The sequence below is a fragment of the Magnolia sinica genome, chromosome 17, assembly GCF_029962835.1.
Source record: "Magnolia sinica isolate HGM2019 chromosome 17, MsV1, whole genome shotgun sequence".
Taxonomy (NCBI): Eukaryota; Viridiplantae; Streptophyta; class Magnoliopsida; order Magnoliales; family Magnoliaceae; genus Magnolia; species Magnolia sinica.
The window spans coordinates 6729098-6840443 of NC_080589.1; the positions used below are offsets into that span (position 1 = coordinate 6729098).

At 40.2% G+C, this 111346-nt stretch overlaps 5 protein-coding genes across 7 annotated transcripts; 1 reads left to right on the forward strand and 4 right to left on the reverse strand.

Annotated features, from left to right (window-relative positions):
• Positions 1 to 7786: 7786 nt before the first annotated feature.
• LOC131231811 (UPF0481 protein At3g47200-like) lies at positions 7787 to 8638 on the reverse strand. The gene has a single exon (XM_058228118.1). The coding sequence runs from the start codon at positions 8636 to 8638 to the stop codon at positions 7787 to 7789; it is 852 nt and encodes a 283-aa protein (XP_058084101.1).
• Positions 8639 to 19154: 10516 nt separating this feature from the next.
• On the reverse strand, positions 19155 to 29757 carry LOC131230221 (uncharacterized). Of its 2 annotated transcripts, none has more exons than XM_058226042.1 (8): positions 29674 to 29757; positions 27399 to 27461; positions 24188 to 24235; positions 24066 to 24112; positions 20463 to 20529; positions 20334 to 20377; positions 19828 to 19885; positions 19155 to 19403 (listed from the first exon to the last, which is right to left on the reverse strand). In XM_058226042.1, exons 2-8 carry the CDS (start codon positions 27453 to 27455, stop codon positions 19353 to 19355), a joined length of 372 nt encoding a protein of 123 aa, XP_058082025.1. In that variant the 5' UTR covers positions 27456 to 27461; positions 29674 to 29757; the 3' UTR covers positions 19155 to 19352. The 2 variants fall into 2 exon arrangements, with proteins under 2 accessions (XP_058082025.1, XP_058082026.1); XM_058226043.1 differs by lacking the exon at positions 29674 to 29757 and adding an exon at positions 27560 to 28006.
• A 2597-nt stretch (positions 29758 to 32354) lies between these two features.
• LOC131231618 (calreticulin-like) lies at positions 32355 to 40344 on the forward strand. 2 transcript variants are annotated; one of them, XM_058227877.1, is made up of 14 exons: positions 32370 to 32577; positions 35913 to 36020; positions 36196 to 36388; positions 36493 to 36751; positions 36839 to 36895; positions 38009 to 38056; positions 38194 to 38280; positions 38367 to 38424; positions 38523 to 38590; positions 38665 to 38760; positions 38844 to 38891; positions 39143 to 39172; positions 39265 to 39423; positions 39856 to 40344. In XM_058227877.1, exons 1-14 carry the CDS (start codon positions 32478 to 32480, stop codon positions 39865 to 39867), a joined length of 1323 nt encoding a protein of 440 aa, XP_058083860.1. In that variant the 5' UTR covers positions 32370 to 32477; the 3' UTR covers positions 39868 to 40344. The 2 variants fall into 2 exon arrangements, with proteins under 2 accessions (XP_058083861.1, XP_058083860.1); XM_058227878.1 differs by lacking the exon at positions 39856 to 40344 and having other exon boundaries at positions 32355 to 32577; positions 38844 to 38896; positions 39265 to 39411.
• A 1937-nt stretch (positions 40345 to 42281) lies between these two features.
• On the reverse strand, positions 42282 to 92330 carry LOC131231812 (histidine kinase CKI1). Its single transcript, XM_058228119.1, has 7 exons — positions 92016 to 92330; positions 49876 to 50121; positions 49077 to 49790; positions 47861 to 48236; positions 46876 to 47465; positions 44379 to 45614; positions 42282 to 42772 (listed from the first exon to the last, which is right to left on the reverse strand). The coding sequence occupies exons 1-7, from the start codon at positions 92328 to 92330 to the stop codon at positions 42563 to 42565; spliced, it is 3687 nt and encodes a 1228-aa protein (XP_058084102.1). The 3' UTR covers positions 42282 to 42562.
• Positions 92331 to 93479: 1149 nt separating this feature from the next.
• On the reverse strand, positions 93480 to 96271 carry LOC131230994 (pentatricopeptide repeat-containing protein At3g62470, mitochondrial-like). The gene has a single exon (XM_058227040.1). The coding sequence runs from the start codon at positions 95823 to 95825 to the stop codon at positions 93813 to 93815; it is 2013 nt and encodes a 670-aa protein (XP_058083023.1). The 5' UTR covers positions 95826 to 96271; the 3' UTR covers positions 93480 to 93812.
• Positions 96272 to 111346: the final 15075 nt, after the last annotated feature.

Sequence of the window (111346 nt, forward strand, 5' to 3'; positions counted from 1 at the left end):
CAGCTCCGCTAGTGTGAGAGAAGTAGTTTGATTTTCGTGCACTGCACGTCAAGGTTCAATAAAAAGTAAAAAACGCCGTATACGTTTAGATTGGAAGTTTTTTCATACCCATGTGGGCCCCACCTTGATGTGTATGTTTTATCTAAGCCGTTCATAAATTTTTACATATTATTTTAACCATTGAGTACAAAAAGTAATTATATTAAAGATTAAAGTAGACCACATCACATGAAACAATTTAAATAAATTTATACATCTGAATTCTACTCAACCTGATCCGATTTGGTTTTTCTAACCGAGTCGGACACTGTTCGAGTCACAAAAATCATGCAACGAATCTGTCCGAATTATGTGACCCAGATCCGGGCACAGATCAGATCGGATTCGGGTCAAGCCTGTAGAATTTCGGATCAGGTCGAGTTGAACCTAATCCGATCCGATCAGGACCGATGCCCACCTCTAGATGTTGGAATCTGTTGGGTGGACACTGGACAGTAGCTTACAGTATTAGTGGCTGGACTTGAGACCCTCCAACTTAAATGTTCCTAATGCATCTGTTAATCAGGTGGGTCACACATGCACAGAAACACACATTTGGAAGAACGAAACAAACAATCTACCCTCAAGATGGAATGGCATATAGATTGACCTGATTTTTGGGCCTATAACTAAATGCCATCAACACAAAACATGAGGTGCATTTTCAACCGTTCATAGCAGGTAACTTCCAACCTATAATGTGCGTGGAACATTTGCAAGTTATTCACTGGGCAGACTTATCATCCAAGCATTTCTCATACACGTTAGCAACGTCCCCAAAACTCTTACATGACACTTGGGATGACCCATCATCAGATTTAAACCATCCATTCATTCATACAAAAGGCCTAAGCATCTGATCAATAGCATGGAAAATTGATGGTCAAGATTAAGCAGAGATGTAAAATAGGTCCAAACATCATCTTGAAACATCTATTTGATAGTTCTCACTTTGTATTACTTATGATTCCAAAGTGCTTGGTTTAATGATTCTAACCATGCGATTTATAATCTTGATTTATGGCTAATAAAAAATGGACAGTTGTAACAAACTGGCCACATTCAAAGGGTTAGGATCATATGATCAGTGTGATTCTTGCACCATGGCTTGATCCTGATGGTACTATTGAACAAACCAGTCCCGACGGATGCTTAGGCATCCCACGTGTCATTCACATTAGAGTTTTATTAACAGGATGGGCCATTGGATTCGTGGGTCTGCTCCCTCTTTCCTGGCCCTGAATTCCCAAAATGGCCCCACTAATGATAAAATAAATAAATAAAATTTCTCTTCTATCCCTTACAACATTAGATGAATTTGACCTCATGTAGCAGTAGGTGATTTTCGGCCATTTTTAGTGTTTGAAAACTCTACATTGAAGACATTGATTGCATTTCAATGAAAATTTTACAGTCGGGCCAACTACAAAATCAGTTCCTAAAATTATCAAAATGACCATGATGTAGATCTTACCAAAGGTGATTCTCGATGACAACAGAAACAATGCCTTGGAAAGGACAACCTGGACCAGAGTGAAAGCTGCCAAGGCATGGAAAGGGCTACCTAGACAACTAGAGTGCAACCACTAGTTAGAAAGGGCTACCTGTTAACCAAAGTTCAGCCACCATGCCTTTTGAAAAGAGGCCAGAGTGAGTGCTGCCATAAAGTGGGCTGCTGCAGGCATCAACTGCAGAGCGTGGTGGAATGTAACATTCGCAAAGGTTTAAAGAGCCTAGCGTAACATGTTCCATCAGGGATATTGGTTAGGTTCTTAACCATGTACCATTCAATACTAGACAACCATCCCTTTGTTTACCTCTAAGAAACTACAACAGAAACCAGTTCTAGTTAAAAATCCATCATCACAATGCAAAAACCAATTCTGAGTTAAAAACCCCTCATCATAATGCAACACCCGTAGGGTAAGGTCGTCTCATTTGGGCTTTGTATCAAGCGCCACCCACTTGAATGGATACTCGGCCAAAATCTCCGCACTCTCAACTATCAGGAATCCAATGTACAAAAAAGTAATTTATGTCCCTATAAAACTTGCAAGGCTTTTGAGACTGTCCATTGTTTTTGTACATTTGGCCCACCTGATGGTTGACTAGCCACCTCAATCTTCATCAATAACCTCATCTTCTGGCCACCTCCTACCACATCTCTTCTTCACAGCTTCTCTCCTTCCTTCTCCTGTAATCTTCCATCTTTTGAGACTGCTACATCAGATGCGGCGTAAAAAAAAAGTTACATTGTGTAGCACTTGTCATCTGCAATCTTTTGCTGCACCGAAACATTCACAGCCAGACTTGAAGCTCTTGTACCTGGCGGATCACCCAATTGATTTTTATTTTTTTAAAACATGTAATTTTTCTTTTTTGAATTTTGGAAAACATAGTTTTGATTTATTTTTTTTTGGAGGTAAATGATTGGCTTTTTTTTTTCTTTTCTTTTTTCCCTTTTGAGGTTTCTTTGGGCAGATTTCCTGAGATTAATGGTTTGTAATTTACGTAGGAGGTATGATACAGTGTTTAACCTGTACAGTTGAGGCCCACCTTTCAGTGTTCCAGATATGTTTTTCTGGTGGGCCTCATGCTAGATATCTGGTGCATGTGGAATGTAGCCTTTTTTTTTTTTTTTTTGAAGATTACTTCAATCATCATTTTGTAGGCCATCAAAAGGATGGTCATGTGGAGGATCGTGAAGGGCCCACCAGATGAACAGTCTGGATTGGTAAGAGGTTTGCTGCTTACAAGTTCTTGCACCACACACGATCTTGTATTTATCATGGTCCCTCCATAACTGTACAGCTACAACTTGGTTTGGTGATCTGGACTGGTCATCTCATTGGCAATTATTGTTGATCGGCCACTATCAAAAATAAAAATAAAAAACACAGAATCAGACCGATCCTGGTTGTTCATGGCATATCAGTTGAAGTGACCACCATGATGAACGGTTAGATCTATATTAAGGACAGCATGTCCCAGAGGAACCTTGCTCAGAGACTTTAGATGTGGAAAACAGCTTGAACCTGATATATGCGTTTTCCATCAGAATAATGGATCAGATGGGACCCACAGTGTAGATCTATGGCCAAGAAATCAGAACCGCCGGAACCTTATTTTCATACAGCCTATTCCCTCGGTTTTTACGGTGTCCAGGCCTGATATTTGCATGTGATCCTACTTATTTTCCCAGTCGATATCTGTGGGGTCCCACTAGTTTCATAATAAATCGGAAACGTATATACTGGAGGAGGCTCCTTGACTAACACTAATCAGATGATCCTGACCCTTCAATTGTGAGCCTACAAGATTGCAATTGGTGCATGGGCCATCCACGTTTGAGGACCATCATATCAATCGTTTTGGATCTCTAACGACCCAAAAACTGAAAACTAAGCAATTGTAGCAACTTTGGGATGTGAATAAATTGTACAAGGTCCATTATTTCAATGGTTTTAATATGTGGACCACAGGCCTCACATGTACATAGGAATCGTGTTACGTTTTCCCCATCTTGAATGTATGTGGTTTAACATCAGTTTTTCCATCTAATTTAAGGGGTTGAGTCCAAAATTAAAGCATATCCAAAGATCACGTGGATCATACCACAAGAAACAGTGGGGATAATGATTTCCACCGTTGAAACCTTTTTAGGCCCCACAGCGATATTTATTTGTCATCCAACTTATTCATAAGATCACATAGACATGGATGAATGGAAACACAAATATAAGCTTGATCCAAAACATCCGTGGCACTCAAGTTTTTTTCAATGGTAGACATTCAATTCAACTGTTTCCCATGGTGTGGTCCATTTGAACATTTCGTATGCTTCATTTTTTAGCTCAAGCTTTAAAATTATTTGGCAAAATGGATGGACCAGGATAAAATACATCAATTATGGTGGACCTCACAGAGTTTACTCACTACGCAATCCGCTTCCTTGCAAGTAGAAGGGGCTCCCTGGGGCCCACCATGATGTATGTGTTTAATACATGCAGTATGTCCATTTTTTATTTTATTTTTTAGGTATCATTTTGGGATATGAATTAAAAAACGACGAAGATTCAAGCTCAAGTGCACCACACAATGGGGATTGAACGCCCACCTTTAACCGCATTAATGTTTATTTGTCATCCATATTCATAAGATCACACGATCAACGTTGACGAAGGGAAAACACAAATATCAGTTTGATACATTTTGTTTTTTGGCCCCAATAATATTTCTACTATAGATGTTCAATTTATACTGTTTCCCATGGTGTGCTCTACTTAAGTTTAGGATATGGTTAATTTTTGGGATCAAGAACTAAAATTATCTTTTTAAATGGATGGACAGTGTGGATAAAATACATAAATTATGGCGGGCCGCACAGAGATTACTCATAAAATAAGCCGCTTTGTACTATGATGGTCCCCCACACCGGGTTAGAACAACGCACGCTTGCCAAAAAAAAAAATCCCGAACAGACAAAAGTACTCCAACTAGCAGAAACCATACTATCTTCCCGGTAACGAACAACTTGATCATGACATCCTTGCCATGAAAATGGTAAGTCCCACCATGAGGATAATTTTCCTTTTTAAAAAATAAAATCAGGCTGATCAGTTCCCTGAGTGGGTCAGATGTGTATGCATAGACAGTGTTGACCATCCATGGATTACAGTGTGGCCTACCTGATTCATGGAAATACCTGAGTTTTGTCTCAGGTGACCTTCATGGTGGTCCCTATTATTAACATGATACTGATGTCTTACACAAGTGGCATGTCCGTAAAAGGAGGATACTGTACCACAAGCAGTGGTACAGATCCAAGGGTCAAGTCAACCAAATAGCACGGATGCGCAATAATTGCAAGCTGGTGGACCAGAAGAAAGGAACTATAGCTGTTTTAACGACGCCTCTTAGTCTGTTTCAGTGGTCGGTCCTGGAGCTAAAAGGCTAGTGATTGAATGGGCCTTTAATGTAAAGGATCTTAGGCCTTCTGACTTTTTTTTTTTTTTAAGGATTTCTTTTAGTTGCTTTCCCCTCTTTTCTTTATTTGTTGCTTTCCTTTTGTTTCCTTCGACTTTGTTGGTTCTCCTTCTTTTCTTTTGACGAATTTCCTAGTTGCTTTTTAAAAATAAATTTTTTTTTTAAAGAAACGTCGACCAAATAGCACCGATTGAACGCCCACCCTTAAATTTTTTCTAGGACTGCCAGAAGTCGGATAAGCTAATCATATTTGTGTGTTTTTTCCTTATCTACGTCATGTGACTTTCATGAATAGTTGGATTGGCAAATAAACATCATGGTGGGCCCAAGAAAGCCCCAATGTTGGGCATCTTTATCACTGCTGCTTTAGGCGGGGTTGCATTAGCCCTTGCTTGGACCAAGTTCAAACAGGAGGGAGAAAATCGGTTGCGGATTGCATCTTTGGAGGGGTAGGAATTGGTCTTGGTAGGGGCTCAGCAAGTAGGGTTGTACATCGAGCTCAGTCGAGTCGAGGTGGGCCAAGCTGGACTTGACTTTGCCATGCTCTACTCGAGCTTACCATTGGAACTTGGCTTCTTTGTCAAACCTTTCGAGTCAAGCTCAAGGCGAGCTAGTGGATCAAGACGAGGTGAGCTTACCTCCAGTCGAGTCAAGCTTGCTTCCAACCCGACGTAAGCTGTACTCGACCCAACCCACACTCGATTCAACCTAGCCATCCAACCCAACTGTTTTGCATTATGTGAAAATTTGAACATGCCCTTTACGTCTTGGAGAAAATGTCACATAGGCTCGAACTCGGCTCAAACTGTTGACCGAACCAAGCCAAGCTAGCCAGTCAGACTTGAGGACCCAGCAGAGCCGAGTTTGAGCTGGGGTTAGCTACTGGTCAAGCCAAGTCGAGTTGGGCCAAGCTCGACTCGGTTTGACTCGTGTACAGCTATACGATTGACCATTGGCAATAAGCTTGTATATGGGCAAGGCTTTCGATGGATCCTGGATCCACTAAGGCCAGTAAATCCCTGATTGGGGGGCTCACCGTAACGTACCTGTCTTATATCATGTCATCCATCCTGTTTGGAGAAGAAATCCATTCTCGACCACACACACAACAATATCATAATTAAAAGAGAGTGAAAAAAGATAAACTACAATACAACGATTTACATGGCTATCTTTCAGTATATCCACATATTCACACCAATTCCCTACACTCAAAGGCAAAAAATGAAGAAACAGCTCTCAATATAATGACGACTATTTGTCTCACTACAAAATATATATATCTTAACTCAAATGAACTAGGGTTCATATAAAATTCCACGTGAAATTACGAAATTTCCCTTGGGATGAGCTGAGCTCGATTTGCAAAAGTGATGGATGGATGAACAATACACCTCTGATGGCCAAGTTCCACAGATCCTAACAACGTCCTACTTGTAGACTAATCATAGGCAATCTCCTAATGAGAATGTTGAATTTATAAAAGCCCATGCCAATATATAGAACTCAATGTGAATTTCCTTCTGGTCTTTAAACCTGAAGACCAATAGAAATTAAGCATGACTTTAGTTTCTCTTTGGTAATCACATTGGTCAAAATATCCATTTTTCAAGGTCATTTTAAGACATGATACAAAAGATGAAGTAAATCAAAATCTTAGGTGGACCACACCACAAGAAATTGGGACGGTTGAAAACCCACCTTAAAAAAACTTATTAGGGGTCATCGGAATGTTTATTTGCCATCCGCCCATTGATAACATATCAAAGACCTAGATGAGAGGACCACACAAACATCAGCTTGATCCAAAACTTATGTAGCACACGAAAGTTTTTAATGGTCAATCACCACAGTTTTGGTGTAGTGTGCTCCGCCTAAAGTTTGGATCTACTTCATTTTGGGATCGTGCGGTATATAAAATGATCTGTCAAGACAAATGAACATCATGGATGTAAGGCACATACATTTGTTTCTAATGCAGGTTGTGATAGTATATATATCGGCTATAATCGGGATTAGGGTATTCTAAGTAAATGTTAATATGTTTCTAAGGTGTTCCAGAACAAAGCTAATTAAGGTTTTGGAAAATAATTTTGGAGTTATTTAGATCAGTGAGTCCATCCCATCTCTTATAATATCATTTTCATAGTAAATTGTTTAACACTTTGTGTCATGGTTTCTTTCCGTGAGGATTTTTTTAATGTAAAATTTGTGTGTTCTCTATGTGATTTATTTGTGTTTGATTTCGCTTTATTTGATTCAATTTATATTTGCTTCCCAACATCCCAACATTAGTTTCCTATTCCTTTGGCCGGACTTTATTTTCCTAGCCTTCAATGGGAGAATATAACATCAAGATATATTTGCTGCTCCTGAAACTTGAACTAAGACCTTTGTCTCTAATACTAAATCAAACAACCACTTAATGTAAAAGTCGATCGGTAACTATGTCAAATTACCACTTTCTCTAGAAGCTTAAGGCTTCAGGAGATAGCGTATCAATGTATATGAAGGGGCTTTAACAATTGGTAGTCATGGTAGGCGACTCATCTGAGTCATATGCAACTGATCTGAGTCAATTTGAACCTGATAGGGATCAGTAACAGTTGACTGAACCTGAACGACTGGGGATGAGTTACCATAATTAAAAGAAAATGAAGATAGATTTATATTATACAGTAATGTTTTTCACACACAAGTAGAGAAACACAAATGAGAAAAATCAAAATAATCTAAACCATTAAAACATGATGACCAAGAACTAGGACTGCGGTCGGAGATAAGGAAAGACGGTGAAGAACGTTTGGGTGATGGTGAGCAGGAGGAGGATGGAAGCCGCGATCAAAGAAATGAAAGACCATGGATTGGTGAAATAATCGCGCTTCAACTTCGCCCACCACATGTTCCATTTGTTCTCGCAATGTTTTTGCACATCGTCTTTTAGAGCCGAAAGATAGCTTCCCTCAAAAGAATAGGCTGACCCACTGCAGAGCCGGTTGAATAGATTGGCCGCTTCATCATCGCTTTCCAACAAATGAAATATGATCCCATTGCGATGGAGCAGCGCCACATCCTTGGACGTATTGACAAGGAAATTCATGAAAACAAAGAAAGTCGTGAAAAAGTGGAAATTTACATGTCGGCGGCATTGTTCGAATGCTACGAGGTTCCGAAAGAGAGTTTCGCTGTCGCCATGTATCAGGAAGGGCGTCATTTCCAACACCCCGTGGCTAAATTTCACGTTCAAGATGTTTTTCGATTTCTCATTCTTCTTGAACTTGACCCCCGCAAGTTGGAGGTCAGTCGCGCAAGGGAACTTCATTATCCTTAATGAAGATGGATTGTAATTGATAATGGGCAACTGGGGCTTATTTGAAGATGGGAAGAACCTGAGTATATTCTTGAACTTTTTGAGGACGGATTCGACGGTATGATTGCACGAAAGGTTGGGCTTCTTGTTGGGGACGGATTCGATGGTAGAACTGCTCTCCTCGCTATGAGTCGGGGTCGGTATCAAATGCGAGTGGAACAAATGGAGCAGATGAAAGTAGCGACACTCGATCTGAGTTTCCTTATTCGTATGCATGAGTTTATCGAAGATATCAAGGGCCATCTCGGCAAGTTTATCCGGTAAGTTCACTGGACAAGCCATCATAAAAATACTCTGCAGAACGAAGAAAGGAATTTGATTTTCGAGGAGGAGCATATCATACACTATAATGGACGGTACCAATGCAGTCGTAAAGACTGTCGGGTCTTCTAAGTCTTCTTCTAACTGAAAAAATAAATATATTTCTTTCCTGAGCAACTCCTCTTCCCGGTCTTTGAATCCTAACCGTATTTTTTTTTCCCGTTCGAGCTCCTCTTATGGCCTGAGCTCCGCTTTTTGCTCCAACTGTTTTTTTTCCTCGTCCCACTCCCCCATTTTGTTCCGATAACTGAACCTGAGAAAGAACTCGACAATGAAGCAAGCATCAAGCACCATCATTTTCACAAACTCGTTGCTCACCTGCAGGTGCAGGTCGATATTGTGGTAGTAGCAACTTCTCGTTTATCCCCCAATTCCTCGATGGCCTTGACGTAGTCCTTCAACTGATGGTTGGGATTGCGGGAGAGGAAAGATTGTAGGTACCGCCATTTGTTCTCTTCCATTCCTTGTAGCCTCTTCTTGCCGTGATGATATGGGCCGATCGACAGGATCTGGGGCTCATATGCACTCTCGTTTACTTGCCGGATTCTTCGTGGGACTTTGTAAATGGTAGCCGGATCTCCACGTCTGGGTTTGGAAACGACATCTTTGAGCGAGCGAGTGCTTGCCTACCTGGGGGTAGGATTCTCCGTCTTGGGGAGGCGTTGGTTGACGTGTTCGCTTCCACTTCTATTTCATACGTATCGTCCATGAATGATGCGCCCATTGTATCTCGTATCGGTAGTGAATGATACGATTCCTGATGCACTGTTTTTTTTTTTTCCTTGCTGCCGGTGGACATCTCTCATGGCTTCACATCTGATTTTAAGGGTCTCGGGGTTCCTTCGACGCGGATTCCGTACTGCACCTGCCGATCCCAGCAGTGCGGCCCACCGTGATGTATGGGTTTTATCCATTCTTTAAAATAGCATTAAAATTTGAATTTTCAAATTTTCGGTAATTTTCCTCCAATTTTGAAAAGTTGTAGTACTTTTGAGTTGTGAGTTTTATCCCACATCGGATTTGACATAGTAAATTATCTTGTATATAAGATAGTCTTTTTGCTTGAGCTTGAACCCCTTTCAGAGGGCATGTGAATTTGGTCCTGTGGGAGGGCTATGCCAATAGCTCTAATCTATGTCATTGACCACACGCGCTCGCGCCGAGCAGAGTCCGAGTCCGTGTGCACGTGCACGTGTGCGACGCGACGGGACGGGACGGACTGGGCTAGAAGTGGGCGTGGTGTGAGTATACTCGCTTGGGTGATGTATATGAATACTCGCGAGACTTTATTTGCGAACCGGAGAGATGTGATCGTTCGATTGGTTGCCCCTGTTGGGTTTAAACCCAACGGACCTAACCTTTTATAAAGGGTGCTTATGCACCACTTCGGAGTCTATATAAAGACAACCGATTCCAGTTTCAAATATACGAAAAATTCTTCTCTTATAAAACGCTCTCTGATATTCGGTTTTAAGCATTTTTCTACTGAGTTCATCGCTGAGTCAACTCAGCACTTTCGGATTAAACTGCAAGTGGTTCGAGCCCGTGTACAGTGAGTGCACCACTGGGACCGGGTCATAGTCGTTGTATCCTGGAGGTCGATTGCTTTGAAAACTGTTGCACTTGGGACGTTGTCCAAGGGGAGCAAATTCGATTTCAAGCCGAGTGACTCAGTCACGCCTCGACTCATTCAATAAGTTCTTCTTTCTCAAAATTTATTTTCCTTTTTTGGTTCTCGATTTTTAATAGTCTATTTAATTCAACTAAATATTCTAACAATCTTGAAATCGAATTTGTTGAATTACATAGACTATGGCTACAGTAACAGTAAATGCTTCTACTGAGTTAGCCAAAATCGAACCGTTCGCTGGACAATCATTTAAACGGTGGAAACAGAAACTGATGTTCGCTCTGACCACCCTGAAAGTTTCATACATTTTATCTGAATCATTTACTATAGATCCAGCAAATCAAACTGAAGTAACAGATGAAAATAATTGTAAAAATTATATTCTAAACTCTTTATCCAACGAACTATATGACGTGTATGCTTCTTACGTGTCTGCTAAAGACATATGGACTGCTTTGGAAAAGAAATACATATTAGAAGATGCAGGCGCTAAGAAACATGCAATTGCTAATTTCCTTCATTATGAAATGACAGACGATAAACCTGTCACAAATCGGATTCACGATTTTCAAAGTTTAGTTCACGAACTATCGATAGAAGGGATTAAGTTGAATGGAGTGTTTCTGCTAGGAGCGCTAATAGAAAAGCTGCCGCCCTCCTGGAAAGAATATAAGAATATAATGAAACATAAAAAGAACGGTGTTTCTTTGGAAACCACTATCGTACATATACGAATAGAGGAGGCCAATAGAATCAGAGACCAAAAAGAAAATAACAATGATATAGATTCATATGCGAATCTTGTGGAATCAAGTCGCAAATAATAAGAAAAAGGGCAATTGTCATAACTGGCAAACCTGGACATTATGCAAATGAATACAGCTCAAAAAGAAGAATGCAAACAATCAATTCAAGACAAAAGGGAAACTGCTACAACGGTGGAAAGCCTGGGCACATGTCAAAACTTGCAAGCTTAAGAAAAACAAATATAAGCCGCAGCTAATCTTACAAAAACAGTAATGAGTCCGACATGATAGTAGGTGGTATCGAAGTCTTCCTTCTAAACAACTTGGAGTGGGTGCTAGAACTGGTGCAACTAGGCACGTGTGTAAGGATCGTAGCATGTTTACCTCCTACCAAGTATCAGGAGAAATGAACAAGTGTTCATGGGTAATACTAGAACATCTTAATTGTAGGGAAAGGGAAAGTACTTCTAAACTACTGGAAAGACTCTAATGTTGAATGATGTCTTACATGTGCCGACATTAGAAGAAACTTGGTCTCCGGTTCACTCCTCAATAAGGTGGTGTTAAGTTAGTATTTGATTCGGATAAACTTGGAATGACTAAGAATGGAACCTTTGTTGGTAAGGAGTAAGAGATGGTTTATTCATTATAAATGTATCCAATGATAATAATAATAAGACATTCTTGTTTATATCGTTGAACCTTTTTATCCATGGCATAGTAGATTAGGTCATGTGAATATAACATCTTTGAAGAAAATAAAAAGATTAGATTTATTACCTAATATATCTAATGAAGAATTTGACAAATATGAAACATGTGTCGAATCAAAATTCATTAGAAAACCCTTTAAACAAATAGAAAGATCATCCGTTCTATTAGAGTTAATACACAATGACTTAGGTGATTTTAGAAATCACATGTCTAGAGGTGAAAAAGATATTATATAACTTTTGTAAATGATTACTCTATGTTCACTAGAGTCTATCTGTTAAGGAACAAAGATGAAGCTTTAGATGCCTTTTCTAAATACAAAATTGAAGTTGAAAATCAGTTAAATATAAAAATTAAAAGACTTAGAACAGATAGAGGAGGTGAATATGAATCTTCTCAATTTAGAGAATTATGTGAAAAGAATGGAATAGTTCACGAAACTACAGCTCCTTATACACCAGAACAGAATGGAATAGCAGAACGTAAGAATAGAACTCTAGAAGAAATGATGAATGCTATGTTAAATAGTTTAGGCTTACCCTCAAATATGTGGGGAGAAGCAATTCTATCTGCTTGTTATATTCTAAATAGGATTCCTTCTAAATCTTCTGAACAAACACCATATGAACTTTGGAAGAATCATGTTCCTAGTTACAAATATATTAAAGTGTGGGGGTGTCTTGCTAAAGTAGGATTACCTGAAACTAAGAAAAGAAAGTTAGGTCCTAAAACGACCGACTGTGTATTTATAGGTTACGCACAAAATAGTGCGGCCTATAGGTTTCTAGTTTTAAAAACTAAGGATAATATTCTATATCTTAATACAATTATAGAAGCTAGGGATGCAGAGTTCTTTGAAAACGTATTCCCTATGAAATCTAAATCTTTAGGAAGAGAGGAAGTTAATGAATCAAATATCGTATCTATAAGTAAAAATGCTTATGAGCAAATAGTAGAAGAGATACAACTAAGAAAAAGTACTAGAGTTAGAAAAGAAACTAACCTAAGAAATAGTTTTTTCACCTTCTTAGTAGAAGATGATCAAACAACCTATACAAAAGCAATTAACTCTCCAGATGCAACCTTTTGGAAGGAAGCAATAAATGATGAGTTGGAATCTATAATATCTAATAACACTTGAGAACTTGTAAATCTACCACCTGAAAACAAACCAATAAGTTGTAAATGGGTGTTTAGAAAGAAACTAAAACCAAATGAAATTATTGATAAGTTTAAGGCTAGGTTGGCAGCGAAAGGATTCAAATAAAAGGAAGGAATAGATTTGTTTGATACATATTCCCCTATAACTAGAATTACAACTATCAGGGTCTTAATAGCGATAGCCTCCATATATAAACTGGTAGTACACCAGATGGACGTTAAGACGGCTTTTCTAAATAGAGACTTAGAAGAAGAAATATATATGGAACAACCTAAGGGTTATAAGATTTCAGGTAAAGAAAATAAAGTATGTAGACTAATTAAATCATTATATGGTTTAAAACAAACTCTTAAACAATGGCATGAAAAATTTGATGGTGTTTTAAAATCAAATGGTTATCATATAAATGATGTAGATAGATGTGTATATAGTAAAATTTCTGGAAATGATTATGTTATTATATGCCTTTATGTTGATGACATGCTTATTTTTGGAACTAATATTAAATTAGTTAATACAACTAAGAAATTCTTGTCATCTAAGTTTGACATGAAAGACTTAGGAGAGGCTAGTGTAATCTTGGGTATTGAAGTAACCAGGAAAAATGATGTTATTATATTATCTCAATCTCATTACATTGAGAAGATATTGAGAAAGTTTAACCATTTTGACTGTTTACCTGTCAGTACTCCTTATGATTATAGTGTGACTCTCATGAAGAATACAGAAAATAGTGTGTCTCAATTGGAGTATTCCAGAATAATTGGTAGCCTTATGTATCTAACAAACTGCATTATATCAGACATTGCTTTTGCAGTAGGTAGGCTAAGTAGATATACACATAACCCTGGAAAAGAGCATTGGAATGCCTTGTCTAGGATTTTAAGATACCTAAAAGGCAGTATGACCTATAGTTTACATTATAATGATTTTTCTTCTGTATTAAAAGGATACAGTGATGCTAACTGGATTAGTGATTAAGATGAGACAAAATCCACTAGTGGATATGTCTTCACTTTCGGTGAAGGAGCAGTCTCTTGAAAGTCTATCAAGAAGACATGTATCACTCAGTCGACTATGAAATCCGAGTTTATTGCCTTAGAAAAGGCTGGATCAGAAGCCGAGTGGCTTAGAAATCTCTTAGCTGATATACCACTGTAGTCAAAGCCTGTATCAGTCGTGTCTATTCATTGTGACTGTCAAGCAGCTATAGCAAAAGAAAAGAGTAACATGTATAATGGAAAGAGTAGGCATATTAGACTCAAACACAACATAGTGAAACACATGTTGCATGATGGAATCATATCTATTGACTTTGTGAGGTCAGAAAAGAATTTAGCAAATCCTTTGACTAAAGGACTATCTAAAAGGTTAGTCAATGATACATTGAAGGGAATGAGGCTGAGCCTAATATATAAGCTGCCAGTGTCGGCAACCCAGTTTATACAAGTGAAGATCCCATGAGATAGGTTCAATAGGTAAACAACAAGACATGAGGTAGACGATTGCATTGAGTTGTATGAGCCCCTTCTATGATGTACAGTACGAGCAGCAATGTAGATTCTTAATGGATCCATACTCATATATTTAGTGGTGTATACAGTTGTTGCATACACTTGATGGAATTCACCTATATGGGTGTGGAGGTGGAGGCCGCTTCCTATGAGAATCTAGGCGAATTCTCTAGAGCACTCATGAAATTCAGGTAATGGTGTATGGCCGAAACGCACCGAACCGCAGAATCACTTGCAGAGGAAGAGTTCTGTGAGTGGCATGTACTTGCGATCTACATTAAAAGGATTCAGGTTCAAGACTATGGTGTCACCTAATTTCTGTAGATCTGTCTTGCTTACTCTAATGTCGGTTCAAGTCTATGGTGACACCGGCACCATTACACAACTATTACGCTTTAATCCGAAAGGATTTTATTTTAAAACATGTGGGGGATTGTTATATTTTGTTTTAAAATAGTATTAAAATTTGAATTTTTAAATTTTTGGTAATTCCCTCCATTTTTGAAAAGTTGTAGTACTTTTGAGTTGTGGGTTTTATCCCACATCGAATTTGACATAGTAAACTATCTTGTATATAAGATAGTCTTTTTGCCTAGGGCTTGAGCTCCTTTCAGGGGGCATGTGAATTTGGTCCTGTGGGGAGGCTATGCCAATAGCTCTAATCTATGCCATTGACCACACGCGAGCCGAGCCGAGCCGAGCCGAGTCCGCGTGCGCGACGCGACGCGACACGACGGCTGGGCTGGGCGTGGGTGCGTGTGCGGGTGCGGTGTGTGTATACTCACGTGGGTGTGTGTATGAGTACTCGCAAGACGTATGTGCGGGAGTGTACTCGCATTTGCGCTTTTCGTTTTAAACCGAGAGATGCGTCCCTTCCGGTTGGTTGCACTGTTGGGTTTAAACCCAACGACCTAACTTTTTATAAAGGGTGCTTATGCAACACACTTCTGAGTCTATATAAAGACAACCGATTCTAGTTTCAAATATACGGAAAATTCTTCTCTTATAAAACACTCTCGGATATTCGGTTTTAAGCATTTTTCTCGAGTTCATCGAGTCAACTCGAGCACTTTCTGATTAAACTGCAAGTGGTTCGAGCCCATGTACAGTGAGTGCACCGGTGACCCAGTCATAGTCGTTGTATCCTGAGGTCGATTGCTCTGAAACCTGTTGCACTTGGGACGCCGTCCAATGGGAGCAAATTCGATTTCAAGCCGAGTGACTCGGTCACGCCTCGACACATTCAATAAGTTCTTCTTTCTCAAAATTTATTTTCCCTTTTTGGTTCTCGATTTTTAATAGTCTATTTAATTCAACTAAATATTCCAACATTTATGTGGTGTTGTCCATTTAAACATTTAGCCTGTCTCATTCATGAGTTCATCACTTACAACCAATTTTCAAAATGGATGGACAGCCTTCGTAAAACATATACATCACGGTGGGCCTCAAGCATTTAAAAACTTCTTGGGAGCCGCATTAGTTTTGATGAAGCTGATATTGGAATTTTCCTACTTCCAGGTCCATGTGACCTTATCAACAGGCTACTGGATGTCATATAAACATCACGTTGAATCCCAAGAGCGTTTAAACGCTGGCACCATTATCACCGCTTAGCAAATAAACATCACCGAGGGTCCCAAGAACATTTAAACGGTGGCATCATTATCATCACTACTTCTGGTAGTGTGGTCCACTTGAGCATTGAATCTGCCACCTTTTTTGGCTTGTGCCATAAAATGATCTGTCAAATTGAATGAATGGCACGGATAAAATACATACATCACGATGGGCCTCACAAAGCCCCTACCAAGTCCTGCCCCTCACAAGATGCAATCCGCATCCGATTTTCTCCCTCTGGATGGACTCCGTCCAGGCAATGGCTCTATGCTAATGCAACCCCACCAAAACCAGCAGTGATAAAGATGCCCAACATCGGGGCTTTACCGGGCCCACCGTCCTGTTTATTCGCCATCCAACTGTTCAGGTCACATGGACGTGGATAAAGGGAAACCATACAATGTATTATCACCTTATCCAAACTCCTGCCAATCCCATGTATGATCACCTTATCCAAACTTCAGGCTGATCAGGGATTTGATCAGCCTGATTTTTTAAAAGAAAAAATTGTCCTCACGGTGGGCCCTATCATTTTCATGGAAAGGATATCATAATCAAGTGGTTTGTTACCAGGAAAGATAGTATGGTTATCACAAGTTGGGGTACTTTTGCCTCCGTGGGATTTTTTTGACAAGAGTCGTGGAGCTGTACACGAACCGAGTTAGCTTGGCTAACTCACACGACTCGACTCGAAAAAGCTTTTTCAACTTGATTCAAAACTGAGTTCGAGCCGAGTTAAGTTGATTTTTGGAACAACTCATGGTTCTTTATCCTCATCAATGGAGAACCCACCGCCTTCTTCAAGTCCGCCTAGGGCCTCTGCCAAGGCGATCCTCTCTCTCCGAACCTTTTCATCATAGCTGCAGAAGTATTAGGCAAGGGAAACCATACAGTGTATGATCACCTTATCCAAACTTCTACCAATCCTAGGAAAATTTTAAGGTGGGCGTTCAATCCGTGCTATTTGGTCGACTTGACCCTGGGATCTGTACCATTGCTTGTGGTCAGGGCTGCACACGAACCGAGTTAGCTCAATTAGCTTACTCAACTCAACTCAACTCGAAAAAGCTCGATTTGACTCAGTTTGAAACTGAGTTCGAGCTGAGTCGAGCAGGTTTTTTGAGCTCGAAAAAATTTCGAACCGAGTTTGAGCTTGCCCGAGCTCAACTTGACTCGGATCGAACCCAGCTCAAATCGAACTAGTTCGGTGACTTGGTTACTTTGATATTGATGTTGCTCACCAAGTGTTTGATGAAATGACTCAATGAAGTATGGTTGGTGGCAAGGAAGGTATGTATATGAAACAAATACCCTTTTTTTCTTGATTTTTATGTCTTAAAAGGTGTTTGATGAAATACCTATAAAACCACAGTTGTTGTTTTGCATTCAGTGAAATTTTAAAGGTGCGCAGTCCATGTGTTTGTGAAAATGCTAGACGAACTTGGCTCAATCTTGACTCGAACTTGGCTCGAACCGGCCCGAGCTACTGACCGAGCCGAGCCGAGCCGGCCAGAGAGGCTCGAAGACCTAGCCAAGTCAAGTTCGAGCTGGGGTCAACATGTGGCTGAGCCGAGTCTAAGCTGTGCCCAACTCGACTCGTGCCTAACTCGACTCGGTTCAACTATTGTACACCTCTACTTGTGGTACAGTATCATCTTTTTCCGGACATGCCACTTGTGTAAGACACCACTTGAATCCCAGTTCATCCTGATTTTTTGGTCATGGACATAAATTAAAATTATCTAAATAATGGTTGGATTGGATCTTAAATACACGTCATGATGCAGGGCACAAAAATAAAGGGTGAGTGTCCCCATGAGAGCGGTTTCACATCACGGTTGCCATCTCGAGGAGGGAGGAGATTCGGTGAGACCCTGGCCTCACCCAGGACAGTGTGGCCCATACCGTGGTGCCCTCCTTGATGTGCATATTCTGTATTCGCACCCTTTATTGATTCTTTCAAATGTATTATCCGAAAAATGAATGAATACAATTATCAGGTGGACCAAACCATTGGAAACAACTGTGATTGAATATTAATTGGCCACAAAAGTTTTGGATCAAGCGGATATTTGTTGCTTCCCTTCATCTAGGGTTACATGACCTTATTATCAGATTGGATTGAAAATAAACACTACAGAAACATTAAAGTGCATCCTAAAAAGTTTGCAATGGTGGGGTGTTCAATTACCACTGTTTCCTAGAGCATGGGCCTCAATCCAAATGGTTAAGATCATTAGTTGTGGGAGATTATTTTGGACCATAGCTCAACTGTGAGGAGTAGCCCATGCAAAAATCAGCACTATCTACTCATCAGGTGGGCCACACCATAGAAAACAATGTTTAGCCATTTATAAATACCAAAATATAAAGAGTTTTCAACTCAATGGGTGGATATGGCTGATTTTTGCACAAGGTGTTCGATGTTGGAATCTGTTGGGTGGACACTGGACAGTAGCTTACAGTATTAGTGGTTGGACTTGAGACCCTCCAACTAAAATTAATGTTCCTAATGCATCTGTTAATCAGGTGGGTCACACATGCACAGAAACACACGTTTGGAAGAACGAAACAAACAATCTACCCTCAAGATGGAATGGCATATAGATTGGCCTGATTTTTGGGCCCATAACTAAATGTCATCAACACAAAACATGAGGTGCATTTTCAACCGTTCATAGCAGGTAACTTCCAACCTATAATGTGCGTGGGACATTTGGAAGTTATTCACTGGCAGACTTATCATCCAAGCATTTCTCATACACGTTAGCAAGGTCCCCAAAACTCTTAAATGACACATGGGATGACCTATCATCAGATTTAAACAATCCATTCATTCATACAAAGGGCCTAAGCATCTGATCAATAGCGTGGAAAATTGATGGTCAAGATTAAGTAGTGCTCCTGATGGTACTACTGAACAAACCGTGTCCTAACGGATGCTTAGGCATCCCACATGTCATTCACATTAGAGTTTTATTACCAGGATGGGCCGTTGGATTCGTGGGTCCGCTCCCTCTTTCCTGGCCCTGAATTCCCAAAATGGCCCCACTAATGATAAAATAAATAAATAAATTTCTCTTCTATCCATTACAACATTAGATGAATTTGACCTCATGTAGCAGTAGGTGATTTTCGGCCATTTTTAGTGTTTGAAAACTCTACATTGAAGCCACTGATTGCATTTTGATGAAAATTTTACAGTCGGGCCAACTATCCTAAAATTATCGAAATGACCATGATGTAGATCTTACCAAAGGCGATTCTCGATGACAACAGAAACAATGTCTTTCAGCGTCTCCTGCAAAGAGACATGATCATGCTCCTGAGCATCTTTAGGCATCATAACCATTCTTAAGAAGATGAGCATGTACTTCAAATGAGGATTGCTAGTAGCATTTGCACCGCATCATGACATGTGGTGTGTGCATCTACAACATCCGAATAATTCATCTAGCCTAGCAGGCCCCATCATGGATGGACCATAATCCTAAATCCATTCCGGTTAGATGATCCTAACCATTTGATCATAGTGGTTTAGAGAGAAGGATCAGTTGAAAATAGACAAATGGTTCCCATTCATTCTACTACTTAGGATCATCTGATCAGTGTGACTTTTTAGTTATGGCCCACCATGAGCTTCAGGATGTCATATGTGTATGTTTGTGCTAAACGTCCTCGTGGAGCACAAGTGATGCTAGTGTTTCTCACTATAGAGATCTTACCAGAGAGTGGTCCTTGAGACCGAGAGAGAGCACCAACGGCCTAGATGAACCACAGCTACTGCAACACCAAAACAAAGCATGTAAATTAGCAGAACGCAGCTAGTTTGAGGTATCTAAATGAGCAAACACGCCATCTTTGGAAATAAAGGCAGATTCTCTAGGCTCATCTTTTTCTAGGAAGGATCGTGTGGGTGGTATGGTAACTTTTGCTGTCTACCGAAATTTCAATCCTCCAATTCAGCCTTCTCCACCATGGATCAATACTCAACCAAGTCGGATGTGACTTGTCCAAGTCAACTCGACTCGGTTGAGTCAGCTCCAGTTCAGCACCAGGAGTCGAACTGAAAATAGAGGTGACTCGGCCCAACTCTTCTGAATCACCCCTTGACACAGATGAATCACAACTTCACTCGGAACTGAATGAGTCAGTCTGAGTCCTGGAGTCTTAAAACCTTGCTCTCCACCATATGGAATTTATGTAAATAAAATCAAGTGCAAAAGTGTACCTTATGTGCTCGATCAGTTGGCGTGCGCATGCTACCAGCATCGGCTGCAAGCACCATGATTTTACAAGTATCAAGATTTTTTGTCCCCAGAAACAAGAAAACACAACAGCAGATATGTGGTCGCAGTACCTCATCTCGTTTACCAAATATAACTGACACATTGAAAGTTGGATTGACTGACATGCCTTCTTCCTTCCTAGCACATGAAAATGGTAAGTTCACATTCAAATGAGTTTAATGGAATTGTTTGAAGAGGTGACAAGGACTCTAGAGGACGAGGAATTATAGATTCTGATGAGACATGATTCTGAACATCAAGGGCTGTGATTTTTATCATTACGAACTCCTTGATCTGATAGGACCTGCAATGGATGAAGGATGACTAGGAATTCTTCCGGATTGTGAGTTCCCAACCCTTCAATCACAGGCTTGCTCATAGACGGTTAAGGCGAAGACGAAACAACAGCCCAAACTCAATGACAAAAAAGAAAAAAGAAAAAAAAAAGAACCATAGCAGTTATGGAGTCGGATACTTGTAACATGGTCATACTTGTAAGTAGTTACCAATCTTTGTTGTGATTGTCTCCTGAGAATTTGCATTTTAAGGATCTGCCGAACCGGATCCTTGTTATACTTGACACCCATATGCATACTCGGCTAACATAGGAAAATGGTCCAACAATCAAAGGCTTAATAATTTTCCAGCCTGAGATATTTTTACGAATCATCTATCCGCCGCAGGGCCTATCAGATCAAAGGTTTGAATCACTGCACCATGGTCCCAAACGTACAAAATCATTTATTCATAGGCCCGGTTTGGAATGGAATTGAATTCTGTAGAAAATGTTAGCCGTTCTGTAAAAATGTTGGGAACCAAAAAAAAAGAAAAAAAGAGGAAGGGTAAAATGTTCAATGTCAAAAGAAAATAAGAGGTACTACAAAAAAATCATAACCCAATGGACATTAGTCAAAAAGAATTCTGAGGTGTGGGAACTCCCAGTTTCTCGAGATATTGGAAGGAGATGGTGGAAAGTGAAGAATGAAAGAGCATCGCAGCCATCAAGTGGAAGATGAACTGAGCCAGAGTATCTCAGCCATCAAGTGGAAGATGCACCCAGTCAGATATCAGTGAGATTTACCACTTTGTATTACTAACGATTCCGAAGTGCTGGGTTTAATGATTCTAACCATGTGATTTATGGCTCGTAAAAAATGGACAGTTGTAACAAACTGGCCCCATTCGAAGTGTTAGGATCATATGATCAGTGTGATTCTTGCCCCATGGCTTGCTCCCAATGGTACTATTGAACAAACCATCCCGTCTGATGCTTAGGCATGTCACACACACATACAAAATCCATATTTTATAATCTATGCACATTAGGGTTTTATTACCAGAATGGGCTAGTGGATTTGTGGGTCACCTCCCTCTTACCTGGCTGTCAATTCCCAAATGGCCCCACCAATGATCAAATAAATAAATTTCTCTTCTATCTATTACAACATTAGATGAATTTGACCTCATGTAGTAGCCAGTGATTCCCAGCCATTTAGTGTTTGAAATCCAGGCCCACCTGGTAATGGAGACGTATTGAGCTATGAATAAGGGGGAGATGAACTTGATCCTCTTTGGTCAAGTGGGATCGGGTAACTAAAATGATGTGGAAGCTCGGGCTCCTATTGAAGATTGGAGGATCTTTGCCGACTTTTTTTTTATATACTTTGGTAAAAGGACTCCTACAATATATTCAGGTTCAATTGATTCTGAACCATGGAGATCATCTTCGTGAAAAACAAGATTGGCAACTTCCTGTCAAGAATAGATGCTTTGCATTGCTATGTATTACAAAAAGGCTAGTGACATAGCGGACTCCCTTGCAGAAGAGGGGAGAGTCAAAATGGTCGCTTTATATGGCAAATCTTTTTGTTGCCCATGATGCATGTATTTTCCTTTTTATAAGGAAAAAAAACATCATTCATAAAAACTAGGGGTATGCGATGTGCAATTTACATGGAGGGATAGTAGGGAAGAAAAGGTAAAGGAGAGAGGCAGAGGGAAAGGCTGCAGCTACATGCTACAGACGGGGGAAGGGAGGTTTTCAACAGTGGGTGACCCAACCCCACCTTTTCCAGAGCAATGCCCGCTCAAGTTTTAGATCTACCTCACTTTCAGGACAACATCCTAAAATGAGGTAGCACAATAGATGGATGGGGTGGATTTCATATAGCCACCATGGTGGGCACAATACAACCTTTGTTGCACAGCTCCCTAATAGTACCGTCAAGGTGAGTGACACGTAAAGAAGAAGAGAGTAGGCTACTCGCATGGAAGGATATGTTGTAGGTAAAATCTAGGCCATTTAAAGGCATAGAGAGGGTGAAATCTAAAATATACGATGGACATCAAACATATTTTTCAGTTCCCAAAATAGTTCCAACTTTGTTTAAAATGTCTTCCTATAGCCTTTCAATATTCAAAGTTCTCTACCTTAGTAAAACTATTTGCGATGGTCCAAAAGCTAGCTGAATTATATATAGTGTAGATAACTAACCCGCTCCTAATCTCCAATTAAATTGTTCAAGGTAAACTCAAAATCTCTCCAGCATTAAGCACACACGTCATTCCATAGGCACCTCCAATACATTGTAAAGCATTCCAACCGGGCACATATAATGGGCATCAGGTGGGCCCAACCTCATAGACGGGCTCACTGAAAACAGCTGGGTCCATTCATCAAACTAGATATATGAAAACAATTAAATGTCTGAACACTGAATAAAGTTGCAACCACTCCACATTCAACATAGATGTGTGGCCATCCTAATGAGTGCACTGAGCTGACTATCATTAGGGGTGTACACGAACCGAGCTCGACTCGACTCAAAAAAGCTCGATTCGACTCGGTTCGAAGCTGAGTTTGAGCCAAATCGAGTTGATTTTTTGAGCTCGAAAATGAGTTCGAGCAGGCCCTAGCTTGACTCGACTCGGATCGAATCCAGCTCAAACCCAGCTCAAATCGAACTCGGATCGAACCAGTTCGGTGACTCGGTTACCTTGCCATTGAAGTTGCTCACCAACTGTTTGATAAAATGACTCAACGAAATGTGGCTGGTGGCAAGGAAGGTATGTACATGAAACAAATACCCTTTTTCTCTTTGTTTTTCTTGGTTTTTATGTTGCTTAGAAGGTGTTTGATAAAATACCTGTAAAACCATTGCTTCTGTTTGTAAAACAGTGGGATTTTGAAGTTGCAGTTCAGGTGTTTGTGGAAATGCCTCAATGGCAAACTTGGCTCGATCTTGGCTAGAACTTGGCCCGAGCTGGCCTGAGCTGCTGATCAAACCGAGCCGAGCCAAGTTCAAGCTGAGGTCAGCCAGTGGCCAAGCTCAGGCCAGCTCGACTCGGTTCGACTCGATGTACACCCCTAACTATCATACTAGGTCATCAACACAATGCAACCCATCTGACACACAGCTCCGATGTCCACCACATTTGCCAGGTTGATATGTGCTGACACATCTAGCAGCACATGTGAGATTAGAGGGGGAAAAAAAAAGAAGAAAAGAAGCTGAACTGATGAAAGAAAAAAAAATAGAAGCCAACTTTGTACTTCTTTGACTGTTGAATATATAAGTTGAACTGAAAAAACTGGAGTTGCAAGTAGACATAAAAAATGTTGACGTGCACATTTCAGAAGGGGGGGGGGGGGCGGGCGCAGAGAGAGAGATGACCTTGCATTTAGTATTGTTCCCATACTTCCTATCTGGGTCGCCATAACCTGGACAGTCATTGAAATATAAGGAACATCTCTATCTATGCTTCCAACCTTAACAAATAGCAATGCAAAACTTACTAGAAAGTGATCATCGTAGCTGCAGAGCACTACGTCTGTTTTATTTCCCTGCAAAGTGACAGGCAAAGATCACAAATGGAACAAAGTAACATGAAAGACAAACCACATCTCCAAAATCCATGTCAATTTCAAGTTCTTCTTGCTGATTGAAACAAAGGCGTTTCCTAGTCTTCTTGATTTCATGATAAGTATTATAAAACACATGGGATTTTTCTTCAGGTCTGTACTCATGTAGTTGACAAAATAAAAACCCAATCCATCAATCACATTTCCATCTACCACGTGCATCTCCTGTTTCTTAGAGAGGATTTATATCATGCTTTAAAAAAAAGAAATAATGTTATTGTTGTTTTTTTTTTTTTTTGGTCTAACCCACAAGGGGTATAGGACAGGCCTAACTTTTGCAGCAATATGAGCATGGGCTGTGCCCAATCCCCCATATGATACTCCTAGCCATTAGATTGATGGCTTTCTAATGGAAATATACAGGCGATAGCCCACATTTAATGGAGAAACTGTTGGATTATTAGGATCATATTAAGGGAAGATCTTTGGGGTATCTCCCATACACAATGTGGCCCATTATATGAAGGGTTTGGATCACTAAACAGATTTGATATTTCCGCTCTGCGAAGATGGGTTTCTCCTAGATTTGCTAACAAACACATACACCTAAGCATCTGCACAAATTAGATTTGTAGTTGAAGAAATCTAAACCCAACACATCAATCAATCTCCATCAACCGCATAGAGGAATACAGTATTTAAACCTACTGTCTTTGAGTTGCATGCACCCATTTTCCTCTTTTGGAATTGAAATAGCAAATAAGCTGAACTATTTCAATCCCAAAAATGGAAAAATGAGTGCGTGCAAATCAGAAGGGATGGGTGTAGATGTCAGTTCCTTTTCTAAAAATGGTTCTCACAAATCCATATGAGAATTTGTACAAAAAAAAAAAAATCCATGGATACACATCAAATAGGCCTACAGTGCTGTTCATCTTTAGGAATCCATATGAGAACATGCAGATATGACCCATGGACACATCAAATATATTCATCTTTAGAAATTGATGTAAGTAGAGTAGCAGATAACCCAAGGAAATCATGAGATGCTTCAAAGTTGTTTCGGGCCTTAAAGTGAATATCCATAAAAGTAAAGTTTTTGCCATCAGGTTGGCTCCTGAGGAAATTGAAAGACTAGCTGGGGTGTTTTGGTGCAAGGCTGGAAGTCTTCCATTTTTGTATTTGGGGTCTTTCTTTGTGTATAGAGAAGCCAACTAAGCATTTAAGGGAAAAGGTGGTGGAGAAAATTGAGAGGAAACTCTCAAGATGGAAGGGTAGGTATTTGTCACTTGGAGGAAGGATAACGCTCATCAAAGCAGCCATGTCGAATATGCCATTGTATTTCATGTCTATCTTCCAATGTCTGACCCTTGTACTTAGCAGATTAAACAAGATTCGGAAAATAACCACGAATTTCATCTTATGAAATGGGGCATATGTGCATGCATCCCAATAAGGTGGCACCGGCATTAGGGACTTGAAAGCAATGAATCTTGCATTACTAGAGAAATGGTTGTGGAGATCTGGGGTGAGGAAGAATCTTTGGAAACATTGCTTGCAAATATGGGTGGAAGTAAGAGGCTAGATTAGTAAATCTTCCTCTATGTACAAAGAGCATTGGAGGATTGGATTGCATTTTTTGAATCATCGATCACTTCAAGAAGGAAATAGTGTTTATGGTGCGTAATGGATCTTGTGTTCAATAATGGGAGGATCCTCAGTGTGGTGACTCTCCTCTTTGTTTGGCTTTCCCAGGTTGGCTAGTGTTGTTGCCAAGAGGGAGATGGATATCTCCCAATTTTTCAAGATCATGGGAGATCGGGTGGTTTGGTCTCATCCTTGTCATGGAATCTTAATTGAGGATGAGATGGAGGACGAGATGAGACTTATTGAGAGGTTGCAAAGCAAGGGTTCATTTGCGGCAGATACAGACACTGACATGGAGGTTAGAGAGGTTGGGATTTTTCCTATCAAGTGTTTCTACACTTTGCTGTGCTCTTCATCTGGCAAGGCTTCTGGTGATCTGACTAAGTTCATTCCTAAAGTCACAACATTTGTGTGGTTAGTGGGCAAAATAAAGTGCTTACAGATGATAATTATGAAAGGGATACAAGGTCATTCCTAATGCATTTATCATGTGATAATTCTGTCCCTCCTCAGATTGCTTCTTTTGGATGGTTGGTTGGTAAGAAGAAGATTCCCATGGTTGATAATCTGAGAAAAAGGGGGTTGATTATAGTTAATGTCTGTCTTTGTTGCATGTTGGATGAAGAATTGGTTGGCCATCTTCTCGTTCACTGTCCTTTTATCAACCGTGTTTGATCACAATTCTTAACTCGGTTCAGAATCAACTGGTGCCACCCTGGTTCGGCGGGTCAACAACTAAAAGTGTGGATGGGATCAGTTTAGGCAAGTAGAGTACTCGGTTATGGAGAATGGCTCTTCTCGCAGTTTGGTGGTCCATTTGGGAAGAAAGAAATGGGAGATGCTTTTAGGATGTCTCAAATTCTGCTGAGTCTGTAGCTAGTAAGGCTAAACGTCTAATGATAGAATGGGCTGCTCATGTAGACTGCCTTAAGGGCTGCGATTTCCTTTTTCTTGGAGTTTAGTTGGGTCTGCTTTCTCAGCAGCCTTTCTATCCTTTTTCTATATTTTTTTTTTCCTTTAATACAATTATTGTGATCTTTCAAAAAAAAATAAAAAAATGCATGTATCATGTGCCTCTGGGATGCCGACTTAGTGTCACTTATTTATGCATTGTCAGCAGTGTGGGAAAGCTCCTGGAATTAATTCAGCAGCACTGTTGCAGTTTTTAGAAAGGTCAAAGGAGATGTGGTCTCTTGAGCTTGGTCTTAAGCAGTTTACCGGCTGCCCTATAGTCTTTTTCTTAGTTTTGTGTTATATCTTTGTAATTTTTGGGGCGTTAATCCCTCATCTTTGCCTTTTTCTCTTCTTTAAATTAAATTCATGAAATCTCAAAAAAAAAAAAAAAAAAAAAAAGGAGTTTGGGTGTTAATAAAGAAGGCAGTAAGTACTGGCTCTCCTCGTATTTCTCTACCTTTATTTTTAAAATTTTGCATGATTATGTGAAATTTTGAGATAAATACAATAAAATTGAAAAGGAAAATATAAAAGAACAAAATACCTTAATATCCACGGAGAGATTTTTGTGACGGACTGGAAAATCAGTTGGTTGATCCATTTCAACCTGCGTATTTTAAAGAAGATCAGAAAATAATAAAAACCAATAAAAGAGAAGGAAAGGAAAGGCTTAGAATTTCCGATAAGGCGACGATGCGGAAGAACCAGATTACTGTATATCCATCTCTCCACATCACATTTTTAGGTTTTGCACACATGGCAGGACCTGCATAGAATTGATATCTTTTAGAATTTAAATATATGAGTTGCATGGTTAGGCATCGGAGCAGCCCTTCTATAGGCCATCTTTATCATTGGAGCGTCTTTGGGTTAGTCAGGGCACCATAATGATATCTTATCCCCTGTCCTCCTGAAAGGGCAATTACATTTCCCTCTTCTAGAGAATCTTCAACTTTCATGGCATCATCAACGGTCGCATCCCCATCATACTAGATTATAATCAGAAGAAAGTTGCATTCATCAATGACAGGAAGCACATTGCATTTTTGTGCTTCATGTCCACCAGACCCTCGTAACACTCTCCATTCTAACCCCCGGCGGCATCATCCATGATGATGGATCCCACACCACCAATGTCAAGTGCTCTAGCATTTACACCAAGGCTGTTGACATCTCAAATTTGTTCTTGAACTAGACAATGATCCTAACCACCCTGCTATATGAGCGAGATCAGTGTTTTAAATAGCTACGCTATGTAGTGTGTAGCTTACACTATGGAGCGTAGCATAGCCTTAACACTATGTAGCTCATGAAAATTGATAATTTGCATATGCTACACACTACATAGACTATGTTACACGCTACGTAGCTCACATGATGTTTCCAATGATTTGTTACATTTTTCTATTTCCAATAAAAATTAGTTGGCCTTTTAATGGTTTTAGTAAAATAATATAAATAATAATATTAAATTAGTTTCAATGCTCTTTCTTTACATTTATATTTAGTCATTGCCCTTTCCTATTACGTTAGATTGCATTTTTTTGTACCAAATATCATGAAATTTTGTTAAATTTCATTATTAATCAGTCTAATTTGGTACAAAATATCATAACATTGGTGCAACCAAGCACCTTGATTAAAAATCTAGAAATAGAGTGTAGCTTTACGCTATGTAGCTTACGCCTCATGCTTCAAAGGGGTGAACGCTACGCCACATGCTATTCACTATTTAAAATACTGGGCTAGATTACTTCTACAACTATAAGTTCAGTAATGTGAATCAATTGCTGTTTAATCAAAGGACCAGGCGATCGAACAATGTTTCAATCGGGCATCTAGATGTTGGGATTGGTCAAGATCAGGTACATTTTTTGTTTCGGTTTTAAGAGTAGGCAGCGAGGGGTTTCCCAGGGATTGGTACTGTGGCCATGCTTGTGACCGCAATTTGGGGTGTTCATTTGGCGGGCTAGTTGAATCATTCACATGAAGATCCTCCAGAATTGGTAATTTCTGAGAACTCGGGAATGGTCATATGATCCGATGCTTAAGGAATAATCCTAACCATAGAAATTTATATCTATGCCGTTGGATATAGAACATGAATGCATATGGTTGACCATATGATCACTGTTCGAAGCATTTCCTCATCTTTTATTTGTTTCATTATTTCTTTTCCTCTGTAAGATACGTGGGTTAAAATGAATCACCCGCTCCTTTTCCCATCCGCCCTCACAAAAATCTCACCTTGGACATTGAGGGGTTTTTTTTTTTCCTTTTATATTTATTTCCATTTTATTTATTTTTTTCTCCAAATTTCACATACTATACTCATCCAAACTTCAACAGGTGGGTCAGAAAATAGACAGTAAAGAACAAATACAGCAACAGTTCACATTCAATTGAAAAAAGGCTGCAAAATCTATAGCTCTAAGATACCCCAACATGGGGATTTTTCAGTGCATTGGACATCTGAGGCCCATCAATTCAACGGTTTGGGGTTTGGATCGTCGAAACGTGATCTCACTTGCACCAATTAAAAACCCAGACAGTTAGACATTGAAACCATCATCCCTGATCATTGTAAACAGTATCATATCTCAAACGTTAGAGAGAGAGAGAGAGAGTGGGAGTCTTTTGGGAAAGGAGTGGAATGGGGTGTTGGGTTTTGAAGAGAAGGGGTTTTTGCAGATATGGGTTTGTGAGAAACAGCTGCTACTGCAGCAACGACGACATGGAAGAGCTCTGGACTCGATCTCAAGCTCCTATTCTTGGCGAGAGAGAGAGAAGGGAGAAGAAGAAAAGAAAACCCTACGTACCTCTTTTACGTGCAGACGCCGTAGAGAGAAAATCTCAGGCTACATTTCATCGGGTCAAGTAGTTTTCCAACGGGCCGTGTTAGGGCCGGGCCAAGTTCTGTCAAAGGCTCAAAGTCCGCCTGCCTTGCTCAACAGAAGCCCGACTTCAACCCGGTTATGAACTATCAAAATCGTCCGGCCCGAGCCCGAGCCCAAGAGTTCCTTAGACCGGAAAGGGGCGGATCTAATCAAGGCTCGCTGCTATAACGGCCACAACCCCATGTCAGTTGGTCTGATTATTCCGTATTAATAAGGCCAGAATGGTATCAGATTCAAGGCAGATCCTAGCAAAATTAGACAATTTAAGTAGAGGCTATGATTGGAGGAAATACTTGTAAAGTCCACCTTTTTTCTAAAAAATATTAAAAAGATTTACACATTTCACCACCTATGGATACACAAACCCTTGACCAGGTGTTAAAACTCCTGAGAATCTACCACACGGAGTAAGAGTAAGTAAACCTTAACCACATGATGGGTCACTCCATTTTAGGCCCAGATTCCAAATATAGGCCCTATTCATGATTTATGTGGACTAATCTTTTGGAAATAGTTTATAGTATTACTCACCCTCCAAACTATTTCCCTTAGTACAGCTCACTTGAATCATGCATATAATTACATTTTTAAGGCACAGTATCTAATTGTTAGAGTGGATTCATGTAATCATCACAATGGGCTCTTTAAAAATCAAGGGTGGTCGTGTGTCCCAATTATTTCATTGGGTAGGTATAATCATATGTCAACTTGATCTTTGCATGTCGGCCTAATGTTGGATTAGACATCTAATAATGGGAGCAAATTTCACATAAACATCACATTGAACTTGTAAAAGAATAGAGGAAATCCCTATGTTTTGAAACATGTGGAAGGGCTACCTTTAATTTTTTTTTTTTTTAGGGGTTCACCCTCGTGTATATTTAAATGATGTGTAATCTTAAGCCAAAGTCCGAAAAATTAGGTGAACTTGTGCGGACTATGCTGAAGGAGTCCATGGTGAGAGACACCCAACTTCAGTTTTTATAGGAACAACTATAATTATTATAATAAATCCGCTCTAACCATTAGATGAAACACCAACATTTAGGCATCAGACCAAAAAATAAGACCCGTATGAAATTTATGTCAGCCATATTGAGAAGAATAATTTAGAAGATAAGTATTACCTTGTACACTATTTCTAATTGTGTGGTCCACTTGAATTATAGATCAATCTAATTTTTGAGCCCTTCTATGATACTGGGTGACATGCTTGATAGTTGGTGTAGTATTCACGTAAACATTAAAATGGCTCAGCTAGAGCCACCTATTGCTTTATCCTCCTTGAGAAACTCATGCGAGACTTATTTTAAAAAGGGGACTATAAATTATAAGTACAAATACGTGTTAAAGAATCATCATTATGATTTTATCATAATTGTTTAAATATATAAATTGGTAGTCAAATGCAATGTAATAAGAGTTAAGTAAAAGAATTTATAATTAAGTATTCAAAATTTATATAATATTGCAGTGAAAATTTCTTATACATATACCTAAAGCTCCAAAAATGGAGCCCGACCCCTCACTTTGCTCTTCGAATGTGATTAGAAAATTTTGGGTGATTTTTATTTATTTATGTTATGGTTGGAAATATTTTTCTCGACTATGATATCTACGAGTGTCCGCTCTAAAAATAAAGCCCATATTATGGACTCCACTTGTAAGATGTGACTAAAATTTTTTGGGTGAATTTTATTTATTTATTTATTTATATACGGATAGCAAACAGTTGAAAATTGTAAATGTAACATGTGTTAAGTCAAGATAGACAATTTAAATTGTGGAAACCTCAACGTCATGGTATCAAAATCAGATTGGTTGAAGAATTCTAACCATTAATTAGTGGACACATTTTTTATTTTTTTTAAAGAACCATAGGATATTTCTCATTTAAACCTCCAGTAAGTACACATCAATCCCATGGTGAGATAGCATAATCTTTCATATAAAATGGGACCCATGTTTAATTTAAACTTCTTCTATTCCCGTATGCAATTATCTAAGTAATCTCCCAGAGACTGTGTATCATCCATCGCCCTCTGCCGAGTATAAAAGTTTTTCGCAACGGTTCCTCTGCGAGTCCCGGTAGATAAGTTTATTTCACAAGTAATTCGGCAGCGTTAATATATTAGTCGTAGAATTCATTCACTTGCTTATACAAGATTGCCAGTGTGGGGCCCACCTAATGAATTTAAGGGACATTTGAAAAGATATGACCCATTGTTCAAACTCAAATGGAATGCACGCACGTGTGACCTGCAAGATGAATGGGAGAGCGGATTGAGTAAACTGCCGGGCCATCATATATGTATATGTCTTATCCACGCCGTAAATCTGTTTTACCGGATCATTTTAGTGCATGTATAAAAAATTGTATCGTATCCAAAGATCAGGTAGACCACACCACAAGGAACGGTAGGAAGAAAGATGTTTCTTGTGGTGTGGTCCACCTGAGCTTTGGATATGCTTCGAATTTGGGCTCAGACCCTAGAATGATGAGATAAAAAAGATGGACAGAGTAGATTGGACACATAAATTCCCAGTGGGCCCCACAGAGACACAACCCGCTGTCACGTTGGGTCCCAACTGATGAGTAGATGTAGCACACGTGTGCACTCACACGAGTGTAACTCTGATTTCTCTCCTCTCTGCATGCATTTTCATGAATCAACGAACTCCAAAGACAACATCTTTCTCTCGAATTCTCGGTTTTCATCGTAGCAATGGCGATTCTGAGAAAAACCCATCTTCTTCTCGGCCTCATCGCACTCCTATTCCTCTCCATCGCATCTGCAGACGTTTTCTTCGAAGAACGATTCGATGGTACGCAGGACCACCGGAATTCCTGATCCTACCCTTCTATTCGCATTTTTTCTATCAATTTCTAAGTGCATTTTCGTCCTTTTTAAGGTTGCAGGATTTTTTCAACATCCGATCTGTTGTTTGTTTCCTTTAAACAGTAGAAGAGGGCTGGTTAAGTAGTTCTCGGGAGCACCCAAAACGATATTCCTCAGAATATTTACAGTTCACATGGCGTGTCTCGTGATCAGAGCCGATCAAGAGGCCAATCCCATCATGGATGTTCCATGGACCAAAAATAAATCCAATCCAATGGTTAAGATTGCTTGGCGGAAAATTAAAAAGCGGCTGACGGTTCACATTCTAAGGGGAAATTTTGATTTGATCAAACGGTTTTTCTTCATCTCAAAACGTTGGATTTTAGCCCCTCGCCATCTATTATCCGGTCTGCTTCTGGAAAGGTTAAGATCGCCTGTACACTGGAACGTGTACGGTGGAGATCTTATTCATTCAAAGAATGTACGGTGGAGATTCCGAGGACTACAATTTCGAGTTGTCTAGATGATCACCTCCCTTTCTCACCTTTCCTCTGAAATAGACCTTAGTATTTCTTCATCAAATAAATTATTTTTGAATTTTTCTGTTTTTTTTTTGGGTAATTTTTCTGTTTGTAGTTTGTTGATTTTACTGTAAATTTCTGAGAGAACGGTTCCTTTGCAACTATTGAATAAGCTTATTCTACAATATTGTGTGTGGGGCCACTTTGATGTAGGGACACATCCATGCTGTTGATAAGGCGCGTCCATTCAATTCCACATTGTATACCAAAATTCAGGCCGATCCAAACACACAGGTGGGTCACACCAAAGGGTACAGTTGGAATGGGGACACCCACCATTAAAACCTTCTAGATTGTGTATGGGGCCTACTGTGTTTTTTAATATGTCATCCAATCCATTCATAGATTCACGCCACTAAGATGAATGGACACCCCAAAAATTCAGCCCATTTCAAAACTTTGGTGGACCACACCTTGTGGCTTGAGAGGTTTCAGGCATGGAAACATGGTGTGGCCCACCTGATTTTTTGGGCTATGAGAAGATGAGCTGGCACACATGATGGACGGAGTGGATGCCATGCATCCATCATGGTGGGGCCCACACTCATCGTTATAGAATAAGCTTATTCTTTGTTGAGGAAATGGTTTCAAATTTTTTAGTATTTCTTGAATTTGAATGGATATTATACTCTTATGTTTTCTTGAATTTTTAAGGAATGCTGATAAGCATTCTGCATAGAAGTTCAATGTAGTTCTCTCTTCATGCTACTCATGGCAAACGTTTCTAGCGTTTGGGAATGTTGATCAGATAGCCAGCTGTTGGATCAGCTACTGGCTTGAGATTGCAGTGATTGGACGACACTGACCATCCAATTGATGTGGGTTTTTCTGGTTGAATATGGACTGTTCCTTCCACGGCCACCGATTGCGTGGGCTACCATTCTCATTCCCTTGCCTTATAGCACAGGGCCTATCTACACTGTGGCCCACCAAAAACAACAGTCCTGATTGCAAGACATGCTTCCACATGTTCCATGAACAGGGCATTGCATAGAACTTCTATCCAGTGACCTGTATATTAGCTTTTATAGTTGATTTCTTCGGGTTCAGTTCAACATCCAATACAAATCTCAGCATAGCTGAGTGTTTTTACGGTATGTTCCAGCTTTCCATCTTGTATAAGTGGGGCCCATGGTTATGTGATCTACGCTGAAACTGTTGATACAATGGGCATTGTGTAATTGGAAGATCCTATTGCAGGTAGACAATATTTGGCCTTTTTTTAAAAAAAAAAATGGTTGAACAATCTGCATTTGCTGTATTTTCTGTCTTCAGAGCCATATGGTGGCATGTGTACACTGCCTCAGTATTATGTTGCTCTTGGGGAAATGATGCATCTGGTAACATACATGATCAATCGATCATGCATCTGGGAGACACAAGCTAATTGATGAAAGTGTACCATTGATGGTATGTTGGGCCCAGATCAGAATCATCCAATGGTCCCGATCAAAGATATGTTAGATCCAACCGTCCAGACTTCAACTATCCAGTCTTGCGAGATGCAGATATCTTGAGTATTTAATGAATTATGGATGATGGCAATGAAGGTGAAGAGGACGAATTTTGGATAATGTCAATGACCGCGAAGAGAACATAGAAGCCTATTCTCTCTCTCTCTCTCTCTCTCTCTCTCTCTCTCTCTCTCTCTCTCTCTCTCTCTCTCTCTCTCTCTTGTAATTTCCCTCCCGCTTTGATACTACTTTGACATAGGACAAATAACCACTTGCTCTAAAAGCTCAAACTGATAGAGCATGGCAAATCAATCCCTTCATCTCATAGTCCAGGCCCCACATCCCATGGGTTAGGTCCTCGATCGAACCCCCCTCGTGGGTCCCACATCACATGGGTTCTGCAGCACACGATCCACCTACCTCACACAGGCCACCCGCCTCGAGTGTGCCCCTGCATCCCACAGGCCATCCCACTTGAGCCCAGTGTGAAAATGTCCCTGCATTAGTATGTTTAGAAAAAAAAAACAATTTTGAAGTAAATGCCACAGCTTTCCATTTTTTTGCTTTTGTTGACGCGTTTTATTGGTAGTTGGACATAGTGGGAAGGCATTGTCTTGAAACTTCTAGCATAGAGTAACCTGGTAAGAAGTGGGCATTTGCTAGTGTTTTTTTTTTTTCTTCTCAATATTGTAAAATTATATACTTTTTTATATAATTTTTTTCATCATCCAACCATTTTTTTATATCATTTTTATAAACTGTGTCCACATTCATTCCTTAAACCCTATTGCCTAGGACTTGTATGTGATAACATCCGTCTTTGGAAGTCAAAATAAATAGCATACTGGTTTAACATTCACCTTTGTTTTATGCGACTAGGATTTGATTGGATAATGGTCATATCAAAACCTTTCTTGTCCAGAACTCAAGCATTCACGTCTGCATTGATAAACTTATCTCATTATGGGCCCATTTGGATTAGTGGAATCCAAAAAGTAGATTTGGAAAGGAAAATGTCACATTTGAGGAAAAACGTGGGCAAGGAAATCCATGGAAAAGAATCCTAAAAAGGTTGGTTGTTTTAGTTTCTGTGATTACTAGAGAAATGTGGAATGACTAATGTATAAAAAAAGGTGAAATCTGTCTCTGAAAAATAGTGGAAATGAGGATTTTCATTTTTTTAAATTTTCAGCAAATATGGATTTTTCCCTATCATATTCTTTATGAATGTGTCATTGTGTTCCTGAGTGATATTAATTAATATTTGTTCATGGGTGGAATTGAAGATGGATGGGAAATGCGGTGGGTGAAATCTGATTGGAAGAGACTCGCGAACAAAGCTGGGGATTGGAATCACACTGCTGGTAAATGGAATGGGGACCCTAACGACAAAGGTACCCCACCTGTGAGGATTCTTCTACAGAGTTCAACACATATCAAAGATTCTTGCACACTAGTTTTCTTGTTCTTCAGAAGATCGAAGGCCTAATTTTATCGTTTATCATGATGGACCTTTGAAATGGGTAATTTGATGCATGGTGCTGACATCTATCATTTCATTCAATATAGGTATCCAAACCACTCAGCACTACAGGTACTATGCGATTTCAGCGGAGTTCCCTGAGTTCAGTAACAAGGGTAAGACCTTGGTTTTTCAGTTCTCAGTTAAACATGAGCAAGAGCTTGATTGTGGCGGTGGCTACATGAAATTGCTGAGTGGTGAAGTTAATCAGAAGAAGTTTGGTGGTGAGACCCCCTATAGGTAATTAGTACTTGCTCCAACTACTACCTGATTTTTTGGCCCTTCATTTTTCTTTTCCTCTGAGGTGACCTGACTGAGTCTACATGCATAAATGGGAATCGCAGTATCATGTTTGGGCCAGATATCTGTGCACCCACAACCAGAAAAGTCCATGCCATTTTTTCACGCGATGGAAAGAACCACTTGATAAAGAAGGATGTTCCTTGTGAAATAGATCAACTGACTCATGTTTACACTTTCATCATCCGGCCAGATGCAACATACAGCATCCTTATTGATAATAATGAGAAAATATCTGGGAGTCTGTTCACGGATTGGGACATCCTCCCGCCAAAGAAAATCGAGGATCCTGAAGCCAAGAAGGTAATCTTCTTTGTGAAGGTTCTCCGCCTCATATTCACATTCTTCATTGTGCTTGATTTTAATGGTGGATTATATGCTAATCTACAGCCAGAAGATTGGGATGATAATGAGTACATTCCTGATCCTGAACAAAAGAAACCGCCGGTATTCTTCCACACCTAAAGAAAACTTCCCATTGTTTTTGTCATTTCCGAATTGTGGTTACCGCATTTCCTGCTTCACCATCAATCTGAAATCACTTAAAGGTAAATGGTGGATGTTCACGTCTAAATGACTCATCCTCTTCACATGTGTCAGTGATGTACAGCTATCTAGACCATCCAAAGTGCAGGTCCCATTGTAGGATAGAGCATATCTCTAAAACTACAGTGATCGAGCAATCCTATCCAATTAATGGCTATCAAATGGATGCTTACAAGAAAGATACCGAGTGGTCCAAATTTGAGGGTACAATCAGATGGTTAATATCACATTCTCATTGCAATTTATTGGTTATGCTCCATCAATCAGATGGTTAATATCACATTCTCATTGCAATTTATTGGTTATGCTCCATCTATAGTTGGGCACTTTGAACAGTCTGGATGGCCTTACAACTATGCCATGTGGTGAGTTTGAAGAGTCAGCACCATTTTTTAAAATAGTGCAAAACTAACATAGAAGTCTGGCCAAACAAATGTATTTACTCAAATCTCTTGGGTTGAAAGGAAATTGTTGCTCACCATACCTATCAAGGGGAACTCTTCCTCTTTATTGTATTCTGAACATTTACATTTAAATGGCATGGTTTTGGGTGTGTTTGGTTGCACCAAATATCATGAAATTTCATGATATTTGGTGCAGCCAAGCACGTCCTTAAATAAGGGAATGAAATACTTTTATAGGCTCTTAAAATTCTCAGAAGGTGTGAAAGTACCTGATAATTCAGACAAGTGATACTTTTGTTGATTGCGTGTCTTAACAAAGAATTGCTTGATGTAGCTGTTGTGAATCCGAACATTACCAGGTCCCAATATCTACCTGATCAAAATTTTCTTTCCTTCATCTCAATCAGACATCTAGTATTTTCTGGCTTGCTTAGCTAATCTCCAGTTTCAACTGATCTGACTGTCATGGCTATTCTTCTTTCAAACATGATTCTAAGTAAAATTGCATATAAGACTGTTTTGTGTATGCATGAATTTAGCTCCTCCTCTTTCAAACTTCTGTAAAACATGCCTTTACAACCAGACTGACCAGTTATTTTCATTTGGAAAGGGGTATGATGAGATGCTTAAGGAGATAATTGATGTTGGTGCCGAAAAGGTAGCTGATTTGAAATTTTTATGACCCAGAAACTTTCTTTTCACAGAACAAAGTACCGTTGAAGAAAATTAGTTTCTGCGCAACATGCACAATTGCTTCACAAACTTGTATCTGTTACTTGAATATATTTCATGCAGCCGGAAGATTGGGACGATGAAGAAGATGGTAAATGGCAAGCACCGAACATCCCAAATCCTCAATACAGAGGACCATGGAAACCAAAGGTTTGGGAATTCACAATCCAAAATCAGACATTATTGTTGAGTTTCAGGAGTTACAGTTTTGGTAATTGATTTCCATCTATTTGCAGAATATTAAGAACCCCAATTATATGGGAAAATGGCCGGCACCCATGATCGATAATCCAGGTTCTAGCTTATTTTGTTTCCACCGTATAGCCTCTCTTTTTTTTTCATTTCTTTTTTCTTTTCTTTTTTTAAGTATCTAACTTCATTGTACTACGCAGATTACAAGTACGATCCAGATATATATGTTTACCACAATTTGAAATATGTAGGCATCGAACTGTGGCAGGTAAATCTGTTAACATGCACTTATAGGATCGTTCTATGTTTTTAAGTACTAATCAAGCAATACATTCATGCCAGGTAATATCAGGAACCCTGTTTGACAACGTTTTAATTTGTGATGACCCGGAATATGCAAAGAAGCTAGCAGAAGAAACATGGGGGAAAAACAAGGATGTATGTGACTTTCCACCGTTTCAAGTTCCGATACTTCCAAAATTTTAACAACTAATTTTTATCTCAAATCATGGGTTTCACAGGCTGAGAAGGCAGCTTTTGATGAAGCAGAAAAGAAGAGAGAAGAGGAGGTATGGTGCCACCCGATACTTCATTAGCAATTATTTTATTTGGTTGAAGATAAGGCAGAGAGAGAGCTTACTATGTTGTGTGTGTGTGTGTGTGTGTGTGTGTGTGTGTAGAGAGAGAGAGAGAGAGAGATGAACCACATGTGTGTTTTGACGGTACTTGTATTTGTCATCAGGAAATGTCCATATGGTGTTTTTATTCTTCTTCCTAAAATTGTGTGATCTTTTCTTAACTTGCTTTCATTCTTTGGCAGGAAGCTAAGGATGGTGCCCTCTACTCGGATGTAAGCTCCTTTAGTACAAATCTCAGAGTTTAGGAGATTTGACATAGTGATCTAAATGAACTTGGTTCTCATAGCTGTTATGTGTCTAGCAGGATGAGGAATATGATGGTACTTCTGTAGAAGAAGATGTTTTTGTTAAAGAAGATGTTTTTGTAAAAGATGTGGATGCAAAAGCAGATGCAGATGTGGAGGCAAAAGCAGATGTAGACGTGCTGGCGGAGACAGATGATGATGATGATGATGATATAAATGTATGTTTCCTTTTCTTTTACTCGTTCCTTCTAGTTATGAGGATTAATCAAGTCCTGATGTGTCATGATCTGCCCGCTCCATACAAGTGGCCCCTTGGTTCAGTGGTCCAGATTGTTGATTTTGTGGGACTCACTTTTGCTAGGGAATGCTAAAAAAAATCTTCCAAATTGAAAGATCCTAACATTCCAATCAGTGGCTGGCAGACTGATGGTGAAGAAAAGACCAAAGAATGGATAGATAGGAGCTTCTAATCTGGAAGACATGTAGTGAGGCCCCACCAAAATAATAGTCTGCAGTACTGAACCATTGTTCAAAACTTCTAAGGAATGGAAGGATAGTGAAGCTATGTCCTTTTGCATCAGGACCATGCATTATGGACGGACTTTCGTGGGTGGTTTTTGCTCACTCATTTACAGTTTTTTCATGTGCAGGATGAACTATAGAGAGAGCCCCATGTGAATCACCAGCTGCAATTTAATTTAGAGGTAGGTTCTGATGTTTAGGCAATTCCATTCTTTCTTTTTTTAAAGGGATGTTTCTGACATAAAAAAGTTAGCGATGTGCAATTCATCATCTCATTTGAGCCTTAAACTGAAAGGAAATGCTGATGACATTAGTTCAGGCAAGTAACTAGAAATAACTAATTTTACAAACATGGCAAGGTTTTCTTGACATTTTGAGAAATTACCACTCACTGCCTTTCAGTATCTTCAACATGGTTGATTCGATGGGTATGGGATGATCTGGATCATGTTTTTGTCTACATTTGGATCTGTAAGTGTTATAAGATCACCATGAAAGATAAAACCAGGACTACATGAAGGATTCCCAATTCCCAAAAGCCCACTAATTTGACTATGCATGACAGAGGGGAAGCAACAGATGCTAAACCCACAAAAATTCCAAATCTCTCTCCTTTTTTTTTTTGGTTGCAAATAAGCATAATGGGCTATTACAATGAAAGAGACTTTTTTATAGACCTTCAGCAGTTAAATAAAAGGGTTTTTGCAAGTAACTACCTATATAGTAAGGCATTTGCAAATACCAACTTAAAAATAATATGTTTGCCAATAACCACATTACTAATTCGTGGTTATCACAAACACCCAACTCTGGTTAGTTTTTTCTAACTGCGTTAACATTTTTGGCATATTATGAGAAACAATGATGAAACTACTTTCTAAAAAAATAATTGATGAAAGTACCCCTACTCTAAAACCTCTCTCTGCAACTTTAAAAAAAAAAAAGGAAGAAAAAAAGAAAGAAAAAAAAAAAAAAAAAACGCAATTAACATTATTTTGTGTTGTGCTCCATATGGAGGAGAAATAAAGGGTTTATGTCCTTCTCATGGATGCAAATTTTGTCGTATGTTCCTTATGGGCATTTTCATCATTTTCTAACAGTTGCTAATGGAAGTTATGAAAAACTAGTGAAATGTGGGTATTAGCGATAACAGCAAATTAACAATGTGGTTACTTGCAAACCATATGTTTTTATGTGGGTATTTGCAAATGCCCTATTATCAACATGGAAATCTGCCATAACCCCTAAAAAACGTAAATATCATAAGAAATGACCAAAATGCCCTTGATCTCGTCACAACCAAGGTATTTAAAAACAGTTATACAACGGTAACAGTGGGAACTGCTACGCTTTATGAAAAAGGGTCTGTAATAGCCATTATGGGGCCGATACAGCTAAAAATATGGCCATAACGGCAATTAAGGTCCTCATGGTAATGGAAAATATGGCAGTTGTTATGGCCATTGTCACCGTTATATAATACCTTGGTCACAACCACGAAGGATTGCTATAAATTGGCCATAACTCAAACGGTGTCGCAATTGCTTGATCTTTGAGCTCATTTGAAAGCTAATGTTTGGAAGCTAACTCAATAGGCTATCAAACCATGTCTAACTTTGTGTCATTTTGACAAGGATTTTTTTTTTTTTTTAAATGCCAAAAAGTGGCCCATTAAAAAAAAGTGACAAGAAATTCTAAACACCCAACGTTACACACCTGGATTTAGGGGGGAAAAGTATGTTCACCTGTTCAATATATGCTTTTGCCGCATACTCTTCAAGAAAAGGGTTTCCAGGTATAATCCAAACAGAAAATGTAAATGTCCATGGGCCCCTTGTGATGCAGGACCCATGAATCAAATAACATGTGAGATAAGTAGTAGAATTAATATAATTAACAAAAAAACACAACCATTGCCATAATCATCACGATCACGGGTACTCGCCTAGGGAAATCGGTGCGGCCCTCCTCCTCCTCTGATACGTATGCAAGAGTGTACATGACGTGATGTTCTCATCACCTTGTCCATACATCCAAACACAAAATCTGAAACATATTGTTGTCTGTCCAGGACAACCCTATCCATGGAAATAGACTTACCCTTGTAAACCCCTGAATGAGAAATACTGAGCTGCCTACTCTCCCCATTTAGCATACGTGCAAGATCTGCACCATTTGACAGATGGGCCTTATTGTGTATGTGCCATGGTCCAAATGGTCAGGTCTATCAGGTCATCCGTGGGCCATGTGTGGAGAAAAAAATGGAGGTGTAAAGAATGACCCACCATGCACACTCAACGCACATGTTTGCATATTAAATAACCAAACAGGCCTGATTTTTAGAGTACAGTAAATGCATGTTGGGCTTACCTGATGATTGACCGCACGATCTTGAACACAGATGCCATCTGTGGGGGAAGTAGCCATGGGAGATTCAAGTTCATCCATGACAGTAGGTAGCACAGTTTAGGCATATATAACTGAAAATAAACCACAACTGGCTATCCAAGTTTCAATCCAAACTGGCAACTCATGCAGACTGAAACATAGCCTCTTAGACTTACCAACCTGATGATTGGAATGGCTTGAACTTTGGGCCATGGAACACGCACGGCGGGACGAGTTGCCATATGAACACGCCATATTTCACACATACACATAGGAGAATAATAGTCCATAATCTACTCTATAGAGTATTCATCACACTTAGTGAGTTTGTTCATATCAGTCTGTCTCCAACAACTACAACATTCATGTGTTGCACATACAACAAACAACATCACTCTCTGGTGTGTTTGTTATCCTACAGCATTGCAATAGTTTGCAATGCCACATTCAGTTACGATTGATGCTGCGGATTGCTTCCAACAACCTATCAGGCTTGAGCGGTTTCACTAAGTGAAAGTCCATTCCAGCTTGGACGGCCTTGTTCACTTCCTCAGCCACTACATGAGCTGTTAGTGCAATGATAGGAATATGAAGATCATAGTATCGCTCCTCCGCCCGTATCTGTCTTGTTGCTTCATATCCATCCATTATTGGCATCTGCAAAGCAATGAATTCATGTACATTAGAAAACCAAAGAATGTGACAGCATTTGAATAATAACTTAAGTTAGGAGGAAACTTACAGAGTATGCCTCAACATTTCTTGTTTCTGAAAGAATTTCTTGAATTAAAGAGAAAATATATTTTTTATGGGCCATTACATGAAGTCAAGATGAAAACATAATGGGTAAGCACTAGCATAAGTAATTGATTTTCTCAAGAATGAAACATCATGAACCAAATTTCTATGTTTGAAGAATTATGTGATCTTTGACATGAGATATCCAAGGTGTTAGTGGGTTTTTAGTTTGTACAAGTTCAACTGAAAAAATTCCAAGGTTGGTGACTAGCACATCAAAATGTGGTAGATTTTTTGTGCATGGTCTATTCATGGTGGGTCCCAACGGACCAATGGTACGGACCGCTGAATCATGACGGAAAACTTGAGTATATCGTATTCCTGTCTATATAGTCTATATATCTATTGATTAACTAGAAGAGTTGAGGCTGTGTTTGGATGTGCTATGGAATTAAATTGTAATAGTTCAGCTCAGTAAGAGGAAATAACCAAGTTGCAATTAATTTTCTTAAGCTGGTAGATTTTCTGTGCATGGTCTATTCATGGTGGGTCCCAACAGACCAATGGTATGGACTGCTGTCGTTTTCCTATCTCTATAGTTTATATATCTATTGATTAACTAGAAGAGTTGAGGCCGTGTTTGGATGCGCTATGGAATTGAATTGTAGTAGTTCAGTTCAGTAAGAGGAAATAACCAAGTTGTGATTAGTTTTCTTAACCATTCATTGAGAGAATCCAAACTACGACATGGAAGGAAATAAACTGCAATTTGAATGCACTTTCACATCGTGAATACTAGGAAACGTCATTATAATTTGGTCATTTCCTTTTCATCTGATCTTCTTTTTTTGATTCAGTTCATTTTAACATCCAAATGCCATCATGGAGTGCACAGTCCAAAACATGAAGATTCCCTAAGATCAAAACCGCTTTGAAGTTCTCGCATACAGCATTGAGGAACAACAAGAAATTTTGCAAGAGGTGTACAAAGTTAAAGAAAATCTATTGGGTGTGTTTGGTTGCACCAAATATCATGATATTTCATGATTCATTAATCTAAGGTGCAAAATATCATGAAATTTCACAATATTTAGTGCAACCAAACACACCCTTAGCAACCTCATGGAGAACCTTGTCACAGGACTTTTAGTGGGTGTAGATGGAATTTGTGTGTGCAAGACATGCTTGAGAGGACCCAAAATGAGAATAGAAGAAATTGGAAAGTTTTAATGAAAATCATTATTCTTCTAATTAGTTCAAGAAAGAAAAGAAAGGATCTGACTTGCTGCACAACAGTCAATAATCAGACATGGCCTACAATTGTACAGTAGAAAAGATATAGGTGATGCTTAGCACTGATCAAGAAAAGGTCCACTATTCGAATGGGTAGGATGGACCCACATGATTATTTTTCTTGATTATGGACTCTTATGAAATGTGTCCAATTTAAGTGCTCAGGTTAGATTTGAACATTTAGATTTACTAATCATCCTAGCAAATAAGTACCAAAACAAAGTAATCTTACCTCACAATCCATGAGTATGATATCATATGCGAATGTTTTTGAAAGTCCATCCCTAATTCCATGTAGAGCCTTGATAACCAGATGTAGAGCCTCTTCACCATTCTCACAGCATTCAACAGTTGCACCTTGACGACGGAGAATAGCCACACCAACCCTCGTTAATGTCACATTATCTTCTGCAAGCAAGATATTCATGCCACTCAAGGGCTTATCACCAGTTAGACTACCTTCCGCTCCTATTCCTTGGCGCGTCGGATGTGTAGATTGCAAAGTTATTGAATTAGATGGAATTTGATCGGGCTTCATTGATGGGCTACCTCTTTGATCGGACCGCATCGATGGGCTACCTCTAGTAAAGCGTGGTGACTCTTGCAATGATTTTTCTGTCCGAATCTCAGATGGGTGATCCTCACTACTTCCTCCAGACTCTTGCAGAAGTCTTAAAAGTTCATGTATACGGGCCCTATGGAAAGGTTTCTGCAATATGAGATCGCATGGAGCTTGTCTGTTTTTCAGGCGGCTTAAGTCTTTCCTAGGAGTGTTTGGATTGGACACCCAAACAACCTTATATCGAGAACCATGGGTGTTCTTAAAAAACTTGGCCAAGATCGAACATGCCTCAAAGAAAGGCCCGGAACTCATGTCGATCACAATCAATATGCAGTTTGGCGCACTTCTAAGGCTCGTCTTTCTGTAAGGATCCCTACTGCCCATATTGGGAGATGAAACACAATCAACCCCAGCGCTTGCAGGCCCCTCCCTTTCTCCTGAAGAGTTGTAGGATGCTGAATTGCTCGAGTGGCTTCTGATGGAGGCCGAGGCGAATTTGTACTCTAACTTTTCAAGGGCAAGATATAATTCATCCAATCGACTAACAGGCCACACTTTGATCCCATGATGCTCCATCCACTTCTGTGAAATTCCTCTAGCTTCATCTCCTTTAATCATAAGTACTGCATGGATGCTATCCTGACTGAGACTTTTCCCTAATGTTGCGGCTCGAACACTCATTGGGCTCTGAATATTAATCGCGCTGGGCTGGGCACTTATACTGAGTTCATGTGGTTGGTGTGACTCACTCCGTATTTGATCCCTGAGCAACTTGATTTCTTCTCCTTCTGCATTAGTATAACGTGTGATCTCGCATGCCTGAACAAAAATGTTGAACTTGAAGCAAGTGCCCCTTTCACCACGCTCTTTATCCACAATGCCGATCTCTCCACCCATTAGACGTACCTGGAACATAATTTCAAATGAATATAGTCCGACCAAAATAAGCAAGAACATGCTATACAATAACTTAAAACAAAACAGAATTCAAACACTTTTAAGGGGTCATTTCAATGCCTGTAATTTTTTAGTTGCAAGTCACTTTTAGGTGAAAGTCACTTACATGGTTCCTGTTTGGATGTAAGCTATAAGTCACTTGAGAGAGGGGGGTAGCGCAACTCTCTCTATATAGAGCTGGTGCTTCTCATCCCTACAGTTGGGATTTTAAAAAAATATAACCATTGCATCTGAAGTCACTTGCAAGTGAAAGCACATGTCGTTGCCATGGTTTCAAATGTAACTTTCCACCTATAAGTGACTTATAGATTGTAAGTTGTTTACAAGTGAAATTCCCCCCCAAACACTACCTGTAAGTGACTTACAACTAATCCAACTTGCAGGCATCCAAACGACCCCTTGGTGTGTTTGGATGCACTATCTACTCGAACTGCAATTACTAGTTTAGTGAAGTGGATGCACTATCTACTCAAACTGCAATTACTAGTTTAGTGAAGTGGGAAATCAAACAAATAGTATTTTCGATTAGCTTTCCGATCAAGGACATAGGCTCCAAATCTCAATTTTGTTCCTTTCAGTTCGACTTGGCTACAATTTGGGGCTTGTTGTCTCAATAAGAATACTAGGAAATCGCAATTCAATTCAGTTATGTGATCCATGCCTTTAAGTTGATCCTTCATCGTCTTCATCTTCTTTAAATGAAATTTCTATCACTCTTCCAGAAAAAAAGAAAAAGAAAAGCGCATGATTGTTCTGTTAAGAACAAGCTATCAACTAGCAGAGCATATGACAATGAAGATGTACTATACAATGCTAGATCAAAGTAAGATCCATTTTCTGTTCAACCCAACAATTGAACATGTGGGGTTTCCACCTTTGGGTAGCATCATCTGGTGGGTCCCATCATTTGATGAGCTATGCCCCAAAATCTTGCCTCTTAAATGATCTCATCCATCTGATTGAAATGGACAATTACAACCAGTGGTCCATATTTAATAAGGCATGTTCTGTTAGAATCATCTGATGTGGGTGATTTATTGGATATCTCAAATCCAAAATTTGGCTACCATATCATTGATTTGGATAACCAAAAGGCTGGCCCCACATTTACTAAGAAACTGCTTGATTGAACATTGTATATGCCGGCTAAAACATACACCCAACTTCTAAATATGCCTTTTACAATGGAGTTTTGCCTGGTATTACTTACCAAGGATTGAACAATGCCAAGTCCCAATCCAGTTCCTTCATGAACACCAGAAGCCGGTTCTTTAACTTGAACAAAGTTCTCAAACACAGAGTTCCACTTCTCCTTTGGGATTCCCTTACCTGTATCATCCACCTCAAACACAAACTCGATAGAATTCGGATTTTTTTGAACTTGATGAAGCGATCCCAAGTCATTATAAGCATTGCTGTTCTTGTAAATCAAGTGAGATACACGTTGCCATAAGTTGAGAAAACGGCCACCTTGATCATAAGTAAGAATGGAGTTTTCCAAATTTGGTTTCTTGGCCCAAGCGCGGACCACGACGTGTCCTTCTGTTGTGAATTTCACTGCATTACTGAGTAAGTTACACAAGACCTGTTTAAATCTTCCGCAATCACCTTTAACAAGAGAAGCTTTCAGCACAGAGGCATCACAAGGATCCAGCATCACATCTACACCTTTCTTTGAAGCAATAACATAAAAGATATCTACCACTTCCTCAAGAACCTGTGCCATATCAAATTCTCCTTCTTCTAGTTGCATCTTTCCTGCTTCTATCTTACTTGTATCAAGAACAGAATTCAATATGCCTGAAACATGCCCAAAGCATGAAATGGTAGAATAAAATTCAAAGAGAAACATAAATTCAAGAAAACTTATGGATTTCTTCTAAGGAGACTTGCAAGATACATGCCAATGTCATACAAGCCATTCATCTGGTCTGCTCCACCATGTGTGTTGATGGCTCTGGAATCAAGCCAGTTCAATGATCATGTGGGGAACATTTGTATACTGAATGTGAAATATCAATCAATTATTTCATAAATATGACCAAATTATCAGACAGGCCTCATTTCCAGGTTATGGAAATACATGGTGGCCCTCCTGATGAGTGACATCGATTTCATACACACATGCTACGGATGCATCAACAGATGCACTAAAAAAGAAATTGCAGATTACTATATATTTCAATCCGACTTACCCAAGAGGTTAAGTGCGCAAGTGTTCATCTGAATCAAGTTTGTCTCCATTTCTGATCGTGGTGAAACTTCCATACGACAAAGTTCTACAAGGCCAATGATGGCAGCCAAAGAAGTTCGAACGTCATGACTAGCTCTAGCGAAAGCGATGCTTTTATTCATACTCTTTCTCTCTGCTTGTTGAGTTGCTTCCATTTGCTTGATAAGTGTGGAAGATAGGAATACCTCCCTTTTCGCCGCTCTAAAAATCATGATAATGAAGAAGAAACTTACAAGAAGCACAATGATAAGCATCAATACCAACAATACCAATGCTATTTTGCTCTGCCTATGAACAGCATCCGCAAATTCCTTGTGTGGGAATGCCAATATAGATATCTGTAAATACATAAAACCCAGTCAAGATAAAAATAGAAATTCAAGTTACAACTAATTCACTCAGGATCATACGCAGCACACGGGTTAAGGCTGTGTTTGGATGCACAAGTGAATTGAATTGCAAACAGTCAACTGAAAAGAAGAGTAAATGAACAAACAGTAATGGCCTTTCCTAGTATCAGTGACGATGAATAGCCCTCAAAATGCAATTACATTCCTTACAAGCTAATTTGAAAAGAATGTAATTTCAATCTAGTTCTCAGTCCCTGGATGTTAATGTTACTGTTATTGCAAGTAGGTTTCTTGTACTTCATTATAGTAAAAAATTGGAATTCCATCTAGTGCATCCCATCGCACCTAACTGACAATTTCCATTCCTAGTTTTCTTTACCTATTTGGATTGAGAGAAAACCAAGGAAAACTAAGTAAAACAAATCATTTTTCTTTAATGTGACATTTTCTTTATCAAAGAAACAAAACAAGAGAGGGAAATCGATTTCTTTTTCTCAGAATGGGAGAAAAGCCTTCTTTTTTTTCAAAAAGTCAATTGGTGCTGAAAGATGTTTCCCTCTTACATGGCATTTTAAATGATAAAATTGGAGGGGAAAAAAATGATTTTCTTTTGAAAATTGCAACCAAACACTAGAAAATGAAAAGAAAAAAAGCATTTTTCTTCCCATTTTCTCTAGCAAAACAAACAGGTGAGTGGTATTTCCTTTCCTCCATGCTTATATAAATCTTACACTCGCATCATCAGCTATGTTTAATTTTCCTCTTTCCTGTTTCACTGAATTGAAACCCACCATTAATAAAAATGGGAAAAGAAACGAAGTGACATACCGATTGAACTCCAGCTATCTCCAGGGGAGTGCAATAAAATTCATATCTTGTACCCAAAAAGTTCACCTTGGAAGCAATTAACGAACTATCATGGCCTCCCGAAGATGCATCAAGCGAACATGAAAGGTTAAAATGTGATTTTACCGCAATGCCATTATCTGATTTTTTCGCCTGCATCAAGACTGTACCATTGTCAAAAGCAATGCTAGGCGTTGTTGGCCCAGTCTGCACAAGCAACTGCCCATCTTTAGTAGCTAGATACACATTTCCACCATGAAGGTCTATTCCCGATATGAAGTTCGTGAGAACTTTCACAGGAACTCCAAGCGAAATAACTCCTCGTTGGCCTCTAAAATCTTTCACAGGAGCCATGCAAAGGAACAAAGGCTCTTGAGCTTTTCCCCATCCCAATCCCCACATGGAATACCCATTTTCATTGTTCAAAGCATTGAAAAACCAACTTGATTTTGTAAGAATGACTGGAGTGGAATCAATTGCTTCCCCAAATAGCAATCCTGTATCTTCGTTTGTCGGTTGACGGTACCAACGGTATGCAATGGAGTCATTTGTAGTAGCATAGGATGAATTGGCAAACAATGCAAACGTCTGATTCCCTTCAATGTAGTATGAAAAGAACATACCATCCTCTCCGATATATGAAACCTGTGATAGGTTTGGTACTGTCGAAAATACTAGAAATAGATAAAGGGCCACCTGCAACATAAACAATCAAGACGGTTCTTTCACTTGTCATTTCGATATGCAACAAGACCCAAATGAAGCTTAGATTGCTACAGACCTTATTCTCAACAGTGGGAAATGATGACAGGTTCGCATTGAGAGATGAATTCAGAACTCTCGCTAAGTTAAGCGTGGTAGCATTGATTGGTAATAGTGATCTTGCACTGTCTCTGATGTTTGAGAGCAACTGAGTATAAGCATCTTTGGAAAGCACAGATACGACATGAATGGCACGTTCGACTTGTCCTGCTGTAAAACACCACGCCAAGATCACCAAAGGGGGAAGTACCACCACAACTAGTCCCTACATTCATTTCCAATTCAAATACACAAGATGGTGTCAAATATCTTTCCATACAACCAAAAAAAATGCAATTTTTATTTTTTTTATTTAAATGTTTGGATGCACTATTTAATTAAATAAAATGAATTAGTCCATTTAATGGAAACGACTATACCATAGTTCATAACGAAATTTTAGCTACATTCATCTCAAGTCCAACTTGAAATTAGCAAGATTACAATGTAGAGCCTGCTCCCTCAATATGAATATCTAAGGATGGTAATTACAATTTGGTCATTTCTACTCTATCAGATTGATTATTTCAATCAACCTCAAATTATACAATTGTTTGGGTTTTGTTAATTCGATGCAAGATTCAATTTCAAACAAATATCATATAAGAGATGAAAGTGAATTTGAATAACCTTGCATCTTTGTCATCTAATGAGAACAAGAAAGTCTGATAATTTTAAATTAAAAATGGACAGTTTAACATAAACGGCTTCCAACGATAATATAAACATGGCCTAAAAGATGGCATTGCTATGTATGAACATGTCTGAATAGAGTTCCAATTGTCTTGGTGATGCTATTTTATGCCCCTTTCATTTCAATATTCTGAAGAAGAAAAAAGAAAACTGAGTTAAAGAGCATCACCAGAGCAAAGGAGATCGAAACGAGTAGACTACTCTTCGACGACATTGGATTCTTGGAGTTCTTTGATTATGATCGACGAGCCGCTCCAATCTATGCTCGAAATTCTGCATGTTTGAATGAAAGTGAGAGTGAGAGAGAGAGATGATGGAATGAGTTAACAATTTTAGAAAGAGAAATTGAGTATCTAAATAATGTCTATTGCTAATGAGATTCACATGATTATAGATGTGGACCGTTGAATAGATGGGCCCCTCTTGATGGACTGCATGGATTTCTTCATAACTTTAATCATGGAGTTTTGTAACTGTGAACAGCATGATTTCAATACTCACCCAAAAGAAACATCTTCTACCAAAATTCATATTATAACTAAGTGCAAAAACCACATATCTCATTCTATCCTAACCGTTGGATTAGTTAATCCCAGACCCAGATTGCCTACACACCGAAACATGGTATATGTATACCATCCTCATCATCCAATCAATTCACACATCCATCAATCCAGACCGTTCAGTATATCATCCATATCTTGGATAGGCTAAAGCTCAAAAATCACACCCATCGAATGATCATACCCGTCCTGAACGGTCATGATTGGTGCACATTTTGCTTCAATGGGAGAACAGAGATGGCTCATACACTGGGTTATTGTGTACAGCTCTTCCCCCCCATGCAATGGTGTAGGAGGTGAACATGGAAGGTTGGTCTCACGTAGAAAGTGAAATGACTAAAGTGCCCTTATTTTTACATTGGCTAGACTATGGTGATAGTTCTCCACAACTTTTCAATCCAATCGACACGTGGCAACATGTATAGAATCCAAATTGTCTAAATTACGGAGCCCACTGTAGATGAAGTGTAAGATGAAATTCCAACGGTTGAATGATCTTAACCACCTGATTTCTGTTGTTGGACTTGGACTGTTGATCATTTTTATTTTTAACCATCCATTTGATAGCCACTGATTAGATAGCTAAAATCGTTCTCTAGTTGTGATTTTCAGGTGGTACACCATCCACAGAAGACCTCACTACTTGGACGGTCTGGATTGAAGTACATATGTGACACTTTAGTTGGTATAATAAATAAAATAAAATAAATGGTGGATTTTAGGGCAATTGTTATATATCTCCTTAATAATAACAGTATCGTTTAAAGATTTCGGATTGAGTTTCCATAACGAATTTTTGGCAATTTGAAATAAGATAATGACTTCGATGCACTTCGGGAGCACTGAGAATTGGTACACACAAGTTATTAACGTGATGCAACTAAGTATCCGTCCATATCGATACCTTTTGGATAGGTATGCTATGATGATCCAAGCCGTCCAAAACTCCCAAAATCTCCCAGATTACTCCCAACCATCCAATCTTTGGCCTTTTCAATATTGAACGTGGATCTTTGATGGATTTTCTTTCTGGCCATGATGGAACGGTTCCATCCATGATGTTGGATCGTGACCGTGGTCCCCAAAGCGTGTGTACCAAAACTCAAAACTTCCATTGATTGGAACGATCTTAACCATCCATATATGGACTTCTTCCCCCTCGTGATGTAAACATGTAGCACTGCACAGAGCATTTGCAGGCTATGGAGGCAGTGGGTCCTGTTAGTGACGCTAGCCGTCGGTGTTATGTGGACTCCACCATGATGTATATGTTTTATCCATGCCGTCCATCCATTTTGGAAGATAATTTTAGGATTGATCTCAAAAATTAGGTATATTTAAATCTCAGTTGGACCACACCATGGGAAAACAGTAGTGATTGAATGTTCACCATTAAAAACATCCTAGGGCCCACTGTAATGGTTATTTGACATCTAACCTGTTGATTAGGTCATACATACTTGGATGAAGGGGAAAAAATATATCAGCTTGATCCAAAAATTTTGTGGCCCCCAAGAAGTTTTTAATGGTGGGCGTTCAATCAACACTGTGTGGTCCACTTGAGATTTGGATCAACCTAATTTTTGGGCTCATACCTTAAAATGATATGGAAGAATGGGTGAACGGCATGGATGAAACACAGACATCATGGTGGGCCCACAGAGCACCGACCATTAGCCATTGGCTAGTAGCAGGGTCAGTAGCCAATCCGTTTCGGTTCTGTTAGCCTCACCCAAATCAGGACCCGTTTAGTAAATGAGCCAAGAATTCTGCCCGAACCGAACCGGACCCGACAGCATTTTGCCTAACCCAACTCACCCAAAAACTATCAAGTCCAAACCCGACTGACCCTACCCGACCCATTTAATAGTAATCGGATCGGGCTCTACCAACCTGACCCGATTGGCATGACCTCCGTAATGTGTGCCCCCTCATAACTCAGGTGGGCCACACCATATAAAACCATGCCATTTAGACCAGTGCTGTAAAATCCGAACCATCCATCAAACTAGAAATTTTGATGGTTTGCTACTTTTTTTTCCAGTCCAAATATGGGTCCATCAAATCAACTGAAAATAAAAGTTCAAAATAATAATAATAATAAAGTAAAATATTTGAGTAAGGACGCGTTTGGTTGCACCACATATCATGAAATTTCATGATATTTAACTTAGAAATCATGAAATATCATGATATTTCATTATATTTAGTGCAACCAAACGCAGCTAAGAGAAATTATCCAAGTGCTCCTAGTTGCACTGGGACTCTTGGACAATCCAATTGATAGATCTGGACTTTCCTTCTAAGCATCTGGTCAACAGCCTATAAATGAACGGTCAGGATTTTTTTATTTTTATTTTTTATAAAAATAGTCCAATAAAAAATTTGATTAATCTATTTATCAGATTCCATCATGGGATAGCGTTTTAAGAATCACTTTTTAAGCAATCCTAGCTATCCAATGTCTTGATGCAACTAGGAGCAATGTAACTCACAGTGACATATGAGAGTGAGAGTACTGAATCATTTTTTCTGTAAGGTAGTATTAAAAGAATGTTATAAAAATAGAAAAAAAATGAATTTTTAAATATATCAGAAATGCTTGCATACAATCAGTTGGACCACTAGACTACCGTCCAACCAACGAATAGTTTCCATCCTATAATATATGTGCAACAACTAACCCATCCAAAAGGTGAGGATCACTTTTTATATAAATTAGTTTGATCGGCTCATCAAGTGGGCCCTTACAACTGGTTATCCGATCCTCTCCATCGTTGGATGATTTACTTACTGTCCCACTGGATAAGTTCCAAACTGTCATGTGGGTACGACATCCAACCCAACAGATGGGTTGGGCCTCCCATGAGGGGAGGCCAATGCAAAAAGTCATCCTTACCCACTCATCAAGTGGGCCCAACTCATCAGTTCGTTTGGATATCGAATACACATGACAGTTTGGAACTTACCTATTGGTGGGACGGTAACTTATGTCCATCATGGAAGGAGAGGATTGGAGAAGTGGTTATTAGAGATGAGATATTTATTACTCGAGTAAAGTAAGACACTTGATACACATGCATTTAGGACCAGTGCATGCCACATATATATACTACTTAATTTCAAATCGCCGAATTGGAGAACCCTACTAGAATCGATCATCATCTAAAAAATTATATTGTGTGAGGTAATTCCTATTGGACATGGCAAGTGGCGCTGTACATGAGCAGAGTAAGCTCGGTTACTCGCTCGACTCGACTCGGAATTACTCGACTTGACTCGACTGGAAATGAGTTTGAGCCGAGCACGAGCTGATTTTTGATACTCGAATTGATTTCGAGTAGAGAACGATCTGGGCAATACTTGACTCGGTACTTGACTTGATACTCGACTCAATACTCAACTCGGTACTCGATTCATACTCGACCAGGGGTATATATATACCCAAAATGAAAATACCCTAACTCCAGTCGCTTTCAGCCCGCCCGATCTAAAAAACCCTACGCCCCTTCGGCCCCTTCCTTCCCTCTCAGCTCCCATTCAAAACCAAAATACCCATTCTCTCTCTCTCTCTCTCTCTCTCTCTCTCTCTCTCTCTCTCTCTCTCTCTCTCTCTCTCTCTGTCCGCCTATCTCAACTCCCAATCACCGAAAAACCCTCTCTCTCGTTGTCCCAATCACCGCAACTATAACGCCCTGCACGTATGGTGCCAGTCGTTCGACTCGTTCCTGCAGCAACTCGCCCGGTAATGTGGTGTTGATTTGTTTTTTTTTTTGTAAAAATTGTTAATATATATCAGAAATTGATTTATTATATTGCTAATATATGTCAGAAATTGTTAATATAGGTTGACCTGTGGTGTTGATTTATTATTATTATTATTTTTATATAAATTGTTAATATACATCAGAAATTGATATCATATATTGCTAATATATGTCAGAAATTGTTAATATACGTTGACATGTGGTGTTGATTTATTACTATTTTTTTGTAGAAATTGTTAATTCGGCTCAAATTCAAACTTTGACTCAAACTCGGCTTGCACTCGGACGAGTAGAGCACGAGCTAGGCATCCATGCTTGAAGCCCGAGCTGAGCCGAATACGAGCTGGGACTCGGGTAGTGCGAGCCGAGCATGAGCTGGGCAACACTCGGCTCGACTCGACTCGTGTACAGCTCTATGGGCAAGTGGGGCTCGCTTGTGAGCAATCACACTAGTGGATGGATACTAAGAGATTTTTTCTCTGATTTTTTCTCTGTGGTTTGAAGTCGAATTTGAACTTCAAATTTAAACATATATTGGATAATGTAATCAGATGAGACCAAATAATCTCTAGCTTCATCCAAACTCTTTGAGGCTTTCCTATAAAGGAATGATTTCTCTCGTGATATGAAAATCATGAGAGCTTAGAGAGAAAATAGAAAGATAACTATCGTTTTCCTTATATGTTCACCTGGCCCGTTCATTAAATTATCCAAATCATAGATTGTAATACGAGACCATCCTTACTATAGAATCAGAGGGGTGATCAAACCCATCTGCTCATGTAGTGGTTAGGCGGACCACTGGACCTGTGCCATCTACTATCAACTTTTATAAAGGTCCCATATCATGTAGATCGTTGGATCTTGTGGCCCTGTTCTTCTGGGCTAACTTTCAGTGGTATCAAAGAGACTTAATGGCGGGTCTCCGATTTAGTGTATTAATCATGGAAGGTCAGTGACCCTTACATTACATTTTATATATATATATATATATATATATATATATATATATATATATATATATATATATATATATATATATATATATATATATATATATATATATTGTACGTTGATCATCACTATTAAATTCATTTAAATTAAAAAGAGGAACAATAAAAAAATTACATTTATGTCATTTATTTTTAAATTTTTTACTGCAAAGATATGTGGATTAATAAAAAAGAGAATACTATTAGAATATTTAAATTATGTATCTGATTGAGAGACCTAATAATTTGAATGACAGAGATATTGGAGAGTTTATAATCTGAATAATCATCCAAAAAGGGTTTAATGAAGCCCTAAAATTATAATGTTGTGCAAGAAAGAGGAATAAGATCGGCATAAGATTACAGTTTTTGAAATAAGGAAAGGAGTTTGTGGATAACAAGGGTTGGCCACACTCATGTGTCCGGCACTCGTGAATGCTGTTTGTTATAGAAGGCATCCAAGCTTGTTGACATTGTGACAATTCTAACTACTGCCGCTGCCGCTGGCAGCAACACCAGCAGTTGGCGTTGCTATCATGGCCCTCTCTCTCTCTCTCGCTCTCTCATTCCTAGCTAGCCACCGTAGTAGGCGATCTACACAATATGGGACCTTCACAAAAGCCAATGATAGACAGTGCAAGTTCAACAGTTTGCCTAACCACTATAGGAGCAGATGGGTCTAATCACCCTTCTGTTTATGTGGTAAGGATGGTCCTGGATAATGATCTACAGTTTGGATTGTTTAAAGGACATGCTAAATGGACATAAAAAGGATACGATAGTTACATCTTTATTCTCTCTAGGTTCTAGTGATTATGTTTATTTCCTCTCTAGGTTCTAGTGATTTTCACCCAAAAAAAAACTCCTCTTTTATAGGCAGAGAGTTTATATGAGCCTGAAGGTTATTTGATCTCCTTGTCCAATTTACATTCAAAGTTGAAGTTTAAATTCAACTTCAAACCATCAAAAAAAAAACATGGATTAAAAAATTAGAGCAAAAATCTTGGGACCCATTCACTAGTGATTACCCCACTGGGCCCCACAAGCCCATGTCCAACATGTCTCACTCAATCACATTGTGGGATATGTACAAAGAAGATTGTCCATCTAACTCGTCTCATAACAATCAAACCAAACATCACTATCAAAAGAATCTGAGACGTGGGACTAGTTAGAACACCATTATTTTCTCACATGTGTTTAAATACTAAGTAATCTCATAACTAGCACTCAATAACTCACACTTTGCAATGTTTATCCTAGTCCGTATGACCACACCGAATGTAGTTAACTCCTAATCTGGAGTACTTGCCTAACATATGCACTTATCCAACTTATCAAGTTATTCTGAAAACTTGATTTTTCATAAACATTAATTTGAATCTTTTTAAAGTAACACACACACGCACGCACGCACACACACACTTTTAAATCTTCCCCACGCAGACGTGTAATTTAGAATTGATCAAGCCACTTTCTTAGCATAAACGAGTTGACCAATCAAGGGCATTTTGTCATCATATACTAAACTAACAACACTCAATCTCATCCTCCTGTATACAAAAGGAGAGTAGTTAAGAACACAAATAGTCATATATGGGATTGGCTACTCACACATTAAAATGATTAGATCAAATCAAAGTAATCTGTAAGTAAAAGTCTCTGCACGTGGTTATGATACATGGTATAAAGTAAACAATACTAGGTATATGTTGGGTCTACAATATGCATGTCTAACATGAGGTGTGACACATCTAATATCCTCAAAACATGAATTTTAATTTATGCCATAACATTGATTGCATGAAGAGCAATAGAGCGATTATGTTATTTGACTTGATCAGTCTCGTCTTCAATCTTTTAAGACTGAAGGCGGATATGACTCACTCATATCCTCATCCTCTATTATTCATAATAAAGGTCGGTTCACACCTCAATGTATGAACATCATCACAAATATACTTCTTTTGTACATTTAGGGTTAGTCAACCCGTATGAGTGGGTGACCAACCTGCCGACAAAGGTAGAAATCCTACATGATCCCAAGGTAAATGTTGATGATCTACACACCTAGCTAATATCAATGCTCAATACTATATAAAATAAATGTATTATTCATTAATGAAGATTAAAAGTACATGATATAAGCATATCACTCGAGCTCTTGTCAATCTCATTTGCCTGACATAAACCTGGAATAGATTTCTAGCTGTAGGCATTGTCATGGGATCAACCAATATCTCCTTAGTAAGAATGTAGCTGAGGGTGATCTTCTTATCTTTCACTTGATTACGGACATAACGATACTTGATCTCAATGTGTTTGGTCTTCTGGTGATGTTTGATGTCCTCCGTCAACTCAATAGTAGAGTTGTTGTCTATCCTTAATGACATAGGCTCACCAATGCCTGATATAACACCTAGACCTAGTAAGAGTCTGCGAACCCATACACACTCCTGAATTGTAACACAATATGCAACCAGTGGCCACAACAATGGTTGCTACCACAACCAGTGGCAGCCCCTGCCTCGATTTCATTCTTATTCTTTTTTCCTTCATTGTGGAAACTAGTAAGAACCATCTTTCATGGCTACCCTATGATAAGTATAGGTTTCTTAAAAATCCAAGAGTGAAAAAGAAGGAAAAATAGGTTTTGAGCTCACTGTTAATGGGCCTGGATTTTAAGTTGGGCTATGAGCTTAACCTGGTTTTTCATAATGGGCCTAGAGGAGTGGGTTTTAAGCCCATTTAAAAGCCTAATCATATCATTTTTAGACCTAATAATTGAGAGAAAAATTATGAAAAAGAAGGAAGTATAGACTTGTTTTTGGGCTGGATATTAGTTAAACGGGCTTACTCTCTTTTGGGCCATTTTCAATAAACAAATTAAGTTTGTTTTGGATCATATGTAGAGTACCTGATGGGCTTTACTCATGGAAGTTCATGGACAACAATAATAGTTGTTTTAAATGTTGGACATGGCATGTTGAAAGTTGTAGGCCCAAATGCGAGCTCGAGCCCATTAACCCTAGTCTAAATGTTATGAAAGTCATAATGATATCATCTTATCCATTTATTTGTGTCAAACTTTGGGGATCATCTTGTACCTTATGTGAGACAAACTACGTATTTTAAACTTGACATATGTCTAATATTGTCTACTTTACGGCGTATATATAGCCATGTGAAAAGGACCTTTTATCTACATATTACTTTGATTCGATCTAATATTGTAATGTACGAGTAGCTAGTCTCGTATGTAACTTTTGTATCCTTAGCTACCCTATTCTTGTATACATAAGGATGAGATTGTTACGTTAGTATACAATAACGAAAGGCCATTGATTAGCCATACTTGGCTATACTAAGAAAGCGGTTTGATCAATTCCAAATTACACATCTGTGTGGGGAGTATGACATGATAGATATACCAAATTTTTATAACTATAAATATGTAGTAAAAGACTTATCCACCAGCAATATCGAGTTTTTTCAAATAATATTACTTTACTTCAAACGAATTGAAATCTATATTTACGAAACCGAGTTTCAGAATAACTTAATAAGTTAAATAAGCGGACATGTTGGCTGAGTACTCCAAAATGGGAGTAAACTCCATCCGGTGTGGTCATGCGGAGTAAGACGTGCATTGCAAAGCTTAGGTTATTGAGTGCTAGTTATATGGTCACTTAATACTCAAACACCTGTGAGAAGATTACAATGTTCCAACTAGTCTCCTACATCTGACTTTTTTCATTATGGTGTTTGGTTTTGATTATTAGGAGATGAGTTAGATAGATAATCTTCTTTATGCATATCCCACAACGTGATTGAGTGGAAGATATTGGACATGGGCCTATGGGGTTCACTTGTGAGCAATCACTTTTGGATGGATCCCACGATATTTTTTTCTCTGATTTTTTAATCTGCGTTTTCTCTCAGTAGTTTGAAGTTGAATTTGAATTTTAACTTTAAACATAGCTTGGATAAGGAAATCGGATATGACCGGATAACCTTCAGCCTCATCCAAACTCTCTGAGATTTCCCCATAAAAAGGAATGAGTTCTCTCATGAAAATCACGAAAGTCTGGAGAGGAAATAGAGAGATAATTATCATATCTCTGATATGTCCATCTGGCCTTCTCTTAAACGATTCATACCATAAATCGTAATCTGGGACCATCTTTACCGTAGAATCATAAGGGTGATCAAACCCATATACTTTTATATTAGTTAGGCGGACCACTGGACATGCGTCGTCTATCATTAGCTTTTGCGAAGGTGACATATATGTAGACTATCGGATCTTACGAGCCCACTCTTCTGGGCCAACTTTCAATCCTAACTTTTGATTAGTAGATAAATGTTTGGTAAATTTAAATTACTAGATTTTTTAAACAATTCATTAAATATCAACTAATATAATGTATTTATGATCCATCCAACAATTTTTATGGTTAAATTTGAGCTATATGTATAACAAGTGCAATATTTCTCCATAGTTTAAAAATCAAAAACTCAACTCGATATCTAGCCAGGTCGAGTCAACTTAAAGGCTCACCCAAGTCTTTACTTGACTAGAAAGGCTCTCATGCTCTCATAGCTCTATGACTGCTCCTAGTTGCATTGGTGCACTTGAACAATCTAATCCATTGATTCAGACTATTCATTGGGTTCAAGGCTGGCTAGCATGCAAACATCATGCCGACCTGACAATTATGGATGACTATGACTTTCTACACAAAATGGGTTTTATCTATTTATTAGGGTCCATTATAGATTGCTTATGGTTATAAATAATAGTTTTTGTTAAACAATTGTAGCTATTCCATCCATGGCTTGGAGAGAGAATGGCTATAGAAAACAAGACCAAATAAAGGAAGGATTGGATCATCCAATCAATGCAATATTTTTTTAGTCCATGTAATGTGTTTTGAACTTATTTACAGTTTAGATCCATCAATTGGACTGTCTAAGTGAAAAAAAATAAATAAATTAGGAGCAATATGACTTATAATGCTCGGGAGTACTAGAGCATTTCTCTTACTTGACTTGACTCGGCATTTAAATTAATCAAAATATTTGCATTTGGTAATAAATATTAAAAATACTGAGTAATGTTAAAAGTATAAAAGTGGCTATCAAAATTGAAAGACATACTTTCTTCTAGTAAAAGATATTACCCTTTTAGAAGCAAGGTCAGGGTTTTTTCTGAATATTAACTTACATCCAAATTATCTAAAAACTCTTACATTTTCTAAACCCATTTCAATCTCCTTTATATTTATAACTGACAACCCATACAATTAATTATATTAACTTTTTTGTTAGTAAAGTTCTATTATTATATATAGATTAAAGATAATATATTAAATTATTTGTCATTTAGTAATGCATAAATACAATACTACACTACAATGCCTTTGTCTTAATAAAACCAAACACATCCTGCTTGGAAGATTGATTTCAACATATCTACCTGATTTACTAACTTTAACTATGATTGAACAATTTCAGATATTAAACATCGAGATTAGGGTTTTTCCATAGGCCATGTGCCAGTGATACTCAAAGAAGGATGTTCTAATAGCATCTACCCATACATGCAGATTTCTATGTTTTATAGAACGGTGTAATTGGTTACACCAAATATCATGAAATTTTGTGGCATCAAATATCATGAAATGATGCAACCAAACGCACCTTAAGCTTCTCAGTTAAAAACACCCAAATCCATAGCTCAAGTGGTAGACTGAGTGAAAGATACCCTGTTTCAACACTGAGGTCTTGGTATCGATTCCGTAGAGGGGTGGCCAACGGTTATGTGTGAACTAACAGTGGTTGTACTAACAACCTAACAAAAAAAAAGTTTCTCGGTCAATATTTATTTTAAGGTGGATAAAAAAATAATAATAATTGATTTCGGATTGAATTGGCCACAATAATGTGTTTGACATCCAACCCATTCAATAAGTACAACCTACAATGATGATAATTTGTGAGGTATGTGAAATTGGGAGGATTTTGGAAGGTGTGGTGTTACACTTATCCATCTGATTATTGGATCAGCCTAGCTTTGGGCCGTGTGATCAACATGGTGGGGGCCATGAAAACACTTAACAACCACATTTTTTTTTTCTTTTAAAATGGATGAAGGGTATTTTGGTCATTTACTGTGTTAAACAATTGTTTTGAAATTGAAATAGTCAAGCATCATTTCATGAAACCAAAAATCACTGGGGATTTTTATTTTTATTTTCCATAAAAATCCCTTCTTTTTTTTTTTTTTGCTGAGGGGCTCATTGAGAAATATTATATATATATATATATATATATATATATAGTAATTTTAGAGTATGATAAAAATTGAAGAAGATTTAAAACTCAAGTAGACCATGCTATATAGTGATAAAAGATGGCCTTACTAGTTACTTCCAATGGAGCAATTAGGTGAGACCGGGCCACACCGAAGACAGGCCGTGGCGGCCCTTACCATGGGGCCCACCTTGATGTATCTATTTGTATCGATGTTATCCATTCGTTTTTCCATTTCATTTTATAGTATGATAAAAAATTGAAGAATATCCAAAACTCAGGTGGACCATACTCTTGGAAACAGATGTGATTGAACGTCCGCAGTTGAAAGTTTAATTCTTGGGGAGCACCTTAATATCTCCGTATTGTTTATTTTCCATCCAATCCGTTGATACGGTTACATAAGGCTGAATGAAGGGGAAAAAATAAAAAAATAAATATCATCTTGATTCAAAACTTGTGTGGCCTATTAATGGTCAATCATCACTGTTTCCTATGTTATGGCCCACCTGATAATTGGATCTGCTTCCTTTTTGGGAGACATGTACTAAAAGATCTGGAAAAAATGATGGACGGCATGGATATAGAATTGATACATCAAGGTGGGCCCCATGATAAGGGCCGCACCGTCTTGCGTAAGGCCCAGGTCTCACCTAATCCTCTCCCTACTTTCATGCATACTTCGAGAAGTAGATGACCTTTGCTTCCATGAATCAAGGGTGTATGTCCATGGACTAGACTGGGGTTATGGCTGTAACTTGGGTCCGGGTCAACCCGAACCCGATTAACCCAACTCGAGTTTGGGTCAGGTCAGGTTTGTCAGATGGGGTTCGAGAACACCAACCCGATTGGAATTCGGGTTAGGCTCGGGTTGAGCAAGTTCTGGTCCGGTTAGCTTGGGTTGGGATAGTCACATGTATTTGGATCCGGTTGTGTCGGGTCCAGTCATGTTGGGTCGAGTATAAAGTTCTGGTTGGGCCCCTCGGGTTGGAAAACACCAACCGAAAGTGTACCCGCGATCACGCAATCTTTTTCCCATTCACCTTGCACAGACTGATGTTTCATTCCTATACAACATCTGAGCCGTTGAAGAATCTGGTCCACCTTAAAGATCATCAAGTACAAAAAATTAGACCAATCGATCCATCAACTGGACCACACTGTAGGAAGAAAACGGCCAATATATTAGCTCGTGCATATGTGATGAGTGGATCAACCTATTTTTTGCACTTGATAATCTTCAACATGGACCAGCCATTTGGACGGCCCCGATGTTATATCCATCAAAGATGTGGACCGTTTGTGAAAGGTGGATATTAACTATTAAACATTGAGGTGTATCTGATCTGACCATTGCTCTTTTATTAGTATTCCTTGTTATAACATTCTTATTATGAAAAATCCTATAGTTTTATTAGTTGTAACTTAATATTTTTTAATATGAGAAATGCGCATTGGGTCGTTTCAAAAGTTCATTTAGACAGTTCAATCGATTGATCTGAACTGTCCATTCAGTCTAGAACACATTTCATGAGTTACCTTGTGAAAATCACACTAATTGGATGATCCAATCCATCCTTTATTTGCCTTACTTTTTGTAACCATCGATTTTTCTAAGTCATGGATAGAAAGGTTGGGATTGTCAAACACGAGTGATCCATTGCACTCATACGCAATCCATAATGGGCCCTAAGAAATACATGGATCTAATTTTCGATTGGATCTGTTTTTAGGTAAACAATATTGGCCGTCAATATTAAACATTATTGATCGTATGGTTAAGATTGTCAGATCAGTGTAATATTTGCATGGTAGCCTACTAAATGAGCACTGAACCTAATGAGCAGTCTAGATCAATGGGTTGGACCGTCTAAGTGTCCTGATACAACTAGGAGCACTGTTACTTATAGGACCATCTGTCTTATAATCTTGTTATTATGAAAAATGATATAGTGAGTTAAGTGTGTGGGACCATGCACCTAGTGGATTCGTTGGCATCAACAACACATATCTGGACCATCCATTAGGTCCACTCCACTCTTCTTCTTCTAGCAAGCAAAAATCATAGCCATCAGATGGTCCTAAATATCCTCAAGTGGACCAATCTTCTAAGAATGATCTAGTCCATCCAATTTTGCATGCAACTGGCTGGACAGTTTTGATCATCCGATGAGTATGATTTTTCCAAGGCAGCCTATGAAGAGTGGACCAGACTAGATGTGTGGTCCAGATAAGTAATGTGAATCCCAAGGAGTTCACATGCAACTAGGTTCATCAGATGGGTTGGATTTCACATGCTGATGACAGGTTGGAAGTTATTTGCTGGGTGGACAGCAACTTATGGTCCAAACGGTTGGACAGGAAACCTTCTCATTAGTTATTATTAAACCACAAAATTGAATAATAATATAATAAATTGATAGAAAAAAAAAAAAAAAAAACTATAGTACAATCTATTAAAAAACAATTTGAAAGCATAAAAATGTTTTTAAAAAAGGCACATCAATGTCATGGATCTTAGATACTCTTAATCAACTTAAATATAATGATTAAATCACAAAAAACCGTGATAACCATTTTCAAGAAATCACTCAAAAATCTCTTAAAACATTTTTATAAACCAAGATCAATGAAAGAAAATGACATAAAATGATTATTTTTATTCTCATTAGACTACATACCTGACTCAAATGAGAAATGGGTCTTTCAATATCAATGGAAAGAGAGACATGGGACCCTTGACATCTCTTCAGTAGCTCCACGACACAGAGAGACTGCATGTAAGAAAAGAGATAGTTAGAAAACCTAAAAATCTTCTTTTGGGGAACTAGCATGCCAATCATAAATGGGCCACAGGACATATGAACTATCTCTAATTACTAAATATAGACCATCCAACTCAGATTAGCTGTAACTCGTCAGGTATTGGATGGATTTTCCATTTTAGAAGAGCATAGACATTTAAAATCCAAGTCAGGAACACCTAATTGCTTGATTAACTATAATCACTTGAGATAATGTATTCTCAGGTGTCTTTTTGGATTATCATCTAAAAAAAATATTTGAAAATTATCTGTGCCAAACAATCACGATTATAGCCTACCATCCGATTCCTGATCAACGGTTAATGGTACCCATCGAACGGTATAATCTGACAATGTCGATATTACAGTTATTATGGGAAAATATGATGACACACATTCGAGCAAGATTCATGTTTTTGGTGGGCCTAAGAGCCCTAAAAAGGCAGATTTTAACCTTGCGGACCCCACTAAAGGGCGATTACCCTTGTTTTATCTTTATTATTAACATTTCCAATTAAGCGCTTCATTTAATCAGAAATGATAATAAGCAACAAGATGGACCTTTGAATTATTAGTAAAAAGCAAAAAAATAAAAAATAAAAACTGAGATGGACTATGAACAAGAAAGAAATAAGGCGCGAAATACAAATATAGAAAAAGAAACTAAAATAAGATTGAAATGGAAATTCAAATATAGAAAAAGAAACTAAAATAAGATTGAAATGGAAATTATAAAATAAAAATGGGTAGTTTAAATGAAATCCTTGGGAGTGATGAGAAGAAAATTTCTTATTTTTCACCCTTACTATGCATTCTTGAAAATAAGATATCGGGAGGCACACCATATTTTTGGGCTTGGAGCATCTTATTTTTATGGTGGGACAACCTTGCTGGATGAGTTAGATGTCATGCAAACACAATGATGGGCCCCACATACCAGCTAGTTATATGTGGGCTTATCTTAAAATGTACTTAGTACAAGTAATCGAGAATGGATCTTTAAGCCAGTTTAGAGGAATTTATTTTGTGAATAGAAATTAGTGGATTAGTCTTCCTAGGATGAGAGATGACATGAAAGTAGTTGAGCATAAGCAATTGAGAAAAATAACTAAATGGTACCAAACTCAACTTAGAAGTCACTCATGGTGGGCCATGATCAAATTCCATGATCCAGAGATATGGACCATAAAATTGCTAGCCTTCACATCTCCATGTGCAAGTGGACGGTTTAGATCGAATTTAACAGGAAATAAGCAATGGTAGTAAACATTTTAATCTGTAAAGAACGGATGGATACAAATGTCCTGTCATGGAAGCTTCACAGATATGGCCCACCCACAATTGACAGGCCACCAGATCAACGGCTCCAATCACCCTAGAGTAGAAAATGCTAGATGTATCAAACCTCAGGACATAATGATGTGCTTGGTGTCCCACCATGTGATGATCCTGGCTATTCATCTCACTCAGTGGAGGAGCTTTTTAGATGGACGGTCGGGATCATCCCATATTCGAGGAGAGACTTGCTCGGGATAGTCATAAATACGGCCGAATCCTTCTTTCTCATATAGGAGATGCGCCACGGAAGCGGATTGCGTCTTCCCCCACCCGAACAATAATCCATCCAGGCAGGGTTCTGTGGGGCCCACCGTGATGTATGGATTTCATCTACGCTGTCCATCCATTTTTTCATGTCATTTTAGGATATGAACCAAAAAACGAGGCTGCAGAAGTTTTGGATCTATCTGATATTTGTGTTTTCCCTTCATCCAGCTATACATAACCTTATGAATCGGTTGGATTGAAAATAAACATCACAGTGGGCCCTAGGTAGGTTTCAACGGTGAGTTTCATTATTGCCGCTGCTTCCTATGGTGCGGTCCACTTGAGCATTGTACCTGCCTAATTTTTAGACTCATGTTCTAAAACGATCCGAAAAAATGAATGGACGGCGTGGATGAAACCCATACATCACAGTGGGCCCCACAGAACCTCTACCTGGATGCATTAAATGCTTAACGCGTTCAGGCGCGGCAGGACGCAATCCGCTTCCGATGCGCCACCATCCAGATCAGATTGGCCAACTTGTAAATGTGTACACAACATCTGAGCCGTCGAAAAAGGCTGGCCCACCATGAAGGTCATTGAAGATCAACGAGTACAAAGATCAGCCCGATCCACTCATCAAGTGAGCCACACGGTAGGAAGAAGGACACATACAACGGCAGACCAACATGAAATTTTTTCACCCATTGATCTTCAACATGGGGCCAGCTTTTTCGACGGATCAGATCTTACATGCATGAAAGCATGTTCAACATATGGAAACATGTATGCAAGATGGACTGCTTTGATATTATTACTTTTACCAGAAATCATTTGGTGAGCTGTCTGTAGAAACGTTCCAAAGAACTACTTGCATGTGGCCTCGTTGGCATCGATAGCACCTATCTGGACCGTCCATTAGTCCCAGTCCACTTTTCTTCCACCATGCAAAAATCAAAGCCATTGGATGGTCCTTATGATCGATATGATTTTTTCGCCCAATGATCTTTAACATCGGGCCAGCTTTTTCAACGGCTCAGATCTTACATGCATGAAAACATGTTCAACATATGGAAACAATATGCATGCTAGGGTGGCCGTTTTCATATTATTACTATTAACAGAAATTATCTGGTGAGCTGTTTACAGAAAGCCTTCCAAAGAATCTACCTGCATGTGTCCTCGTTGGCATCGATACCACCCATCTGGACCGTCCATTAGTCCTAGTCCACTCTTCTTCCACCATGCAAAAAAATCACAGCCATCGAATGGTCCTAAACATCAGCGACTGGAACTATCTTTCTACAAAATTGATCTTGTCTTTGCATGCTACTGACTGAACGCTTTGATCATCTTATGAAGAGTGGACCGGACCTAATGGACGGTCCAGATAGGTGATGTGATTTCCAACCAATCCACATGTAAGGTGGTCAATGAGTAGGTTTCCATGCAATTCTTACCATTCTTATCAGCTATTTCTGAACTACAAACATGAATAATAAGATAATAAAGAGAAAGTAAAAAAAGAAAAATATAAAACAGAACTCCATAAAGCAAATATAGCAAATCATCTAAAAAAAAGCAAATTCAAAGAAGAAAAATGTAATTTTTTTTAAAAAAAAAGACATGCATATCATGGATTATAAGCTTATTACCATACCTAGATTAATCGTTTTCAACCAACATAAAAATAACGATTAAATCACAAAAACCAATGTAGACATTTCCAAGAAATAGCTCAAAAAAAACCTTAGAATCACAAAAACCCATGTAGCCATTTCCAAGAAATCACTCGAAAACTCCTTAATAACCATTTTCAAATAAAGAAAATGACATAAATTGGTTTTTTTCTCATTAATTAGAAATGTATACCTGGCTCAAATGAGAAATGGGGTATTTCAAGATCTATGGAAAGAGAGAGAGCTGGGGCTCTCAAAATCTTTTCACTCACTCCAAAACACAGAGAGACAGTAATGAGAGAGAGCTGCTTATAAAACCTAAGAAAAAGAATCTTATTGGGCATGCGCATATCTTAAATGGTCCCATGACACATGTCCCACACTTTAATTACTAAATATAGACCATACACCACACAGTAAATGTAAGTAGTCAGGTCATGCATGGTGTTTCCATTATAAAAGAGCATAGAAACTTAAAATCCCAATAAAAAATACCTAATTACTTGATTAACTATAATCACTTGTGATTAGATAGTGTTTAAAATTTGAAAATGAGAAAATTCATCATTAGTCATCAGTTTTATTGTCTAAATCATGAATATTTTGAAAATGATAAGCCGATCCAAGGATATCGCTGACATCCAATCACCGATTAACGGTTAACGGTACGCTCCCAACGGTAATGTCTGACAACGTCGATAATACCGTTATTATGGGAAATTCCAATGACATGCATGTGAGACAAATTCATGATTTTCATGCACATGAGAGTGTTAAAAAGGTAAATTTCACACCCACTTGGACCTCACTAAAGGCGAGCACCGATTAATGGTACGCTCCCAACGGTAACGGCCGACAACATGGATATTATCGTTATTATGAGAAATTCCAACAGCAGGCATGTGGGACAAATTCACGATTTTGTTGCGCATGGATGCGTTAAAAAGACGAATTTGACGCCCACTTGGACCTCACTAAAAGGCAAAAACCGATCATATGGCTCTAACTATTATCAGAATAATCAGTAGTTTAAAATGAAAATCTCATATTAAGGGAAGAATTTTTTCCCTTTTTAAAATCATAATTACATTAGAAATAAAAATAATATATGGGGTCTTTAATGTTTGTAAAGAAATGTCCTTAAGTTGTAAAGGGATTACTGTTAATATATTGTTACAAGGGTTGTTTGGATGCATGTATTTACTTGTAAAAGCTTTACGGGTTGTAAACATATTACAGCTTCTGAAACCTAGTAAAAAGTCATGTTTCATATTATAGGTAAAGTCTCTTTACATCTAAAAAGGCATCATACATTTTAGACACATTGGTTAATATACACTCATGATATGTGAGGCCCACCATAATGTGTATGGTACATCCAATCTATCTATCATGTACTTCCCTTCATACTTTATTGTGACCTTAAAAAAATATCTTGTCCATTATCAAATGGATCACACGAGGGAAGGATGGGATGTCCACCGTTAAAAACTTTCAAATTGCATTTGGGGCCCATTATGATGAGTGGAAGACATCCAATCTGTTTAGTGTGTGCATGCTTTAATGCTCTCTTAGGGCCCTAAGAAAAAGTCATGTTTCATATTATAGGTAAAGTCTCTTTACATCTAAAAATGCATCATACATTTTAGACATAATGGTTAATATACACTCATGATATGTGAGGCCCACCATAATGTGTATGGTACATCCAATCTATCCATCATGTACTTCCCTTCATGCTCTATTGTGACCTTAAAAAAATATCTTGTTCATTATCAAATGGATCACACGAGGGAAGGATGGGATGTCCACCGTTAAAAACTTTCAAATTGCATTTGGGGCTCACTATGATGAGTGGAAGACATCCAATCTGTTTAGTGTGTGCATGCTTTAATGCTCTCTTAGGGCCCTAAGAAAAAATCAAATCTTTCTTACGCGATTTACAGATTTTAGAAGATTCACTGCATGCCCAAGCTCTATAATATAAATACATACTTTATTCATTGTAAACACTTTACATGTAGCCAAACACACAATCTATTTACCTATAAGCATATTACCACTTAAAACCCAAACGGATTGATATATAAACTAATTATACTTGAAACTCTTTTAAGGTGTAATGTGTTTACAACTAAAAAATTTACTGCCATACAAACAACTCCTTATTTTACTAATGCAAGTTCAATTAAAAAAAATTTAAAAAAGAAAAAAGAAAAAGAAAAAAAGAATTCAACTTGGAAGAAATGCTCAATCATGGTTGGCCATTAAATGCCATAGCCCAAAAACATGGGCCATCAACTACCATATCCTTCATATCAATGTCTTACAAATGGATGGTTTAAAGAGTTTAAAGATGAGCAATGGTCTACATTTTAATCCGCAAGGATCAGATGGCTACAATGGTCCAATCATGGCAGATTTCTATATATGTGCTATCTACGTGGTGGCCCACCAAATCAACAGTTCCCATCACACTAAAAAATAGGTACATGCACTGATAGAAAATAACCATCAAAGTCTGTGAGCTAATGCTATGCTTAAAAGCTAAGGACATATTGCTACTGTTTGGCATACACGAGATTACAAAATAAGAAAAGTTAATGCAATAGGATTTGTTTAGATCTTCCTTATTAGCAACTCACCTAACCTTGTTTGCAAGTCGAACAATGTTGTTTTTGTGATGGGGCCCATCAGATGAATGGTTGTGATATGTCATCAGAGACTGAGGCGTGTCACTATGTGGGGGGACAGTTCAAATTCACCAACCTTTTTATCCCAAAGCCGTAGAGAGCGGAGAGAGAAACCCTGAAACGGAGAGAGGGAGAGATAGAAAGACAGAGAGAGAGCGACACGGGACAGCCCTGGTTAGAAAGGACTTGATTCGGCAATAGGCAGTGACCCCTTTGGGTGCTGGAAACGCTCTATGGGATCCACCATGATGCATTTGTTTTATCCACACCGTTCATCAACTTTTTAAGATAATTTTATAATGTGGGGTAAAAAATTAGGCAAATATAATTTTCAGATGGACCACAACAAAGGAAATAGTGTTTATTGAATGGTAACCATTAGAAACTTCTTGCAGCCACAAGTTATATATCAAGATGATATTTGTGTTTTCCCTACATCTAGAACTGTGTGACCTTATCAACGGTTTGGATGGGAAATAAGCATTCCACTGTTTCCGGCGGTGTGGTCCACTTGAGATTTATATCTGCATAATCTTTTGTCGTATACCTTGAGATGATCTGGAAAAATGGATGGACGGCGTGGATAAAACACATACATCATGGTCAGGTCAAGGAGCTTTTACAGCACCGACGTCGGTACTGGAGGTGTCACTACCGACTCCGAGTCCGATTAAGAAGGAAGCCGATTGCCTCCAGGGATATCCCTGTTCACACAACTGTGGGGCTCACCATGATGTATGTGTTTTATCCACACCCTCCATCCTTTTTCCCAGATCCGTTTAGGGCATTAGCCTAAAATAGAGGCAGATCGAAAGCTCAAGTGGACCACACAGTAGGAATAATGATGATCACCGTTGAAACCTTACTAAGGCCTACCATGATGTTTATCTGCCATCTAAAATGTTCGTAATTTCACACATACATGGATGAAGGGTGAACACAAATATCAGCTTGATCCAGAACTTCTGTGGCCCCAAGAAGTTTTCAACGGTAAGCGTTCAATATCCACTATTTCCTGTGTTGTGGTCCACTTTTGATTTGGATATCCCTCATTTTGGGGTTTAAATGAGCTGGAAAAATGAATTTACAGTGTGGATGAAAAATATAAGTGAAGGTGGGTCCCACAGAGTCGTGTCAACAGGGATATCTCCGGAGGCGCGTGGCTGATTAGCTGTTACCCGAGAAACGGAAACAGATTGGCTACACCCCCTTGTGGGGCCCTAGTTCATCAAGGTGGGCCCACAATGGATGGAAATTAGTTTGAGATACTCATGCATCGGATGATCCTATCCTTATAAACAGTGGCTGCAAAATCAACGGCAGGAAAGAGAAATAGTTCATTGTCATCATTAAATGCTGTAAAGTAAAGATGAGTGATGGCTATGATTTTCTGATTTCCGGAAAATCGTCCATCCACAACGAGGCCCACTAGTTGGACGGTTCAGATTGATAAATACCCAGGCCACGTGTAATTTAGAAAGATATCTCTACCGTATTCCGGTTCTTCCCGCGCTACCGTATCATTCCGAGGAAATAAGCCCAACCCGCTCACCAATTCTGCCCCACCATGTAAAGATCCAGACCATTCATTTAAAAGTTCACACTTTAGATGGTTGGCGTGGAAAAGATCTCACTCATCAGAGGTCTCTTCACACATACAGACTATCTTAGTAGCAGTAACGATCAGAACCCAGAGATTCTTTTCGTGCTGAAAATACACTTAGTAGCTTCTAAATGAACGGTCAGATCATCACATCTTGTGATAGAAGAAGCGATCAGATTGGACGAGTACGGAGAGACTCACTTGGCAAAGTTGCCTATGCCTGAGAACCGCTCTACAGTGGGAGAGCGTATGAAAATCCACTCCGTCCATCAGGTGCACCACTTCAAATTCCACGTCCAGCCCAAAAATCTGACCGATCTGAGATGCATGTAAGCCACAACATAGGGAACGATTGGGATGGGGACATCTACCTTTAGTTGAGTATGGCCCAATGTAGCGTTTATATTTCCTCCAATCCATTAATCTGATGCAGGATAAAAGGATATCCCAAAAATAACATTGTACCACTACATAGGTGGGCCACACCACTTAAAATTTTAGAGGTTTTAAGTTTTTACCTTGTTAGCAATTATTTGCGCACGGTCCTTACTTTTGCTCGGGTGATAGACACTTAGGAGTTTTGTAACATCTTGAATTTTCACTGTTTTCGATTTCCAAAAAAAATCTTAAATTTCTATTTATGTAATTAACTTATATTATTACTTACTGACCATTGGCACTCAATGTTAGTTTATACACGGGTGATACCAGTAAAGAACTATACAAGTCTGATTAATCAACCGTAAGAAGCCAACGAATTTATCCGATTACTTGAACATCAAGTTTAGCATTACGATTTACTCACGAAGGGCCCAAATCTAACCGACCATTCACTAACTAATCAAGATGAGCATTACTAAATTAAAGATCTAACCAAAGCCGAGTCAGATAAGGCTCGGATCTTAATTGATAGACCAAATCAACCACGTTACTCTTTTAGCCTAAAACCGACGGTTCAGAGTAATCATGACCAAATCTCCACTTTTACTAGTTATAAATAAGTCACACTATGAACATAATTAATTCAAACCTTAATCATTGCCCACGAGAAATCTCAGTACCTAATTTATTCCAGAAATGCCCCGATTTTCTAAACAAGCTCTAGACCGCTCGTTGGCGGGCCACTAGCTCCAAAACTATATAATAATGTCTGTCTTACTAGGCTTGACGTCCATCGCGGGAGTCGAACCTAAGTATTATCCAGAACCGCTCAACTTGAGCTAAAGGACGAGTGCATGAGAAATACAAATACCCTAAAAGAAGAAGCCGAAACTTAAGTGAATTGGGTCATCCACTCTTATACAAAGTTAAGGATTTCAGACCGACGATTTATAACCAAACTTCACACGTAGAGTAAAGATATTTCCCTACTCACATCCATAAAGCTGCGGCTCCGATCGACTATCGGTGACCGTTGAATAGACTTCTAGTCATATCTGTCGATCGGCGCATCCAAATGGCGGGCCGATCATATCCATATGTAGATCATCATTAGGGATAACTATCCTACGGTGTATATCAATATATACACCGTATAGTGGGCCCTAGAGGCTAGAAAAATCCTCCCATAGGGCTAGTATAGTAAAAACCCAACATTTGCGGGCATTCACACCAAATCTGGCAAAGAGGTTTCTTTTGGGCACCCCTCTCCCCATACGAATTTACCCTAGGAAAGGAAAGAGAGAAGAGAGAAAAGGGAGAAAGAAGAAAGGAAGAAGAGAGGAAGGGAGAGTGAAGGTGGACCATAAATCAAAGTGAGGCCCAAGAGATTCCCATCTTACAAAACTCTACCTCTCCCTCAAGGAAATCTATCATCCACAACCGGGAGAACCCCTCTCTGCCGATTGGGTAGGTAAATCTCTCATCTTTTTGGAAACCTTTCATGTTGAGGGAGGTTTTGCATGAGATTTTAACATGCAAATGCGCTTCCTCAGGATTCCGGCTAATCGACTCTGAGTTCGACATTTCTAGGTCATTTCCAAGATCTCAACAAACCATAGGTGCGGACTATTATCCTTAAGTAGCCTAGCACCAATTTTATTGTGAGTCTATTATTTTGATTGTTTGGATGATGTATTTACAGGATCTAGAGAAAATCTAGGAAGAACCTTACCGTTGATCCTTCCAATCAACATGAAGTAGTTATGGAATGTTATTGTTGCTTACATATTTGGATAGAAATCTAATGTTTGCATGTTCATGTCTTATTGATTCGTGTGTGATGTTCCTTATAACATGTTTGTTGCCTCTCATATGATTGGGTAAAAATCTAATGTTTGCACGTTCATGTCTTGATGATCCGTGTATGATATTCCTTATAGCATGTATGATTCATTAACCCTTGTGCAATGTGTTCCTACGATGTATGAAATGCTTAACTTCCTCACTAGCCTACACGATTCACATGCACCTTTAGATCACAACATGGTTAGCTTTACTTGGTAGAGAAATCTGAAATTCTATATTGGAAAATATGATCGCATGCCATTACTTATGCTAGTTGATAACCCTGTTAGTTGGCATGCTACGCATTACCATCAAACCCTTGGGTTGGTCAGGACTATGAGGAGAGTGAAGGTGGCCCCGTTGGTAGGACTATCCTGAGGCTAAACTCATGGATTTGGGCGGGTGCGTGTAGGCGACAGTAGTTAGACTACATGGGTCACTCGTACCTGATGTCGTCTGTCACGTGCTTGCCCGAACTCGTGCGGTCTAGTCTACTTACTGACCAACCTTGTCTGTTAACCCTGTTTGCTCACATATGTATGAAACCTGGAATACTCTTCAACCATTGTCGCTCATTGATAACCGCTTGAGATCGATCCACGGACTCGTGAGCTGGACATGGTGGAATGGGACACTGTGCCCGAGCTGTCGACCTATGCTGGGGTGACGAGTCTCCCCGTAGTGACCGCGAGCGACCCCTTTCTTAACACTCCCCATATGCTTGAAGTCGGGAATGAGGAACCCGACGGGATCACGGATCGTGCCTTAGCACCGCAACTAGTTGAGGGCATTGAATATGCGGGGTGTATTATTTTTCCCAACCTGCTGGATGAATGGAATTAACTAAGAACTTGGATACGCATCGCACTGTTAGGTTGGCGACTCGACAATCGAGGTTGCATTGAGGGAGTGTTATCTTATGCGATCGTGAGACGATATCGCTTGAGGAAGTGTTGTGGCTAGGGCATGCATCATATCATCTGTCATGCATATGCATTAATAAGTTTAGTTAGGTTTTTGTGAATGATTGTCTTCATTAAGTTCATAATATAATTGATACTTGTTACAACTTAAGACTAACAGCACCCACTGAGTTGATCACTCACTCCCACTCTGGGACGGTATTTTAAAACACCAACCAGACTCTTCAGTAGTTATAGGTGACGCTGAGTACGAGGAGCCTTTTGGCGCGAGCCTGGATAAGGAGGACGAGTTGTCCTATTTCCAGTTGATGGGCGGTTCGCCGTAGATTTTGCAGGTGGACTTGAGTCGTTGAGTAGTGGACTCAGCACGCTATTCTTTTGGACATATCATTCCTTTGTATTTTTCTAGGCGATGCCTTGTGCCTCCCATGATATTTTTGGACATTGTATATATATTTAGCCATTTCTCTTCCAGTAAACTAGTCGTGAAATCTTATTCATGTTTTCAGTAATTCCATGCTGCTCGGATCAAACGCAAAACAGTGAAAATTGGTTTTAAGTGATACCCGGGAACTTGGGAGTCGAGTGTATACACGACCTTCAATTTCCAGGGCGTTAAAAGATGATATCAAAGTAATGGTTTGGGATTAATTGGGTCGTGGATTATGAACTCACTAACGTGTCCGCTAACTCGAGAAGAAACACGACAGAGACTTAGAATGCTAGGAACCATCATAAGCCTTGAGCCGACAATTGTAGACGGAGGGTAGGACTTCCAAGGTGTTAGGGTTCGGTAGCGTGAGGGAGTAGTAACATTAGAGAAGGGGATCCAAGAGTCCACCTAATTAGGATGTTTAGCTTGTCCAGTCCACCTAATTCCTAAGGGCGCGTTAGGCTAACTGAAATAGGTGGGATTAGGGTGAGTGGAATTGTAAGAGGAACAATAAATGCATGTGTAAGGTATTGTCCCTAGAATGAGTGTATCCCATGTTTTACAATACCCTGTTTAGAATGTGTTCAATTAAAGGTAAATCCTGGGATTTTCTTTCAAATTACACTTAGAATTTCATCATCATGGGATTTGGAAACCCCATCTCACACCTTCCAACATAAGGCTCATTTTCCAAAGCTTATAAAATTAATTTTAATCCCATCTCACACTCATTCCAATCATGTCATTCCCAATCTCGAGTTAGGATTAACATTGCAATCCCATTTAATACAACTTAATGCCACTGGCCAAACAGGTCCTAAGTCTAAATTCTTCTTTTCAACCTATCTCTTTTAAATCTTCACCTTCCACCACTTTGTTCTTTTAATCTCTCAATACTTTTCATGTTAAACACAATCTTGAAGCTCAGAGGATGAAGAGCTATACATAAACTAAAATTTACAGAAAAAAGTAGAAATGTAAATAAAATGGACTTTTGACCATTAACTTGATGGAATCTTGCAAAATAACTATGTTATTTGAATAGAGTAGCTTCTCCTACCCCAAATTCATATATGGCATGTCGAATAACTCATTCCTGTTTGCGAGATATGCACGTCGCAAGGTGCCCTTGCCGACAGTCCAGGGGACAGCATTGCCCACGTCGACTCGCGTTGCCCCTCGCCATCCTATCCGCGTGGCCCCCCACCAACCCGCATTGCCCCCGTCGTCTGACTCGCGTGGCCCCCGTCCGACCCACATTGCCTCCGCCGTCCGGCCATGTTGCCCCCGCCGCAGCCCCCACCAACAATCCAGGGGACCTCGTTGCCCCCGCCGAAATTTTCTAGTAGTTTAAGTCAACTTAAAAAATTCATATCTCCATTGATATAACTCTGATTTAGGTAATTCAAAAGCTAGATTGAAGCTTAACAAATCTAGTTTCATATAAAAATAATAATATAGTTATATTTGGAATGAATTGACAACTGTACAAAAATCATTAGTTTTAGATGGTGATTACTTCTAGAATTTTTATAATTTATTTACAACTCCAAATGATATGAAATTTGGTGGGATGACCCGAAACTTAATGTAAATCATCATAAAAATTTTAAAAATAATCCAGTTATTAAAGTTATAAGATACGTTACAAGAATGAAATACGTTTTAGTATCTTACAGAAAATCGTTAGTTTCGAATAACTTATGTTGCGAATTTATATATATATATTTTATAGAACTTGAAATAGATTGAAATTTTGTATAAAAAGGGTCAAATTAATTATGAATTACTATAAAAATTATCCAGTAATTAAAAGTGATAAATACTTTATGAACAAAAGATGTATTGAAATCGAAGGTTCCTACAACTAAAAGTTGCTGATGGAGCAGATGTATCTCTTTCATCGTAAAGTTTTAGGATTCAAAGTCAAATTAGGAATTGCTTTCAAAGATCCTAGGAATCATCCTGGGTGATTAAATTAAATTCTTATTTTTAGTATATTTTACTATTTCAAATAATTTATAACTTGACGAATTAGACTTCTTAAGTAGGGTTTCCTTTTATTGCTTAAGAATTTGTGAGTCTGTATTTGAAGTAGACTTTACTAAGACATTTTGGGTTCTTATTCTCTTATGGATTCAAAGTTCATACCACTTTGAGGAGATAATATTCTTCCTTTTTCCTTTCCTGCTGCATTCCTTGCGTCACCATCACTCCAAACCTCCAAAATACCTTAAAATTTTCGATTCTTCCTTCCCAGTTAAAATTTATGAAACCAAAGCGTGATTTGTCCATAACTCACTAACCATAGAATCAAAATGGTAATGTCGAGAGGAACCTTAAGTTCCTGAAAACCTTTCTAAGATAATCATTTGATCATAAGCATCGTGGGAGACTCACCACCCACTAAAATATTATAAATGTGAAATTTGAACTTTTTAATAAATTTTAATATCTTCCAAATGTTAAGAATAATCGGACTACGGAATTACGAAACCATACATTTGCGAAGTATTCGCAGCTTAACTCAATTCTCGATCCTGGGTGAATACCAACAGACTCACTGCTTTAACCAAGTAAAAGACCAGGATCTACCAGGACTAGGAAGGGATACAACGATCTTTCTGCCCTGGTCAGGCAGAGGATCGACGTATAGGATCAAAGCCTACCACAACTGTCTTTCCGTATTAACCCAATCATAAAGAGTAGAATATATCACCCTTAAGTAAATTTTATCATCAAACACTTAGCACGATAATGATGATTTTGACATTTGTTTTCAAACCTCAAAGGTGAAAACTTTTAAAGAAGGTAGATCACAATGAGCTAAGCTAGTGTATTTATTATATATCCTAAAACGTATATAAACCCGAAACCAACAAAACTTAAGCAAATGAAATGATAATATCTTTACTTATTATCCTTAGGCAATTTCGAAGGCGAAATTGTTTTTAAGGGGGGTAAATTGTAACATCCTCGATTTTCACTGTTTTGGATTTTCAAAAAAAATTTTAAAATTTTTTTATGTAATTAACTTATATTATCACTTACTGACCATTGGCACTCAATGTTAGTTTATATATGGGTGATGCCAGTAAAGAACCGCACAAGTCCGATTAATCAACCGTAGGAAGCCAATGAAACTGCCCGATCACTTGAACATCAAGTTTAGCCCCATGATTTACTCACGAAGGGCTTAAATCTAACCGATCATTTGCTAACTAATCAAGACAAGTATTACTAAATTAAAGATCTAACCAAAGCTGAGTCAGATAAGGCTCAAATCTTAACTAATAGACCAAATCAACCCCGATACTCTTTTATCTTAAAACCGACGGTTCAGAGTAATTATGACCAAATCTCAACCTTCACTAGTTATAAATAAGTCACACTATGAACATAGTTAATCAAAACCCTAATCATTACCCACAAGAAATCTCAGTACCTAATTCATTCCAGAAATGCCCCGATTTTCTAAATAAGCTCTAGACTGCTCGTTAACGGGCCACTAGTTTCAAAACTATATAATAATGTCCGTCTTACTAGGCTTGACATCAATCGCAGGAGTCGGACCTGGGTACTCTCCAGAACTGCTCAACTTGAGCCAAAGGACGAGTGTATAAGAAGTGCAAATACCCTAAAGGAAGAAGCTGAAACTTAAGTGAATTGGGTCATCCACTCTTATGCAAAGTTGAGAATTTCGGACCTACGATTTATGACCAAACTTCACACGTGGAGTAAATATATTTCCCTGCTCATATCAGTACAGCCGCGGCCTCAATCGACTATCGGTAACCGTTGAACAGACTTTTATTCATATTTGTCGATCGGCGCATCCAAATGGCGAGCTGATTGTATCCATATGTAGATCATCATTAAGGATAAGTATCCTACGGTGTATATCAATATGTACACCCCATAGTGGGCCTTAGAGGCTAGAAAAATCCTCTCATAGGGCTAGTATAGTAAAAACCCAACACTTGGGACCATTCGAACCAAATCTGACATCATAAAAGGGGTTTCTTTTGGGTACCCCTCTCCCCATACGAATTTACCCTAAGGAAGGAAAGAGAGAAGAGAGAAAAGGGAGAAAGAAGAAAGGAAGGGGAGGGGAGAGGAGGAAAGGAAAAGAAAGGAAAGGGTGGGACTGAAGAAAGTGGGGCCCAAGGAAGCCCACTTCAAAACCCACCCTCTCCAAGGAAATCCTCCCAACCGAAACCCCCCCATCCAATGAGGAGGTAAATGTTTTTTTTTATAGAAACCTATGTTAGGAGTTTGGCATAATTTTACTCAATGTTCTGATTTCGAAATGACTGGTTTTACTTCTAAATCCCCAAACCCAAGATCTCAAAAGAAAACCCTAAGGTGCGGACTATTTCCTTAGGTGGCCTAGACCAATTTTATATGAGTTAATGATTTTGTTGCTTGGAAGAACTTCGTATCTTCATAAAGAATTTAGGAATTTCTTAGTTGGAAGACACAACCTTGATTCCTTTGATTCATGAAATGTTTTATGATGTTTGTTGCCTTCTATGATTGGGTAAAATTAATGGTTTGCAGTCTGTCTTGTTTGGTCCAATGATTTCCTTATAGCATGTATGATCCATTAACCCTTGTGATTGGTTCCTATAAGTATGGAAATGCTTAACTTCCTACTAACCCACACAACACATGAACCTTTGATTCAAATTGTTAGCTTGCTTGTAGGAAAATCAAATTTATGTTGAAAAATATGAAATGCATTACGATGATTGATAATCTTGTTAGTTGGCATGCTATGAGTCACTATTCCTACCCTTGGGTTGGTCAGGAACATGAGGAGAGCGAAGGTGGTTCCGTTGGTAGGACCACCTTGAGGCTAAACCTATGGGTTTGGACGAGTACGTGTGGGTGGCAGTAGTTAGGCTACATGGGTCGCTTGTACTCGATGTCGTTCCGCCACATACTTACCTGGGCTCGTGCGGTTTAGTCTACTGGCTGACCCACCTAGTTTGTTAACCTTGTTTGCTCACATATGTATGGAAACTGAAACATCCCACCACCGTTGTAGCCTATCGATACCGGATGGAATATTGATCCACAGTCTCGTGAGCCGGGCATGGTGGAATGAGACACTATGTCCGAGCTGTCGGCCTACGCTGGGGTGACGCACCTCCCCGTAGTGACCGCGAGCGACCCCACATTCAGCACCCCCGATGTGCTTGAAGTCGGGGATGGGGGAAACCCGACGGGGTCAAGGATCGCAGGGTCTCGGCCTCACACATTGGGGGGTCTTAACCTCGCAACTAGTTCAGGGCATTTGATACGTGGGGTGTATCGATTCCCATCTGCTGGATGAATGGACTTAACTAAGAACCAGGTTAACATCATCATTGCATGACATTAGCTAGATTGGCGACTCGGCAGTCGAGGTCGCACTGAGGGAGTGTTGGCATTGGCGATCGTTAGATATTGTCGCACGAGGGAGCGTTGTGGTGAGGGCATACATCATATCATCCTGCATGCATGTACATTAACAAGACTAGATAGATGTTTATGATTGATTGTTTTTCATTAAATTCTTATTACAATTGATGCTTGTTGTAACTTAAGGCTAATAGCACCCACTGAGTTGATCACTCACTCACACTCTAGGACGTAGTTGCAAGTAGCGATGAGTTCGAGGAGGACGAGCTGTTCTACTTCCAGCTGATGGGCGGTTCGTCATAGATTAGCAGCCTATTGTGGATCGCTGAGTGGTGAACTCAGCTTATCATCCTTTTTTTAAAATATATTTTTGTAATTTTGTTGGGCAACGCCTTGGGTGACCCTTATATATTCTTTTGGGCATGTGCATATATATATATATATATATATATATATATTTATCTCTTTTCATTTCAGTAGACTAGTTGTGGTTGTGTTCCATGTTCCAGGTAACTCTAAGCTGCACATTTAAACTGTTAAAAAAAATAAAAAATTGCGCACCTTAGTTTTAAATTTGTAGACACCTCACTATTAAAACATGACCACTTGGCTTTGTAATTATTGTGAGACTTAAATCAAAATGAAACAAATGGTTAAAAACACTTTAGATAGAAGATTAGCCGAATTTAGTCAAACTAAACGAGGGACCATTGGCTAAGAATGTGGCTGTCAGGTTTGATTAGAACCAACAGTGCTACAACCGGTTTTGCACAAAGTCGGATGTGTTTCAGCAGGCTTAGTGCAAAGCTGATGGGCGCTCAAGTGGCTCTGGATCCTTACTCTTGCTCCAGTGGTAGACTCCCAGGAGTTTCAACACCCGGTCAAGGATTCGAGTGAAAACCCACTACGGCGTGAGTGTGTGGGGGTGTGTGTGCGTGTGTAAAAAAAATCACAACGCTCAACTGTAGTTTGCTTTCTTATGCAGTGCTTCGATTATGATAAGCCTAAACTCATATGATTAGTCAGTACAATAAACTTATGTTTGAACAAACCAAGCCTACTAATTTAGCCCTACGTGTTCCTTTCTAATGAAAGTCGGACTTATTGATGCAAGAAAGGACGTGAGGTCAAGCACTGTCTTCCTAAGGGGATAACTGTTCCGAATCCATAGAACTTCTCTGGACTCCTCACGATAAAAAATAAATTTTATAACATTCGAAATTGATTGATGAATAAAATAAATGAGTCTACAACCCTTTAAATAGGGATACTAAGTAATGAAAGAAATTTCAGAATCAAACTACAACTAAAACTCTTAGAATTTGCAACTTACCATGAATAGTAAACTTGCTATTTATAGATTGATGTGATGTCTACTAGTGCGCAAGGTTTTCAGCCAAAAATAGTAAGTGTCCTATTTGACTTCACCACGTTGTTCTCTTAATTATTATAATCACTTTTCATATGTGCAACTCCTAGAGCCCAACGGATGAAGAGTTATAATCAAGCTAAAACTTATTATTTATAGTATGGAATTAAAATAGGGAAACAACCGTCGATCTGATGGTATTTTGCAAATCTAGCTTGCGTAACCCAGCATAATGGGGTTGGGTGGCTAAAGTAGCTCGTCCTACCCAAAAATCATATATTTTATGTCCAATAACTCATTCTGGTTTGCGAGATACGTCCGTTTTAAGTTCTGACGGTCTGAATCATCTCTATTTTCGATTGGCCCTTTTCTGGTCCATCTTGGCCATAAAATTACCTGCAACCCGCTCTACATCACTTATATAGAGTTCGAGATAAAGAAAGGAAAAGAAAGGTAGAGATAAAGTTTGAGACAGAGGCTTTTGTTCTCTCCATACCTTTCATTCTCTCGATTTCTTTTAATTCTTTTGATATCTTTTATTTTATTTAAATTTCAAAGTCAAAGTGTATATCTTTAATATATCCTTTTTTCAGCTTGTATACCTTAACAAAACTTTCTTTTTTATTGTTTATGCATTGAACACTTGCGAGTAGATGTCATGTAAAGTATACTCTACAATATACCTCTCTTGAAGGGATCTTCACACTTGCGGGTAGATGTCATGTAAAGTATGCTCTACAATATACCTCTCTTGAAGGGATCTTCTGTATAAAAAAAATGCATGATTCTAAGAGTAAGTGAAAGCTCTTTATTTATTTTTTTATATAAAAAAATTCTGTCATTTTCATTTTGATTGTTTTACCTTTTGTAGTTAAATATTTAAGGTTTAGTTTTTACTAGAAGCTTATTGAATTCCCTTTGAAAACGTATAGCCTAACAATTAAAATCGAGATTGTATTTTACATTGATAGTAAAAAAGTATATAACCCGTTCTTTTTTCATAACCAAGGGTTAAAATCGAGATTGTATTTTACATTGATAGTAAAAAAGTATATAACCCATTCTTTTTTCATAACCAAGGGTTTAGCCCGGAATTTATGTCGCTTGCTTATCCAAGAGTCCCTGAGTCGAGAATTATTTGGGTATTCCAATCTCGAGATGATTACATGGATTCTGGCCAACCATAAATTATGGAGCCTTTGTTTTGACCTATATGAGAACACATGTTTGTTTAAAATAGGACCAATGAATATTTTAATTTTTAACCGTCCAATAAAATATCCACCAATCCAATGGGTAGATAATCAAATATGTAAAAAATTTCGTTAATTATAGATCTAAAGTGGTACCCATAATTTTGGACAGCTTAAGTTGAATAATTGATATGCCATTCATACAATTTCCGAGTAATTTTTGTGCCCCCGGATCATCCAACACCTGTCAGAGTATCAAAGATTTTCTGATGACAAAAATAAGATGGCACAGTCCTAAAAATAGGCTGATGTGGCAGATGTTTACCTTCTAAAAGAAAATTCCACCGAAAGGATTAGGTGTTATCCACTAACACCTTAGTGGGTGTTACCCACTAACACTATGTGGGGACCACCTTGTTTAATGTGTTGTATATCCAGTCGGTTCATCCGTTTTTCCAGTCATTTTAGGATATGATCCCAAAATTCAAGGATATCCAATTCTTAGGTGGACCATACCACTAGAAACAGTGGTGAATGACCATTAAAAACATTTTGTGGGGCAAAAGGTTTTGGATAAGCTTATGTTTGTAAATTCCCTCCATCCAGGTCTGGTTGACCTTATCAACGGTTTGGATGGAAAATAAACATTATGGTGGATCCTAAGAAGTTTTTAATGTTAAGCATTTAATCACCATTGTTTCCTGTGGTGTGGTCCACCTGAGATTTGGATATGCTTAAATTTTGGGAATACACCCAAAGATTGGATGTAAAATATAGGATGGACAGTGTGGATATACGAAAAATCATCAAGGTGGGCCCTACGGTAAGGGTAACACGTAATCCGCTCCCTTTAGGAGCTGATGAATGATTAGGACTCGGCATGCGTACATACGGACTACGGTGAGAACGAAACAAAGCAGCGCGGACGCGGATTAGCTACTGAAACCGGAAATGAATTGGCTACTCCCCTGCCACCATCTGCCTGGCTGATGGTCGGTGCTCGGTGGGCCCCATGATGTATGTGTTTCATCCATTCCGTTCATCCATTTTTAGATATCATTTTATGGTTTGATTCCAAAAATGAGAGGGATATAAGTCACGGGTGGACCACACCACATGAAAACAATAGTGATTGGATATCCACCATTAAAATCCTCCTAAGGCCCACTATGCTGTTTATTGGACATCCAATCTGTTGATTAGGCCATACAGGCCCAGATGAAGAGAAAAGGAAAGATCAACTTGATTCAAAACTTTAATGGCCCCCAAAATGTTTTTAATGGTTGACCCTCATTCAACACTGTTTTATGTAATGTGGTCCACTTGAGATTTGGATATACCTCATTTTTGGACTTATAGATGGACAACATGGATGAAACACATACATCATGGTGGGGCCCACATAGCATGGCTGGTGTCAGGGGAAGTAGCCAATCCGTTTCCACTGAAACCAGGGACGTGGATTTACTGCCAAAGCCTGGGTGGGGTCATCGAAATGTTTTTGAGAAATACACCCCGTCCATCCATCTTGCGAGATCATTTTAAGGTGTTCAGATAAAAATGTGGATTAAAAACTCAAGTGAGTCACACGAGAGGGATGATTGGGAAAAGAAATTTCTACGGTTAAAACCTTCCTAAGCTACACCTTAATGTTTATATGCTATCCAAACCGTTAATAAGATCACTACTAATGGGATGACGTAAAAACACTGAAAAGATTGGCTGATGCAAAAGTTTAATTGCAATAAGAATGCTTCAGCAATTCTCACTGAATACCTACTGTTTCTTCTTGTATGACCCACTTTAGTATTGGACAGACTTTATTATTGGTCGCATGCCCTGAAATGAGCTAACAAAAAGGATGAACGGAGTGGATTTCTCAAAAACAACTACGTTGACCCTGCCAAGTATCCTTCCGCAGGTACTCAGCGTCCCTGAACCAGTCAGGAGCCAGACTTGCCACCGAAGATACGTCACGAAGTTCTGTGGCCGAGCATGATGTCCTGGGAAACGGATTGGCTACTCCCCCAACCACCAGCCCCGTGGGTGATGGTCGGTGATCTGTGGGCCCCACCATGATGTATGTGTTTCATCCATCATGTTCTTCCATTTTTACAGATCAATTTAGTGCTTGATCCCAAAAATGAGAGGGATATAAATCTCAGGTGGACCACACCACAAGAAAAAATTATTGATTGGATATCCACCATTAAAATCCTCCTAAGGCCCACTGTACTGTTTATTTGACATCCAATTTGTTGATTACGTCTTACAAGCACAAATGAAGGGAAAAAACAAATATCAGCCTGATCCGAAACTTGAAATTGGGATATACCTCATTTTTATATCATACCATAAAAATGATAATAGAAAAATAGATAGACGGCATAGATGAAACACATACATCATAGTGGGGCCAACATAGCACCGACCGCCAGCCATTGGCTGGTGGCAGGGGGAGTAGCCAATCCGTTCCCGATGCATTGTTGTATCCCACTGTTTTCCGCGGTGGGGTCCACTTGAGCTTTTGATCTCCCTTATACTTGTTCCTTTTTCTCATGACCTAAAATGATCTCTCCAAACGGATGAACTGTAGATACAACTAATACATCATGTGGGCCCCACAGAACTTGGTGACATCACTTCGTTAGTAAATCCGGCCACTGGTTCAGTAGCTAACCGGCGTCCAAGCCGCAAGAAGCGGATTAGATACTATGAGAAGAGTCGCTACTGAAGTTACGTCACCAAGCTATGTGTCGTATACACACCATCCATCCATTTGGAGAGATCGTTTTAGCGCATGAACTATAATAAGTCAGATCAAAACTGGAGTGGACCACACTACAGAAAATAGTGTATGAGGCCAACAGTTGAAACCTTCCTAAGGTTTACTATAATGTTTATGTAAGATCCAACGTGTTCATAAATTAAGACGGACATAAAATAAGGGAAAACACAAATTTCAGCTTGATGGAAAACTTGTGGCCCTTAGAATTTTTTAAGGGTGGGCATCGCTCTATCCACTGTTTTATGTGGTGGGGTCTACTCAAGCTTTGGATTTGACTCATTTTTTACTCATTCTTTATCTTAAAATTATCATGAATGATGTAGATATAACACATACATCATGATGGGTCCCACATAGCTTGGGGACGTCACTTCACGGCTACCCAACCTGTCAGTAGCTAATCCGCGTCCCAAGCCGCGCACGATAGCTGTCATGCAGGCCCCACGTTCCACCAAAACCCTCGCTAATGGGACGCGGTTTGGCTAGTGAAGCTGCCACCAGCCAGGTGTTTTATCCACGCCGTCCGTACATTTTGAAAGATAATTTTAGGGTTTGATGCAAAAAAAATAAGGTAGATCTAAATCTCAGGTAATGATTGAATGTTCACCGTTAAAAACATCCTAGTGCCCACTGTAATGGTTATTTGACATCTAACTTGTTTATTAGGTCATACAGACTTGGACGAAGGGAAAAAATATATATTATCTTCATTCAAAACTTGTGGCCCAAGAAGTTTTTAACGGTGGGCGTTCAATTAATACTATGCGGTCCACTTGAGATTTGGATCAACCTCATTTTTGGGCTCGTACCATAAAATGATACGGAAGAATGGATAGACGATATGGATGAAACAAGGGTCCATAGAGCACCGACCACTAGCCGCTGAGTAGTGGCAGGGTGAGTAGCCGATCCGTTTCCTCGCGAATGATGCCACGCAATCAACGTTATTCATCTAGTGACCACACCACCTCTATGCTGTGGCCCAAAAATCAGATCCATCGTTAAACGAACGCCTGTTTGGGAGCGTGTATTTGGAACCCCTGGATTCAGAGCCTCCTGGATTTGAAATCCTCCAACTATGTTTGGCACATTGGATTGGGAATTAACTTTAATCCAAAAGCAATTATCCATGGTATATTCTGGGAGGCTTGAATTTAATTATTAAATCAATTTTAATATCTTTAATTAGTGAATTGTATGTAATGTTTAACAGGATGGTTGCAATAAGCCCGCTGAAATATATGTTTTGCCTGAAAATGATGAAATTACAAGTCTTAGATGGGCCACAACCACAAAATCTGTCCAAGTGAATAACCAATATTTTTAACCGTTGATTTACATGGACAATGTTTGGACGGTGCTGATCATCATATTAAAGTAATTATAGTGATACAATTAATAATCTAATTGTTTTGGGACATCATTAATGGGCCATTTGATCAATGGGGGTTCAAAAAGAAAGATGTTCCAGATGGTGCTTCTAGTTGTATTAGGGCAAACACGCCAATCCCCTTGTCCAAACGGTTCATTAGGTCTAGTGCACATTTTAAAGCCTTTTTTTTTTAATAGTATTTGGAAGGATGTATTTCAAGGGCTGCTATTCAAACACCAAACTAATCAGATAAATATTAACCATTTGATCAATGGGGGTTCAAAAAGAAAGATGTTCCAGATGGTGCTTCTAGTTGTATTAGGGCAAACACACCAATCCCCTTGTCCAAACGGTTCATTAGGTCTAGTGCACATTTTAAAGCCTTTTTTTTTTAATATAGTATTTGGAAGGATGTATTTCAAGGGCTGCTATTCAAACACCAAACTAATCAGATAAATATTAACCATTTGATCAATGGCCTTTAACATGGACGGTTTTGTTTACACATGTAGGTCTGATATCTATGCTAGGGCAATAATCGATTGCTTTTGATTCTAACAAATCACATCTATTGAGCAAAGTTGTCCCATCCGTGGCTGGGAAAATAGATGGCTATAAAAAATAAGGCTAAATAAAGGATGGATTGGAATTTTGCGTAGTCTATTAAAAATGTGTTATAGACTTAGATGTTTGATCACCCAATTCCTTGGATTCTTGCATAGTTCATTAAAAATGTGCAACTCATTGTCAATGGCATTTTGCATTTCTCTACATATGTGAATGATATTATTTGTAGCTATTCATGTTCAAACATCCCACATGTATTTTGTGCCACTATCAATCTTCAAGTATTAAAAAATGTGTATGAGATATTTTCTGACATATGCAACAATTTATCCATACCATAATTTATGGTTTTTGATAAATAAGTGATGTAACTATTCAGCAACACAATATGCGACAATCTATTAATATTATGATTTAAAGTGTTTGACAAACAGAGGACAGAACTAGTCTGCAATAAAATAGTGATGGCCTACTAACCTTAACAGCATGTCATAGATTGCCAATTTCGACAAAAGCTCCCACGCCCACATGGCACGATTGCTCCGAAATTCAATCCATCCATTGGCATGACACCACCACGTTATGCCCTAGCCCAAGAATCAGGCTAATACAATTGTCAGTTACGAAGAAGCTGACAATTACGGAAAACTTGGAAGAAGCTTTCAAAACCCATCTACTTGTTTCCAATATTGGGACCCACATGTTTTTTGGACTAAATTTTATTTTAGAGAGAACATATAGAAGGTCAGACCAACCTGATGGTGGATTAGATCTTCACATGAGGAAGAGATTAAACAGTAATTTAATGCCTAAAATAGTGCAATTGCCTCAGATCAACATGTGGATATCAATATAGCATTCCTCCATGATACTCAGCAACAGGCTATCAAGGAGACTTACTTCACATTTGGAATTGTACAGAAAAGACTATTTATCTTAGAAATATCTATGGAAATAAGGGAGGAAATGGAAATCCAGCAAAATGGTAGAGGCTACTCTAACTAGGTGGTCTTGGGTTTGACATTCTATGGGTATTGGTGATGAGGAAGGAAGGTGTTAAGCACCCTTCTCCACCCTTGCAAACACAAGAGAGGATTGAATGTGAAATATCCACCAAAAGGTCTAAGTCTTGGTCAAGCTCATCTTGTAGAACTTGTGCTAGGAGTCTTTCGATGGGAAAGGAGATGAAAAGAATCCTCTAATTAAGAGTAACAAAATAAAAAAATAAAAATTAAGAGTCTAACAAAGGCTATTCGTGTGAAACAAAATGGGTTGGGGTGGTCTTCTTAGCCACTTAAGGCTTAGAAATTCCCAAGTACTCAAATCCTAGAGCCATTCTCCATTGTTCCTTCATTTTTTTTTTCTTTTTTTTTTTTTTATACCAGAAATTTGGTTAGAAGGTACTACCTAAAAAAAAAAAAACGAAGGTGGCTATGCTTCTAAAGTGAAAGAAGCTCTTATGACAAGGCATTAGAAAAGCCTAGTTTTGAAACTAGTCGATGCCCCTCAGAGCTCTACTTTCCACTTTATCCCTACAAGTGAGCTTGTGTTTCTCTTTTGACCTCCTGCCCAAGTTGTAGGCTACTTCCTTTGACATGGGGTGTGGGCATCCTTGGCCTTGGATGTTGCGTTTTTTATTTTCTTTTTCTTCCTTTTTTTTTTTTTTTTTTTGTGGGGGTTGTGCCCTCTTATTGTTGTATTCCTTTCGGGCTTTACCCTAAGTGAGTAATAAAAGAGTTAGTCTTTCTTGCTTTCCTATATATATATATATATATATATATAAAGACCTATGACTAAGCATGAAGGGATTATGATCAAGACCCTTCTCCAGGATAAGGGTCCCTATTTAGAGAATGGGGTGTTGTTTGGTAATATGAGAAAACTGAAAGGGTGTATTAGATGAGTGGGCACGTCACACATGGCACAATCTAGAGGATTCATTGGAGTTTAGAATGTAAATTAAGGCACTTTGACAAGTGATTAGGGTTCAAAAGGCGAAACTCGTAAAACAGGAGTTATCAAAGTCGAGGAAATTGAATTTCTGGAAGTTGGGGAAACTGAATTCCCATGAATTAAAAACACTAGATTTGAAAAGAAAAACTGAGCTCTCTTGGGTGCAGAAATCTTGAAAGGTTCAAAATAAAAGTGGGGTGGACCCAGACTTATGGAAGGATGGGTTCCACACCTGGTAAGGCAGAATTCTACGCCTATTAGGTTTCCTTGGACAGAATTTTGAAGGTTCATTGGATACTATTCAAACTAGCTAAATAATGCATGATTCTATTCTACGCCTATTAGGTTTCCTTGGACAGAATTTTGAAGGTTCATTGGATACTATTCAAACTAGCTAAATAATGCATGATTCTAAACCAAGTCAAGACCGTACACCTATAATCGGCTGGATTGAACGATCTAGACCACTCATACAAGGTGGGGTGCCTACAGAAAGCCATGGTTTCTGACTCAGAATTCAGAAAACAATGCAACTGTGGAGGATTGAGCAGTGATGCCAGGGTTTTTTTCTACTTTGAAAGATCTAAATACAAATCTCATTACTCTGCAGAAAGCTATTATAGTCGAACACAATGCCAACTCCAATATTAGAAGCATTTTTTAATACTAAAGTATGCTTTTTTTGAAAGATAACGGGAACTTTCATTAGAAAAGCGTTGAGGTAGCGGAAAAATAGAAAACATGAGCAAAAAGAAAAGAGAAATGAAGAAAAACCGCTAAATGTTACAACATACATTTCAAAAACACCTAAATAGCCCTATGCCATTTCATTAGCTACTCACTAATGTCCCATGTCATTAATTACCCCTGGTGAGGAGAAGTCTCAAACATGGGACCTCCCACTTGGATACCAATTTGATGCAGGACAATCAACCACTTGCTCTAAAAGCTTGAACTGATAGAGCTCGGCAAATTAATTCATTTATCTCATAGCTCAGGCCCTACATCCCATTGATTAGGACCTTGACTGAACCCCCCTCGTGAGCCCTACATCACATGGCTACCGCCTCACACGGGCCGCCCACTCCGAGTGTGCCCTTGCATCCCACGAGCCACCCCACTCTAACCTGGTGTGAAAATGCCTTTGCATTAGAGAGCTACCATAATGTCACACATGAGATGTCTTTCCATACTTCATTTTGTGAGTCCCAAAAGAATGGAGTAGAAAGAGCTAACTGAGAAGCATCCTGACTTTTCCATGGGCCAACCCAAGCTATCCTTTTCATTGCTCGAGAGCCAACAAAAATGGAGAAACTCCAAAAGCGCAACATATTCGTCCACCTCACAATCCCGAAGAAGCTGACGAAAAGGCAGAGACCACACCATTGAGCCACCACCTAGCTCGAAGCAACGGTTGATCATGACATGCAGATCCAGAGTTAGGCGAGCAATAGCCAGGAAGGAGATGCAAAGAGGCACATCACCCCTCCAAACATCTTCCCAAAAGCACATGCTCTCTCCAGTCCCCAAAGAGAAAGCCACACCTGTCATGAACTTTCATACTTGAGATACCTTTCCAAGCCCCACATATGCCCGATAGATAATGGAATCTTTAGTCCACCACCCACCGATGGAGCATAATATCTTGGAGACTGGTTTCCAATATTTATCCATATTTGAAGTGCCTGCATATCAAGCGTCATGCCGCAGCCAAAGTATCAAATAACTCCCCTTGAAAAATTATCAAGATGCCCTATATTACCAAATGAGAAGGCGGCCCATTTGGACCCAGGCAGAGGCACAGTTTGGGATGGCTTGGAGTTGAAGACCGTTGATGGGGTTCGATCCAGCATGGGAGGATCCTACATGAGTGTAGAGTTAAAAACGTGCCAATATGGAACACGTGAGAGCGGGTCGGGCTTCCTACAACACTTGTGTGGAACACGAACACATGCCACACGAGTGTTAGGCCCACACCATAAAATGTGTTTGTGGCATCCACTCCGCTCATCATTTGTGCCAACTGATGTTAGTATTGAGCCCAAAAATCAGTCTGATCCAAAACTCAAGTGGGCCACACCACAATGAAACATGGAGATGGGGACTCATGCATGGCCATCTGACTGAATATTTCAATCTAGTGAAACAAAACAAAAGTAAAAGACAATTTATCAGCGATTCTTTTTCTTCTTCTTTTTTTGAAGGTAACATGGGCTCAAACCCATCACCTCAATGTTGAAATGCAATGTCTACCACTGAGCCATGGGTTGGAGCCCCCAATGGTCATCATAGACGCTGGCAGCAAGCATGAAAAATGCTGAAGTAAGAAATTAATATCTTGAATATCAAGAGGCCAAAAGACAACAAAAGGAGTGTTTGGATGTTTTCAGGGGAGGGAGGGGAGCTGTCTTTGGGAGAGAGACAGAGAGTGGGGTGAGGAAGAATCAAAAATTTGAATGCAACGAACTAGTTCTGACGCCTCCCCATTCTTGTTGTTTGGTACTTTGCAACGGTTTGAATCAGCTAGAGATTTAATGGTTGAAATTTCACCCACATTTTAAGAGTTGATGGTGCTAGATGTGGAGGCACCGAATCCACTCTCTGCAAATATAGCTTAAAGAAACAAACAACAGAGGATTCAACAATCTCTTTATGGGAAAATAAGCAGGTCAGCATATCAGCCTCTTGGAACAGCTAAACTGATGTTCAGAACTCACATATCTACAGAAACAGACAGACATGTAATCAGCACTCCATAAGATACAAGCTCCACAAAAAGTACCAACTGGAATTTCAAACAAATCCAAATATCTTGAAAACCCCAAAATGATCCTGATAAGAATATCAGATGTAAATTTACAATACAATACAAGATACTTCAATAGTTTCTATCACTCTGTTCATGCAGATCACGTACAGATACAAGTACAACAGGTCCATCAGTTGAATGCCAAAAGATGAGCAAGTTGTCGGCAATGCTGTCAACTGTCTATGATTCATTGAGAGCCAGCAGCGTTGATTAATATAAAGAATTCAAAAAAACCGCTGCCCTGTTTGATCAGGATTTCTCTGCTTAACTCTCTTCTTCATCATCTCAGCCCATCTTGCAAACATATTGGAAACCTCAAACTTGCCAGAGAACTTCATTTTCTGTGCCAGTTCGTTGAGGATATCGGGTTTTCCCGCTCTAGAGAAATCTGCAGCGAACTTGTTATAATCAAGTTGAGGAGCCTTCATTCCTTTGTTTATCATATCCTCTATATATTTACAAGCCTCTTCCGATCTTCCTTGGCTTATAAGTCCACTGATAAAAACAATATAAGAATTATCATCAGGGCAACACCCTTTCTTACCCATCTCTTCCCAAACTGCACGCCCCATGTCGTAATTCTTTGAACGGAAGTAGGACTTCATCAACATGTTATAAGTGTGGATTGTCGGTTCAAAGCCGTTCCCAACCATCCTTTTGTATATCCTCACGGCATCGTCTGGCATATTGCGATTCGTCATCAGTTTAATTAGAGCATTGTACGTCCGCACATCTGGTGGACAACCCTTTTCTTTCATCTCCTGCAGCAACCCATAGACCTTATCCATCTTCTTCTGATTTCCAAACCCAACAATCAAACATGTGTAGACTGCAGCATCTGGCTGGCAACCGTCAGCCAGCATTTCGTCGAAATACCCAACTGCTGCTTCCATCTTGTTCCCCTTACACAAATCCCTTATCAAGATGGTGTAGCTCCGGACGTTCGGTGATGGCCCTTTGGCTTTCATGAGCTCAAACAGCTTGATTGCCTCTGATCGCCTTCTACCTCTAAACAACCCTTCCAACATTGTGTTATGAGCAACTATATCAGGTTTCAAACCTTTATCAATCATTTCATTCCAAACCTTTCCCGCCTCCATCAGATTCTTCACCTTGCACCATCCAGCAAGCAGAATCGAATATGTCCGCAAATCTGGAGAGAACTGATCCTTCAACTTCTCAAACAAAGCCTGAGCTTCCTTTCCAAGCTTCACCCTTGCAAGTGCGTCCAACAGGGAATTCAATGTTTCCACGCCTGCTTTGAAGTCATACCTTTTCATCAACTCGAAAATCCCAACAGCTTTCTTCATTTCCCGTGCAGCTGCAAATGCCCTAATTGCAATGACAAATGTATCCATTGTGAGAAGCCCCTTCTTCCCCATATCTTCAAGCATCTCTACCATGCTCTCGAACTGCCTCGTCTTCCCAAGAATACTCATCATCGCATTATATGTCCGCGAATCATGTGAAAACCCTGGCTTTTGCCCCGCCCAGCAGAAGAACCGAAATGCGGGTTTCCTTGCATGACAAAACCGAGCTAAAACATCCACAATAAGGGAATGGGATAGATTGATATTGCACTGATCCAGAACTGCTTCCATGTTACGATCTGCTGCAAACAGATCTTCAATAACTTTACACACTCTATCAACCTCTTCTGGATCAGCCAACTTTAAACCCTCGTTGCTATAATCCATGCCATCAGTGGCATCAGTTTCATCGTCGGACTCTGAATCTCCATCAACAGCGCTACAGAAAGACCTAGAATTCAGAACAGAAATTTTCATTGCAGCTACATCCAAAACCCCAGAAGAAACCCTAGAGCTTAAAACTGGCATTTTTTCCTTCGGATTCTCTGACTTAATACCCTCATCACCATCATCAAATTCACTCCTGCCTCCTATTTCATCAGCAGTTTCTGGATCCCTATTTGAAATGTTAGAAAACCACCTAGAATCCAAAATTGGAAATTTCCCCGCACAACCATTTGAAACAGTACGAAAAACCCTAGGATCCAACACAGATGCTTTTCCTACACATCCATTCAAAACCAGCATTCTTTCTCTCGAATTCCCCGACCCAAAACCCTCATTGCTCTCACCATCAGCGCTGCCGCGACGCTCGGTTCCTGCATCTGCATTCCAAACCCTAAAAAAGGCCCTAGAATTCAACAACGCCACCCTTTCACCATCTCCATTTAAAACCCTAGAAAAGACCCTGGTTTTTGATATCAACATCCTTTCAACATCTCCAATCCAAAAACCTAGAAAAAGCTCTGGTATTCAAGAACCCAATCTTCTCTACACTCCACTCAAAACCCCAGAATCTGAAAGCATCAAGAAAAACCCCAAACAACAAACATATACTGCCAATCTAAACCCTAGAAAAAAAAACACTAGAATCATTCACGCATGGCATTTCTTCTTAGAAATGAGACTGGAGAGACTGTGGACAGGGATGTGGCAAAAGATGCGGAGCTTTACCATAAGGACGATCGACACGACGATGACGACGATGATGAGAATCACGAGGCAAGGGCAGATAGCTACCGTAACGAAAGCGCATTTGCTGTCGGCGAAATCCTCTTTCTCGTCGTACTGGTCTCGGATCTCGAGAGCGTATGAAGGAGGAGGCAGAGCAGACGCGGAAGCCATTGAGATTGGAAGAGATCTCGATCCAAGACGATTAGTTCTTCCACACTCGCAGACATTCGACCGCCATTAAAACCTGTGAGAGAGAGAGAGAGAGAGAGAGAGAGATTGAACGGTTCAGATCTCGCGGGTTGGCGGAGAGAGAGATTGAAAGCGGATTAGGTTGCGATCCCGGATCCAGTGTGTAAGTGAGATCCTGACCGTGGGGCCCACCTTGATGTATTTTTTGTATATCCATTCCGTCCATCAGTTTTAATATCTCATTTTAGATTGTTGAAACAAAAATTAAACAGATGCAAAACTCAAATGGTCCACACAGTAGGGATTGAATTCCCGCCATTAAAAACTTCTCGATGACCACAGAAGTTTTGGATCGAGCTGATATTTGTGTTTTTCTTTTCATCCGTGTCTGTGTGATCTAATCAATAGGTTCGATGTCAAATAAGAATTACAGTATTCCTAGAAATTTTTAATGATAGGTGTTCAATTGCCTTTGTTTTCTAATGGTGTGGTCCACCTGAGGTTTGGATCTGCCTCATTTTTTAAATCATGTTTTAAAATGAATGGAAAATGATGAATGGACGGGATGGATGTACAACACATACATCGAAGTGGGCCCTACGGTCAGTTTTCAGTTAATTCGATTGGGAGAGAGAGTGATGAGCCACGGCAAGGTAACTCGCGCTGGTTACCTACCGGACGTAGATTGCCTACCGACGATGTCAGTAGCCAGTCGCTACTGGACGGTGCCATGTAAGCCTCATCATGGTGGGACGCGGATTTCCTGCGAAAGGGAAGTTCCTGAGCTGGGAACTCAGGTGGGGCCCACTGTGATGTTTTTATAGAATCCACTCTGTCCATCCGTTTTTTGAGCTCATTTTAGGCTGTGAGACCAAAATTGAGAAGGATCCACGACTCAAGTGGGCGTAATAAAGGAAAAGGTGGTTAGGAAAATTCCTACCGCTGAAACCTCCCTGGGTTCTACAGTGGTGTTTACACTCCATCCATACCATTAATAGCGTCATTCCTACTGGGATGAACTCAAAAAAATATATATTAGAACGATTCAAAACTTCCTTGGCCCACGAATATTTCGACCGTTGAAATTCAATTCTCGCAATTTCAGCCCGAATTGGGTACGGCTCATTTTTGGCCTCATGTCTAAAATGAACTCACAAAACGGATGGATGGAGAGGATTTCTCAAAGTCATCACAGTGGACCCCACCTGGGTTCCCAGTGCAGGAACTTCCTGCGAGAGGTTTTCACAGGAAATCCACGTCCATCCTAGTGTATGTGTTTCATCCACGCCGTCCATCCAGTTTTCTAGATCAGTTTATACATGAGGCCTGAAATGAGGCAGATACTAAACTCGTATGGACCAACAGCACAGGACACGGTGCTGATTGAACGCCCAAAACTTTTTTTTTTTTTTTTTTTGTGTTTTCCTTATATAGACGTATGACCTGACCAATAGGCCCTAAGAAGTTTTTAATAGTGGCATTCAATCACCGGTGTCTCCTTGCGGTGTGGTCCACTTGATATTTATATCTGCCTCCTTCTGTTTGAGATGGTGTTTTAAAATGACCTGAAAAAAATATATATACGGTATGGATAAAATACATATATATCATGGTGGGGCCGCAGAGCACCGTCTAAGGAAATGGATTGGCTACTCCCCCCTGACACCAGCCAATGGCTGATGGTCAGTGCTCCGTGGGCCCCACCATGATGTTTGTGTTTCATCCATGCCGCCCATTTATTTTTACATATCATTTTATGATATGAGACAAAAAACGAGGTATATGTCAATCTTAAGTGGACCACATTAAAGGAAACAGTGTTGAATGAGCATCGACCATTAAAAAACATTTTGGGGCCATCAAAGTTTTGGATCAAGCTGATTTTTGTTTTTTCCCTTCATCTGGGCCTGTATGACCTAATCAACATATTGGATATCAAATAAACAGTACAGTGGGCCTTAGGAGGATTTTAATGATAGATATCCAACCAACTTTGTTTTCATGTGTTGTGGTCCATCTGAGATTTATATACCTCCCATTTTTAGGATCAAGCCATAAAATGATATGAAAAAATGGATGAATGGAATGGATGAAACATATACATCATGGTGGGGCCCACGGAGCACCGACCACCAGCCCTATATGTTTCATCCATTCTGTTCATCCATTTTAACATATCATTTTATGGCTTACCCCAAAAATGAGAAGAATATAAATCTCAGGTGGACCACACCACATGAAAACAATAGTGATTGGATATCCACCATTAAAATCCTCCTAAGGCCTACTGTACTAATTATTTGACATCCAATATATTAATTAGGTCATACAGATGAAGGGAAAAAATAAAAATAAACTTGATCCAAAACTTTATGTCCGCAAAATGTTTTTCAATGGTCGACACTCATTCAATACTGTTTCCTATAATGTGGTCCACTTAAGATGAGATATACCTCGTTTTTAGCCTCATACCATTAAATGATCTTTAAAAATAGATGGATGGCATGGATGAAACACATAAATCATGGTGGGGCCCACAGAGCACCGACCATCAACCATTGGCTGGTGTCAGGGTGAGTAGCCAATCCGTTTCCCTGATAGCCACCTCACAACATGCAGGCAATCCGCATCCGGTTGCTTTCGCAGAACTACTTAGCTGCGACCCCCGAACCAGCGATATGGTGTGACCCTGACCATGGGGCCCACTCCTCTGTATGCCTTGTATATCACTGGCATCCGTCCGTTTTTTCAGTTTGTTCTAGGGCATGGCCTCAAAAATGAAGCAGATACAAATCTCAGGTGGACCACACCACGCGAAACAATAATCATTGAATACCCACCATAAAAAACTTCTCAGGTTCCATTATAATGTTTCTTTTCCATCCGGCCAGTTGATAAGGTCGTACATACCTGGATAAATGGAAAACAAAAATGTCAACTTGATCCAAAACTATTGTGGCCCACGAAAAGTTTTTAATAGTCAAGGTGGGCCCTACAGTTTGGGCCCACCCACATCGCTGGTTCTGGGTCATTAGCCACATCGGGTGAGATCCAACTCGTCCATCGGGTACTTGTCTCATTCCAGGACCTGGATTAGGTGAGATAAGGGTAACAATTAGAGGGCGAGACTCTTTGACTGCGGGGCCCACCTAAATGTTTGTGATGTAGATTTTGCAACTCATTTTACATCATGGCCTACAAAATGAGACAGATACAAGTCGCAGGTGGACCACACCACATGAAAAAAACAATAATTGAATTGATACTATTAAAAACTCCCTATCTTCCACTTTAATGTTTATTTGTCATCCAACGTGTTAATAAGGTCACACATGAGTAACGAAAAATGCAAATAGAAACATTGTCCAAAAGTTCCGTGGCCTGTGAAGTTTTTAATGGTGGGAATTTAATTCATACTCATGCTCCACCTGAGATGTGATACTGCCTCATCCTGTGGACCATGCAAGCTGACAAAAAAAATGAATGGCCTGAACATACAACACATATATCAAGGTGAGTCCCTTGGTTAAAGCATCACCCAGTAAGCGATTGCTCCTGCCTCACCTATTATGCACCGGGTTTTAACCCTGTTGAACCCAAAAACAAACAATGATCATAAAAAACTAGGGCAGGCCAAACAGTTGGAGTGAATGCTCACCCTAACAGATTGTGATTGTGTTATGTGGGACCCACCATGCTGTATGTGTTTTACCTATGTCATCCATCCATTTTTACATATTATGATAGAATATGAGCCTAAAAATGAGACAGATTTAAGGCACAAGTGAATCACATAATGTGGATTGAAGGTCCACCATTAAAAACTTCTTGGGAGCAACAGAAGTTACAATTAAGCTGATATTTTTTCCTCCATTAGTGTTTATGTAACCTAATGAATATGTTAAATGGCAAATAAACATTATAATGGACCATAAGAAGGTTTCAAAGGGGCTACATTATTACCACTACTTCCTATATGGTAGTATACTTGTGCCTCAAGCCTGCCTCGATTTTTGTCTCGTTATGTAAAATGATCCATCAAAATTAGTAGTGGGTGTGGATAAAACACATACATCACATCATCACAATGAGCCTGACAAAGCCATTGTTGGAAGCAAGTCACATCCCTCCTAAATAACCTTATCCTTGTCTCAATTAATTGGGGTCAACTTCATATGTACATGCATCTTATCATATAAAAATATTGGATGAAATGCATTGATATAACACAGACTTTGTGGTGCACCCTACAAAGCCCGAACACGAAGAGTCCATCCAGACAAGGGCATGATGCAATCGCATTCACCACGCTTAAAAAGATAAAATTTGTAGCAAACAAGTTAGTTATATTAGCAAAAGTTGGTTTGAAAACTAATTTCTTAAAAGCATTATGAATGGAATGGAAGGAGACCCTGGCTCGAGCAGGGGACCCTCCGATGCCAAAGTCAGGCCTGGACTCGGGGTCTCAAAGTCTTGGAAGGTTTTTAGGAGGGATTTGTTTCGTACCTCTCAAGGTGACAAGGGTCCTCCTTTTATAGCTGCTGGGGTCCTCCTGATATTGAGCGTCGCACAAGGATTCTCTTCCTGATATTGAGCGCGGGATCTTCTCGGGTATCACGGAGATAGGATCGTGCCCACCTTGAGCTATTATCCGATCCCGTGAGCTTCGGGGTCGGAGATCTTATCCCAAGATATCCGGGATGAGATCTGACCTAGCGACGGTCGGTCTTACAAGGCGGTCCGCCCGACACATGCCCGGAACGCTAATAAGTCGTTCGAACCGACTCAACCATTGTCTCGGTTTAGCGAACCATGCCTCGGATTTGACGCATCCTTCGGCGACCCGAGGTATCAAGTCCGAGTCCCGAGGCATTAAGTCCGAGTCCCCGGACTTGTATTTTTGCCCCCAACAAGATCCATTAAAATTTTTGTGTTTCATATGACACTGAGGAGTAGCGAGTTTGGAGTCGGTTCGTAACTCAGTCCGAGATGAGTCGTGATCATTAAATGCATTCCATGAGGCCTTTGATGGGGGACGGTTCAGCTTCTAACATCGCATGCGCCGTCAGCCGTCAAATCACACATCCCGCCAATGGGGATTGGACACGTAGCGAAGGTATTATTATTACCAGTTGACGTGCGCCACGTGTCGAGCGAGGGAATCGATGCAGGCGTCGAATCATTTCCTCATTAATTGTCTCCGCCGTATGGCGACCTTATATAACGTCAGGGGCCCCGCACTTTAAACTTTTACTACTCTTGCCATTCCCGCTCCGCATTTTCTTTAGGGTTTACATAGCCTTTCGTCTCCTTCCTTTTTTTTTTCTTTACCGTCGGTGCCTCTTTCCGCCATCTCCGTTTTCCTTTCTCCCTCCGGTGAGTTTCTCCTTCCTCTTTATTTGGTAATAATGGCGGATAGGAGTTCTCAAAGTCCCCAGGGGGGAGCTTCCGGAGACGAAGGCGAAGCGCAACGTTTGAACGTTGCGGAATCGCCTTCCTTACTGACGGAGATAGCAGTGAACGCCAACGCTGCTTGTCTACCGGAGAGAGTCACCGAAGCTCGGCGGAGCCCAGCTTCCGTCGTTCCTTCTCGGGGCGGGTCGTCTCTATTAACCCGCCTGGGAAGGCCTAACTTGCCAAGGGATATGGAGGAGGATGAGGAGGAAGAAGATGAAGTTTTAATCGCCGAAGGAACCCCTGATCTTGCTCCTGTTAGTGAGTCGGCGCAGGCCGAATCTGAAGAAGGATCGGGGGAAGATTTAAGCGGTCCGGTTCCCTCAGTCTTGACTGAGACGGACTTGGACAGAATCCGAGTCGGGTACCATATTCCCGAGTCGGTCATCACCTATCTTCCCCGTCCGAATGATTTACCGGTCACCCTCCTGCTGGGGCGATCGCGATTTACCAAGTGTCGATGCAATGCGGCTTGCGTCTGCCCCTTCGACCATCGTCCGGGGAGTTTTGTCTCGCATAAAGATTGCCCCGGGACAGATAGTCCCGAATGGGTGGAGGAACTTACTCGGATGTGCGGTGTTGTGGTGAGATGGACAGCCACCACTTACGATCGCAATTTCTCCACCGTATCAAAGCGGGTAAATCCGAACTACCCCGGCTTCTACGTCTTCGCTGCCTGGCGAGGCGGAGGCGGTTCCCCGATAACCGACCCTCCCACTTCCAACAAACACCTGGAGAGAGCGTTGGTTTTGGGCATGTGGTCGCTGGGAGACGGATGAGTCCGGTCCCACGAGGCTCGTGTCCCTCGGACTTTCCAAAGAGCAGTGACTTGGTTTGATTTTTTTTTTTTTTTTTTTTTTTAATACCAGTCCGACGAACTTATGTCCGCAGATATTCCAAGAAGAAGCCGAAGCTCGAAGACGCCTCGGCTCGGATCAAAGAGTTGAAGTCGTTGGATCCGAGGGACAGTCTTGGAAGGTGCTTCTACAACCGGAGCGCCTTCACCTTGCAGGCCTGGACTCGGAAGTTACAGGTAATTAAGAATGAATCTTCGAATTTTCCAAATTTCCACCGACTTACTTCGCCTTACTCTCCCCCTCCTTTTTTTTTTTGCAGATCTGCCCGAAGCTCGTCCCAACCTAAGGATTGTCCCCGAACCGGAGATGACCGGAGCTCGTCCTGCCCTTAGACCAGTCACGAAGTTGAAGGCACCTCCGCGGTCAGTTCTTCTTTCAGAGCCTCGGCCACCGAAGAGGCAGAGGGTGCCGCGGAAGGAGAAAGAGCCAGCGAGCTCTTCTGCCCCTCCGGTCGTCGTGATTCCCGACCCGGACGAAAGGGCGGAAGAGACGGCGATTGCTGCTTCGGATCCTCAGGCGGCACCTGACTCGGCACGCGTTGAGACGACGGTGCCGAGTCGGGAAGAAGAGACCGGGGCCGCGACCTCAAGGGGGGAGGAAGAGACGAGGACGCGTCCTCCCGAGGGGAAGAGACGAACCCGGAGGGGCCGTCAATCCTGCAGCAAGTGGTGTCGGGGATGGTTCCTTGGGCCTGGCCCATGGGTGTGAAAGAGAGTTCGTGAAACTCTACAACGCCCCGTCGTCGCAGCCCCGCTGCCCGGATGCTTTTTGAACTCGCTCCTTGCTTAATCAAGGCCCGCAAGGAGCTATCCTCAACTCATCGGCCGCAGGCTCTTCGCTCGAGGCCGAGTCGGCGTCCTGACAGGCGAGGCGTCCCTTGCTCGGAAAGCCTGCCAAGACGCGAGGGCGAGGCGGCTTCTTCCGTAAGGGCCCCGACGGGCGGGCGGAGGTCGCCAGCACGGTTCGACTCTCCAAAGCCGAAGAGGAGAATCGGCGAGTTCTAGCCTGCTTCGTGCGCGGATGACTTAGCTCGGGCTAAGCTTGAGGCGGCGGAGCGCATTCAGCAGGCCGAGGAGAAGACTCGGGAGGCCGAGACGGCTAGGGACCAGGCCGTCCAAGCATTCCTCGAGTCGGCCGAGTTTGAGGACGAGAGGGATCGCCTGTTCAAGCGGATATCTGGAATGCGTCAAGGATATAAAGAAGTCTTTTCCCGACCTTGACCTTTCGGAAATCGAGGGTGGAGCGCCTCGAGTCCGAGAATCCGGACGCCGCCGCTACACAACTGCGGGGGACGGGGCCGACGCATGAAGACTTTGGTTTTTTATATGTATATATTTTTTTGCTCGATGTATTCGGTTGCTTTTGTACTTACACATATTCGGACGAATGAAAAAGAAAAGCATGTCTTTATTCATTTGACTCGGCTTTACTCTTTAAACATCAAATAGCAAGCTAAGGATAGTAGACCTTGAGGTGTTCAGCGTTCCATGGATGAGGCAATGACTGTCCGTTTAGGTCTTCTAGCCGATATGTTCCTGGTCTAATGGTGCCCGAGACGATATAGGGTCCTTCCCAATTGGGTCCCAGTGTACCCGACCCAAACTCCTTAGTGTTGGAAAACACTTTCCGAAGAACCATATCTCCCCTTCGAATCTTCTAATCTTAACTCGGGTATTGTAGAACCGAGTCACTTGTCGTTGTCGAGCCTCCGTGCGCAGCCTCGCCCTTTCCCTTTGTTCGTCCAGAAGGTCGAGTCCGAGTGCAAGGAGTTCTTCATTCTCTTCTGCATTGAATAAGGTGATTCGAGCCGAAGGTAATCCGATTTCGACGGGAGTGACTGCTTCCGAGCCGTAAGCGAGTGAAAACGGAGTTTCTCCTGTGGCCGTTCGGGTTGTAGTTCGGTAAGCCCAAAGAATTTTCGGGAGCTCTTCGGCCCATGCTCCTTTGGCCCGGTCTAGCTTGGTCCGAAGTTGTTTATTGATAATCTTGTTAACCGCCTCGACTTGTCCGTTGGTTTGAGGATGATGAGGTGAAGAATAAACATTCCTGATCCCGAGGTTCTTGCACATCTCACGAAAGCTCCTATTATCAAATTGCCTTCCATTGTCTGTGACAATGGTACGGTGTACTCCGATCGGCAGATAATGTTTTTCCATACAAACTCGGTGATCTTCCGCTCGGTTATTTTGGCTAATGGTTCTGCCTCGGCCCACTTCGTAAAATAGTCCACTGCTACCACAACAAACTTGGTCTGCCCTTTTCCCATAGGGAGCGGTCTATGAGGTCGATGCCCCATTGTGCGAAAGGCCAGGGACCGGTCATCGGTGTCAATGCCTCGGGTGCTTGCCTCGGAATTGCCGCAAACCGCTGACATTGTCGCAATTTTGAACGAGCTCACGAGCGTCGTGTTGGATAGTGGGCCGGTAGTATCCCTGTCATAAGACCTTGTAGGCGAGGGATCGCCCTCCCAGTGGTTTCCATAGATTCCTTCATGAATTTCCCGTAACACATAGTTTGCCTCGGTGGGCGCAGCAACGAGGCGTAGTATCCTTTCTTATAAAGGGTCCGTTGAGTATGGTGTAACGGGGAAGCTCGGATCTTAATTCGTCGGGCCTCGGTGCGATCCTCGGGCAACTTCCTTCGTCAAGGAATTGGCGGATTGGATCAATCCAGGATGGTTCCGAGTCGATTGTATTGACGGCCTCGCTAATTGGCTCGTCTATACTTGGTTTATCGACGTATTCGACAGGGACGGACCTGGGTATATCGTCTTCTTCGGCCGAGGCGAGCTTTGCTAGCAAATCGGCTTTGCTATTTTCCGTACGAGGTATCCGAGTTACACGACAGAATTGAAATCTGTTGATAAGTTCTTTCGCTTTCTCCATGTAAGCTCTTAGCCGGTCTTTCCGTGTCTGGTATACACCGGTAACTTGGTTAACAACCAACTGAGAGTCGCTGAAAACGCTTAGGTGCGTGACCTCCATGCTAGCGGCGAGTCGGAGGCCGAGTAGCAACGCTTCATATTCCGCCGTATTGTTCGACGCTTGAAATCCAAGTCGTAAGGCATACTGTATATAGGTGTGATCGGGGGTTTCCAGCACCACCCCAGCCCCACTGGCCTTTGAGTTGGAAGAACCGTCGACATACAGAGTCCATGGAATAGGGCAAGGGGAAGCGGTTGAGGTCGGAGCTGCACCGTCCTTCGGTGTATCATTTGCTGAAAGTTCGGCTGAAGACGTTCCCTCGGCGATAAAATCAGCTACGGCTTGCCCTTTGATTGCTGCCTTTTATTGAATATCAAACTCACTCAGCTCGATAGCCCATTTGGTGAGTCGGCCGGAAGCTTCTGGTTTCTGCAGTACCTGGCGAAGCGGAAGGTTGGTCATTACAATGATGGTGTGGGCATGGAAGTACGGCCTAAGTCGCCGAGAGGAAGTTATTAAAGCCAAGGCCACTTTTTCCAAGCTTGGGTATCTCGTTTCTGCTGGCAATAACGCTTTGCTGACGTAGTAAACCGGCAGTTGCTTTCGGATTCTCGTATCAAAGCCGAGCTAACCGCTGCCTCGGATACAGCTAGATAGAGGAGCAACGACTCCCCCGGTTCAGGTTTTGATAAGAGAGGTGCAGAACCGAGATATAATTTTAATTGCTGGAATGCCGCTTCACATTCTTCCGTCCAACCCATCGCTTGTCTTCCTTTCAATTGTTTGAAGAAGGGGAGACACTTATCCGTTGCTCTGGACAGGAACCGATTGAGTGCTGCGACTCGTCCGGCCAATCTTTGGACGTCCTTAATGGTTTTGGGGGATTCCATATCAATCAGAGCCTTTATCTTCTCGGGGTTTGCCTCTATTCCTCGATGTACCAAGAAACCGAGGAATTTCTGAGCCTACTCCAAAAGCACATTTACTTGGATTCAGCTTCACGGAACTTTCGTAGGATTAGAAACATTTCTTCCAAATTATTCACATGATCTGCGCGTGTATGCTTTTGACGAGCATGTCGTCGATGTATACTTCCATAGTCCGCCTATAAGCCGAGCAAAGATTTTGTTAACTAACCTTTGATAAGTTGCGCCGGTCTTCAGACCAAATGGCATCACTCGGTAACAATAAAGGCCTTTGTCGGTGACAAAGGTAGTTTTTGATTTATCTGTTTGATGCATTACAATTTGATTATACCGAATATGCATCCATGAAGCTAAGGAGCTCATGTCCGTCCTATCTACTAACTGGTCTATCCTCGGAAGCGGAAAGCTTCCTTCGGGCAAGCTTTATTTAAGTCGGTATAGTCGATACTAGAGACTCGCCACTTCCCGTTGGATTTCCTTACAAGCACGACATTCGCGACCCACTCGGATAGTGTATTTCTTCTATGAAATTAGCCGGAGGAGTTTGTTGACTTCTTCTTCGATGATAGCGTATCGTTCGGCCGAGCGGTCGCCGTCGTCGGATCGGTCGTCGACGGATCGATGTTAGTCGGTGAGTCACCACGAGGGTCGATCCGGGCATGTCCTCGTGACCCCATGCAAAGACGTCGGTGTACTGTTTCAGTAGGCTATCAGCTTTTCTTTCAAAGTGGACTGCAGAGACGAGCCAATTAAACCGTCTTGGATCCATCTGTCTCGACCAAGGGGACCGAGACAAGATCCTCGACCGGTTGTCCTCGTTCATAATTCTCGCCCGAGGGTCCAGCGATTCGATTGTTAATATGTTGGTCGGACTTTTGTCGGCGGCTCATTTTACGGCTATCATGTAGCATCGCCTCGCATCCTGCTGGTCTCCTTTGACAATCCCGACTCGACTCGGTCGGAAATTTCATTGAAAGATGGTATGTGCATACAACGGCCTGGAGGATACTAAATGAAGGTCGGCCGAGTATCGCGTTGTATACCGAGGGTTGATCGACGACCAGGAAGTCAACCATCATCGTCGTCTGATGTGGGGCAGTGCCAGCAGTGAGTGGTAATGAGACAGTCCCCTCGGGCAATACTTGTCCTCCGGAAAAACCGATCAAAGGGGTCCGAACCGGGCGCAACGCGGATCGTTCGATCCCCATTTTGTCGAACGCTTGAGTAAATAACACGTCTGCAGATGACCCTGTATCGACGAGTATCCGAAACACTTTTCGGTTAGCGATCGCCAAGGAGACGATCAGCGCATCATCGTGGGGGTGATGGATACCTCGGGCGTCTTCTTCAGTGAACGATATGCAATACCTTTCTCTTTTCTTTTCCTTTGATGGCCGATCTATAATCATGAGCTCGGACTGAGGCTGACTGAGTTTACGTGCGTGATTCCTTCGCGCGTTGTTTGAGTCGCCCCCACATTGTGGACCGCCGATAATCGTCCGGATTTCTTCCATAGGCTGACTCTCGGTCGGGCGCGCCTCGGATGCCCCAGCTTTGACCATATGTTCTCTGAGTCGGCCGTCTTTTATGAGTCGTTCGATTTCTTCTTTTAAGTGACGGCAATCACTTGTGTTATGCCCGTGATCGCGGTGATAATGGCGTACTTATCCTTATCCCGCCGATTAAGATTACTCCTGAGCTTAGGCCAGCTAACAAAGCCTTCGTTTTTATTTCCATCGTACCTCTTCCCGAGTCTTATTCAGGGAGTGTATATGGAAAATTTTCGATCCGGCCGTTTTCGACCTTCGCTCGTCACGTGCTTGATCCTCTTTGCGTTTCCTCCCCCCAGCCGCTTCCCTTTTGGCCGACTCTTTGGCCGAGGTTTTAGTTTCACGCAGATTCGTGCTTCCTCGGCGTTGGCATATTTATCGGACCGCGCCATAAACTCGCCAGAGTATCGGGCGGAGTTTTGTCTAGAGATGCCAGAACGGCTTATCCCTAACTCCTTGCATGAGTGCATTGAGGGCCGTTTCTTCCGAATGTTTCCGAACTTGAAGGGATTCGAAATTAAAACGCTTGATGTAATCTTTCAATAGCTCTCCCTGCTTCTGGACTAGGTTATTCAGATGTGCAGGGGGCTTTAATTTTTTCTTTCCGCCGATGAAGTTGGTGAGGAAGGCGTCGCTCAGCTCAACGAATGAACTGATGGACTTTGGCTTCAGCTGTTTGAACCACAGTCGAGCTACATCGGTCAATGTAAGAGAAAAGGCCCGACACATTACTGCATCCGAGGCATCATGGAGTTCCATATAGGTTCTGAAGCACTCAATATGCTCGGTCGGGTCAGTCTTTCTGGTGAAAGGAGCGATTTGAGGTAATCGAAACCTCTCGGGCAATCGGGCTTTCAATACCGAGTCCACAAAGGGGGATGCTTTCGCTTCGGACCCGGTTGAATATACGTTCCGGCCGTGCTTTATGTCCGCCATCTCTTTTGCCATCTCTTCCCGCACTTCTTTTTTGAAATTTTGAATGTCGGCTTTCCAAGGTTCATCGCTTTCGCCGTGCCTTCCATGGAAGGGCGATTGCGCCTTCTTCGTTCTATTTCGTGCAGAAGATCAGTCGGGAGGGAGGCGTTGGCTGAATGCGCTGGAGATGGTTCTTGACCCGCCTTGAGGTTGGCTTGGCCGGAAAGACGGCGCCGAAGGTTGAGGATCAACCGCCGCCGTGTACGCGCGCCGTCTCCCCTTGAAGATGCGGGAGTGGTTGCATTTGCTGCTGATACATGTCCAGCATCTGCTTCATCGTATTCATATCGGAGCGGATTTTCTGAACCTCCTTGTCCAACCGCCCATCGTCGCGACCCCGCTGATTGTTGCTTGTTCCGGCCGCCCCTCGTCGGCGGTTGTTAGGTGGGTTCGGGGCTGGGGGTTGACCGGGTGGCCCTGTAATCGCGTTCTCATTCAAATCTTCTTCTCGGGACCGTCCTTCTAGTCATCACCATTGGACTCGGATAGAGATACGAGATGGCTTTTGCATCGTCCCACAGACGGCGCCAAACTGCTGATGCGATTATCCGGTTCGTCCTCCTAGACCTGGTATGCCTGCACAGAAAGAAAACAAAGGAGACCCTGGCTCGAGCAGGGACCCTCCGATGCCAAAGTCGGGCCCTGGACTCGGGGTCTCAAAGTCTTGGAAGGTTTTTAGGAGGGATTTGTTTCGTACCTCTCAAGGTGACAAAGGTCCTCCTTTTATAGCTGTGGGGTCCTCCCGATATTGAGCGCGGGATCTTCTCGGGTCCTCCCGATATTGAGCGCGGATCTTCTCCCGGTATCACGGAGATAGGATCGTGCCCATCTTGAGCCATCATCCGATCCCGTGAGCTTGGGTCGGAGATCTTATCCCAAGATATCCGGGATGAGATCGGACCTACGGTCGGTCTTGCAAGGCGGTCCGCCCGACACATGCCCGAAACGCTGATAAGTCGTTCGAACCGACTCAACCATTGTCTCGGTTTAGCGAACCATGCCTCGGATTTGACGCATCCTTCTGCGAACCGAGGTATCAAGTCCGAGTCCCGAGGAATTAAGTCCTATTCTTCTGACTTGTATTTTGGCCCCCAGTTAGTTATATTAGCAAAAGTTGGTTTGAAAACTAATTTCTTAAAAGCATTATGAATGGAATGGATGGGTACCTTCTATTAATATCATACATAAGCTTTCAGTGGATACTTCTTGTGTGACCCTTTGCTCCTGATAATAAATAAATGGATTTTGATTACCCTATATATATATATATATATATATACGTATATATATATATATATACGTATATATATACACACACACACACATACACACACACGGTCCAGCTCATGGGAACTCCCCATGAGGTCAAGTTGTGTGGGCCCACCGTGGTGTGTGTTGAACATCTACCCCATCAGTCAGATGCACCATTCCATCATGGGCCTAGGTCTCAAAAATCAAGTCAATCCGTCTCTTTTGTGGGCCACACCACATACAGAAGTGGGGAGGGGCCGTGCACCATTAAAACATTCATAATCATTTTTTGGGCCCACCGAGATGTATTTTGCAAATCCAGCCCATCCATTATGTGTGTCCCACTTGGATGAGGGTTCAGACCAAGTTTCAGCAGCATTCAAAACTCAATTGGGCCCCACCAAGTGCTTTTATATGTTTTAATGGTGTCTTCACATGATTTTAGATGGTATGGCCCACCTGAGTTCCGTATATGGCTGATTTTTGGCATATCACATAATTTAAAGGGGACCCATCAAATGCACGGTGTTGATGGTCGACACAAATGACGGTGGGGCCCACACAGCTCGACCTCATCGGGAGCTTATCGTGAGGTCAAGCGCATAGTACCTTTTCCCATATATATATATATATATATATATATATATAAAATTAATGTTAGACTATTGATTTAGTTAAATGTGTGGCCTACTTGATGAATGGATAGATTGAAAATATTCAGATGTAAATAGGGATTTAATATAATTTATATGTCAGTTAATTCAAACTAATATTTTTGGGCTCTAGGCTGGGCTGCTGTCCTGCTAGGCTTAGGCCAGCATAGGCCTTATCGCATCTGGCACCACCACCCCTCGCACGGACATTGGTGCCTAAAACAGGTACAAGGACACTGCACCCTGCCATACGTGTATCATATCTCTTGCTCTCACCGTTCAAATCATGGGTCCAGCTGCAAGTAAGCTATAACCCAAAATTTCACTCTAAAGATTATCTTGACATTACAATGATGACCATCAACGCATGGATAAATTGAAATTTTAGTGAGTAGTCTTATGGGTGTAATTTTCAACAACGACACGAGATATATGTATTATTAGGTGGGTGTGCTGGATCCTTATCGTTGCTTGGGTGGTAGACCCTCAGGAGTTT

What these genes read in the sequence shown, in the direction of transcription:
- LOC131231811 (XM_058228118.1), bottom strand. Translation starts at nt 8,638, where the DNA reads ATGGCCCTTGATATCTTCGATAAACTCATGCATACGAATAAGGAAACT.
- LOC131230221 (XM_058226042.1), bottom strand. Translation starts at nt 27,455, where the DNA reads ATGGATCAACCAACTGATTTTCCAGTCCGTCACAAAAATCTCTCCGTG. An exon ending in GGAACAATACTAAATGCAAG is followed by an intron (nt 20,530 to 24,065) that starts GTCATCTCTCTC and finishes TTCATGTGCTAG; the next exon opens with GAAGGAAGAAGGCATGTCAG. An exon ending in TATTTGGTAAACGAGATGAG is followed by an intron (nt 20,378 to 20,462) that starts GTACTGCGACCA and finishes TGGTGCTTGCAG; the next exon opens with CCGATGCTGGTAGCATGCGC.
- LOC131231618 (XM_058227877.1), top strand. Translation starts at nt 32,478, where the DNA reads ATGGCGATTCTGAGAAAAACCCATCTTCTTCTCGGCCTCATCGCACTC. An exon ending in ACCCATGATCGATAATCCAG is followed by an intron (nt 38,425 to 38,522) that starts GTTCTAGCTTAT and finishes TGTACTACGCAG; the next exon opens with ATTACAAGTACGATCCAGAT. An exon ending in TAGGCATCGAACTGTGGCAG is followed by an intron (nt 38,591 to 38,664) that starts GTAAATCTGTTA and finishes CATTCATGCCAG; the next exon opens with GTAATATCAGGAACCCTGTT.
- LOC131231812 (XM_058228119.1), bottom strand. Translation starts at nt 92,330, where the DNA reads ATGACAGGTGTGGCTTTCTCTTTGGGGACTGGAGAGAGCATGTGCTTT. An exon ending in AAAAGTCAGGATGCTTCTCA is followed by an intron (nt 50,122 to 92,015) that starts GTTAGCTCTTTC and finishes AAATGAATGTAG; the next exon opens with GGACTAGTTGTGGTGGTACT. An exon ending in TTGGCATTGTTCAATCCTTG is followed by an intron (nt 45,615 to 46,875) that starts GTAAGTAATACC and finishes ATTATGTTCCAG; the next exon opens with GTACGTCTAATGGGTGGAGA.
- LOC131230994 (XM_058227040.1), bottom strand. Translation starts at nt 95,825, where the DNA reads ATGTTGATATCAAAAACCAGGGTCTTTTCTAGGGTTTTAAATGGAGAT.